We start from the raw sequence: 121,896 nt of genomic DNA, 5'->3' as shown, positions 1-121,896 counted from the left end.
TATCTACCCCTTGAACTGATGCTGAGAATATTATTACCCACAAATATGAGGACCATGTAAACACTGTTAAGGTTTGATTTTCATATGTCACTGAGGATATTATTTTGTGATCACTGCTTGATATTATTTTGTGATATAATTTTTACCACACATCTTGGATAAGGGGAAGAAGTATCGTATAATATTGTGAGATGCACATTCATGAAAGATGACAACATACATGAGGCCTTCAAGCAATAGGAATTAAGAATATTATTAATAGATGAGAGTTCCTGTCAACAGAGGGTACATTTATAATGGAGAAAGATTTCTTTATAAAATTTTGTGACCTCCACAAGCAAATCTTCCTGTGATTACACCATTGACAGATTTCCCTGTCTCTCCCTAGTAAGCTCAAAATACCATATAAATTATATTTGCAAAGACATTACAGCTTTTCACTACATGTCTGTGAAAATAAAGGATTAATCACTGAGCAAATAGTACAGTAACAAATGACAGTAAATAGCTGCAGTACATTCGTTATGTGAAGTCCATTTCAGACCATCTGGTTTTGATCTGTTCAAGAGGAAATCTTCATGATAAAATACCCACAGAAACTGATGAGGTGATTCTGCTTTAGAAAATACTCCTAGCAACAGTTTTATCAGTGCTGCACAATATACAGTCAATCTGTTCACTCAAATGCTTACTTATCAAATATTTCAGGTTTTATTTTTTTGCCTGCCCTCATTCAACATTGTATAATTTGGCAAAAGACTTTTGTCCATGGGATGGATTGTGTGATCAAATAAATACATCATTCCTTTAGTGCAGGTTCTTCTGAATTCTCTGTGGGAATACAGCCTTCTATTCAGTTCAATAATTGCTTAATTTTCTCAAATTTAAATTAACTCTCAGGTGAACACCAATATTTTCCAGACCAACAAGAAAAAAAAAAAACAAAACCAAAACAACCAACTTTTCCAAAATATGTTTCACAAGACTCTGAAATAAGGGACTGTGAACAGTTGACATGAGAAAAGTTTTACATGCAACTGATTCACTGGCTGACATGATACCACCTGCCAACAGTTTTGTCTTAGGTCTAGGGCACTAACCCCACCAATATATCTCTTTTTCTATTAAAGCAATGGATTTAAACACTGAGTTTTCCTGCATCTAATCTGTGCAGAAAAAAAAAGGTTGAAAACCAGAGAGGAGCCAGGTAGCCTCTGATGCACACTGGAAGGGAGGGAAAGCTGTAGCGCAGTTCAGGTATGGGGATACCGATGAGGCGGTGGTGGGATCAGCAAGCTGCTAGGACAACACTTGCTTTAACTGTTTATTTTACAGAGGATGCAATGTTGCAAGCAGAACCTTCCCCTATACCCACCTGCAACATCTGACCTGTAATCGGTACCTCAGCTTGTCTCGGTAGGAACAATCCTGCAGGGATCGAGCTGGGGTGAACAACAGCTACTCCTGAATACTAGCAACACTGCAGCTGCTGAATGTGCCCTTATGTTCACCTTTAGTTAACCGATACCAGCTTTCTTTAAATACCACCTTGCAGGAAAAGCTTGACATAACTTGCTAGCCCAGTCCTATACCCACGATGGGTTATATTTACGCGACTATCGCGGGGGGAGTTAAAGTACCGTCCAGGCCACGGACAGTCCAGCTTGTGCAGCTGCAGGTTACAAGAACGAGTACGGATGGGGCAAACTGTCCCTGCACCGTGAGGAACAGCACTCGTTTCTGAGGCCACGGTCAAAATTCACTTACGCCGTTAGAGGGCACAAGCGATACCTTTCCCGGTTTGTGCTTCTGAAGGTGATCTTCGCTTATATAAGGACGTCAATGGCAACCCACAGCCACGGCGAAACAGCTTTCTAGCTTCCCCGGGGGTTCCTATTTAGAACCCGACAGCGTTTCCAGGAAGGACTCCTGCGCCCGCAATTATGTATCACCCTCCCGGCCCCCGCAACAACCTGCCTCGCTCCCCGGCACCGCGCTGCGGCTCTCCCCGCCGGCCTGGCGGCGGCGCAGCAAGCGAGAGCCCTGCGGCCAGGCCTCCTCGTCCCGAGCTAAGCCCCGCGGCCGCAGGGGCAGCGCCGGTTACCGGCCACCGCCACCGTTCCTCAGGGTCCCGCCTCTACCACGCACCGCCCCCAATAGGGGGCGCCCGGCCGCGCATGCGCCCCAGCAGCGCGTGGGGGGGTGTTGCGGCAGCCAGCTTGGCCGGGACGGGTACGGGAGGAGAGGGGGCGGGGTTTCAGGTGGTCCGTCGCGTCATGAGGCGGGCGGAAGCGGAGCGAGCGGTGTCTGTCAGACGGGTGTGGGCCGGGAGCGGAGGTAGTGCGGGGCTGCCGAGGGGTGTGGGGGGGTGTGGTTCGCCAAGGGGCTGCCCCGTTCTCCTGAGGCGCCGTGCCGGGCGGCACATCGGAGCGGGGTGTGGAAGAGCCGCGCCCCTTGGCTGTGGAAGGGGCGAGGAACGGCCTTCAGCAGAGTGGGGGCGGTGGGAGGGTGGCGAAGGGCCGGCAGTCCGTGTGGGGAGACGGGGCGGCCCGGTGGGGCGGGGGAGAAGCGCCAGGCTCGGCCGGGGGTGACGGGGGAGGGCGCCGGGTGCCCGCAGCCTGGCTGCGGCTGCCAGGCAAACCCAGGCTTTTACCTCGTCTGAGCGCCTCACTTTGTTCCCCCCCTCAGGCTTGCTCCCTGCTTCGGGACAGGCTTATCTCCCTTCTGGCCTCGGCCATGCTTCTGCCCCCCCGCCGGCGTTTGTGCAGCCGTCAGCTTTCCCTCCTTCCCCCCTCCCTCCTTCCCCCCCGCTTGTCCTGCCGCAGCGGGTCGTGCCGCTGGGCTGCGTGAGCGCTCGGAGCTGCCGGCGGGTCGGTCTCTTTCCTGCTCTGCGAGCTCTGGTTCTCGGTACCAGCGCGGGTCTCTCCGGTGGTTTGTGGCGGTGTTACTGCAGGCCCCTCGTACAGGTGCAGCTCGGGTACGGTGTGGTCTGCTGCCCGCCGTGGCTAATCGTTCCCTTCGGTTGGATAACCGTACTCCAGGGCTGTGATGCAATGTCCTTGGATGGTGAGGAAACAGTGAAAGAAGCAAGGGTTTTCTGGTTTCTTTCCTCATTTGCAGTGGCCTTCCTGTCATAAACCATGACCGCAGTGACTCTGCAAGATTGATGTCTTTCTTGTACTGTAAGGACGTTACTTTCAAAGAGGCAAAGCATGCTTACAGTGATGTGATGGAACTTGGAAGAAATTTTTTTTTATTTAATTCATATTAAAGCAAAGGCAGGATCCTTAATAAGTGATCTTCTAACACTAACAAGTTTTTATTAAAAAAAAAAAACGGGCAAAACATTTGTTTTAATTTTAGGAGATTATAATACATGAAAGTTCCTGAGAGCAATAGTTGTAGAATTATGCTTCCTTCTTACAATATAATAAAATTGCTTTTATATATAACATCTGGTGATATTTTAACTACATTTTTAATCTTCCATTAAATTTATTTCTGTAAATATTTATAACATGCTACTATCTCTACCTCATTTCTGTAGCTCTGTTAATCATTCATTATTAATAAACTTTCTTTTCAGCTTCCTAATCTAACATGGGAGCATCCTGTAAATTCTCTTTTATGTATCTTGTCATCTGAAAGATACTGACAGCTAGAATGGAGTTTTAATTTCTGTGTTTGTGTGCCACAAAGCAAAGCAGAGAGAATTTTTGTTCTGTCCTGTGACATGATGTACAGTGAGTTTCCTTAGTGCAGTTTAGATCGGGTTAACAACTGCAGTGGTTTTGTTGTTTTGCCCCCTCTGTGGGTGACTTGGGGGGGGGGGAGCAGTTTTTCACTCTGAAAAGAGAGCTTTGTAGAGTTGTGACTTTTTTTTTTTTTAACAGAACCTTAAGACAGTGAGCATGCTGAACCTAATAGCTAAGCATGCATGTGATTTGTTCTAATTGTAATGTAGTGTTTATTGTGGAGGAAATGTCGTGAATTGCTGTTTCACTCCCATGATAATATCAAAGAAAGGAGACAATATGAAGATGATAATAATAAGTAGCATCTTGTTCTAGTGTCACTAGTGGAGTGACTGCAGTTTTAGATCAAATGTGGAAATTTATTGCTACCTTTGTTCCCATTTTGACTGCTGGAGATACCCATGCGTATAAAACATAAATTATTCTGGCCTCTTTTTGTTATTTTATGTGTTACAATATATAATTGTTTAATAATTCATTTCAGGTACTTGAGAACTCCAGAGGATTAAGCAATTATGTTAGAATTCCTTTGGTCTGCCAAATAGGTCTTTTTCTTAAAGCATTTACAGTTGGAAATAAAGCTACTTCCTTTTTTTTTATTTTTCTAAAGTTTTTGTAGTCTCTGCTTTTAGAAACTCATTTTGGCTTTCAGCTTCTCGAAGGAGGCATTTGTATTAGCTAATCACATATTGTGATTCAGCTTGGGTATTGGATGTCATTTAACTGCTGAAAGTAAGATATTTTCCCCAGAGTTCATGATCACTTGCACCTTTTCCAAGAATAGTTAAGGGCACTAGTTCTTGCATCTTGCTCAAGTAGGATAAATGCATGCTGTCAGCTTAAATTGTCTGAAGACTAATTAAGTGTCAACAATAGCCATTAAATTGTTTCCAGTAGCTGTTAAAAATCTGTGGGGCTCAGTCATTCATATGAATGTGTTTTGTCCTGGTGCAGGTTCACTGCTAAAATGTACTTTATATGGTATTTGTTATTTGACAAGTTCTTTCACCTGTGATTGAAAACTTGTAACATTAGGTGGGTTGGGCTTCCTCAACTAAGCATTATTAATAGTCTCCTAAATTTTCTTTTATGATTGTCAACTTTACAAAAATTTGTTTATATTACCATTTGCCTATGTAATGTAAAAGACTAATTGTGGATTGCTCAGAACGAAATGGGTACTTTGGCTACATAAAACAGGGCCTAGGCTAGCGGCCTAGACAAGAGGATTTAAAACTTACTCCACTGAAATTGGTCTCTTCAGTAATATCAAAGAAATAAGAGGCTATCATAATATAAATAATTAGTTAAATCTCTGGGTACCTTCTACTTAATTTGAACAACAAAGTATTTTGCAGTGCACACCACTGTGGTGCTATGGTTAACTGCTGTCTGTCATAACCCATACTATGCTAAGTTAAACTGACACATCAATCTAGAAGAAATAAAAGATGTAGAAGAAAAGAACTTACGTGTCTTTAACATTTCCTCCAGTGTTATTTTTCTAAAATCTTCAACGGGATCAGCCTCCTGGGGAAAGAGCATGAATCTGAGCCTAGTTTGTATTGTAGTTTTACCACTGAAACATACTTTTGGTGGACACCTTGCACACATTCGTACTCAGTTTCAATTCTGCAGGTTTCTTTGAATAAAACCAGACAAAGTTAAATTCTTCCTCTCTCCCCAGTGGTACAAGCCCTTTTTTGTTACCGTTCTACAAGAATAGTGTTTGTCTGGATGCTGCACTGTATGTACACGTATGACCAGTTCTGCAGTGCCAATCTCTCCACCATTGCAGCTGTCACTTTCTTAGTTGACTCCCTCTTCCCCTTTTAGTTCTCTTTAAAATGTTCACTGAAAATCCCTCTCTTCTCAGTAGCCTACATTCATTATCTTGCATGTATGGTGCTCTATAAAATTAGCTAAACATTATCATCTCAGAAGGAAGTTTTGGAGTCCCATGGGCTTTGGAAACAGTGATACAAACACAGTTGTGAAATTTCACAAGAGAGTAGAGGTACTAGTTAGGACTTTGCAAGGGAGTACTTGTCATAGCCTAGTGTTCAACTGCAGTGAAAAAATTGTGGTAATCTTATTGGGAAATGAGAAGCTAAGAAGGTACCTCATGCCCTGTCATAACTGTGGTTCTTATGAGTCCTACTGTGACCTGAACGGCAGCAATAAAGCATAAAGAAAACTGTCCCAGACAGAATGAAGCTGAGATTTAATTTTTTTAAGAAGTTGATGCAGAGATATAGGAAAGTTTTGAGTCCCAGGTGGACCCAGCAGGAGGAGAGGAACTTCAGCAAGTATAATATACTGTCCCCATTGATACCTGTTTTCTTTAATTTTCTTCAAAAATTTCCCCTCTCAAAATCTTGAGTCTTGGCTGACTGCACACAGACAGGGCACAAAGAATTTTTCTTTTGAAATTGTTGGTTTATTTTAAAAAGATCGACTGACAGTAGTAGGCACAGTAAAGGGGGGAGGCGTTGAAAAAAAGCCAGGATACTTTAAGGTACCAAAAAGTACTTAAGCAGACTCCTTAGACATAATGCAAAATCAAAACAATTGTTGGCAGAAAGTGTAAAATAAAACCAATGCAAATAGGACTGCATGCATTCAAAATAGAAAGAAGTCACCAGAATTTCTGAAATACTGACATACAAAAGGTGTTTGGACACTCAGACGATTTTATACTGGAGCCGCTGTAAACTTGGTGCGTGGGTTTCAAGTCTAAAGCAATATGGTTTTGTTTTCAACTCAAAGTCCAGCTACAAAACAAATAGGTTGTGTGCTGTTCTTAGAAGCCTGTAGGAGGTAAAACTGTTCCTGGTTTAAGATATGTTTGAGGTAGTCCCAGCAGCTCATCAGCAGTGACAATATCTGTCTGCTTGGTGAGCTCTGACTTTTGTTGGCCCAGACATCCTGGCCCAGACATACTGAGAGACAGGGACTGGCAGGAGCACACAAGAAGATTTTCTTCTTTCTTCATTGCAGCACTGTAGAAGAATAGGTACTCTTGGTAGTTACTTACCCATTTTTGCTATTCCCTTAAACCTAATGTCTTTTCTATGATTTCACTTGGAATATCCATTAAAGGTATTCCCCAGAAGACCCGTAGCAGTAAGGCAGAGGGATAATTTTGGGTTTTTTTTCAGTGTTCCTTGGTATTTGCAAGTAAAGGGCATGCAGAGGCAGGGAATGAAGGAACATATCCTGTGGGAGAAGGTATAAAGACAGATGTCCTGGAAAAGACACCAAGCACTAGGCAGACTCCTTTGGCAGTGCATTCCAAAGTGGTATAGAACGGCTAAAACCTGCAGTCTGGCAGCTGTCATACTTATAAGGCAGACTTTTTTTTTCCTGGCCAGAAATATGCCTTCTTACCTATTCTTAAGATAGCAGTGTGTTGTATAGTGCTGTTCCTTTCACTTGAGCCTAGCAGGTATTAATATAAATTCTCTCTTCTATCAACTGATCTATGATGCAGTCTCAAAAGACCCAGAAGTCTCATCAGCATACAGGTACAGCATGTTCATGGGATGTGTTGTGTCAGGCGTTGCTGAGGTTTTGTCAATAGGATATCCTTCTCTTTTCCCTCTTTGCTGGTGACATTTTTCTGTTGACCAAATTTTACAGCAGCAGTAATAGGAATACTTAACATGCTGAGAGTTGATCTCGACAAAAGACAGCTCAAATGTGGTTTCACTTGTCTGGGGACATGCATTGCTGTTAATTGTTCGCTTCTGAGTAGAATATTCTGCTCTTTTATGGTGCCATGCAGCTGTCCAAGTGAACCTGATTAATGAACCACCTGGGAATCAAAGGGCAGCATTGGTCTGCAAAAGTCGCCAGTGAGGATGTGCCGGTACAGGAAAATGGTTTTATTGGCATCTTTTCAAGAACTCATGTGCTTTTAAAAATATGAGAAATGTGATTCTTCCTTGGGCACCAGTTTTAAATATGAATGATGTGAGCAAGCTGATGTGTTAAAGGGAGTTTGTGTTATGTGTAGGAATGGAGAACTGAAGTTTCCGTGTATTGGTCCTGTGTAACAGAATATACTTCTTTGGGCACCTGTTTGTCAGCTCCACTTTGTGCAGTTTTTTCTCCTACTACCAAACTGATAGCCATCTAAGACTGCAAATTACCAGCATGCAAACATCATTTTTGGTGTTTCAAAAAGTCTTAGCACGTAGCTCCTGGGCTTCTAGGTGCTTATTTCATTGTCCCTGTTTTCAAAGATTAATTGATCAGTGAATACGTTCTATGCTTTTGTGTGTGTGTGTCAGTGATTCTTTAGACTTGCCATTTTCATTGCTGCACAGCGACCGTGCCAACAGGTTTCCGAGTAACATAGAACTACCCTGTCTGTTCTCAGAATGGTCAGCACAAATGTCTGTCAGCTGACGCTCAAAGTTTTCTGTTGGAAAATCAGAGAACTAAATATTTTGGAAGTCACAGAGGTAAATGGGCCAGGGGAGCACACTCTAAATAGATGCAAAAAAGAAAACTAATAGGATAGAGCTGATAGAACTGTGGAAATATTTCCTGGTATTCTGTAATGCCCTGTGATTTTTGTCATCCTGAAACATTCGTTGGCTGTTGCAATGAGGTATGGTCATGCTTGTTTACAGCACAGCTTATTGTTTACTAATACAGTACCCTCACTGTACTGAGAGATGTTTGCTGCCATGAATTTAATAGAAATTTCTCATATAGACTTAATTTTAGTGTCTTCTTTTAAATCCTTAATAATTTCATAAACCTGTTATGTTCCCACTGAGACTGTAATAAATTCTAATTTTGTACTCTACAATTTTTTAATAGTAATTATTAATGTCAGCTTTTATTCATATTGTCCTAATTTCCATCTGCTGTCTGTTCTGTTACAAGATTTTTTTCCCCCTTTCTCTGTCTGTAGTTGGATGCAGTCTCCTATGACTCTATCTGGCTTGCTTTTTTTTTAATCTCTTGTCTTGAGAAATCACTTGTGTTTAATACAGTTAATATTAATAATTGGTCGCAAAGCCAGACTTGCTTTTGAATTCACTGTGTCACATCATTGTTGATCATAATTTGGCAGTGAGGAACAGATAAGTATTATGGTAGTAAGTAATAGATTGAGTAAAATTCCCATTTATCAAGGCTGCTTTCTTAATATATTAGTTCATTAGAGATCTGTATAGGTCTCTAGGGTAATACTGAGGCAGTAGTGCCTCAGTATTTGGCATTCCATCTTTCAAAATATACAACCAAAGAGGTGACCGTATTGGACTGTGTGTTAACAATGCTATTTTTAGTGCATTTTTCTTGGCCTTATCCTTAAATTCTTTTTTGATCCGTGAATGGAATGGGCTTCTCAGGCTTCAATTTTCTCTGTTTTTCACCTCTTGTTGACTCTCTTTTGTTAGGCTTTTTTTGCTAAAGCTGCTTACAAGTAACTACCAAAAATACCTCATGGGCCTGCTGCTTTCTTTTTCTCTTATAAATAATCATCTTAATCTATCCTGTGCATTTTTCAGAACTAGAAGGTACACACCATCTCTGCGGTACAGGTTTACATTTGCTCTGCTGATGCCGATAATCACTTCTAGTGGTTTAGGAAGGCTGGGATCTCTCTGACAGACTTGTAAAACGATGATGAATATGAACCGGTCTTTTATTAGCTGACTGACTAGCAGAACCGACAGTGCTGTAAGGTGAGATGTAACCTGTTAAGGATTTGGGTATGTCTGGTTTTCATGATACCCTGAGATTTTTTCAGAGGCTGTATGAGGCATTCCTTTGCCTTACAGACTGTTGCATTTTTTTGTGTTGTACATGAATATAATCTCTGGGTTTTGCTGGGAATAAGTAAAGCAGAATCTGAGGAAGACTTTGCAACAAAATTCAAGTATGATGTTTTTTTTAAGTATGGGATGGTTTCTATGGAGAGGGGTCCAGTATTCAAACTGAAGTCCGATGCTACTGTTTAGTTAAGTAGCATCAGAGATACTAGAACTTTATGGAACATATAATGGATTTTCTGTTGCTTTTTCTTTGGCCCTTGTTCCTTTACTTTCATGCGTTCAGTATAATTTATATATGACTGATGTTGGACCGCAGCTGAGGGGATAAAGACAAGATTTTATTTTGGAGAGGATGAGTGCCTTAGTTCATTGCTTTGATTGCCAGATATATGTCAGTGTTTGTTGTGGTACCACTGGACAATGTTAAATCCAATACATTTTTTAGACAACCAGCAGTGGCAACAGTGAAGAAAACTAAACTCTTTGTATGTCTGAAAGGCAAACCTGGTCTCAGATCTTCTGTTCAGGAGTTGCTTGTAGTTCCAAGTTCTAATGTTGTCCCTGCTGTGGACTTGGCATTTTCAGAGTAATTTAGATATGCATGTTGATTTTAAAGAACTTTGAAAAATTGCCACTTGAATCAGTCACTTCAGTCTTCCCATTGAAAGGATTATCTGGAAGATACTCTCTTCTTCATGGATTCTTGGATTGCCATTTTGCCTGCACAGTCAGGTCAGGGGTTTGCTTTGGTTTGGTTTGGGGTTTTTTGCGTGTTTGTTTTGGTTTTGTTTGGTTAGTTTGGTTTTTGGTTTTTTCCTTTCCCTCCTCAGATTTTCAAATTTTGTCCTGGCTGTACTCCTTCATCTTCACAATTGTGTTCCTTTTGTCTCAGTCTCTATGATTAGGGATGGTAGGAATTCCAACAAGGTATACTCTGATGTGCCCTTTTTTCCTGTTGCTCTCTGCAGTGCTTTGACCTCCTTTGCCATAAAAGCCCTTCAGCTGTGGTTGGGAGAACAGAAGTCTCAGCTTCCTTCTTCCCATGCTCAGGGAGTGGTGGGTAAGGAGGAGTTGGGAGAATGAGGGAGAATAACATGTCTGCTGTTATCTCATGGGATATTACCTCTGAATTACTGAAAACAAAGGTCCATTCTGAGTACAAGTTTTGTTTAAGCTATAACGCTTGCGTAGAGAAGTGCGGACCCTTCAGGGCAACAAGAGGTGAAAGAATATTCCAATCCATCCATCTTACTTATTGTGATATTTTCTTCCTAATATGTACACCTGCTGCTCTGATACCCTTTTTTCCTACTTGCAAATCACATGGGTATAAGCTTGCTTTTGTGTCGTGGGTTTTGTTTGTTTTTAGGGGGTTTTTTTTTGGTTACTCCACACTGTGTAATCTTGGAAGGGTCTTGCAGGGAGTGTGTTACGGGCCACTAGACGTGCGTGCTTCAGGAAGAAAGAGGAGACCAAATCTCCAGAACTTTGAAATTACACTGGAGTTCATTACGTAGGGAATGGCCTCTAAAAACGCCCCGGGGAAAGTGACAAGTACAAGTAGTTCCCTTCGTTTTGGTACACCTTATTCCCAGTTCCTTTGCCCGGTGTCAGTATTTGGATGTTATGCCATTTGCCCAGCAGGTAAAGTCCTTGATTTCCGTTAGTTTCAGTAGTCAGCCTGTGCACTGTGAATCAAACATACGTGGCGAAGACCCAGTCTGCAATTCCTGCTGCTCCTTGGCGGGAGTTTATTCAATCTGTTCCTCTTGGCTAGGACTCTTATCCTGGCTTGTGGTCTTATTTACAGCGTGATGGCAGAGTTATTTCCACTCCAAAGCTCTGTAGTGATACTGTCTAAATGCTTCAGGATGAGATATGGCTGGAGAGCTGAACTTAATTTAAATTCTGCAAGAGCTATCTGCTATTTTCAGACAATTTTTTTTAATGATATAAAATGTAGACTTTGGGGAACAGGGTTGAAACTTGTGGTCTCTCCTTAAGAGATAGTGTTTGATCTTCTGAGCCATCATGCAAATACACTACTCCTGGACCTCATATGTAAATGTTTTCCATCATATTTGATACTATTCAGGGATTATGTAGATGCATAATGATATAGGTGCAGTTTATGCTTTAAAGTCTGAGTGCATAGCCATGGATTTGGCAAAGAGCTAGGGAAAAGTTTTGGTTAGCTTATGTTTAGGGAGGATCTGTTTCAGGAAATCTTTAACCACACAGTTCCAAATATTCGTGCACATACTGTAAAATATAAGTTTTTATTGTTTTCTCTCTTACGTACTTTAGACAAATTTGTGTCTTAAAAGCAGGGTTTTTTGGGAGATAAGAACATTCTTTGAACAAAGTACATCCCACTGAATTTACAGTGGGATTTCAAATTATTGCATGTTGGCTATCTGCCTGTGTGCAGAGTCATATCCCACAGTTGAGGTGAAGTAAGCTATTCCTCATTCAGTGACTTGTGATTGCCACTTATGTTAGTACACCCAACAGTAACAGTAAGATTTTTATGTATTGGCAATTACTCTAGGGCATTTTTCATAGAATTTTCATAGAACTTGTTACTTTACAGCAACTTTGGTGTCCAAGTCCTAATATTGCCCCTGTCTTGGATTGATCATTTTCAGAATAATTTAGATACACGTGTTGATTTTAGAGCACTTTGAAAATGTGCCACTTGAATCAGTCATGTTGGTCTGCCTATTGAGAGGATTATCTGAGGAGTGAAGGTGAAGGGTGAGCGACAAGCACAACTCAGAACCCTGCTGGCAGTGACGCTTGTGTTTGCAGCAGACTGTGGTGTGTTGGCCATAAGGCCAGTTGAACTGGTCAGCCGAGGCGATGAGAAATACCCTGGAGGTGAAGTTTAGATGAGTGCTTAGCAGGATAAGAAATTCGGTCTCAATAATCTAATAAAAACCAGAGACCTAAGTACTGGTGGGGAACTCTATTAAAATGTGTAACTTCAGTCTGAAAAGTGCTCGTGTCAGGTAATATGTGAGGAAGAATGGGGAATAACAGGGTAAACATAACTATTATGTAAAATGAGTAACTTCATCCAGACTGTTAAGTAATAAAACTCCCTCTCAAAAAACTGTTGAATCATTGGAGAAGTTTCAAAGGTGGCTGGAAAATGAGAAATACGAGGTATACGCATGTGAAGAGACTGAAAGGATCAGATTTGTTTGAGGGGGAAAAGTAGAGAATGACACATATGTTAATATATGCGTGTATACATACAGGATGAATCTGGAACATCTGCTGTCACTTTCTATAACACAAGAAGACGGACACATTTCAGTGAGATTCTTACTAATTTATTGTTTTAAGTATATTGAAATCAGTTATTGGAATTCAAATGTATGTATTTATAATAAAATGGAAATAGATTCTATGATTCTTTGTTTTTCCCTAACAATTGCTTCAAGTTAGGTTTAAAAATACATTTCTATTTTAAAAACACGTGGCTTGAAGATGTCAACTTAAATCACTCCATGTGAAAATGAAGGTCTCTTTAGTCCTGCACTTTGTTTATTTTATTTTTTCCCCAATACAGAGCTCCCTGAAGATGTTTAGCTCATATTGCTTCAAACTGTCTGGACATTTGCTGTTTAACTGCTGAAGCTTTCCTATTATTTGTTGTTCTCCTGAAGCCTTAATCTATTGAGGGATCAGAATTGGCTGCTATGGTAAGACTTTTTTAAAGTGGTAGTAAAATGCTAAATGTAGGTGCGATGTGCTGGTTCATTTTGGTTTTATTTCTTTGTTTTGGTGTCTTGCTAATAAATAAACCTTAATGCTGCACAAAACCAGAAGAGGATGATGCCCAACTTTGAACTAACCAGCCAAGAAAATTTGTTCTGTATTTTAATAATCTGTTTATACTTGCCCTGTGCTTCTATGTGAGGAATAAGAATCAAGTGAATAATTTCACAAGATTTTTTTTCTTGTATGTAGATATATGCGTATAACTCGTCAAAATGTTGTATATAAGTGTTTTACAAGTCTCTTCTAGATATTGCATTTTGTTTTAAATCCATTTGGGTTTAATGTCAGTTCAAGTTATGGTATTTAAAATACTTAAGGTGATTTGTAGAAGCATAGCAGTTTTGCTTTTTGGACAATGAAAATGGGTACAAATAAGAAGAGGAAATCTTGTAAACATCAGGTGAGATAGAAGGATGACTGCATCTCTAAGCAGATGCAAATCCACAACAGTTTGCTCAGTTTTGCAATAATACTGCATTTTGAAACTGGTATTTGTCCTTGATCTCAACAACTGTAGCAGTTTTTAATAACCATGTGATTTTTTACAAATTTCAGGAATCAAGACCAACTAAAACATGAGAAGATGTATTCAAGATGATCCAGCCAGAAGATTTTTCACATCATAGAAATCTTATTTTTGTTTAATATGTAATATAATTTGACAAAGCCAAGTTCAATTATTTATCTTCAAATTAAGACATATCTGTGGCCTTCATCAGAAATGTTTCTAACATTTTCAAGAAAAAATATGTCCCAGAAACTGAGTATGTTTTTACTAGTTTTTGGAATCATTTGGGGTTTGATGTTGCTACGCTACACTTTTCAGTATCCAAGACGCCAAAGCAGTGCCGAGTTGCGTGGACAGATATTAGATCTAAGTAAAAGATACGTCAAAGCACTGGCAGAAGAAAATAAAAATTTAATGAATGGTGGCGGTGGAGCTTCTATGACAGGATATGGTAAGAGGGAAAAAATACTAGTTATTCAAATATTTTTTTTTTCCTGAAAACTGTAAAGTTACACTTTTTTTCCTAAAGTAATATATACTGCTCTTTAAGAGAGAGTTCTTTGTATTAACTGATTTGATTTTAGTTTATTCACTGAAGTTGAAGATTAAGATGTGGTGCAAAATCAAGCTTGAGATAAGAGATGACTTTTCCAGGATTTTTTTAGATATCTCCAGTTATATGACTACTGTTACTTACAGGATTAACAGTAACATTGTACTTTTTCTGAATCTTAAGCACCTCGTTGATATGGCGACAAAGTTTTAGATTAAGTCACTTCAACATTCCACATCCTTGTGCCTCATTGCTAACTTTCTGCTTTTATTTATTTAATTTTCTTTAAGTAGTAAAGAAGGAGTGGAAAGCAACATGCTAGTTGAGTTTGCAGTCTTGAGACTGCAAGGCAGTTAGAAATTTAGCAGAATCTCCCCTTGCTTTAGAAGTAGCCATTAGAGAAAAGGTCCCTTTTATCTAGAGCTTTGATACTTGCTGCATCGTATCTCTCCATGTGATTTCACTGTTAACTTGATGAATATGTTTCCAGTATTCATTGGTAATATATTACTAGAGCCTGTGCCTGTCTTCTGAAATACAGAAGAAATAGTTTTGAGACCTTTTTAGCAAAGCTATAAAAACATCTTAATAATTTTAACTCTTTGGTCCCTTGTAGCTTCTCTTGAGGGAAGGTTGTAATGAGCTCTAGTTAATCCCTTAGGGATTAGGTTTGAAGAAAGTACCTGTGTTCTGTCATACAGGGAAAAAAGTATCTGTGAAAATAAGGGTAGTGCAAGGCTTAAAAAGAAATATTTTTTAAAAAAAAGTAGTTTTATATTAATGTACTTTGATCCCCTTCTTAAGGAATCCTTAAAAGAGTGAGCTCTACCAGGTGTAGGATGCCCTTTATAGGCACTCTGGTAAGAGTACAAACAGCAAAAATGTGTCCGAACTATTTTTGCTGCTGCTCAGGAGCAAGGAGGCAAGTCTGTGACGACAAGATGAGCAGGAAGCAACCCAAGAGGAGGAAGATAGCATCAAAATGTCTTAGCCTTTAATTCTTTCATTAACAGTTTTACCACAGTAAGAGACTACTTTTTCTTTTCTTCCCCCTTTTCTGCCCCCTCCCCCTTTTTTTGTCTTCAAGGATTTTCTGCCTTTACTGTGTACTTACTTTTCTGTGTAATTTGTTTTAAAAAACCCTTGTGTACTGTAGCTTTCTAATGCTGTATTATTCTTACAGTGTATTTAGTGTATTTCCAAATTAATTTTGCCTTTTGAGGTTTTGTCTGAAGTTTAATAAAAAAATTAAGTCCAATCTTGATGTACATACTGATCATCAGACTTGCAACTTGAGTAGACAATTCCTTCCCTCAGACTTGAGCACAGAATGATACTATAGAGTACGTGACCCACAGCAGACCCTGCTCTGGCTCAAACTGTAAAGCAATTTTTAAAAAAAATTTTTTTTTTTTTAAAGATGACATTATTAAACAAGTACTAGTTAATTTTAGAGGGAGGGACTGACCTGAGATTTATTTTTTTATTTATTTACTACTAGTGTTTTAATTTTATCTGGGTTAGTCTTCTTTATTCACTTTTATACCTGTGTTTTTCCTCCCCAGTTTTTCTGCTTAGTTAAGAACTAATGCAGGGGGGCAGGTGGGTGGGAAGAGAGTCTCTGTGTGTCTTAGTCTGTATGTGTTGGGGGGATCTTAACACCTTGTAAGACCTGGTTAAGTTTGTTAATTTTTTTCCACATCTGAGAGGAGATAGTGATATGAACACTGACAACACTGTAATTAGTTTTTGTCGAAAGGTCTTTTACTGTTTTTCTCTTCCAGAATATGGGAATCTTTTTACTGTCCTTTCTCTTGTTTTTCAATCAATATAGGCCTAAATACATGGAAAATTTTTTTTCCTGCTTTATAGCTTATGTAAGAAGTGATAAGATACTGTCTCGTAGCAGGTTTTCTGTGGGATAGATCAGTTATTTAGTGGAAAGCTATTAAGAACTACCTATTTATGTTGGAAAGTATTTAAATATATTCTGTTGCTGTCTAAGGCTAAAAGGTGACATAGCTGGGTATTCTAGTGCTGTTGTCTGTATGAAATTTGAAATATTGCCTTTGAGTAGTCACTAGTCTAATGATCCAACTAGCAGTTTTGTTCTTACACTCGAATATTTAATTGGCTTCATTCACAGTTCACTATTAAGGTGGTATTTTCCTTGCCTAAAATAACAAAGAAATGGTATTAAAGAATAATCAAGCAGCTATTTAATTCTGTACTTGTATACTAATCTGCACTATTTCCCAAAAAGTAGAGTAGGAAGGATAGCAAGTATTAAGATGTGAATATGTTGAAATAGCAGTTCTTTTCCACACATAGTAAATAATAGGATCTAATTTCTTTTTTCCATTATCTTCAGCTGATCTTAAGAGAACAATTGCTGTTCTTCTGGATGACATCTTACAACGCCTTGTGAAATTGGAAAACAAAGTTGATTACATCGTTGTGAATGGCTCAGCAACAAATACCACTAATGGCACGAGCAATCAGATGTCAGTAACTTCAAATAAACGTGTGAAACCAGCAAGCAACATCAGATAGCAAATAGGGCTGCTTTGTGTTGCTACATCTATGATAGGTAATATTTAAGATAAGCTTTTTATCTCTGGCTAGGGCAAAGCAGTAGTTGACTAAAAAAAGTGTAAACTATTCTGTTATACAATGTGCTGGATCTATTTAGGCCTAACTTATGTGCATAGGTTCTCAAAGCATTATTTCATTGCCTTTGAGCGGTACTTCTGAAGTGATCTTTGTTGTCTTAAAGATATTTTGATATCATGAGTTGATGTAGTATGCCATTGGATAATAACAATAAACAGAAAGCAATGGGGAGCTTACAGGTAGGTTTCTAAATACACTTATTTAAGTATAAATATATCTTTTGGATAGGTGAGCAGTAGTGTAGCTTATTCATTTTTTGTGATCTGCGTTAAGCCAAGGTAACTGAGGAAAACGCATTGTTAAACAGGCGTTAGAAAATGTGTATACTTATAATTTTGTTACTCATTTACTAAAACAATATTAAATTGAGGATAGCATTAGTGGTAATATTTTAAAATTGTGACCCAAAGAATGTCTTTATTTGCACTATCTGTCAGAATAGCAAGAGACAATTTACTGTATATTTAAGAAAATTAATTATAATAGGAAAACATCCTAGGTAGTAACACTGTCCAGGTATATCATTACGCTGGAGTTAGGGCAGTGAGATTATCAAAAGCAAATCATAATCTGTGATATCTTAGATGGTTATTTCTTACAAAGATATTTAAGTGTATGTATTTTGTAATTGCAGATAAAATTATTTAAGTGATGGGAATAAGTTTTGGATATGTGAATACTGTTTATTTTTATTCATTACTGTTTCTTTTAAACTTTTTAGTACCTTGTAATTTGTGATGAGTATAGCACACCATCTCCCTGAATTGCTTTTTTGATCAGGAGGAAAAGCAATGAAGGGAAACGAGGGATCTCTGCATTTAACAGAGATATATGTACTAAGGGTGTCCTATTGTGGAATATTTGAGAGCTAAGGTAACGTTTGCCTTATGTCTAAGTTAGCCTTACAGCAAAGTGAATCGCAGCGTGGATGCACTGTATTTCAAAATGTTACTGAAGTCATATCGAAGAGAAAGTGCCACTGAGCCTGTTTTTTAAAATATACTGAATGTTTTTGGGGGGCAAGGTATGTTCAGGGACTTTTGCCAAAAGTGTGCTGTGAGTGGGTTTTTGGGGGTGGGTGGGGCTGGTCTAATCCTATATGAAGGGAAAAAACCCACCAGTAAAACCAGAGGTGCTGGATGATACACCATCCAAAGTTCTGTGTTTTTTCTTTTCCTCTATTTCCCTGCTGATATTCTGGACTGTTATAACAGAAAAATACACTTACAACCTTAGTTAGTATCCGGATTTTTTTTTCTCTCACGTTGTGTGTAAGCATATACTCACTTCAATGCAGAAAGAGAAAAATAAATTTTAATTGTACTTGTAGAGGCTCCTGTTCTTTTTTTTTTTTTAACCAGTCTTGTAATTCTTGCTACATGTGCTCTAGGTGTTTCTGGATTGGAAAATTGTACATCTCTGAAGTTTAGCGGTGGTCTGTCTGGTATTCTTCCTGCTTGATCACTGAGTTTTTGCACTTGAAATTCTAATGCCGTGAAACTTTTTCCCCAGGTTAGAGGTGAGGGGAGAAAGAAATGAAAAGAAAAGAAAAGGACTGGTTTAGATCTTCAGTGGTGAAGACTTCACTCTTAAAGAGTGAAGAAGATAGGTACATAACATCTTTTGAATCTGCAAGTCTCTATTGACAATGTGAAGATAGGCTTTTGTATCTATGCTTTTTAGTGTGCTTGATTGATAGCAAACAAAACCTTGATAGGTGGTGTCCCTTTGTGCTGTAAACAGTAATATGAGTAGTATTTGTGTGTGTATTCAAACTGATTTTTTTTTCTTTTCTTGTAAGGGTATGTGAAGTCTTAAAGTACTGAGGATTGTTAAACATAAAAGTTGCAAGGTGAATATTTGTCAGTACATGCACACACAGCTTGTTTTATGCAGGGATTTTGGAGACTGATACACTAATTTACATGCAGTTCTATACTGCTCATAGTAATTCATGGTGCCATTAGCAAATAGTTGCTTTTCTCTCAGGTTCAGTAGGACAATGGCTCATTGGAATTAGCTCGTACTTGACAAATATATAGGGAGAACGGTGAACTATCTATACCTTATGGCACAAATGTTCCATTGATTAATTTAGTTGAAACCACTGCGTATCAAAAAGCAAGTTAAAAATACTCTAGTGGCATCCTACATCTAATTTTACATGAAACGATTGTCATTAGGGGTTGACACAGCAATACATCCCTGTCTGTGATACGTCTTGCCCATCTCTTCGTGGCCAGTGTTGTTCTGAGCTGTATCACCATGCCGTGCCTCTGACCTGTGTTCTCCCTTTGCCAACTATCTAGCACAGTACTTCTTCCCTGATTTCTGTGCTCCAGCAGTGCAGAGAGTGGAAGCTGAGCTTCATCCTTTCTGCTGAGATGACAGCACTTTTTGCAGTGGGAAAACTAAACCTCAGGTGTGTGGATGAAGGGAAGGAGGGTAAAGGAAGGGATAAAGGGAGGGTCTCAACCTTTTCTATTAACAACAGAAGCAAGAAAATATTTCCATGATCTACCTTGCAGCCTCCTATTCTGGTTTTGTTCTTTAAATCTTTAGGTAAATTATGAGACTTGAATTTTCCCAGCTTTAATTTGCGTTATGAGTGTTTACCAGCTGATTTCACTATATAATTGGTAGTACTTCTGCAAATGATTGTTTAATGTAGGTAGCAAAAAATGATCAAGATCCACTCCCAAACAAAAGTTCTAATGAAGAAAAACGGAAAGAGAAGAGTATATTGATTGCTGTCTAAACAGCTAGAAGCACCACAGGTCTTAATACAGCTCTGAGTTCCACAACCAAATAACTGGCAGGCAAACATCTCTCTTTAGGGAAGATTGTCTTGATTCTCTAGTTCTTTTTGTTGCTTTCCTCATCTAAATAAATCATTTTTGAATCTCACCATAGTAACCTTAACATAATTAAGATATCCAAACATTGTCTCACAATTGTGTGTGAAGAAGGAAAAAGTGCTGAGTGGTCCCACATTAAAGCACCTTTGGGATGAACGGATGGACAAACTCCACTGGAATGCACTGAGATGGCTCTTAACAAGCTGCTTACCCACTGTTAGAATCACAGAAGTTTGCTGATCTGTTTTTAATGAAACCATTTAAAAAAATACAGAAACATGGCACAAGAATGTAGAGGTTCTTGTAATCAGTGTGGTGAAACATCAGTATCCTTGGCATGCAGCAACATGCCGAACATATTGCACAGTTGTCTGGTTTTCCAAGTAACTGCTAAATACTTGTTTTTCATTGACACAATCATTTAAAGAGGCTGGCTAGATAGATCTAAATTCTAATTGAAAAAAAATTTCTAATGCAGAGATTTCCAAACTGCGTCACGTCTGTGATGTATGCAAGTTGCCTAAGTGACCAAGTGCCTCCTGTGCAGGTACGTGTTCTGGCGGTCATCGCTGCTGTTGCAGCTTTTGTGGGAATGCAGAAGCAGAGTAAATTTGGGAACCTGTACAAGAAGTTTATTTAGAAAAATAACCACATAAAATTTAAGGTCCCAGTTTATTATGTTTTCTTAAAAACCTTTTAGAAAATACTTCCTCAAAATACTCAAATTAATGGAACGAGCTCAATCTCTCAAATGTTTTTACTTAATTGGTGTTTGTTGGGTTTTTTGTGGTTGGGATTTTTGCTTTTTTGTTGGTTTTTGTTGTTGTTTGTTTTGTTTGTTGTTTTTTTTTTCCTTAAAGCTCACATATAGTGTCTATGGAAACCTTTAACAATTAATCCAAATATAACCTCCTTACCTGGGATTGTGTCCTTTCATGAGTTGGCATTTCACAAAGCAATGTCATCTGCTATCTGTGGGGTTTGATTTAATGCATTTGATAGTATTTAAAACACTTTTTCAAAGGTAAGAGTGAAATAGGAGACTTCTTTTTATAGCAGCTAAGAAGGTGAATTAAATTTTTGCAATGTTTCTCAAGTGGAATAGACTGTTAATTGATATTTCACCTAATCTCAGTTTGTCTGGGATGGTGCACATGTGCATTTACATGTTTAAAAATATCATTTAGACTATTAAAATGAGGCCCAAGTTAAAGAAAAAAAGCCTCCCATTACATCCATATATGAAATTGCATCACTTAAGCACCAGTGGCATCACATGCTACTGAATCTTATCTGCAAGTGATCTTAATTACTACAAATTTCCCAGCTATGTTTGTCAGTACCTCCAGCAGAAACCTTTCATTATTAATTGACCTTTGCTTGCATATTCCCTGTGGCATTCATCAACTTGCTCTGTTCAGTAGATGTCTAATCATGTTCTGTTTCTCTGATAGCAAAACTGAAGAGAAATGTGTTGACATTTTTAAATGCCTGTAAACTAGGGTTAATAATACGCAAACTAATTTTTATTCTAGCATAATGTATGACTGTGGTTAGAAGTTTATAATAAGTGAGTTCTGCTTGCTTTTGCTTTTAAGTGTATCAGAATACTGATAATGAATGTGGAGGGAGGTAACAATTTGATGGAAACTGTTTCTATTTTTCTTTACACCAATTCTTCTCGTTTTCAGAATAGCTAATTAGAGATAGTCATTGACCAAATGCATAGAAATAGAATAACTACTACTTCAAAATGATGACTCGAGGTATAAAATATTAAAAGTTATTTCTAAATTATTTATTCTTTCATTAATAAAGTGGCTATCTTCAATTTACATATGTATTTTACTGAGATGAATTTTAAAGCACTTGTCAAACTTCTAAGGATTTTAAAAAATGTAAAGGGTCACACATTTTATTGTTAACAGAGGGTGTTGAGAGAGACTGTCAACACCCCATGCAGCATTAAGCTGTTGCCTTTGATGTGTAGGCAGCACCTTGGGTCTCACAGAGCTGTACTGTAAGTGAGTGTCCATATGTTCAACCCACTTTGATGTGTTCAGAGATCTTGGGCCAGCAGCGTCCGTATGCTACATCACAGCCATAGGAGGTAAAACATGCCATCTGGATTTCTGTTCCTTTTACTTACCTTGTGGCATGGGTTCTTTACAGGAGCAGAAAGTCTTTTTTTTTCCTTTTTTTTTTTTTTTTCCCCCTGCTATTCAAAATTACTCAATAGTTTACCATGGAAAATCTGGTTTGACTTGGTCTTTAATGAATTTTATTTTGGATGTCCACTAACAATCTCTTGGAAGGGATGGGAGACAGGAGAGAGTTTTCTGAATCCAAAATATATTCCAATACTCATGCTATGACAGTAAAACAGTGGGTGTTTGAAATATCTTTATTAATGAAGAACTCAATTTCTTAATTACTAAGCGTTTCACCTTTTACATCTGTTCCCAAGTAAGTCTATGAGCACAAATTTGGATCCAAGCAGATGCTGGGGTGCTAATAAGCTGAGCACTGTCACTTTATTGCAGAGAACACTTGCTGTCATCAAATCTGGGAATAAATCCTCAATTTTTTTAAGATGGGAGGTAGTTCATAGGACAGGTGCCCCTCAAAAGATTCCTTTTGATTTCCTACTCTCGACACTTTCACACAAACTGTTTCACAGGTAAGCTGACACTGAAGTACCATATGGACTACCATTTGTAGCCCTCACCAAAAACTAACTGATTCGGAAACGTGGCTCTGCTCTTCAAACCCAAACTGTATTTCAGAGCACTGTTTTTAACAAAGATGTGGCACAGATGAGGGACACCAACTCATGGCATAGGAGCTCTGCTCATTCTGTGTGAACCCAGGCTTGCCAGAGCTCTCCCTGATTTTATTGGCAGTGCTGTGATCACGGGCACCAGTGAAATGTGCATATAGATAAGGTATCTCAAAGATCTTCAGTTTTGTGCAGCTCCTGTGCAGTAGTGTGTTGCTCACGCTAGTAGTAAGTTCAAATTCCCTGTCTGCAGAGCTGCTTGTCCTGCTTTGAAGGTTCCCTTTCCCCATCTGATTCGAAGTTTTGGTCACAGGAGAAATTTTCTTTTCCTTGGAGAAACAATCCTAACTTTTTTGTGTGGTTTTATTTTCCTCCCCTAGGTTATTTGAAGATGTATTGACTGCAGTGGTGACTTGCTCTCATATCTTTTCTGCCTTTAAGAGGGACCTGATTGTGTTCAGATCTCAGCGTGACAGAACATGCGTGTTGTGTTATACTGCAGTGCTGGCTGCTCTGCTGCAATTTCTTATACATGTGCCATAGCCACAGGACAAGTACCCAGACCATATGTCCTATCACCTTATTTAGATACTGAAATGAAACTGTTGTTTCATCTCTCTCTCTCTGGGGGATGGTTCGGCAAAACACTGTCTTGGTCCTTGTGACATCTCTCTTCACCTTCTGCTTTGTTGCTGGTAGCTTGCCCAGTGCAAAACAATCTGGAGATTTCCTTGAATTGCTGTACCTTTTTCGACAGGCACCTGTCATTTTATTGTATGGAAAAAGCCTACCTTCTCGGGTCTCATTTTGACAGTCTGAGGGCTTGTAGCTTCTGCTACCATGCAGAGAACAATTTAAATATCAATTTCCTAAAACTCAGTTAAGAAAAACATACTACATCTTTTGCTCACATATTCAGTCGCTATATGACTGATATGTTTGTATCAAGAGGAAGCAGTCAATTTACACAGATAGTGCAGGATCAGAAATAGCAGCCTGTGATCTATTCACTACAGCCTTCAAACACATTGGAGGAGTTGTTTCAATGTGGTGGTGGTGTTTGTGGCACACGGAGAGGAATTATGAACTGCATGTTGCCAGTCTAAGAACCATCTTTGGTTACGAGTGGTTCTCAAAGTTGGCCTCCTCTTGTCTTGAACTATGAACAAAACATATTTTATAATGGAAGAGCTTTCAAAGAACATCAGTGAGTTTGAGGTAAGATTTATGACATCTAGAGGCAGCTTTCATTTTCTAGATGAAATAAATCTTTCAAGCTATTCTAGATAAATGGCAACAGTTGGGTTTTTGTTGTTGTTGTTTCTTCTTTTTAAAAATTTTTTTTTTTAGGATCAACAGCTCTGGATTCTCCCTAAAACACAAAGATAGGGACTGTCTCTGCTCCAAAGAGTTTTACAGTTGAGTTCCTTGATGCTGTAACTGAGTCATGTTTTTCACACACTCTACAGAGAATTCCTTCATTCACTAAGAATGAAACTTTCCCTGGGTATAAACTTCCCCACTGAGGCAACTTAAGAGATTCAGGACCTACAACAGCAAGTGAAGGGTTGACAGGTGGTGGTGGGAAATCCAGGGGAGGTGGTTTCTTTTTTAAATGTGTATACATTATGGGACAAGTCATATAATGTATTATGCTCAACATCAATAACTAAATGTACATTATTGCATCTTCCGCTGTTTATATTCTTTAGACCTGCCTCAAAGTATTAAATATTTAGGCTGTTTGCTGAAAAGTAAATATTTGGAATGGATTTCTTTAGTCATCTCATTTTACTCAAACTTGACATTAAAAACATTTGTAATAGGGGAAAAAACATGAAGAAATGGTCATGCTTATGCCAAAATTGTGTTTTCAGACATGTCTTTTCAAGTAAGCATTATACAAAGGCTGCAACTTCTCTCTGGTGTATAATTTTTGTATAATAAACAAACTGAACACTAGAATTTTAAGACAGAAAAATAATTTCATATTTTAATTAATGCTTCTCTTTTTGCTAGCATCTTTGCCATCAACTCAATCTATAAAATCCAAAGAACCTTTTTTCTGCAGTAGGTCCTTGTCTGTCAAAGCTAAACCTGAAGAAAAGCTTGTTTGCCATAAAGCTTGCCTGTTTTTCCCATTGTATCAGTTGATCAAATAAAAGATGTTACCTCTTCTCAATAAACTTTGCAAAACTAAACACATAATCCACAACAAAGGGAAGACAGACCTGGCAATAGTCAGCTCAGTTATAGCTCATCAACATGGTTACAAACCACACCCTGTCCTTTTACCCCTAATAAATAGAATAATATTGTTGACTTTCATTTTATTGCTTGAATAAGGAATGAAAGCCAAGTCATAAATTATTTTGTTAGCATTTCTTTTACACAGTGCATTCCCAGGAACTTTTATTTGTTTACAGTGCACAACAGCAGAATCGGAAGCAAACAGGAATGTATATTGGCTGGAGCATGGAACTTGTGAACGTTAGTAACTTACATTGTTTATTTAGCTTGAGTGGGAATTTAAAGGTTAAAGAAGACTACGGCAGCAACTGCAGCCTGAGGAAGCCTTACCAACACACACTGCTCACTCCCAGTGGGACTGAAGTGGCAGCAGTCCACTTACCTTCTAGGAAGATGGCAGTGGTACTGTAGGATAGGCTTGCTGTTTGTGTACAGGAAAAAGGAATAACTAAAAAGAGGAAATTCACCCTACTTCTAGAATCATAGTGTTAATGTGGTTAACGTTACTGTTGTTGGAAGCTTGTGTCTCTGAGCTAACATGTAGTAGCACAACAAATACGTACTGCCTTGCACTGCAGAGAAAAACCAAGGCTCACATAGACTGTGTCGTGCAGCAGCGCTGGCACATGGCTACACGGGATCCATGCAACAGCCTGTTCTCAGTGCGGTGGTGTCAGCTAGGAGCAATTAGAGATCATCACGACTGTGCTGCTTGAGTGACTGCAGTAAGGGAAGCGCAGTCAGTGAATGCTGGTTTTTTTTTAGTTCGGCCAGCTGGAGGAAGTTTTTGGAGGCAAAGAATACAACTGTACTTTATGCTTTGCCAGGATGTTGTAGAAGTATTCCTATGCCAGCAACATACTTCTTGTGTAGATTCGGCCTTTCTGCACGCTCTGTGCTGGGCACACCATCGCAGGGCAACAAAGGTGTCGTTTCAAGGTGTAGCTAAAGGGATCTAACACAGGTTCCCCTTGTGAGAGCAGGTCCCGAGCTCTCCCCGTCTCCAGCTCAAGCATTCCTGAGCTTTCCCTCCCTTACATCCGCCAGGGAATCAACGACCAAACAAAAATACCCCTCACCTACCCACCAGAAACGTGGTTAGGTGAGGTCTAAATAGTAACCGCCACTCAGGACAACGTGAGTGCAGAGGCAGAAGACAGGAGGGCCTGGGGTGGGCACGATTAGTCGGGTGGCTATGTCAGGGCCCGTTCTGAGGCACTGCACCTGTATGTCCCCGCGTGTCCGTGCCCGAGCACTGCAGTTCACTGAGGGCATCTTCTCCGAGTCTTGCAGCAGGGTGCGAGGGGCGACACACCTCCCCCCACCCCACCCCCCCGCGGAGGCTGTGTGAACACCCACGCGCGCGCGCCTGCCCTGACGCGGGGTTTGCCGTGCCCACACACGCTGGCACAGACCTCATAGTTCCACGCGCGTTTCTCAGCCACCCGGCTGCGGTACGGATGCGGTACGTGCTGCTCCGCGCACGCCGCCCCGCCCGCCTCTCCCCGCGCTCCAGGCTCCCGGCCCGCGGGCGGACCAACGGCGGCGGGGCCGGGCATGGAGCGGCTGCAGGTGGAGGCGGCGGCCCTGGAGGAGTACGCGGAGTACCGGCGGTGAGGGGAGGGCCGGGCCTCGCCCGCCGTCGCTGGGAAGGGGAGAGGGGCGGCCGGACGCCTTCAGCCCGGCCGTGGGGGCCGGCGGCGGTTGGGGACTAGCTGCAACCCCGCGCTGCCGCCGGGCCCGGGGCGGTTTCCGCTCCCCTGCGACCTGCCTGTCGCCCGGGATTTCCCCTGAGGAGATCCTCGCCCCCCCCTCCCCCGGCGCCGCTCCGTTCGCCTCTCGCCGTCTTGAAGCCGCCTCTTCGGGGTCTGCGGCGGCTTCGTTATGCCACATTACCCACCCCCACCCCCCGCCGCCATTTATCGGCGAAATCGGAAGTGCCGTGACTAACAGCGTGGAGGTGGCTCCCCGCGGGGAAGAGGCAGGCAGTGGGGACAGGAACCCTCCGTGCCTCGCCGGTGTGAAGGCGTGTTGTAAGCGTTGAGTGTCGGCAAGTGAAGTAACGCGTCGTTTCTCAGGTCCGGGCCTGCCTGGCAGCGCGTCTGTGCGATGTGGTGTAAGAGGGTAATCTGCCCACGGAAACACGGGCTTTCGGGCACCGTCAGTTAAGTTCTGCAGCGTATAAACGCGCGCTCTCGAAGAGTTGATGCTGAGCAAAAATAAACACTAACTCAGTCGTCACACTGAAATGTCTTAATTTAGCTTAGGAAGACCTTGGGTAAAACATCGGAGGTAGTAGGCACAGTGGTATTTCTTACATAGGTAGGTATGCGCTCATTCAGTGGGTGTCAGCTGCTTTGACACACAAATGACAGTCATATGTTGACCCGTTGTTCTGGTGCTGTACAGTACTGGCAGTGCACACATCCACAGAATATTTGACAAAGAACCATTCAGCGTGTTTTAGCACATCCAGCAAATAATAACTGAAATATTTACAGACATTAATAAACTAACCTTCAGCATAGTTAAGTGCTGCAATTAAGTCTAAATTGTATTTTACAGATTTTACTCAGTGCCTTCAATTGTGTCCATAAATACAGGATTTGGATGCTGCTCCAGACTTCCAGCTGTTCGGTGACTTTGAATTTGAACCTAGCGGTAGCTTAAACAAATGGGCCTGTCCCGGGGTGTGGGATGCAGCTACTATCAACTTTATCTACAGAAGCTAGCATAGTCATCTTGCAAAGCAGAAGACAGCTTGGATGCTTTATTTGTTACTTTGATGGCAGTGTGGTTGCCTACTTGTAATTGAATAACGTCACTCAGATTAGACTAAGATTAGATAACCTGACACAAGTCTGCAGTACAGTTAGGTGTAGGTGGGTGAAGCGACTTGCCAGAGGTCATTCAAGAGGCAGAGCTGGCTGGTTACACAACTCTTGATGCCCATTGCTTTTTCTGCTGTATGAAAAGGAGCTTGGTAGTTTGCTTTATTTATTTTTGCCTTCTCTCTTACAATCCTGGCTTTCAGTCCATCAGCATGAATTTTTTTCAAAGAGCATTATTCACAAAATTTCTCTAAAATTCAGCTATAGTTCTGTTAAATGTATAGCACTAGAACAGTATTATGAAAGATAAGATTTTTTTTTTCATTTACAGCAAAAGTGTTCTTACAAAAGTGTTCTTACCTACTATTTGAAAATATATCTTGAGATATCTACTTTTATTGTCTTTTTTTTTTTTATGACATGCTTACAGCATTGTAGGTGATGATGATGGAGGAAGGCTCTTTACCCCTGAGGAATATGAAGAGTACAAAAAAAAGGTATTACCAATTCGGTTACAGAACAGGTTGTATGTAAGCTGGAGATCACCAACTGGCATGGACTGTAAGCTTGTGGGACCAGAAACGCTGTGCTTTTGTACTCACCGGTAGGAATCTTTCAATTTTTTCAAGCTGTTGTATTTTTTAAATCAGGAAAATGAAAAATGTTTCCAGATACATTACAGTACAGTATAGGCAAGTTAATTTAAGGTGTAAGGGTTGAGAAAATTACGTTTTAAATCATAAGAACTGTTTTTTAATCTAGATCTCAATACATTTTTTGAGACTAAAATGAGTTTGTAGTTTTCAATAAATTCAATTTCAATAGATTCAACTTTAAGGCACGAGTTATTGTGGATCAGATTGATTCTGATAGTGCTGTAAAAATGAAACAAGGATTTGTGATATGTAATGAATGATGTAAAAGCACCTGATAGAATGCATTTAACTGAAAGGTAACAATTAACAGTAATTAATATAAAGATACTTGAAAACAGAACTTACAAATTATAAGCCTTTCAGTTGGTTTTCTGATGAATCCTAACAAAGTTATACAAGTTATTATTTTTACCTTTTTCAGGTATAAACAACACAAAACAGACTATGAAGTGATTCCCGAAGACCGTCCTATTTGTGTGCCTTGCAGAGTGAGCCGTTGTCCGTGCCGGTCCTATCACTATGTCCCTCTAAATGGCACGCAGCCCATCCGTTGTAGATGCAAACACTTTGCTGATCAGCACACCGCATCACCCGGATTTTCATGTAACTCTTGTAAGTTACTGACAAACTTGCAGCGCTCTTTGCTGGGAAACTTAACAGGAGCAGCATGTTAGGGATCTGCATTCTGCCCAGATACAGATGCGCTTGTTGCTGATATGTATTTTGAGCCTTGCAGAAGGATGGGAAATGGGAAGGAAGACATCGCCTTTTGTACAGGAGGGTTTAGAACAACATCCTTAGCTTCCCCAAGTTCTGTGGAGGAGTGTAAGTTTGTGAATGATTTGGTTGGGTACATGTGGAGACAGCCACCTAAAGTGAGGCGGTATGAAAGCACCCCATTTGCAGTTTGTCATTTCCACTGCTGCATGCACATTACTTTTCTACTTGAACTTGGTGGTTTGAGAGAGAGGAGTGTTGATCTCCGTTCCTCTAATGCCTGGTTGAATATAATGTTAATGTATTTTTATATATTCTCTCAACTCAATAGGAAGTAGCACTCTGGTCCCCAAATAGTGCTATTGTTAGTACTCTAACAAAGCGGTTCTCAAACATACAGCTTGTGGGTCCAGAAATGCAAATGGGAATGGAGTTTCAAGCAAAAGGTTTGAGAAGGCATTAAGAGGAAGCTTTTTGCTTCGGTTGTTTGAGGTTATTGTAATGAAACAGCAGTAATTATTAACCATAGAAACTAAATAATGCATAAAGATGTTTTAGTTTGAAACCTCAAATTACGTAAGCTGAAGATTTTTTTGTTAGAGTTCTGTACTGTTAGTAAATTTCTTTCATGAAGTCTGTTGAATTTGTACAGGAAAAATCATAAACAGCTTTTGCTGGATGAAAATCATATCCCACAGAATAATCCATTAAATATTTATATGACAGCCTTTCAAGAATTTGCTCTAAGTAATGTAAAAGTCTTAAATGTGCAATTAGATAATTCAGACCGAATCCTTCGAACACAAATGTTTTTAATAATCATTAATAATTTTTTTTTCTAGTGTTTCTCAAAAATACCTGACACTTCTGAGGGCTTCAAAGATTACACTGACAAGTGCCATGACTTGCTTCTATTTTGGACTTGCATTGTTTTAACGTACTGGTATTAGTCTAGCCCAGTGCTGTATAGATCTAACGCGATAGATAAATTAGATATGTACCGTCTTTATAATTGAAAAAACATTGCTGTTCCACTTTATGTATCGTAGATACTTTACTCTGTATCCAAACACAGAGTAAGAGCTCTATTACTGAGGACTGCCCAAAATTACATGAAAAACCCTTAAACATTTCCACGATCCTTGATCATATTATACAAGACTTAAAAAAAATCTTTCTTGGTGCTCTGCAAAATGAATTGTAACTGGGAGTTGGAAGCAGGGTAATTTGTATAATGAAATATTTGCAAAATCAGTTCCTCAATTTCTTGTTTGCATCATTGCTCCAGCAAGGCTTTGATGACAGTCTTAGCTGTCGCTAGGGCAGATATGTCACTTCACTCTGTGTTTCTGAATGTCCCATGTCATTTCTATAACTATTTTAGTTACATGCTGTGGCTATGTAAACTTTAAAAAACCCTGAAAGTCACTCTAATGGTACTCTTACATAGAACCTATTTTGCTGTTGCCACAGCCTCTGTTTACTACACAGATAATTTTGCTTATTTTAAAAGACATTTAAATCATGATTTGTGTCATAAATTGCAATTTGAAGTTTTCTGGCCGTGCAACATTGACACTTGCTGATGCTTTGGAGATGATACTGCCAAAATGCTGGCAAGTTGTCATCTTTACCCAGTGACAGAATTCTTTCTCTTTTTATTTTTTGTGAGGGGAGGAATAGAGAAGGGTGTTACTAATGGCAATGGACACAAGTTGCAGTGTAGGAAATCCAATTAGATACTAGGACAGAAATGTCTGCTCCAAGGGAAGAGCAACATTGGTTCAGGCTGCTCAGAGAGGTGGAATCTCCATCCTCGGAGGTGCTCAAAATGTGACCGAATGAAACCCTGAGACTGGACGGCCCCTATGATCTAAACCCCACATTCATCCTTTCTCCTGTTTTATACAGCATTTCCATATCATGATGAAAAGAGGCTGTAAAAGGTTTCAGCAAAGATAGCTGATTGCTTTGCCCCAAATCGCATACATGCTTCCAAATAGAAAACATAGCTGGATGCTTTGGCAGTGAAGGAACTCTAGTTTTTGACAAGATCCATTTAGGGAAACACCATTTTGTCTGCAATGAAGTATAAATGCCATTATCATCTCATTCATTACACTTATTTGTTTGTTAATTAGGTTCCAAGTGTTCAGGCTTTCATAGCTGCTTTACCTGTGCATGTGGTCAGCCAACATACGCTCATGAAACAGTTGTGGAAACGAAACAAGAACGCTTAGACCAAGGAAAGCCTGTGGGGCAGGATGTTCCTTATGCTGCTATGGGAGGACTGACTGGTTTTAGTTCCCTAGCAGAAGGCTACATGAGGCTCGATGACAGTGGAATAGGTAAGTGCAGCTGACCCGAGATGAAATTTTAATTTTCCAGCTAAGTAGTTTTAAAAAGTAGTAATTAAACATAGGCTTTCAAAGTTTGAAGGCAAACTGGATCAATAGGAGTAGGAGTTAAGACATTTTTTCTTTTTTCGCAGCAGTCCTTAGATGTAAAGAGACCACTATCACATCTTGTCCAGCTTGCTGTAATGAATTGATAAAAAATTTCTTTATCAATAATTCTGGTGTTCAGTCCAGTAACTTCTGATTGAAGTGAAGCATATCTTTTAGAAAAAACTCTGTAACTTCTGTTTTTCTGTTAATGCTTCCATGTTATATTTACATTAATCCTTTATCTATTAATCCTAATACTACCCAGGTATTTCTTGGTTATAGAGTTACAGCATTTTTTTTCCAAACTCAAAGGTTAATAGCTGTTCAGCATAAAAAAAAAGAGGTCATTTGTAGAACTTTTTTTTTGACACGCATGTTAGTTGGCCTTGATACCTCTGCTTCTCTGTGATTTTGTGTCATTTAGTAATGGACATGTGTTATCCTGAAATACTGTTTTATTTATTATTGCCATGTACTCATTACTTCTTTTTAAAATTCTAATCTGGTTTTCTGGATTTGTTTGAAGTTTAGAAACTATAGCATAGCTGTAGTAATGAAAGAAAGCTTTTCATTTTTTTAGAAGTCTTTTTTGCTTTTGTAAACTCGAGTTTATAGAGTCTGCACTGAATGTTGTCGATATTAATCTGCAGCCTTGTTTCGACCCCCATCATGTATGTTCTTAATATATCTCATGAAGTTAATTTTTCTTTTCATTCAATTTATTTTCTAACAGGGGCTCCTTCTGCTGAGCTTTTAGAATCCCCTGTTACCAGCATGGATCATCCATTTCTAAAAGCATTTCAGGGACCTTCCAGTTCTGCTCAAACCATCTCACAGATAGCAGGTGCTATATTAGTAGGATAATACTGTTTTAAAAAAGTATTTAAGATAAAATTAATTGGTTTTATTTATGAGTGAAGGATGCTTAGGGCTAAAATCAAAGTTAAAGATTAAATGAGTATTGAAGCTGTGTTATGTGAAAAGTTAGTGCAACATTCATGTACTTGAAGTGCTTAGAATAACTGTTTTGTTACTGCTTGTTATTTTTGGTTATGATGTGCTTTTTAATTTTAATGTTCTTTTTTCTAGCATTTGGTATCTTCCCCATTAATGGTGTCACTTATTCATTGGATCAGTTTTTTAAATTTTTAATTCCTACTAGAAGCTCATCATATCTGAATGGATCATACATATTCAGCGCAATCCTGTGAAACTGCCTTCTGCCAGAAAGTCTTTTCTGCATGGAATTATGGATTGGTTATGCTTATTTTATGTCCCTTATTTAGTATAAGAATTTAGCAATTAATATAACTGTTGAACTCCTCCAAGACTATTTATAATAGCTGCTAGCCTAGACTACAGGTTACTCTTTGGTCCCAGTTGCTGGGGTTTGTTACTTGCCTATAAAGATGAGTTCTCATTTTAAATGTGTTTTGCCAAATATAAATCATAACTAATGGAATAGCAAGTATAGTTAATGAAAAAAAGTTGGGGTTTTTTGTGGGTTTTTTGGTTTTTTGGTTTTTTTCAGGTGGTTCCAGTGTCCCAAGGCAAGTTTCTCATGGAAAGCATTCAGAAGATGATGACATGGCTTACTTTGAAAAACGTTATCAAGAACGGGCAAGTTACTACATTTATTACTTAATTGAAATATATTTTCACAAGAGGATGTCTAAAACAGATAAATATATGATTTAAATGGCATTATATCATTTGTTCTCTTACTGAGAAAACACTAGCTTCTTAAAATGAAGTTGTAAATACAATTAGGAGCTATTGCAGGATTTCAGAGGTCAGTCATATCTGGGATGGTATTTACCTTAACTGGGCAGATTTTCTTTGCGGTAACTCTCCGTTACAGAAAAACAAAATATTTTGCTTTGCGACAAAAAGAAACAACAAAGCAGACTCACAGAAAGTCCTCTGTGACATTTAGGAATGTGTGTTTGCTTCCTCATTTATAAAACTTTATGGTATTCTTTTCCTCGTGAATGTCTCTGTAGTTGGGCTAAATCTAGTGCATCTTTCTTAGATGATCTGAATTACTCCCTTAGAGGTGCCTCCTCCGCCCCACTGACTGTATCGTAAATTTAAATGCCCTGCATGTAGGTTACTTAGATGCTTAAATACTTATTCTTTCCCCACATTAACTCCTTAGCTCCACCATCTCTGCTGGAAGTATGTCTTGACTGTTTATGATTTCTTTTGTAAGGCAGTGTTGCATAATTAACTTTTTAAATCTTAACTGCTGTTATGCTTGGTGCTTGCAACAAGGTGTTTGTTAATGAGAAAGTTGTTCTAGCTTTGTGAAATTTTAAATAATTTTGTTTAGTTTGGAAATCATCACAAAATATGGTAAGATGTTACAAATATAGTATCAATTTATAGGAGAAAACATGTTACTGTCAAATCCAAATTGCTACGTTCCCCCTCCCCCCCTCAAGATTTTCTTTTCTTTGCAAAAGATAGTAGGAATTTCAGATACAAACCTCGAGCCTCCAAATATGGAAAAAAATTATTTAGAATGAGTTCCTGTGTAGACCAACAACAGGATTGCTTATCAGCGAGTTCATTTTAGACATCCAAATCAGGACTGGCCCCTTGCTTCCTTCTGACACTATTTTAAGGGGCGGGGGAAAGCACATTAAAAATAATATTTTATTTTTCCTTGCATTTTTGATAGCAACATGATATCTTATGTTAGATGAGATGCAGAAGTCCATGCATCTCTTTTATATAATTGCTCTAAATAGAATTTCATTCACTAATTTAACAATACTTGAGAGCAACTGTTCTAAAAACAACAGATACATTTGTTTGGATACTACAAAATGGCAGTTAAACGTATGTTTGTTGGTTAATGTTACTAGGCTATAAGGGCCTACTGTGTAGAAAAATCTTATGAGAGAAAGACATGACCTTAAGGGTCAGTAAGGAGACACTGAGGTGGAGGTTTAGCATCTACCTTGACAACAAACTTCCGATGTGATTTCATGCAAGCTGGTTAGTCTAACTGTGTCTGTTACACATCTGTAATAAAACTTCTTTGCCTTTCATTGACATAAAGATAAAACTGTGAGCATTTGTGGGGCACTTTGGCTTGAGGGATACATAAATACCTAGATTGCCATTAGCAGAGATAAAGGCAGCCCTGGTTTGAATAGGGAAGGAGCTGCAGAGATTTGGAAATGCTCCTTTGTCCTATGATGCAAAAGTAAGCACCGCTCGGTTGGGCTAATAATGATCTGTAGCGCTCTCCATTGCATATATCGCTCTGGTAAATTTATGGCTGGATGTAGAGATTTAATATTGCATTACTAGCCAACTTGCAAATTAATGCTTGAACCACTGTTGGTGTCTTTCTTTGTTACAGCTGAAAAAGGAGAAGACTACTAAACAGAAAGAGAAAAGTCCAGGGCCGTCAAAGAAGCCATGGGATTAATAAAGAAATATTTATTATATTGTTGTCCGAAAAGCGGATTTGTTGCCCAGTGTGCAATAAGCCAATTCTAACACACACAGGAGAGACAGTGCTTTTATTCAGGCCTGGGTGCTTGGTGGTTTTCCACAAATGAAGCACACCTAGTGCTGGCTTTTTTGTCATATTTATACATAAATGTTATAAGGTAGTACACTCCCAGTTGTGGTGATTGGTTTAAATTTCTTCATCCAGTATGCAAACTAGAACACATGCTCAGTTCTTGTCTCTGCCTTTATCTTTTGAGTAGGTGGTATAATTTGGGTAGGGGGCTCACGGGTTGGTGGTCACAAACCCCCCTGCTGGAATTACCTTTCCCCTACTTTCCCGGTACTTTTGGCAATTCCAAATGGTTCTTCAGGCTCTGCTGGTAAACTAACAATTTATCAGTTATGCTTCTACCTCTTGACAATCGCTTCTTCATTAGTGCGTTGTTTGGCTAAACGTTAACACAGGTGTAGGACTATACAATAGTTGTCTGTAGCAGTACCTAGCACCTATCTGTAATATCCTTATCTATGAAAACTACCTGTAACATCCTCAACTATGGAAAACCGGAGAGTCATGATTAAATTTGATGAAAGATATCAATATGGCACAGTGTTAATTGTTGTATTGAAGCATATTTTTTGCTGCGCCTACCTGCATGCTTGTATTTCTTCTTTATTCTGCTGTTTTGTTCTGTTGCTGAAATTAAATTTTAATTATCTTGCTGTAATAAAATTGGTACTTTAATCAATGCATTTCTAATCTCCAGAATTGTTACATAGATATTCCTTTGAAAATGGAAAATCATATTTAGAGATTTACAAGACTGTTATTTAAGATCTGAGAGAATAAGCATGTATTTAAGTATTACATTGTAGTAGGGCAAAGAAAATATATGTCCTATTCTTAGACTTTTATGACGCACTTACTTTATTTGTAGAGTCCTTAGAACTTATCTTGTTCATGGATTTTTACTTGGTGGGATTTGTTCTGTTCAATATTGACATTTTAATCTTTATTTTTTTTCTTTCTGTTGGTTTCATCACCTTTACATAAAATTCAAACATACCCTTCTCTCACGCTTCTCTAGGCTTGTTCTTGCCAACATATAAATATTTTTTTACATGTGAAGTTCCGTATGCATGTACACACATTTCCACACATACTTACTAGCTACTTGAATGGACCCTTTACTTTAGCCCAGATTCCTCTAGCGGTACCGTTCTCCTAATTCTGTTTGTCTGATACTGTCCATAGCAATAATTTTATTACACTAAACTTCTGAAAACATTAAGTGGAAAAGGATATGCTATTTATAGCATGTAAACAAATAATTAGATAGTGTTTGTTAGAAATTTGCTTATCCAACAGATATTCTTTCCTCATGTCTAATTCAACACAGACTGAATCCCTCAAGAGGGGTGATGTGCTTTTCTATTCTTTGTGTTCACAGCTGTGGCAGCATATGTTGCGTTAAAGATAGGGGACAGGAAAATTTAAAATTTGGTAACTTTGTGTGGTGGTTTAAATCTGCAAAGCAGCACAGCAAGAACTCGGTACAGAATAACTGGCAGAGGCTGCAGTTTAGGAGGAAAAAGCAGAACCTGAGCTAACTTTGTTCCTCTCCTTTGAAAACAGAGTGTAAGTCAGTTTGTCCTTAAAAATACTTTAAGATGTCTCTTGGACTGAAGGCTTTCCAGGTGGTACGTGTGTACTGAGACTGTACAGCAGGAGCTGGGAGAAGCTTACAAGGTCTGTTTCCCATCAGAGAGAATGCCTGGGTGTGCCTGATGGGCAGGGGAAAAGAGGTGAGGTTGAACGCGTTTGGTGCAGGGCGACTTGCTTTTTTGTTCAGATGCCAGCTGTGGGGGGGAAGGAGAGTTCTTGGGAGCGCATGCAGGTCGTGCAGTGACTGGTGGGGGCGGCTGGAATCTGAGTGAGAAGGGAATGGAAGGCTGAATTGCCCAAATTCAGACATTACAAAAGGCCATTTACCTTAACTCCAAGCGATAGTGCCATTACTACAGATGCCAATCAGAGACATTAATCTGTAACTTTAATTTAAAGGCAATATATATCAAAGTGTCTAATGAATGTTTTACAAGTACCTTTACATTCTACACTGTAACGTACTGCTTTAACTTAATAAATAAAAATTTATTTTGAGCTCCCTCTTCTGGTCCTACTAAGCAGTCATTTCTACAGATCCTCAGTCTCATGAGTAAATGGGGATTTCACAGTAGAATTACAAGAAACAAAAAAATGTAAATAACATTGGTAAAAACCATGGTAAATAAAAATATAGAAAAATATTTTTTATTTCAGTCTTAAGAGAGATCATTACAACCTTAATAGCAGAAGTTTATTCCACTTTTGTATTAATCCCCATGGCTATACCCATTATGGAATGCAGTTCCAGAAACGTATGTGTGTCTTTCAGAGATGAGGTTTCTCACAGCAAAACATTGTTAGAGGTTTTAATAGTTGCAAAAAACTTGTATTTTGTGTATCTTTTTATATAGACAACATAACTTTTTACTTTTAGGAAATATTGTATTGTGCTTTTACTGACATTTTGAGTTAAAAATACTTGTCAGTTTTAAATGTTTGCTTTGCCAAATTCAGTTTTACTAATCTGTACTTGGATATGAACTGTTTTCATCAAAGTCAATTTTTAAAAATTTTATTCTGTGCTTAAACTTATTTAAAATTTCCACTTAAATGGTAGTAAAAACTTACTACATTTAATTCATGATATTTCTTTTTAGTTGGAAAACAGGTGGGATCATGAAAATATCAACTGCATTAAATATTGCTCTAGGAGTTCTGAGCACTTTTCACCCACATTGATGACATCCAAGTATAAGAAACTCACTTTCCTTACTAAAAGGCATACTTTTGACTTCGTGGTACTTGTAATACTTTTTTGCAGATTTTTTATTCATATCCATACATGAAAAACCAGGTACAATATATCTCATAACATTGCTGGCTGTGAAAACGGGACACGGATGTCATGTCTTAAGTGAAATTTCCACTTAACTGGAATTACTCTTATCCTTTAAAAAAAATCATAATTTTGTAGGATAAAAATTGCAACTTCCAATTCTACTGAAAAATCTCCTTATACTTTTATTAAGAAAATGTTTGTAAAGGTCTCTAAATTGGAGAGACATGGATTCGATGGATGGACCACCCAGTGGATAAGGAATTGGCTGGATAGTCACATTCAAAGAGTTGTGGCCAACGGCTCAATGTCCAAGTGAACAGTGACGAGTGGCGCTCCTCAGGGGTCGGTACTGGGACCGGCACTGTTTAACATCTTTGTCAGCAACATGGACAATGGGATCAAGTGCACAAGTTTGCCGATGACACCGAGCTGTGTGGTGGGGTCGATGTGCTGGAGGGAAGGGATGCCATCCAGAAGGACCTTCACAGGCTGGAGAGGTGGGCCCATGCGAACTGCATGAAGTTCAACAAGGCCAAGTGCAAGGTCCTGCACGTAGGTCAGCACAATCCCAAGCACGACTATAGGCTGGGTGAGGAATGGATTGAAAGCAGCCCCAAGGAGAAGGACTCGGGGGTATTGATTGATGAGAAGCTGAACATGAGCCGGCAGTGTGCGCTTGCAGCCCAGAAAGCCAACCGTGTCCTGGGCTGCATCAAAAGAGGTGTGACCAGCAGGTCAAGGGAGGTGATCCTGCCCCTCTACTCTGCTCTTGTGAGACCCCACCTGGAGTACTGCATCCAGCTCTGGGGGCCCCAGTACAGGAGAGACACTGAGCTGTTGGAGCAAGTCCAGAGGAGGGCCACAAAGCTGATCGGAAGGATGGAGCACCTCTCCTATGAGGACAGGCTGAGAGAGTTGGGGTTGTTCAGCCTGGAGAAAAGGTGGCTCCGGAGAGATCTAATTGCGGCCTTCCAGTACCTGAAGGGGCCTACAGGAAAGATGGTGAGGGGCTGTTTATGAGGGAGTGTAGTGACAGGACAAGGGGTAATGGGTTCAAGCTGAAGGAGGGTCGATTTAGATCAGATGTTAGAAAGAAATTCTTTACTGTTAGAGTGGTGAGGCACTGGCACAGGTTGCCCAGAGAAGCTGTGGAGGCCCCCTCCCTGGAAGTGTTTAAGACCAGGTTGGATGAGGCTTTGGGCAACATGGTCTAGTGGAGGGTGTCCCTGCCCATGGCAGGGGGGTTGGAACTAGATGATCTCTGAGGTCCCTTCCAACCTAAACCATTCTACAATTCTATGAAAAGCAGAGACCAAATGCTAGTATGTTTGCCGTTAACAGCGGTCATTAAATGAAGAGCTCAGTTTAACATGTACTTGTTGATAGTTCCTGGGAGCAGTCATGAACTTTGCACATATCATCATGGGACAGATAAGTTATCAGTTCATCTGTATGATTTATTTGCCGGTGTGTATCTGTCATTCAGCTAGACCCATTAACCGTTTCTGACTCTAATCCAAGGAATCTGGCAGAGGAGGAATGGTTTGTTGTCATCCAGAGTGCTCTGAGCTGGGAAAGCCTAATTGCATAGGTCTTAGGTGATGCTTAACCACTTCTTTTTTAAATAGCTGTCTTTCAAATCAATATTTTGCCATTTTTAAAAACACTCCTAGAGTGCAGAACATCATTTTTTCACTAGTTTTAATTATCCTATGAAATGGCTTAGATGTACCTTGGTTATTTATCATAGATCACTGCCCAGTCTCTGCTAAGTGGAGGGCAAGGGGCTCCTTCCCCTTCTACACTGCTCTGATACTAAATATAAAAGGCATCTGTCTCAGTTTGGGAGGAAGGGGAATGTTGTGTGAATTCACAGCCAGTAACGGCATTCATGCAGAATTACTTTGTCAAGTTGTCAGTGTCTTTACAGCGTGTTGTGCATATTAAACAGTTCGCAGGTCTCATGTCTGTATGTCCCTGGAGTCTCTAGCAGTAGTTTTGTTGTAGCCACGTAAGCTAGAGGAAAGAGACAATTTTGCAGGTGGTGATGGTATTTTTTTCTTAGCACAAATATAATGGAAAACAACAACAAAGGGTTTCCAGGCTAAAAGACCTTGCACAGGTTTGGGGTTTTTTCCCCATAACAAAAGATACTACTTTTGTCTAGAAGTCTATTCTTGCTTTGGAGTTCTTAGCATTTGTTTTCTGGTAGAGTAATCATTATTTGCTTTGCACTGGTTTTAGCTCTAATTTTACATTCACTGTCCCTGTGCTGGTCAGCCCTGGCTGGGCACTAAGCCCCTGTGTTCCTTTGGTCTTAACAGTGCTATACATTCCCTCTGGATTATTCTGGTAAGACCCGACTGCCTGTTTCCAATTTAATAAGTCAGAAGAGGTAAATGGTACATGAACACATACTGGCGCTCCTTCAGGTCCTACAGTCTGTCTAAAGGGAGCCTGGAGTACAGCTCTCCATCTCCGTCCCCTAGTTCTTCCAGATACAGGGCCAGGAATTTCCTTTTCCTCCTCACTTGTGGAATCCAATTCTAACTGTTTCAAGGGGGGCCTCCAATAGCCGAGCATCTTCCTCTGTCTTCTGACCTATTTTTTCCCATCTCAGTCAGTAAAACACAAACTCTCTTTTCCTTTTTTTTTTCCCCCTCTTCTTTTTCTCAGTTAAATAATATATTCTATTCTGGCGTTTTGAATCCATCAAACCACATTTCTTTCTAAAATCCCCATCATTTCTTAATGCAAAGGACAAATCTGCATATGGTATCTCATCCCATTTCTCATTTATTTGACAAAAGACCATTAATTGTAACATAGTATGACATTTCAAAGACCTGTTTTCAGGCCATCTTTCACCATCCTCCAATTGGTATTGTGGCCACCACTGACGACAATACCAGTTTAATTTATCCCTAGTCATGGGGACCCTTTCAAATTTAGTTCAATTCTTCAGGATGCATCCTAAGAGAGCATAAAGAGGAACCTCCTTGGAAGCAGTGGAACCCATTTCAGTACTGAAAAAAGAATTTCCTAACCCAATGTTTCATACACCAAAATTCCAGATACAAAACGAGGGAATCTCTTCCCTACACTACTAATACAACATGTAGAAACAAACCCACGCTGCAGCTGTGGCACATCTTTTCTGATGCATGTTATGCAGAGCTTAAGCAACGAACAACTCCAACTGCTTCCCTAAGAGGTGTTGCTTCCCCCCCCCCTTTTCCTCTCAAATACCTCTTTTTCCAATAGCCTTGCACCGTGGTGTCGCTTCCCGCCCGGCTGCAGGAGAGGGGCCACTGGAGCCCGGTTGGCCCTGCTTCTCCCCGTCGATCCGGGCCAGGCTGTCAGCACGGTCCCACTTAGGTCACCAAAAAAACCTGTGGTCCCCAAAGCAGGATTGTTTACCCAGTGTGCAGTATGCCAACATACGCACAGAGCAGAGGTATTTTATTTGTTTATTTCATATCTGTGCGGAGGCGGATGTTAGATGGTAACTCCACAAAGCTAGCATGCTACGCAAAGAAACTACAACATACTTATCTCCTTACAGGATTAGAAAAACCGGCCTAAATTGACACTAATTAGTAATTACCACATTATCTGCTATTGGTTAAAGATATTTAAATTAGCACGCATCCTCCTGGAGGGTGTGGGGATAATTTGCAGTGTCCTTTAATTGGGTGGGTGGTCGCGACACCCCCTGCAGCCTTTACCTTCTCCGGTTACCGCCGATTTTTGACCCGAGGTCTCTTTGGCCACTATCGCCCAGCCCTGGGCGCCTTCTGGGGCCAGGTGTTTCCCTTTTATGTGTCTTTCGGCTCTTCTTCGAGGGTATAGTCGTTAGCAAAGAAATGCAGCGTATTTAACCTTAAACTAAACAGCGTCTAAGCAGTGACCCAAGCACATTTCTGCCCCTGTAAAGTGGAAAATTCTACTTTATAGATATCATCAGCGCAGGAGCCTCCCTGCTGCTACTTCGTTTATGTTGCAAAACCAGGATCAGCATGCACTGATCGCCACCTTTTTGTGTGGTGAAGGACGCACCTGGGCGTACAATTACGGATTTGCAGAAAAAGCCTGGAGCATCGGTTGCTCCTGGGCCGCGGAGGGGCGGGCGCACGACTGCTGCGCTCCCACGTTGCCCACGGAGGAAAGGGAGGGAAGACACGGCACGGCACGGCACGGCACCGCCCGGGCGGGCAGCTGCTGTCTGGGCGGGGGGGATAGGGCTGAAGGCCCCGCCGGGCGCTGGGCAGGCGGGATAGGGCTGAAGGCCCCGCCGGGGGCTGGGCAGGCGGGCGCGGTGCCGCATGCGCAGAGGCGGTGGCGGGCGTTGGGCGGGAGCGCGAACGTGAGCACGTGCGGCTGCGGCGGGGCCTCTCCCGTTGTCCCGAGCCGGTGCGGCCGCCTCAGGTAGCGCTGGGGCTGCTCCGTCGCGGGGGGGGGCTGGTACCCGGCCCTCGTTCCCGGAGGTTCCCAGGGGTGCGGGTTTGCGCGGTGAGGAGGGGGCTCTTCTCTGGAGGCAGGGAGTCGCAGACGTGCTAGCCTTATGGCGCTTCCTCGTGTAAAAAAAGCGTTTTTTGCTAAAGAACTGGGTGGCTGTCACGTGGCAGGGAGAAGGGCTGAGGAGAAACGAGGGGGTGAGGCAGCAGGAGAGCGGGAGCCTGTTAAGTAGTGAACCTGTGAAGTCCTGTGGGCCCGTGAGGTGGGTGCATGTACCTCCCCACGGAGGGGAGGAAGAATACCTTAATTTCTATTTTAACTATAGATATCTTGTAATGTTTCAGAGTCTGTTGTCATGGATGGAGACACAGAGTATGATAAAGGTAATGTGAGGTGGCTTTTAAAACAAAAAACCACATAATTTTACACTTGAGAATAATCTTTTTTTTCTTTCCCCTCCTTCAAGTTGAAGATGTGGTGGGCTGCCATGTTGAAGATGCTGTAACATTTTGGGCACAGGTGAATTCAGAGAACTATTTTATTTTAACAGTGGTTTTAAATCTTATCCCCCCCCCTACCCTCAGCAAGTTTCTGTAAAAGCGAGCATAAATGATAGCATTTGATGTTGGGGAAAAAAAGAGTTACTTTAGATTTCAAATCAGTTATTCTTTTCTGAAATGTCAAAAAGAATTGTTCATTCATACATTTGAATTGTAGCTGGGTTTTCTTGAGTATTTGGTAGACCCTATGCCAAAAAGTAAATAAATTGGGGTTAAAATATTTGCTGTTGACTGAAAACTACTATAGGAGGCAGCTGGAGCCCTGCTGGGGCTGGATTTCTGCCCCCCCGCCCAGCAGTGGAGTGTGTGGGGCAGTTCCGAAGAAGCTTGACATGGAGATGGTTCCAGGATGCTTAGTCCTTTCAGGTTTTGTGTAGATGGGCAGGAGGGTGTTGGGGGGGGAGTAAGCAAAAGTAAAAACCCCAAAACAATGAGGAGTTTTCATTAATCTGGGACGTGCAGCAGGGAGAGGGGAAAATCCAGAAGGAGTACCAAAACCTGCCTTTTCTATTTGGTCTGCTGGCTAATTGGTGTGTGCGTCTTAGTCAACAGCTGTGTAGCTTTGAGCCAGTTGGAGGAAGTAATGCTGCTTGTCACGTCCCTAATAGGAATTTGGGGAGGGGGACCAAACTTTAGTCATTCTGTTTATGGAATAGCTTCTTCTAATAAAGGGATTTTTAGATATAATAGTCATAGGTAGTTCTCCTTTACGTTCTTACCCTGGCATTCTGAGACTCAGACACAGTTGTCTTAATATTGTAAGGTATAAAAGTTAGGAGTGTACTTCTAAGGTTAACAAGATGTTTTGTTGCACTGGTATTTTCTTTGCTGCTCTGAACTCTGGATCCTTTCCTTTGAGTTATGAGTAGTTGTCTAAAAAAATGCCATATTACTGGAATTGACCCAGTTTTACAGTGGTTCAGATACCAAGTTGTAATGGGAAAGACTCTGCTTCTGTCAGCCAAACAAAATCCCCAGTCTTGCATGTAAAGGGAACAAGGGATATGCCAGAGCTGTTGTCTCATTGTATTAAGGAGATGTCCTGGTTTCAGCTGAGAGGGTTCATTTTCTTCACAGTAGCTAGTATGGGGCTATGTTTTGGATTTGTGCTGGAAACAGCGTTGATAATATAGAGATGTTTTTGTTATGTGGACCTGTTGTTGAGCAGTGCTTACACAGAGCCAAGGCCTTTTCTGCTTCCCACACCGCCTTGCCAGTGGCACGGCTGGGGGTGCACAAGGAGTTGGGAGGGGACATAGGACAGGTGACCCAAACTAGCCAAAGACGGTATTCCATACCATATGACATCATGCTCAGCATAAAAGGGGGGCTAGCTGGGGAGGGGAGTAGCAGCTCCAGGACGCGTGGCTTGGGGACAGTCTGGTTTCGGGACAGGTCTGAGCATGCGGTCTGAGTTGTACAGTCCTTGGGTGAGAAACTGCATTGTGTATTACCAGTTTTGTATACTCTGTTAAGTACTGTTTTGTTTTGTTCTGTTTTGTCTTCCCTTCTCCCTTTGCTATCCCAGTAAACTGTCCTTATACCAACCCACCAGGTCTTGCCTTTTCCTTCCCATTCTCCTCCCCATCCCACTGAGGGGGGGGTGTGGGGTGGGGGGGTGGGGTGGGGAGTGAGTGAGTGGCTGCGTGGTGCTCGGCTGCCGGCTGGGGCTAAACCACGACAGGAGAGAAAGAAAAAGAATACCAAATACTAAAATATGTGAGGAAGGACTGATAAGTAAGATCTGCATACTGCTTGCAGCAGCTGGTAATTAAACTGTTAAAAACATTCATAGCAAACTTACTCTGGGGTACGTTACTTGCCCCTGATCCATTTCATTAATTTTTGGAAGAAAATGAGAGCAGGCGTACAAATGGAACTAAAACCATGAAGATTGGAAGCTTAAGGTGGGGCATTACTTGTCTCAACAGCAGTACAACTGTTTTGATTTAATTTTTGGCTGTTATAAGCCATCAAGCATCTATTAAAAGGGACAGTTAATAACTTGTACCCTCTCCCCACACTTCTTAGAATGTCGGTAGATGTAATGACCTCTTGAAATTAAGTTGTGCGCTGGCCGAAGCTTGTCCTCGGGCTAATGCAGTTTTTGGCAAACCTGATTTTAGTAAGGTAAGTAGGTTGTCTATATGTGGAGTTTGTTTTTCACCTGGATGTAAAAGCCTTAATTATATGCAACCATTTTCTTAGGTATTTTCTTGATCTTTGATTATGCTGTGGGTTATATTCTCTTAAGATCTCTTTAAGAAATGCTGGCTTTCCTAAAGAAAACACTTGTTTTGCGAGAGCAAGTTTAAATCTTTCTGCACTTCAGACTTCAGTTAAATTATGCAACCATAGGCTTTTATAACACTCAGGAAATACTAAAAGAAGGTAATATACAGAACACTGAATTCTCTTTTGTTGTCCAGTGTACATTATGGGTTATCTTCAACAAGAGAGCAATGCTTTTTCAGAGAAGTGATTATCTGCTCCATTTCAAGAAATGTGGAAGATGTTATAAAAACCTGTAATGTTCAATGTGCTGGACAAAGTCCTCTTAAGGAGATAACAAGGACATATTTAATAGCAGTTCTATGACAAGCATATGAAGAGTGATGGCAACTTCTGGTTTTGTGTGTGAACTACTGATGGCTTATTGCAAAGTAAAGTTTAAATAAAATGATTTTTCTGAACTGTTTGTGTGTGCAGGTAAATGACCTTTAACATTCCTCTTGAAAAGGAAGAAAACGCACCAACAGCAAACCCAGCATGTTTGTGGTGTGACTGGCCAGTTCCTTTGTTAGGCATACTAAGCTATCAGTGTCAATAAAATGTCATAGCAACACATTAACAGAAAAGCCAGGTTTAAAATGTGTAAAATGTTGGTGTTTTTCTAGTTGCAAAATTTTCTTTGTGCTACTGTTGTTGGAGTAGAGCATTATGTTTTTGAAGCATTAGGATATATTGTTGTGAGAGATAGGATATCAAATGTATTACTTTGTTTTCATACTGCTGTTGGGATATCTATAGGAGAGTGTGAAATTAAGATTTGTAATATATTACAAATACCATTTTGAGGTATGCTTATATTTTCAGAATGCTATTCTTGATATTTTTTCCTAATTCCAGATTTATGGTGGCTGTTTTTCTGAAGATAGATGTTGGTACAGATGTATGGTACAGCAAGTGATCAACAATGAAAAGGCAGGAACCATTTTTTTAAGTATTGAATCATATATCAGTTCTACATGCAGGGTGATACAATAAATGCCACTCCTCTTTTTGAAACTTGCTGTGTGAATGCATTTAAAAACAGTGAATGTACATGTGGGACACAAATTCAAGTAATGTTGAACAATGCTGATCAAAAGACTGGCAAAACATGATGTACTTGCAAAGTGCTGTTTGTATCTTGATAAAGAGATTCAAGAGTGGTAGTTAATGTTATTAAGCAATGTAATTTAATTTCAAAACTTCTGACTGGTGAAAATGGCAGCCTTTGTGTGACATGTTAGCACTGATGCAAATGACCTAGAGGAGCTAATCAGCATTAGGTGACTGATACAGAAGGCTAGTAGTTCCTATTTAAAATGATAATTTCTAGACAGGTTGGTTGGCATGGAAACATTAGATTGCATGTCTGTCCATTGAAGAAAGTCTTTTCTATTGCTTCTTAATTGTAGCCCTTGGAGGGAAAAAAAAAGCCAGCAAAGATCTGTTTTGTTACTTCAAGTTTTGTTGCTAAGCTTTTAGACAGATGCCAACATAAGAGATTTCTCTAACTCAGTTTCTTCCTTTGAAGGATGTCTAGGCTTAATACGGAAGATTCTGATCTCTGCAACATGCATGTGTGTTAAAATGCCTATATTCTAGTAGCTGTCTGCACATGTTTCTGTGGGAGGTTTGTGTAACCTCTGCTGATAGATATTTCATATTACTGTTGCAGTGTCGGGTATTGTACATTGACTACGGAAATTCTGAGGTTTTAAATAGATCGGACATAGTTGAAATTCCACCAAACTTGCAATGTCCGAATGTTGCCAAGAAGTACAGACTCTGGGGACTGCAGATACCAACTGATCAGAATGTAAACATGTTTGACCAGGTGAGTAACAGATTTTGAAGCATTCAGGTGCTGGGATCTCTAAGAGATGCTGCCCAATATCAGCACAGTGTCACCAGGAGGAGTCTTCTAAGAGCTGGATGTTTAACTGTGAAGCCAGGGCACGCTGGGAAGGACTGTCTGATCTGTTACCCTGAATATACTCTAGAAACTAAAATGATTTTATCTAAAAAACAGTTCAGATTGTGCCAGGGGCTGATTTTTAGAGTACACTTTTGCCATCTTCAGAGCCTCAGGTCTATTTCTGACTGACCTGAGTTCTTTCTGGCACTGAGGAAACAAAGTACTTCTGCTTCTTTCCCTTCAGAGGGAGAAATACATCCCTTGGTCACAGAACCTGCAATAAATTCAGTTATGTCAGTGAGCTGCTTGAATATTGTGTGCCTGCATACTGTACAGACTTTTGATCAGGAGGGAGAATAGCAGGTGAATGTGAGTGGTAGTAGCAACCCTGTTGTCCTGGCCGGCAATGAATGTGAAAGACTCAGGAGCTGATGCCAACAGGACTGGTAAAAGCTTTGAGCCCTACTTAAGTGGCACTGGTGACCATCGGTTGAGTTTTACTAGTTTTACTGGTGGTCTCCCTTTACAGGACTTCACTTACAGTCTTAATACCATGCTGCTTCAAGGCTGTCACTGGCACTGCCTGTGATAAACCAGCTGGTGGCTTGGGAGCAGCAGTTGCCAGAGGAGGCAGGAAGCGGCTGTCCTGCTTGCCTTGTCCGCATCCCTCCATCATTTAGCAGAGATCCTGAGACCCCTTGTGTATGGTCTTATCCTTGTCATCTTACTGACGTTGCTTAATGTGATTACTTAAGACAGGCGAAAATCTCTGTTCCCTTGAGGTTTGGTGTCTGATTTTTTTGGTGGGGTTTTTTTTTTGTGTGGTGGTGTGTGTGTTCCTTTTTTCTTTTTTTTTAAACAGTTCTTGTTGCTTGAGGTAAAGCTTTAGTTGCTTAACTCTGTGTAGCTTTCCTGCCTCACCCCTTCGGCTCTTAATTTTCAGCAAAACCAGTTTGTTTTCAGAAGTGGTGGGGCAAAAAGAAAAAAAAACCAACCTGTTAATAAAAGATAACTTTCTCCCAGGTGTGTTGTGAAGGTCTTGAGTGCATTCCCCAGTCTTTCAAAGCTGTTTTTCTTTGATATTACTAAGGAAATTGATAGCCGCCAATTCTGGCATTTCCTGATTTCTAAATGAGTACTTTCAGTAAGGTAGATTTCCATTAGATAGATACACATAATAATTCGTCGCTGTGTTCTATTTCAACTTCTGGACCACTTATTGAAAGGCTGTTAATGTAATAATTAAAATATTTTTTCACTTTATTTTGTATAATACTGTTAAATAGTTGATGTAGTGTCCTCTAAAAGACTTGGATAATCCGATTGCCTACTGTTGAGAGTTGATGGGACTTTGGGCTTGTGTTGCTTAAATGATACTGAATTCTTCAAAGCTGAACATTGAGGGAGAACTATTGGTGTTGAAGTCCAATCTGGCATTGACACTGATTAGATCAGGTACAGCTGTAGTTGTACAGATACAGCATTGTTTCAGAATAAATGTGTTAAACATAAGCTTTACCTATACAGCTTTTTGGGTTTTGGTCTTAAACATGCCCTCTTTTTCTTAGAAGAAAGATGGCTGATTTCAGCTAAAATTATTCAGAGTGTACAGAACACAATTTAATTGTATTTTTATTTTACAGGGGAAGAAGTTCTTGAGCAGCCTAGTTTTTGAAAAAGAAATAAAAATACATCACAAAGCCAAGCACAAAGATGGTACTATTATTGTCCAGGCAGAATATGAAAAAATAGATATTGGAGAAGAGGTGACCAAGGCAGGGTTCGCTGAAAAATGCATGTCTTCAGGAAACAGTAAAGATGCGGAAGAGAGAAAAGTAGATGTCATGCAAAACGAAAATCAGAAGATGAAAGTTACAGTTCCACTGTGGGTAAACAGGTCTGATCACGTGCTGTACAGGATCCCAGGAGGGCACTTTGACCAAGTAGCTGCCAGTGCAAGGAATCAGAATTTTACTGGAAACCATATGTTTGCCCCAAAGTAAGGCAGTGGGATGTCATAGAAAACTTTGTATGAGTGATCTGGTTAGCTTAGTTGCTGGGATGTGGGTATATGAGGAGATGGAATTGAGTATCTAAAATACAAAGTTCAATTTCTGTCTCTCCAGCGTCAAGTAATACTGGTGCTCAATGGAAGGGAAGTCTGTGTGTGTATGCTGTGGTGGTGGGAATTAAGTTGTTAATCTGTAGAAAACTGTTCATTATTTACCTCTATTAAAAACTCACTGGGCACAAACATGGAATGTAAAAGTACACTTACCTAGCAGGACAAACGTATTTTGGTGGCTTATTTGTGTAGGAATGTAACAATGTGTACATATAAGAAATAAAGCAAATAATCACGGTTTTAAGTAAGCTTTAGGGATAATGGTGTCTCTGCAACTCGTAATTACATTGACAAGAGGTGGTGGTAAGTTGGCAGTTACAGTTGTCAGAAATCTGTTTAAAGAGGCTTGTCCTACAGTTGCTAGGATTGCCATGACAACAGGCTGCTGAGAAAAATGTTTGTGGGTGGGAAAGATGGTACTTGGCATTCAGAAAGTTGAGATGGTGTAAGAAGTAATGTTCTCCAAAAAAACTTGTTCAGAATTTGCTAATGTTCCATAATTTGAGCTTCTTGAACATTTTAATGAATCACCTGAGGGCACGCCTTTCCGCATATCAGCATGGTATCTAAATCCATTTTACAATTAGATCATTTAGGCAAGTCTATTCTGTTAACAAATACTAATATGAAATGAGGTGCTTTTCAAAAAAGTCTAAATTTTATTATAAAGTGCCTCATCCTGAATAATTTTGATACTCTGATCTGCCCTGTTTTCTGAGTTACAGATACACTCTGAATCTGATCTTAAAAAAGAAATAGCCTTTTTTTTTGCACATCACACGTATTTTTAGGGTGGTATGCCTGGGAACGAAATTGAGAAAGAAAGAAGCTAGTATGTAACCAAAGCCATGCAGGTGAGGATGAAGTTGATGTGGGGTGTAGTGGAGCTTTGTTACTGTACAGTGCTGTCACAGTACTCTGAGACAGATGGCTTCACATCACTCCTCTTTAGAAAAATAGCTTTTGGAGTATAGATCCAAAACACTAACCTTAAAGTGTTTTGGCTTATTTAGTAGATAGAAGATTTGAATTACAGTGCACCTTGACTTTTCTGGGTCTGCAGTATGGTATTGTAAGATGGTTTTGGATGGGAAAGACTTGAAAGACTGTGAAAACATAAAGTGTTGTCTTCAAATGATGTATTTTTTCCTTGGTGTTGTCTAACAGTCTTTGTAAAGACTGGCATGGAAAGGAATACAAATTCTGAAGGAGTAAAGCATGATCGTGTAGTTGTTTCCACAGTCTTTTAGATGTGGCATTCTGTAGTCATTACGGAAATTACAATAGCAGGAAAGAATGCACGTTGTGGTTTTTGGTGGTGTGTTTTGTTTAAATTTTTTTTTTTTAAATTACTTCCTCTTAATTCATTTTTAAAAGGGAAAAGATGCTAGCTTCTCCCTCAGTGCCGGACACCAGCTTGGCACAAATAAGACCAGATCAGAAGCTGTCTGAACAGAAAGAAGTTCTCAGAAGGGAGAATATAAATCTCTTGCAGAGGCAGAAGGAACTAGAACTGAAGGTTCAACAGCTGAAATATGAACTTCAGGTATATGGAAATGTGAAGTGAATGCTTCTTGCCTTGTTGCAAGTGTTTCTGACAGTGCTTCTGTCTTAGGGTTTCATCGTACTGCACTTCAGCTGTGCACTGTTGTTTGGAATACAGAAGGATTAAACTGGTTGAGTGGGGACTTGTCTTGCCCTGGTGCAGGGAGATGCTGTCAGTGTGTGTCAGCACGTGTTTTGCAGCCCAGGCTGGACCCTTGCTCCCCTTGGTGTATGTACTGGCTTGCCACCGTGCTTGGTGCAACTGCTGGTTTAGATCTAGGTGTTCAATTTGGATGCTGAGTTTTGCACTTTGTGATTAAGAACATGCTTTGTGTACAAGGATGTAATCCTTGCCTTTTTTTCCCCACTAACTTAGTAAGGGAAAAATGGCTTTCTGTGTGTTGGGCTGAAAATTCCTAAGCATTGCAGAATCATAGTGGCTGTGGAATTTTTAGAACTGGGTAAAAATGATTGTTTCCTTAATTGCTGCTTAATAGAAAAGATACTTATTTTTATTTCCAGGGGAAGTTTCTAGCACTATCTGAGAACTTACTGTTAGGCTTAAAAATGCTGTGAACAGTTTTTGAGGGTGATAAACAGCAGTATAAACAGAAGAGATTGTGAGAAAGGATGTTATGTTTGCATGAATTCAGAAAAATGTGCAAACTGTTATCTCTGCAGATATTGAAAGGAAAATCTCCCATTGTGTAAATACCTTTGACGCCCCCAAACCTAAACTTGCACACAGCTGTTTTCTTTTTCTTTCTTGTGGAAAAAAACTACTCATCAACTACTCATACTTTGCTACTCAGTTACCCCTACCTAGAACACTCGTGTTTCTACATGGACTAACCTGTCATGGCACAGATTCTCAACTGACTGAAGATAGGATGTTTGTGCACTTTTATGCAAACTAAATTAACAAGCAACAGAATATACATCTGCAGTGAAGAAAAAATACTTGAATGCCAGGAATTTTTAGAAGCATTTGTCTGTAGTCTGAAGATTTTTTTAAAAACCTGTTTTCTACAAATTTTAATTACTTTTTTGTGTTGAATGCGAGTAAATTGCTTTAAAAGAAAAAGTGGTGGATATTTTTTTAAGTAAGAAAATATTTGCTCCCTGCTGAAAACAATATGGTAGGCAATGATTTGTTCTAGAAGGGTGATGTGTGGTGGTGGCTTTAAGGGGTACTTAAACACCCTGCAGTCATGAGACTTTGGATGCTTATCTGCAAATACAAAACTATTTAAATCCTTCTGTGTTTATTTTTTTGTTTGTTAGTGTTTTGGGGTTTTTTAATATAATATGTAGCGAGTCTGAAAGGCAAGGCTGTGTTTCATTACCTAAAGTGGCATTTATAAAAGCATCTTCATGGTATGAGGGCACGAGCTTTTAAATTTAGGTTGCCCCTCAAGGAATATAGCCTGATGTGATGTGTGGGCTTTTTTTGGGGTCAAGAATATTCCTTATTTTGTCTTAAGAACATTCCTTCTAGGAAGGTCAGGGTGATTGTACATACAGTTCTTGTTTGGCTGTACCATTTTGAGGTGTGGTAGTTATGAGAGTAAGGAGTTTTATGAGGTCCTGGACTTGATTTCTCTGAACTAGCAGGTAGAAATTTTTCAGCAAGGAAAGAAAAAATTCCACGTTGTCTGAAGACTTGCTAGCAAATGGGAAGTAATCGAAGAAATACACTTGAACACATCACTACTGAAATGAGAGGAAGGAAATGAACCATTAACCTCTAAGAAGCTATTAAATAAAATTATTCTCATTGGTTTGTATGTCTTTCTAGGCATTTTGTTAGTGTTTTGAAGAGGGCCAGCTCTGTGTGTGTGTTTTTTTATCTCTAGTTTTCAGAAGTCTAAATTACACTCTGCATGTTAGTAACCCTGGCTGTCTGTTGTGACTGGTGATCTATCTTTACTTCTCTTTGCTGAAACACTGCTCCAAAAATGGTAAATAATTCAGAGACAGAAGGAAGCATCTAGGAAAACTGCTGAAAGTTGTGAGGAAACCCTACGTACTTGCATTGGAACGAAAATGAGAAGTTTGGCTGTTAAGGTGAAGGCATTGAAAGAAGTTAGGTATGTAATTTTTTTTCTAAAATAGTACTATTTATCATTGCTCTGTTTATCTTTTGAAGTCTTGCATGCTGTTTTGTTTCCCAAAAGTTTTGTTTTGTTAATTTTCTAAGAAAAACAGTTTTGTATACAGAGGGGAACACTTCCCAAAAGCAGGGCTGAAACCTGAGCTTTTTGGAAGCTCACATTGCAATTTGTGTTGCCTGCTTCTCAGTGTCTATTCACTTCTGCTCCTTTACCATAGCTGTTGTAAAAAGAGCTTTCAATTCCATCTTCAAGAAGATGCTAATTAGTAAATGCAGGTGGTTGTTCAAAGTAACTGGGTAGTCAGAGTTCCTTGGATATCTGTATTGCTATGAGAGGTGTATCTATCTATTTGGGTAGCCCAAATTACCCTTCTAATTTTAAAAGAAGAGATAAAACTGTAGTGGGAAGAAGACTTGAAATAGAAATGACCATCAGCTCCTTTAAGAAGGAATGTATATACTGGTATATGTGTTTGTGGAAGATGAGTAAAAAAAAAAAAAAAAAACCACAACCAAGGAAGGAAATAGGACAAAAGGGAAATAAAGAGCAGGAGGGAATTTCCATGTACAGCCTCATCAATACTGAGGTATAACAAAAGTATTCTTGGTCCTTCCTCAAAAAAAAAAAAAAAAACCCAAACAAAAAAACAACCCCCCCCCAAAAAACCACCAAACAAAACCCCAACACTCCCCCCCCCCCCAAAAAAAAAACCAAACCTGAAAAAATAACAGCTGAATGAGACAAATTGCTTCTGCTACCTTTTGAAAGAAACTAAATTATTAACCTGGCAGGTGTTATCCCAAAATTCTTATGTTCAGGGGGTCTGAATAGCATTGATTTTTAGACTGCTTGAGTTCTGGAAAAAAAGTCCTGATAAAATGTTGTTTCTGCCTTACAACTTAGGCACACAAATAAGAACAGTTGTTTTGGGGAGCAGCTCTCACAAGCCATAAACGTGGTTACAGAAGGATGTCTCGCTGTTCCGTGTTCCTTGGGCAAATTGCAGAAGATTTGGACAGAGTATGACCTGGCTCAAGAGAGGATTCAGTTATGCAGAAATGTGGTAGGTCAGAATGATCCTTTTTTTTCTCAAGAGCTATAATTTAACAGCTATTGACAGTATTTTAGTCTTAAAAGTGTAGCTGGATAGCACGAATACAACATGGAAACATCTATCCTTTGCTAGATAATGTCAGAGGCTTTGCTACCTTTGCCACAACTGATGTATTTGTGGAGTGGTTTTTTTTTTGTGTTAAACCTAGACTTTTTGATGCCCTTGATTTTTTGTAAAGAAGTATGAGGAAATAAGAACATGGTAGCTAAAAGATTTCTGTTTTGTAATAGTTAGAAATGGCTTCAGCTGTGCAGCTGCAATGTCTGTCTTTAAAACCTTTTACTAAAGCAGCATGTCACTACTTAGTGCATGCTTCCCTCGTATGGGGAGGTGTAGGGAGAGCGGTATGCAAATGCAGTGGTATAGGAAGATGGACTTGTATAGGGGAAAGCTGCCATCTAGTGCAACTTCTGTGCAACCACAGAGCTGAAAAAGCCTGCCTCAGTGTGCAGACATGGCTGTGTTGATAAGGCTGGTGATGTACTGTGTCTCTCGTGTGTGGCAATGCTTTTGGGAACGGGAGGGTTCCCTACTGTGTGGTGGGCATGTGGTAAGGCAGGGAAGGGGTGGCAGTTGTGTGTCTGGGTGAATGACAGCAAATGTGTTGTGACTGTTTTCAAGTATGACCTAAAACATTTCAAACACCTTTGCTTAAGAAGTATCACTGTGTTACACTGAATTTAATAGCTCATGAAATGGACTAGAAATTAATGAGCCATGAGGAGAAGGCAAGTTCTATTTTTGTTGCTTGTGCAGGGAAGAGTATTAAAACATCTATAGCATGGCATATGTTTGCTGTAGGTGAAAAGAAATTATTTTGTTTACGAAAACTAAGTCAAATGCTTAAACTTGATAACAGTAAGATAAGTGTTAATAAGCAGATGATACTTTAGTGTTGCATCTTGTATAAGACAGTAACGTGTAGAAGAATAGCTAGGTTGTGAGGTACCCAGGAGGCAGCGCTGCTTAGGGATTCACTTGTACAAACTTTCCTTGGGTGAATTCCTGATCCCATGTAAAATAGTAGCAGTTTTCTGGAGATCGCATGGGATGATTGAGCTCAAGTGCATCCACAAGCCATGTCTGCTGTAGTTCAGCAAGTAAAGTAAAACCATCTTAGAACTTGTTTTCACCCCATCATCCATTTGTGCTTTGACTCAGAGGGAAAGAAATCTCTTAACGTGGACAAGTGTTAGGACAGGTGCAGACACAGTGGTGTGACTGTGGAGTCTCTCGGTGTTTATTCAATAGAGATGATTGCTTTGGTGTCATTCAGGGGCAGTGTGTGTGAGGTTTTTTGTGGGTTTGGTTTTTTTGAGTTGCCAACCCCAGCAAGCAGCATTCTTCCATGAGAAACATCATGAAAATAAATTTCATTCTTAAAGAGTGCTTGAGGTTTTTCTGATGGACTAATTTGGAATATGTTAGACAATCTGAACGTTGTCATCTGTTGTGAACAGCTAACAATGAAGTCACATCTGCATAATGTGTTGTAGTGTGTTACCCTGCCAAAATATTTGAAATACTGCTCTATAGCAGACTGTTTAACTCTGCTTAATCTGTCAACCTAGCTGTCAAAAATGGTTTTACTAAGTTAATTTTTTCTATTCAGTTGCCTAAACAATGTGCTCTTCCTTTAACCGCCCTGGAGTGCTGATGCCCTCTCTCACTGTCACAAGCCTCATTTGTTTGTAAGCTCCTCAGGGTGAACATCTTGTCTTGCTTTGGGGGAAACTTAATGCATCTTAAATGCAGTATGTCAGTGATAAGAGGAAGACGAGGGAAAATGTGGGTCCCCTCTGGAATGAAACGGGTGACCTGGTTACCCAGGATGTGGAGAAGGCTGAGGTACTCAATGACTTGTTTGCCTCAGTCTTCACTGGCAAATCCTTGAGCCACACTGCCCAGGTCACAGAAGGCTGGGACTGGGAGAATGCAGAACCGCCCACTGTAGGAGAAGATCAGGTTCGAGAATATCTAAGGAACCTGAAGGTGCACAAGTCCATGGGACCTGATGAGTTGCATCCACAGGTCTTGAGGAAACTGGCAGATGAAGTGGCCAGGCCATCATATTTGAGAAGTCCTGGCAGTCTGGCAAAGTTCCTGCCGACTGGAAGAGGGGGAACATAACCCCCATTTTTAAGAAGGGTAAAAAAGGAAGACCCAGGGAACTACAGGCCGGTCAGTCTCACCTCCGTGCCTGGCAAGATTATGGAACAGGACCTCCTGGAGACTATGCTCAGACACATGGAAAACAAGGAGGTGATTGGTGACAGCCAACATGGCTTCACTAGGGGCAAATCATGCCTGACAAACTTGGTGGCCTTGTATGATGGGGTTACAGCATCCGTGGATAAGGGAAGGACAACTGACATCATCTACCTGGACTTGTGCAAGGCATTTGACATTGTCCCACACGACATCCTTGTCTCTAAATTGGAGAGACGTGGATTCGATGGATGGACCACTCGGTGGATAAGGAATTGGCTGGATAGTCACATTCAAAGAGTTGTGGCCAACGGCTCAATGTCCAAGCGGAGAACAGTGATGAGTGGCGTCCCTCAGGAGTCGGTACTGGGACCGGCACTGTTTAACATCTTTGTTGGCAACATGGACAGTGGGGTCGAGTGCACCCTCAGCAAGTTTGCCAACGACACCAAGCTGTGTGGTGGGGTCGACACACTGGAGGGAAGGGATGCCATCCAGAGGGACCTTGACAGGCTGGAGAGGTGGGCCCATGCGAACTGCATGAAGTTCAACAAGGCCAAGTGCAAGGTCCTGCACGTGGGTCGGCACAATCCCAAGCACGACTATAGGCTGGGTGAGGAGTGGATTGAAAGCAGCCCCAAGGAGAAGGACTTGGGGGTACTGATTGATGAGAAGCTCAACATGAGCCGGCAGTGTGCGCTTGCAGCCCAGAAAGCCAACTGTATCCTGGGCTGCATCAAAAGAAGCGTGACCAGCAGGTCGAGGGAGGTGATCCTGCCCCTCTACTCTGCTCTTGTGAGACCCCACCTGGAGTACTGCGTCCAGCTCTGGGGGCCCCAGTACAGGAGAGACACTGAGCTGTTGGAGCAAGTCCAGAGGAGGGCCACAAAGCTGATCGGAGGGATGGAGCACCTCTCCTATGAGGACAGGCTGAGAGAGTTGGGGTTGTTCAGCCTGGAGAAAAGGTGGCTCCGGAGAGATCTAATTGCGGCCTTCCAGTACCTGAAGGGGCCTACAGGAAAGATGGTGAGGGGCTGTTTATGAGGGAGTGTAGTGACAGGACAAGGGGTAATGGGTTCAAGCTGAAGGAGGGTCGATTTAGATTAGATGTTAGAAAGAAATTCTTTACTGCTAGAGTGGTGAGGCACTGGCACAGGTTGCCCAGAGAGGTTGTGGAGGCCCCCTCCCTGGAAGTGTTCAAGGCCAGGTTGGATGGGGCTTTGGGCAACGTGGTCTAGTGGAGGGTGTCCCTGCCCATGGCAGGGGGGTTGGAACTAGATGATCTTTAAGGTTCCTTCCAACCCAAATCATTCTGTGGTTCTATGAAATATCACAGGCACAAGTAAACGCAGTAAAGTTTGAGTGTAGTGTAAAAGGCATTACTTCAGTTTTCATCGTCTATGCTTTCTTAGTTGGTTTATGCTGGTTTAACTGGGTCTCTCCTGGATACTGTTGCAAAAATGGAGATGGGCAACTGGAGCATTTGTTCTTAGTAAGGTATTTATGTAATGTATATCTTGGAAACATAAGATGATCCTCAGTGACCTGAGGTAGTACTGGGTCATGGTGTATATGAAAATAACAAAGATGGTTCTTCTGGAGTGGAAATGCTTAAAAATATATTCAAAACTAATCATAGAATTTGATGTAAATTCTGTGTCTGAATAGGAAGGTAGTGGTGCTGATCACTTAACTAGCTCTCCTGTGGAATGTTACTGAGAGGATGGCAGCTTTACAGATGAAAAACCAGGGATAGTTAGAAGTTCCTCTGATTGCAGTGTAGGCAGATAATCATAGCAATAGGGTGTAATACAAATACTGACTTTCAGACACTCACTGTAGATGGTGTTTTATGGATGTGTTGCTTAAATTATGATTTTGATTTAGAAACTTATTGGAGACTGTAGTGTACATATTTGGCATTTTTTTGTGGGAAAGATGCAAAGATAATCATGCCAGTGTTTAAAAAAGGGGAACTCAGTTGCTCATTTAAAAAAAAAAAAAAGAGGAGGGTGGGATAAATAGAGCAGAGCCATTTAATGAGGATGCTGGTGCCAAAGCTAGCTTTAGCCATTCCATATATTGCAAAGTAGTAACTTGCATTAAAGGGAACTGTTAAACTGCTGTTTCTGCAGCAGTTTTTCCCCTTCTTAAATAAGTTATCCCAGAGACGCTACCACCGTTGCTGATGGGCTTGGCCTTGGCTGGTGGTGGGTCTGTCTTGGAGCTGGCTGGCATTGGCTCTGTCAGACACAGGGGAAGCTGCTAGTAGCTTTTCACAGAAATCACCCCGTAGCCTCCCCACAACCAAAACCTTGCCATGCAAACTAAGCAGACTATTAAAATTCTGTGTACTTAATCCTCTGTGAAGTTAGATAACAGGCTGTATCAGACCCCTGAACTGTTGCATGTATCCAATTAAACGGCAGACATTGGAAGGAGACTTGGCCTGTGGGGCTCCTGAGCTGTCTCTTGATTTCCTGGATTGTCATTTAGTCATGTATTGACTCTTAAATTTACTGTAGTGCTTGAACTGGTATTAACTGGAATTTGGTTGTCTGGTTGAATCTTCTACTATGTTAAGTCACTCTTGCTCTAGTTTTTCAAGTAATATTCTGTAGAAATCTTGTCTTGGAAAGTGTTCTTTATGACAAGAGGTCCTTATTCCTTTTTATGCAGTGCATTATAGTAGTCTTTTATGTACTGGCTCCTGTCTTATGCAGGAAAAACAGCAGGAAGTCTGTAAAAATAGTCTGTGCTTTTGGTCACCAGAGATGCCCAAAAAGTGCAGAAGTGCCTAGTAAATATTTTGTTGTTGTTTCATGTTTTTAAGTGCTGAAGCAATATGTTGTGTTCACCTTCTATAGGACGACTTAATCCACTAATTTTTATTATGCAGCCCACTAATGTCTAGCTGAATTACAACATCTGTTCAATTGTTAATCTGAGTTTTAAAGCAGTGTATGCTGTAACTTGTGGTTTTATTTTTAGTTGGAGTTTGTCCATCTTTCAGTTTCCAACCATTGGATCTCATTCTGCCCTTGTCTGTTACAGGCAAAAGGTTTCTAGTCTATCTTCCATGGACATTTACAAACTTCTAAGATTTCACTGGATAAACTGAATGCAAAACCACTCTTGAACCTGTGTTTGTGTATACATATTTATATTACACATATATATTGCTTGATAGTAGGAAGTGTTCATTGGACTGTTCTTTGGCTCCATGTGAAACTGGTATTAGTTTTCTGTTTCTTTACTATTGCATTCCACACCAGACTTTTCAGGATTTTTTTTTTTTTCCTTGGAGTGAAGAAAGGAACACCTGTCAGGACAGTGTGTTACAGCTAGTTCAATCATCTTGTTTTATTTTTGGAGATGAATGTAGAAGGGAATGGCAAATATTTACAGTGGGTCTGTAAAGCTGTAGTTTGGTCTTCCATGTTCATATATATTTTCATATCTCTATGGGCGTGTTGGGTTAAATCACTGAAAAGAACAGTGCAAACATCTTCTGAATATAGATTTTTAGCTTCCTTCATCCATTTTGAAAGGCTTGGTTTTTGTGAGGCTGTTAGGTACCTTGGCTGATATGAATGTGGGGTTCCTCTCCCATTTGCAGAACTAATCCTGCCAGTCATTGAAGGGAAACTTTGTTTTTGTTTCTAGAAAATTATCTTTGGTTTAATGATTTTACTGCAGATAATCAGGAGGGAGTTTACAGGTCACCTGTCTCTCTTGCTAGAAGGCAAGGAAAAAAATTGTTAAAAGGATTATTTTTATTCTAGATTATTCTTCTCCAGCAAGAAATCGTTTGCAATCTGCCTTTGTGGATGTAATTTGGCATGTATGGAAGTGTGGATAATCCAAATTCTAATTTCTGTAATACAATAAAAACTGCAGGACAACTGGAATGTTTTAAGATTACAGTGGCAGTTAGTACTCCCACTGTTACCAACAGTCATGCAGAAACCGTTTCTTTAGTTGTCTGATAATGTAATCATATTTTTAAACTGTGAAGGATGTAGTATTTATGCAAGGTGGTCATGTCATAGGAGTAGAGGTTAAAACAAAATTTGCTTTTTAACTCATTCCTAGGCAGGCATGTATTGTGCTATTCATATTTTGCAAGGATTAATGCTTTTTTAAATCACTTTCCATATTGTGTATGTGGTGTTGGGGTGTGAGTTGCTGACCGACTTTTTCTTTTGCATAGGATGAAAGAGATGAATTGATTACCAAGAGAAATGAGGTGCAACAGAACTTGTATTTGGCAGCGGAAGAATTAATTTTGGAAGTGGATCAACTGCCCCTCTCTGAGCGCTCAAGAACATTACAGGTAAGGAGGTTGCTTTTATCAGTATTGATTCTGAAACACTGAAGACCTGTGGAGGATATTTCTTAAATGTTTTATAGTTGGAGACCTCAGCAGCAGCAGCAGATGAAGCTTTAGATAACACTTCCGAGTTAAGTTGTACATCTGACACCTGTAGTTCTCCAGTGTTAATTGTGATCCTGATCTCCTAGATGTTTTGTTTCTAGAGGCAAATTATTAACTAGATACTGGATTAGACCATCAGCTTTTCTCTTATGGTACAGTGTTTGGTGACTAACAAGACTTCACAAAGCCGAGAATATTTAGTAGATGATGGGTGTTAATGAGAGAACCTACAATTAAAAAGTCAATGCATTTGTGATGTAAATTGTGGCAGTGGGTTTTGTGGTTCACAGATTGGTAGGGGTTGGAAGGGACCTCTGGACATCATCTAGTCCAACCCCCCTGCTAGAGCAGGGTCACCTTGAGCAGGTTGCACAGGGTGGCGTCCAGGCGAGTTTTGAATATCTCCAGAGAAGGAGACTCCACAACCTCTCTGGGCAGCCCGTCCCAGTGCTCAGTCACCCTCAGAGTGAAGAAGTTTTTCCTCATGTTCAGATGGAACTTCCTGTGTTCCAGTTTGTGCCCATTGCCCCTTGTCCTGTCACTGGGGACCACTGAGAAGAGTCTGGCCCCATCCTGTTGACATCCTCCTCTTAGATATTTATAAGCATTAATGAGATCCCCTCTCAGTCTTCTCTTCTCCAGGCTAAACAGCCCCAGCTCTCCCAGCCTTTCCTCGTACAAGAGATGCTCCAGTCCCCTCATCATCCTTGTGGCCCTCTGCTGGACTCTCTCCAGTAGTTCCCTGTCTGTCTTGAACTGGGGAGCCCAGAACGGGACACAATATTGCAGATGTGGCCTCACCAGGGCAGAGTAGAGGGAGAGGATAACCTCCCTGGACCTGCTGGCCATGCTCTTCTGAATGCACCCCAGGATACCATTGGCCTTCTTGGCCATGAGGGCACATTGCTGGCTCAGAGAGCTGCTTGTCCACCAGGACTCCCAGGTCCTTCTCTGCAGCACTGCTTCCCAGCAGGTCAACTCCTAACCTGTACTGGTGCTTGGGGTTATTCCTCCCTAGGTGCAGGACCCTACACTTGCCCTTATTGAATTTCGTATGGGTCCTCTCTGCCCAGCTCTCTAGCCTGTCCAGGTCTCGATGAATGGCAGCGCAGCCTTCTGGTGTGTCGGCCACTGCTCCTAGCTTAGTATCATCAGTGAATTTGCTGAGGGGACACTCTGTCCCCTCGTAAAGGTCGTTGATGAATATGTTGAATAGGACCGGACCAAGCACTGACCCTTGGGGCACACCACTAGATAGAGGTCTCCAAATAGACTCTATGCTGCTTATCACAACCCTCTGGTTGGATTATGCTCTTTCCTAGCCCTTTCTCTTAAGTTGGCTGTGTATTTTGGACTAGTGTAGCAAAGTGTAAAATGCTTAAAGCATGTTTTTAAGGTGAGAGTTAAACACTGCATAAGCACATATTTACGCTAAGATTCTCTTTCCATCTCAGCCAACCCAACAGCAGAAAGTGGGGAAATAGATGGGGAAATAAGCTCTGTACAGGCAGTAAGAACTTTTGAAGAGGACTTTTCCAATAGAAACAGTACCAAGCTGGTGTTACTGGCCTTTGCTATTAGAAATAATTTATTTTCTTTTTAACTTCAGAAATATTACTTGCTTTTATTTTGACTCTGCAAGTGTGTGTGGAGAGGGGAGAAGATTGGCTGTAGTTTGACGGCTTGTCTGTACAAATTCCCCAAGATGTATTTGACCACACATGTATGAGATTACATTCTTATGAAAAATCACCAAGATTACAGGCTGCAAGTAACTTTGTATAAGGTTTGAGCAGCATTAATAAATCAAAGCATTCACATTTTCACGGAATTACTTACTCAATTTCTAATGGAATTATTTTTCAATGCCATTCAAAAAATGTTTTGATACACTTATGTTTTGGTTCTATTCTGATGTGCAGATTGATGTCTAATTAGAAAAGGTATTGAATGGTAGCACTTCATGGCTTTCTATCACTGGAGGCCCTGTGTGGATCCTGCTCCTTCAGACAGAGGAAAGTTGTGGTGTGGTGTTGTGTGGATTTTTTTTTTCTTTTCTATTTTGTAGTTGAGTGTTTTTTGTGTGTGTGTTTAAAGGTTATGCTTTGCTAATCCACTAGGTGGTAGGCATTAAGCATCTTCTAGATAGTTGTACTACAGTGAAATTTTAATAGCGTTTTGAAAATATTTGAAGGGGTACTGAAATGCTGCTAGATGTGTTAAGTGAATTTTGGGCTTTTGCCAAAAATTGGTGGTCCTCTCTTGTATTTGGAGCTAGAAGATCAAAATAGTTTTCCCAAGTAGGGAAGCAGAAATAAGTTTTTACCAAATATCAGTGAAAACCTAGTTTGCCATTTTATAGAGCTGAAGAGGTCATGCTGTGCTGTCCTAGAGAAATGAATATTCTTCTAGTGTCTCTCAGAAGAACAGGAGCTTGGGAGCTAATGCCCCTTTCATTGAGGCTGTGTATTGCGAACCTCTCATCTGACTTATGTTTTATACCTTCTGGTGAGAACTGTTGGTGGCCTGAACCACAGACAAATTCAAACAGCTTCAGCTGCAGCTGGCCCGACTGGCTGGGACCGAAATAAACAGTTGGTGAACTCCATGCTTTCCAAGTGATAATACCACATTGGTTAAGAGGAAAGCTGAGAGCGCGGGTGTACACTAAGTTACTCTCAAGCGAGAGCCCATGCATAGCATGTAGTAGCTTGTTGTGCTCCCTTTGCGTTACTGCACTTAGAGACAGTGACTGGGACAAATGCATGTAGGCCACTGAGCCGTCTTCATATGGTAACTTGTTATCCTTCGGGAGCCTGCTTCTGTATCCATATGCTGGTGAAGTTGCTAATGTTCTAGGGAAATGTGTTTATAGTACAAAAAATAAGTGGGAAGAAATAGGACTTAACTTACAGAATTCTTTCCTTGAGGACAGCCTGATGGAATGCATGCATCCTTTTGGTGTGACTAGTGCTATTATTTTTGTAAACAGGGTGTGATACTGGATATGAAACTGCTACTGAGCACTTTTCTCAGTTCTGTTACTTACGTGAAATGGGCTGACTTTTTTTCTTCCTCCTTCAGACTGCACCATTTGAACCTGGCTTCTGCTTTGCCATGCCATTTTCTGTCCACATGTATCTTCGTGTATTAAAATCCAGCTGTTCAAAAAAGAATGTGAGAAAAATCTGTTGTGCACTTGAATGATTTAAATAGCCTACATAAATTTAGCACAAACCTCCTTCTTTGTATTTGCTTATAGACAAATGTGTTTGTGCAAAGCTCACGTCATGTGGTTCAATTGGAAATTGCTGTTTTAAACAATCTGTACTAAATGAATGCTGTTCATTATAGTAACCATTTTTATGAAATTAGTTTTAGAATTTTATAAAATACTGTTTGGTCATTTGTTTTTTTGTTTGGTTTGGAGTTTTGGGGGGTTATGTGGTGGTGTTTGTTTTGTTTTGGGTGGGTTTTGTGGTGACTGTATTTAGCTAGTTGTTATGTGAGGAACTTCTTATGCGTTTGGCCCCAGTTTGAAATTTTGCTGCACAGCTAAAGATGTGGCATCATCTTGTGTAGTTCTACAAAATTGGTCGAGCTCACTTCCTCACCTCTGTGGTACCTGCAGCCCTCAGCAAGGGAAGTTCATTGCTGCCATGTTCTGGCCTGTGGTGTTAGTGTCAGACAGTCTGTTTTAAGTTACGTTTGGTTGCTCATATGACCTGTTTCAAGTGTCTGAAAGGCTCCTGACAAGTGACTAAGTTCTGTCATATTGCTTTTCCCATAGTACTGGCTGTTGAGTCTGAAAGGATGCAAAAATGAGAACCTCAGGAGTAGGAGAGAGAGAGGTGTTGTGGTGTTTTTCTTCATCTACATGACCTAGGTGGTGTTTGGGAAGGTCTGTGATATTTAACTCAAGTATCAAATATCCCTCAAATTAACTCCAATATCCCTCAAATGTCCTGGGATCGGAGAAAAGAAAAAAGCTATATATATAAGCAAACTGTCAGTAGCCTTTCTCAGGGTTTCTTTAACCATCTTGGTGGGCATTATGTGGATGGATTTTGAAAGCTGAGAGATGCTATTTATTACAAAAGCACATGTTCATCCAGCCCCAAATCCCACTGATGAGGGAGAATTTTCTCTTTTGAACTGCCAACACCAATGTAGCTCTCAAGTATTTTTCAGCATGGGACTTTCCACCCAGGAGCATGGAAGGCTGCTTTCTATGAGGATGTTGTCTCCACTGGTATTTGACTGATACATTCCTCCCTGACTCCGCTTGTTCTTCAGGTTGTTTGACAGAACGCCATTTGAAAAGTGATTTATGTTTGCCCTGAGCTTTAGCCTTGATGCCTTTCCCTTATATGTAGCACTTCAGTTTGTTTTCCAATACAAGTCAAAAGGAGATGGACCCTGTGCTTTATATATTGCGGAATATTTGGCTTTTAGATGGAAATAGAAGTTTCTGGACTATAAAACTCATTTCAGAGGGCCTTCAGGTGTCAGACATAAGTAATTGCTGTTCCATCTAGGAATCGTTGTGATGACAGTGGTGCATCAGAAGAGATTTGACTCGTGACTTTTGAAGGGAGGTGTCAGTCCAGAAGCATTCCTTAGGTATCTGGCTGCTCACCTTGTTTCTTAGCACAAGTTCATTTTGTTTTCTGAATTTGAGCAGCTCTATAAGGAGCATTATAAACTAAACCCCATTTTCCTCTTTATCCTGATGAGTATGACTTTAAAGTCCAATCTGTAGGGAAGAAGTAACGAGAATACAAGTGACTTCTTATGAGCTGTTAAGCTTTTTTGTGGTGTCTTTTCCCTCCATGTTTTGGAGGGAAAAATCAGACTGTATGATCTCTGTGTGAGATCCTTTTTTCCATTGCATTTTCTGATAGACATGCTACCCTTAGATCTGAAAGTGGAATATAAAATATACTTTGCTGGATATAGAAAGAGGCTTTTGTAGTAGAAATAATTTTATGCCAGCAGGTAGCGCTAACTTTTTCTGTGTTAAATGTCTTGATTTTTATAGACAGTACACTGTCCCAAAGTTCTTCTAGTTTGCAAACCTGTTTTTGTTTGATTCACTTGATGCACAGGAGCTGTCTACTTCTCTGGAGATGGTGTATGGTCAACGTTCTGAAGCAGATGATTCTGAGGAGGTATTTCAACAGTTCTTTAAGTGGAAGAGTGTTAAAATGAAGAAACTTATTTGTGTCAGAAATGATACGGACACAGCTCTGCAAATTCTTGCTGACTGGTTCAGTGGCATCTTAAAGGTAAGGTGAACAGCCAATCTTTCCTGTTGGTGAAAAAGATGAGGTATGACGCTGTCTAACTGGGCTTGTGAGCAGTAGGCATTAGTAGGGATGACTGCCTGTGGCAGGGAGATTGTGCATGTGAGCAGTGGCTCTAAATGATAGTGTCTCAATGCAGAGGGAAAGGTAACGCACTGAGGAACGGAGTGTTGATTTACCTTTATTCTTAGTGTACCTTTGTGGTGAGTCAGAATTTATGCTTTCTTATGAAAGGACATCTTTTGTGTGAAGATCAGTACCTTTATGCAAGTATAAATTTTGTATGGGTGTGCTCTATCTGTTCATTGTGTGACTGAAATGCTTTAATTAATCCTTTCAAGCAGCCTTTGGATAGAAAGACTTCAGATTTTAAAAGGCTCAAGTTCATCAATGCTGCTGAAAGAGGAGATGAAAGATCACTGCAAAGAAGAAACTAATCTGATTTGACATGATCTAGGTACAGGTTGCAGACAAATACATAATAGATTTTTTTTTTAACTCATTGAAATGCTGAGCGTGGAGAATTTATACAAATAAATTGTCCGCTGCTATTTGCATGTCCTGCAGTATTTTTCTGGAATACCATTCTATTTGCATTGCCTCACTCTCTGAGTTGTAGGTCTGGAGCATTGAAGTTAAGTGCGTTTTATTTATCTTAAAATGAGATGGTTGGTGGAAGTGGGTTACCATCCATTGAGTTCTGCTTGTAAAGCAAGTGCAAAGTAGGGAGGTAGCTTTGTGGCTTTCCTGTCTCTGTGCTTAATATCTATGTTCTTGCTCAGTTTAGGACTGTTAATCTTCCTGGGAAGACTGTAAACTGCTCTCCTACCATTCCTGCAGGCCCGGCTTCCTTGACCTCCTCCTTGTTGCACTTGTGTGTAAATGTTCTCAGTTTGTGTCAGCATAACCTTCCTTCCCATGTGAATTGTGCATAATCCACAAGGGTTGTGCCCTTTTATAGTGAACAGGTTCTCTGCCATTGCATTTCATTGTACCTAGAGCATTTACTGTGGCCAGACACTGTTATGAATAATAGTGTTCCCTGACCTGACAATCAATGTTGTTCAGCAGCAATGTAGTCTTGGTGCATGTCATGTGCAGTATAATGTTAATGAATATAATTACTTGCAGATGTTTATAATTGTGTCAGTTATTAGAGACAGCAAACAAACCCACAAATGGGTTTCTGCGATTGCTGGATGCAATGCAGGGTGCTATTCTGCATGTATGAAAGTGACTAAAGTTTGTTAGTGTAATAAACTTTTGGTTTACCTGTTTCAAATATGAACTTTTCTGCAAACAGTTCAGAGACACAGGAAATGTACAGACTTGTGGCATGGGTTGGTAAAGCACTGATAGGTAGACCAAGGAAGAAATTTTCATTTACTCATCTTAATTGTTTCAGGTTTTGATGTGCGATTATTCTGTTGCAATGTAACTTCTAGCTCCTTTTTTTTTTTTAAAAAAAAAGTGTGAGCAATTGTGTAAAGGAAATGCTTCTTTGAAGTGTTTCCCTTCCTAACCAATACTCCTCTTCCTCTCTTTCTGAATCCACATTAATCTCATGTAGCATCGATCAGAAGCTACATTAGGAAATGGGTCAATGACAGACAAGGATATTTTCAGAGACTGGATGGCTCCTTTCCAGTATGCAACTCCAGGCTTTGGGGAGCAATGTATTGTTTCAACTTGCACTGTTAAAGTTTGGTTTTTTTTTTGGTTCCTTTAAGGTTAAGGCAATAAAATATTTTCACAGTCTTTAGTGGAATACTCATGCTAGATAGGTAAATGAACAAGGTGGATTTGCAGGTTTCTGTTATGACTCCGTATCTTGCATGTTAAATACAGGACCATATTTTCATTTTAGTTCTGCTTGCCAGTATAATATCTCTTCTTCTGCAGATATGAGAAACAAAACTTTGCTGAAAAGTACATTTAATGTAATTATAAGCTGATCTTACTGATTTTTCTCTGGCACCTTCTGTATTTTAGATCTTTAAGCTAAGTTATTTCTGACTTCTATAAAAACACTTAGGGTTTCCTGGTGAAATCTTTAACCTTACTTCACAGTTTATCAAGTGTGAAATAGATCCCAGGATGTGTCTTCATCTCATGTAATATGATATAGGAAGGGAAAGCCCACTCAATAGTGAAACTGCCATATTGAGCGTCTTGTGTATCACTGGGCAGCACACGTTGATTTTTGACATGAAACTCAACACAGGAAGGGTTGGGCTTCTTCTGCTGTTTCATTTTTTGTAAAAATCAAAACGAAATTAGGAAAATAAAACCTAGTCAAGGCAAGAATCAACTTTCTTCTTAAGTGAATCTTAACTCTTGTTAGTTCTAGAAATCATTATATCACTCAAGCGTGAGGCAGTTAAAGGTGAGATCTGACAGAAAGCCTGATTAGATTTCCAGTAGTGCTAACTCTTTGTATTTCTTGCTTGTTTTTGCTGTCTGATTGCTAACATCTTACCTTCAATTGAATGGCTGATTATTATTTTTTTTCTCTTTGAAGTGTTTTGACCTGATGTCAGAAGCATCTTCAGGTTTAGAGGAAATGGTTGGCAATGCGGATGAAATTCTCAAAAAGGTTGAGCTGGCTATTTGTGAAGAACTGAATACAGACTTAAATGTAAGTTCTAATCATGCCTACTGTGTCATGACTTCTATGTTTTTATACATCTTTTATTTCATTTTAAAGCTTTTCTTAATGTATCAGATGAGTTTATTCACTACAAAGCAGCATCTTTTTTTGTGAAAATGTGATAGAAAGCCACTCAGATTGCTCCCCAGAGAGAAGAGAATGTGTTTTCCAGGCAACAGACAGAGGATGGCTTTGGGTTACAGGAACTTAGCTGTATGTATCACTGGCTTAACTAAAAAATACTGGGAAAATTGATTCTTCCCTCTCTATGTGCAGAGAAGCTTTCTTTGAGCTGTACTGAGTTTTGGTGCTTGTGTTGAAAATACAGGTGATGAAAAATAAGTTTCTAATGAAAATAATGCAATTGCCTATCTGGGTGAATGTATATGGATAAATTTACTTTTTCTAGTCTTAAGAGATGAATAGTTTTTCATCACTTTAATTTTGCAAGGGACAAGTGTTCTTGTCTTACTGGTAATCTTCTATGCTTGTTTTAGCCTTTTTCACAGTTACTTACCTTTTCTGATAAGCATTTCCTCCATTCTGTTTTGCTAAATCTTTGAGGTACTTGCATTGTCTTTGCAATGAGAGTCCCTGCTGTGCCAGAGAATAGATACGCAGCAAAAGTTGAACCTGTCCTTTGATGTAGCATGATACTAACAACAAACATTAGTTTAGTCAGCTTGGGACTGCTCTCTCTGGTAGAACTAGTGACTGTCTCTTAGAAGAATGGTTTAATGCTTTGTATCTATTTAACTGTACCATCCTTAAAAAAAAAAAAACAAACCACCCTCTTTCATAGCATGTGGAATACGAAATTGGACTTCCGCATAGAGGTGCCAAGCAGTTTTATTCTCTTGAAACTATTGGGTGAAGTCTTAGAATTGCTAACTTTCTTTTTAGAATGTCTTCAAGAAGAGAGAGAAAAATCTGATAAATGATTTTTTTTTTTCCATTAACAATGGAATTTCTCAGTAGAGGTTTGACATCTTAAATGTTGGTGTGTATAAATGAAGAATGATTCTCAATCTTTAATCTCCCTCTGTGTAATTCAATCCAGGAGCATGATGAAGCAGAGAAGGGAATAATTGTGAGTGCTTACAATGAAGTTATACGTAACATTTGTCAAGAGCAAAGTATGATTGCTGTCATACAGAACAGATACACGGCCAGCGTTGAAGTGAGTTTATGCCTTATTTCTATCACACTAATCTATACTAGTAACCTTTTCTGACGTAATTTCTTTTTGAAGGATGTCCCCTTATCTTTTTACAAGGAAATTCTAGGAGTATATTGGTGATGAGAGATTGGTTGGGTTAAAGCTTAAGAACTGCAGTTATGTATTACCTCAGCCAATGCTTCATTTTAGTTAAATACAAAGGTACCTTTTTAAAATAAAGCAGTGGAAGCTGGAATCTCTAGATTCATTACAAATCAGTAGTATGTAACTTAAGATGATTGAGCTTTAAGTAGAAAGTTGGTTTTCCAGAAGGTTGGTAATGTAATTAAAATGAAACACATAAAAACTCTCTTCTGTGGGGAAAGACCTTGAAGACCTGAATTCAGATAGGCTTCAGGCAGTTTCTGTAATGCATTGGACTGTAGCATATTAAAATAGAATGCTTGAACACTTTCTGGTGTGGGTTTTTTCTTTCTTTTCCTCCTAGTTCAAAAAACAGGCTGAGCAATGGCTAAATAGAAGACCTGATATTAACAACTTATTATCAATTAAGAAAACTGTGAAAAGCTTAAAGGCCCAGTTAAGGTGGAAGCTGGTTGAAAAGAACAACTTTGAGGAAGTATGAAAATCTTACAGTGTTGGTGTTTTTGTCTGTTTTTAAAATTGGTTTAGAAACATTAATTTCATCTATTCCAAGTAAGTGGTAACTATATAGAACAGTATGTGTTTTCTGACCTCAATATTGCTGTTAACTGTGTGTGGTGGGTTGACCCTGGCTAGAGGCCAGGTGCCCATCAGAGCTCCTCTATCACTCCCCTCATTCACTAGACAGGGGAGAAAAGGTATAACGAAACGCTTGTGGGTCGAGATAAGGACAGGGAGAGATCACTCACTAATTATCGTCACAAGCAAAACAGACCGAACTTAGAGAGGGAATTCATCTAATTTATTACCAAGCAAAACAGAGTAGAGGAATGAGAAATAAAATCAAAACTTAAAACACCTCCCCCCCACTCCTCCCATCTTCCTGGGCTCAACTTCTCTCCCGGCTTCAACCTTCCCCCCCCCTCAGCGGCACAGGGGGACGGGGAATGGGGGTTACGGTCAGTTCATCACACAGTGTTTCTGCCGCTTCTTCATGCTCAGGGGGAGGACTCCTCTCATCATTCCCCTGCTCCAGCATGGAGTCCCTCTCCCATGGGGTGCAGACCTTCAGGAGCAAACTGCTCCAGCGTGGGGTCCCCCACGGGGTCACAAGTCCTGCCAGCAAACCTGCCCTGGCGTGGGCTCCCCTCTTCACGGATCCACCGGTCCGGCCTGGAACTTGCTCCAGCATGGGCTTCCCACGGGCCGCAGCCTCCTTCGGGTGCCTCCACCTGCTCCGGCATGGGGTCCTCCATGGGCTGCAGGTGGAATCGCTACACCCCCTCATCCTTCCTCCATGGGCTGCAGGGGGACAGCCTGCTTCACCATGGTCTTCACCACAGGCTGCAGGGGGATCTCTGCTCCGGCGCCTGGAGCTCCTCCTTGGTGTCTGCAGAGTTTCTTACATCTTCTCACTCCTCTCTCTGGCTGCAGAAGCTCTCTCTCTAAGTGTTTTCCTTCTTAAATATGTTATCACAGAGGCGCTGATTGGCTTGGCCTTGGCCAGCGGCGGGCCCGTCTTAGAGCTGGCTGGCATTGGCTCTGTCAGACACAGGGGGAGCTTCTAGCAGCTTCTCACAGAAGCCACCCCTGTAGCCCCCCCTGCTACCAAAACCTTGCACACAAACCCAACACACTGTGGAAGTTTTACAGGCCCCAAGACCAACCCTAAATGGCTTAACAAAAAAAAAAAGTTGGTACATAGCCACTTTTCTGTTTCAGTCCCCAGCCATGGCACTGTGCTTTTAACTAAGCCCCTCTGGTGACAAGTCACTGTTCACAGCATGAACAGTTTTGTCCAGCTCTTTTTACCATGGTAGTTGTGTGATTTACTTTAAGTTTTTACTTTGTTAATAATGCACATACTTCCCCTTTGGTGACAGAAGTCAATGTCTGTTCTAGTTTTCAGGGTTCCCCACTGCCCCTCAGAGAAGTCCTGAGAATGTAAATATTACCCCAGCTTCAGTACTGTTTGTTTGATCGCACATTAATTATTCTGGTGATGCTTGAGGAAAAAAAGAACCTGCATGTGTCTCTCTGCAAGCATTGTAAAGGAGCGGAAAACTTCCAAGAGGGATTTAAAATGAGACATACTAATGAAACCCATTGGGAAAAGGATTCGTGAATAATGAGGTGGCATGAGCAAAATGCCTGCTTATGGGAGAGAAAGTGAATGAATTATGGAACTTGACAGTGCTGGTAGATGAATGATGTTGCTGTTATGATTATATGTGATCAACTAATTTAAAAAAAAAAAAGCTCTCTGACTTAGGAAACAAGTAGGCAAAGGACATGAACATTTGGTCTGTCACATAAATAAAGGGAACACCTTTCTCAGTGATTAGGTTTTAAGAGATTCTCTTGGGTTTCCAGGAAGGAGGCTAACATATGCATTTGAGAATGCGTTTAACTCTAGAACTCTGATATGGAGTCTGTTTTTCAATCCTGATACAGTAGGTTACTGTTCTTTGGTATAATAGCAGAATGAGAATTATACACTAACTTTGTTATTCCTAATGCAGTCTGATGATTACAGTGAGTTTGAAATGACAAGAATAAAAGAGGAAATTGCTGATCTGCGAAATAGGGTTCTTCAGGAAATATCCAAGGAACAAGAAGAATACGTGAGTATTAAACTACTTAAGCAACTAAAACAAACCTGTATGAGGTACATCTGTGTTTCGGTTGCTTTAATGTGTACTCTGAGTAAAATAACACTATAAAAATCACATTTTTTTTTAATGTTAAGATGGCCCCTTTTTTTTGGTGAAACCTGTGGGAGAAGGCATGGAGGCTGATCAGTGTTCTCTCTATGTGAACATAGTTTCCTCAGACCTTTCCCCCCTCCATAAAGGGGTGAGGTGAGAAGAAAATGTGAACTCTAGCTCTCAACCCAGAAGAGCTACAGGTGAAAGTGTAAGCTCAGTTGCTGAAGAAAGACTATTTCTTGCAAGAAGGGGAGCTGTTTCCTTATGACTAGGTTAAAACATGCTTTTATCCGGAAGTGGAGGAGATCACCCTTTCTCTGACTTCTCTGTATGGAGGGGAGAATCAGAAACCATTGCCTTGTGAGTGAGTAGAAGGGTGATACCTCTGCAGGTGTAATGTTTGTGTGTAATAGTTACTTTGCAGCATTGCAGCTGTGCAGGGTCTGGAGATGAATGAGATGCTGACCTGGTCTGTGTTACTACTTGATTTGTCTTCTTCCACTTAACCCATAGTAAAGTTATTTTTTTGTTTAGGCCTACTAAAGCCTCTTGCAGAGAGAATGAAATGTTTTCCCTGATAGTGCATGAGCTGTTTGGGGCCTCAATGCTACCCACCCTCAGAGCTTTCAAAAATCTGTCCATATTGAACATCTGTTCATATTCATGTTATGTGTGTTGGGTTTTTTGTTTGTTTTGTTTTTTAAAAGCAAATGGCAGTGTTACTGTGAATGATGTTGTTGAAGGAGGTACAGTCATGGTCAATGTACATTTGAATGTCCTGGGTAGACGTTGCAAATATCAGTGTATATTTACATCTGTATATCTGACACTAGTGACCTGAAGCTGTGGGCCTTGTTTCCTTCATGTAGGAGAAGCTTACGTGTTTGGTACAGAAATGGTTCCCTGAGTTACCACTTCTTTATCCAGAAGCAGGAATTCTGAACTATATGGTAAGCAGAGATTGTGTCTGAATGCACTGTTAGTTATTGTTTTGGGCACTATCAAGGCTCTGCACCAACAATGCTCTCTACAGTCTTTGCCATTTGGGGGACATACACCCTGAGCATTGTTTGTTGTGGTCTTCCTCCTTGTTCCCCTCTTCTGAGGGATGTTCAAGGAATGCATTTCATTAGCTTCCTCATCATGGCCAGCCTCTCAGTAACAGATGCTGTAACTTTTTAGTGTGTCCCAAGTGGCTTTGTGCTTTGCTGAGTTGATTGAGGAAGAGGAGAGGTAGTTGAAGTCTCTGAATCTTACCAGCTGTTAAATGTTGTGTGCTTACCCTTGATATCTGCGTGTGCATGTGCTTCAGAACTCTGGTGGACTTCTGACAAGCAGCTTGGAGCGAGACCTTTTGGATGCCGAGCCCATGAAGGAACTGAGCACAAAACGACCTTTAGTGTGTTCAGAAATTCAGGGCCAGAAGGTTCTTTTAAAGGTAATGTTGGCACCAGCTTTCAGTTAGCGCTGCAGGCGAGGCCTTGGTTTATTAACGTGCTGATTCTGAGTGAACGGATTTATTTTTTTTTTTTTCCACTTCTTTTAAGGACTGCTGTAGTGAACAGTGCCTCTCCTCTACTGTCTGTTCTTTCTGGTATCTGGTGGGCCTCTTCTCCTGTTCATTACTCCTGTCTCTTTTTGCAGATGCTGGTTTGTCTTCCTGATGATTTCACTGAGAAATTTTGGGAACTACTGCTTTTCCCTTGCTCTCCTTCTACCAATCTGCTAGCAATTGGGAAACAAGGGGATGTAGTATTATGAGACACATAGTTGTAAAGATTCTTCTTGCTTTTGACTTGGCTTAAATCTCAAGTTAGAGACACATTCCCTACTTTGTTGGTGCAGACTTTGTAAGAGTTAATTAGAAAATATGGGAACAGTCTATGACCGTTGGAATTGAGTTTTGTGTTAAGTAGAAGAGGAAGTTACTTGATGGCATCTAACAACATGCATTTATTTAATTAAAAAAAAAAAGGTTAATGTAATAATGTTATAGGCATTAGGAGTAATAGCTTGGGTATCTGTTTTGTTTTTAAGGGCTACTCTGTAGATGTAAGCTCAGAAGCCAAAGTGATAGAAAGAGTTGCCAAGTATCACAGAGCTTGGGATCAGCAGAAGGAGAAATCTGGATTATTACAACTGTTGTTCCTCCTTTTCTGCAAGGCAAGATTCAAATTAATGATCTTGATTTCTGGTTTAAGCTGAAAGACTTGCAGTTGGACCTTAAAGCTTTAACATATTTTAAGCTGAAGCATTGAATCAGGAAAAATATTTCCTTTCTGAGATTAGATAAACTGTCTATTTAGTAAACATAATGAATTGATTTATCACACATCTAGTGCATGTTAAACTTCCCAATATTCCTGATATTTGATACAATCTGCTTTTCTTTGTTGTTGTTGAAGTCTGATCCTTTGGTATATTTAATGGTCCCGTACTACCCAGGAGCAAGTCTGGGAGCTTTACAGGCGGATACACCTTTAACTTTAGAAGTAAGTATAACTACTAAGACTGTCAGCATTTTATTTTGTATGTTTTTTAACAGAAATTTTATTGTTTTGCTGTATTTTACGGTGCTGATGGTGTTTCACCAGTGTACTTCCATTGGTGGCTGACAGTGACTGTAGAGAGTTGCACAGGATAGCTTGGCTGGCATTCTTAGCGTCTGGTCAGACAGTAGTTTAGAACTTTCAAAAGAGATTTTGCTTGAATGCACTTTTTTCTTTTATTGAAATTAATGCCTCAGTTGTATTACTAACACATTTTAAAAGTACTGGAGTTGAACATGTTAGATGTTCAGGGGCAGGTATTTCCATATTGGAGTTTAAGAGCACTCCTGTGTATATAACTTTTTTCTTTTTTTTCTCTCTTCCCTCACTTCATCCCCCTCCTTTTCCTTTCCCTCCTCCACACACAGTGTATAGGCAGTTTGTGTAATCATCCCTTCTCAAAGAAACAGTCTTTTCTCTAGTTCTGTTTGATGACTTGGAACTACTTGTAAAGGTCCAATTTGCATGGGATTTTGTTGGGGTTTTTTCTCTCATATTTTTTCATGTTAGTAATTTGTTAATCAGTGACTGCACTTTTTTTCCTGCCTGGCTGTGCAAGTCATAATAATCTTACTGGGAATTAATCCATACTTCATAAAATGGAATTGGCATGAACTTTGAATGTGTATAAACCTTAAAAGAAAAAAAGTCTTAGTTCTGGATAGAAATTTATTTGATACTGTGCTTTGCTTTTTCCATATCTATCTTTGTAATAAACACCCAAATTAAATCATTAGGAGGCATTAAAAGTGATGAAAGGAGTGGCCCAAGGTCTACAAACATTGCATGGAGCTAATATAGTACATGGATCTCTGCATGGAAATAATGTTTTTGCTGTGAATCGAAAACAAGGAATCGTTGGAGACTTTGATTTCACGAAATCAGAGGTAAAAAAAAGAAGTCCTCTAGTGACTTTGTCAGAATTAATGTATCAAAACAGACAACTTTGTCTGCAATTTAAAAATTTATTGATAAGCATTGTGCTTAGCAGTGAAGACTTCTGCTTTATATTCTGAATAGGGTTCAGCAGTTTAAGTCTTGTTGAAATTTTTGTAAACACAAACTAATCTTGGAGGGGAAAAAAAATTACTGAGGGTGGCCTCTGATTAAGCAAAACACTGGAATAAAAATGATAGAGAAGTTGCAGTAGTTTGTTGGCTGTCTACCTTGTATATTTAATGGTAATCAGCATCATCAGAGGGTGAGAGTGGGAACTCATGTTTGAAAAAAGGCTAGTCAAGCTCATGCGAAGTCTTTGCCTTTCTGTTTGATAGGTAATGGGGTTCTAGTACATGTTTTTATCTGTCACAGTATTTGGTAAATTAACAGGATTTTACATGTTGCCTACATATACCTGTATTTGTCTATACTTCTGATTTAGTCAGTTTCTGTAGTAAAGAATTTCATAGTTGTTCTTGGGGAAAATGTAATATTCTTTAAGAACACAAGCTATTGGCTTACAATTCATTGTGTTTACATAGCAAATTCTCCAATAATGGTATGTCTTCTGTAGTTACCTTTTGACTTTCTAAACTCAAGTTGTTTCAGCTAAAACATTTTTGAGCTAGAGGTCTGCTTCATGCTTATTTAACTTTTTAAAATAATAATATGTATTATAATAATATGTTATTATATTACTATAATAAACATAATAGAAATAAAAGTAGGTTTTGTTGAGAACTCTTATTTCTGCTTTGGAAATGCTTTATCTGTTCATCTCATGAAGAGTGTCAAATGTCTGAACAGCAAAGTGTGCTTCCCTTGAAATAAATTTCAGTTTTCAACATGCCAAAGAGAGATGCTTTAAAACCTTTTGACAGCTGAATTTTCTGAAGGGTCATACTCAGTACAGATGGTGTCATTGTGAAAATTGCAAGAGCTGAGGAAGACTATCCCTCTCTTTATTCCTCCCTGCAGGTATGGGCTGTGCCAAAATGAGCAAGCAGCTTGTGTGTGATAGAACAGGAAAGTTCCACCCATGGTTCACAGCCTGGATCCAGTTTGTGCCTTCTCTAGAGGGGTGTCAGTACTGCTCAGTGCTTGTATTTTCTGCATGATCACAAATGCACGAGTGGGGCTGGTAACTGATGTGTTACTGAGTAGTACTCTTGCCAATCTGAAGACTAGTCTTCTCCAGTCTGGCTATAGCTGATGCTGGCTGCTGTCATGGAGGGGAGAGAGACTTCAAGGTCTAGCTTCTATTTTGACAGTAGAGAGTCCAAAAATATGCTGTTTCATGTGAAGGCCAGAAAAGCAGAGAAGAAAAAATAGGAAAGCTGGCAGAACTGAACTTTAAAGTTCTTCAAAACAGTGCAGAATGTCTCTTAATTGCGATTTTTATTTTTTTCTAATTTGAGAAGTTTTTTGCAATTTCTATTCTTTACCACTTCATGAGCTTTAATAGTTCTAGCATGGAATAAAATCTGCCATCCCTGTTCTTCTGTTACAGTTAATAGATGTGTGATGTTATCTCTTTTTTTCCCCCTTACCACTTTTTTGATCAGTAAAGGAGGATTTTACATTTCAGTCTGGTACAGCACGGAACTTTACCATAAAGTTGTCTGACAGATTAAAAGGGAGAGGGAGAATCATCTGCTTCAATGTGCTATTGGTCTTACTCGAAATTACAGGTACAATTTTTTTTCCCCATAGGAACAACGTGCTGCTGCAAACAGTATGGTTGTCAGTACTCTGAGCTTAGTTTCTCCTGAACTGAAGATGGGACAGCCAGCTTCTCCAGCCTCTGACATGTATGCTTATGGCTGCCTTCTGTTCTGGGTATGTTATGGCTTGTAGAAGAGTTTCTAGTAATATTATGGAACTGTATCAGGCTTATAAAGAGCAATAAATGTTATCTCCAACTTCTGTTTTGAACTATTTTGGTGAAATAAGTGTTCCTATTTTCATCTGAGTGGTAAGTGTGGAATGAATGGGGGTTATGATTACAGGCTGAACACAGTGCATTTTTCTGTAAAATATACAATGTAATTTGTATAGTAATTTGAACAAAAATTATGCTTTTGTTCCTCATGCTGTGGATTGTCAGTTCTTGCTGCACTTCCTATTCATGGCTCATGAGCCTTTTTTCTTTTTTTTTTTTTTGTGACCTTGCCCCTGAGGAATTACCCAAATCAAAAGAGAGGGAGGATGAAGGCGAAGATGGGGACTGTCATATGTTTTGTTGCTGGCAACAGTGCTTAGATGTTTTGTTTCTTACTGTGTATTATGCCAGGGAGGAGAAAGCAATCTACTTTCCCCTGTTAGGTGGTATGTTGCACAGCATCTCCTCCATCTCTTTTTTTTTTTTTTTTTTTTTTTTGTCTTCTGGCACTGTATCGCTGCCTCCCCGACTCAGGCTGTCAGTGCCATGTGTTATGAATGGGAAAGCTTCAAATCTCCTGGACTTGAAAAGCTGCAAGCTACCCAGCAAGTGCTGATATTCCCAGGCAGTGATTGTGTGTGAGCACTTGATATATTGGAACTAGTTCACTGAGTACCAGTTGGAGCTCCACGTACTTGGGGGTCTTCCTGGGAAACACTGGCAGTTCCATCAGCTGCACAGTGATGGTGTCAGGAATTCCTTCTGTCTCGGAGTGTCTTAAAAGCACTTCCTAACAGAGGGGTAAACTGAAAGTTGATAGGTAACCACTGTCAGTTACCTGTGCTGAGAAGATGAAGCTGGTTCACATAGAAGTCACTCTTCATTGTGTTTTATTCCCAATTTAGGAAGCAGTTGCTTAAAATCAAGTATCTTTTCTACTGAAATAGATGAGCTAAAGTATAGTTGAATATCATAGATGTACGGTTTAGTTAGAACCCTTTCAGTACCACTGTTCAGATCTTCATCTGTTCTAGAAGAAAGGTTTTTACAAGTAGAAGTGACAGGGATGGGGGGGGTGAACCCAAGACAGTTTTACAAATAGCTGGCTCTGCTTGGAGAGAATATCTGAGGTGCAGCAAGATTGGCATTCTTCTGAAACCTCATCCAGGTTTGCCAGCTGAATTTTGGATTAATCCACATGTAACTAATCTTCAGCTCGGAGTTGGTGTTGTATTGATCATTTGATGGAAAATTCTAGCTCAAGTGTTAGTATTATGCTCGACAGTTGCCAGTTTCATGTTGGGCATCCGAAATTGTGTTCTCCCTCATTAAACAGCAGTGCCACTTTCAAAACTGAGACAGTGGTTTTCAGAGTTCTCTGCTGATCTATGTCACAAGAGCCCAGCACTGACTAAACACGTGCTTCCTTTTGCTGTCTAGGTAATTGTTCTGGAGAGAGGCATTTTGAGCTTAACCTGCAGGCAGGATTTTGAAAAATACTGTACTTGGGCATGGTTCTAGGCAATAGTAAAGACTGGGGAAATTTTACTTTGTTTCTGGGTACAGGGTTCATGTTTGCCTGTTAGAGTGTACTTACCCTTCAGTATTTCTTAAAGAGGATTATATAATTAAACTTACAGCTTGGGCATGGACTTTGAGTCATATTTTTGAAAGTCTATTTTTTTTTGACCTCTAAAAGTTTCTTCTGATACTTAATTTTTTCCCCGTGTTTCTGTGTAAGGGGAACTTAAGCCTCTTGTGTGTTTTACCCTACTATGAAATTAGGAAGAAACCCTTTCCTTGCCATTTCCCCATAACAATCCATTTTCACTTGAAACCTGAAATCTTCTTAACTGATGTTTGGTTTTGTTAAACTAAAGGGAAAAAAGCCTCCAGTGTTATGCATTATGTATCTTTTCATTTACAGCTTTGTGTTCAAAACCAGGAGTTTGGCATAAAAGAAGATGGAACACCTGAGGTGAATGTGGTTGTCATGGTATGTTAATTGTCAGATGAGGAAGATTAGACTGCTTTTGTTTAGACGTAGTTAATTGATTTTTTTTTTTAGTCAAACATTTAATTGTAAGTGCTGGATTGAGAAAATGTTCTTAATTTGGATAATTCTGAATAGTCTGCACAAATAAAATTATGTTTGAGAAGGTAGGAAACCCTAGAGTTTTCTTAAATATTTAACTTTGACCTCAGGAGGAGCAACTTCTTTACAGATAACTATTAATTGAATGACACCAAGTTACAGACTTGGGGAATAAGTCATTGAGATTCAGCCTCAAAGGAGGTATTTAAATTAGGAACTTATCTTTTCTGAAGTCAGGGAAGTTGACTTTGTTCATCTGTCTTCCTACATAATGATTGCACACTACTTAAGCATTAATAAAACAGCCAAGTTCATTTTAATCACTTAAATGCAGTTGTAAAAGTGTGTTGTGCCCTTTATTCTTTGGTTTTTGTTTTTGTTTTTTTTTCTTAGTGTGTGAAACAAACTTTCCTATGCCTCTCAAAGAAATTCACAGGTAAAAGTGGATCCTGCATGATAAAATCCGTGTGGCTGCTTTCATTCGTTCTACTCTGAACTGTTGTTCTCTGACTATGCCAGCAACTGCTGTCACCTTGAACTCTATTTTCAGTCCCTTTTTTGAAGCTTATCCTTGCCCACTGCCTCAGTGACTCTTTGAGAATGAGTAGACCTGTGTGCCTTCATGTTTCCCAATTTAGGTCTCCAACTTTGATCCTTCTCAAACTTAGCTATCTCCTGTTATTGATAAGCAGATAATTTTATGGCCGCCTCTCTGTGTTCCTTAGTTACCTGAGTGCCTGTCATTCCTTGGGTTTATTTTCTTGTGTAACTCTCTTTCCCTAAAGCTTTCAGCCTTCTGGCCTGGAGTTAAGACCTTTTTTCTTGCCTGCTTTCAACCTCTTCTACCTTTGCTACAGGTGATTCCTTTTACTTCTTGTAAAAGTTGGAATAACAAAAGGCATGCCACCATATGTAGTTTAAAGAAATTTATTGGGAGGCTTATGGACCTTTTTCAAATCATTAGCCTTCCCAGATTAGTTTCTGCTTCATACTTTTTGCTGTACTTCTGCCTGTCTAGTTACTGACTGCTTTGTTCTTGCCCTGTGTCCCTCCCATCTCCCTTGAGTGGATTGCCCTTGTGTTTTTTAATCTGTATGAACTACCACTCATATCATGCTTAATTCTGTTGATCTTAATTTAAGTGAGAGTTTATTGCTTTTTCTAGATTTGAGAAGGCCATGAAGCTCCTTAAATCAAGCCTTATACTGTTATTAAAAACCTGCAAGCAACTCTGTTTAGTTTTTAAATGAAGTCTTAGGTTATGGATGGAGTTTTTATAAGGAATATAGGGAAGAGTTAGAGGTTAATCCCCATGTTTTCCAGAAAACTAGAAAAATACTTGAAAAGTAGAAAACAAAGCAGTGGGGTTGCTGTTGATCAGATAAACTTGTGTTGTTTTGTCAAGGAAAAAAAAAAAAAGAAACCCAAATAACGAATCCCTCTTTATTGATTATACTTGTGTATTAATGATTTGCCTGCTTTGCGGAGAAATCTATTAAGGCATGGGGCTAAATTGCTAGAGTTGTGTTCATTATGAACTTAGTGTATCCTGTTTAGTATGTGTAGATTAAGAAACTGTCATGATACAGTACCAGACTAACACCGCTGTAGTGGTTCAGTGTCTGGGCAGGGTAGCTTGTATATCACTGCATAACACAATGCTGTAAATAATCGTGTTTTATTAGATAAGTCTTATCCTCTACAGTATGTCTTTTAATAACTTCATTTCAGCAATGTTCTCTAGTAATGAAAGCATTACTGATAAAGCACAGGACTGTCTACCAAATCTCCCTGCAAAATTATTTCCAGTGTGACACTACCATGGAAAATAAGACTAAAACATGTAGTATTTGAGCAGGGAGGTGATCCTGTAAATAGTATTTCTGTTGTGGTTTAACCCTAGCCAGTAACTGAGCACCACGCAGCTGCTCACTCACCATGGAAAAAACCTCGTGGGTTGAGATAAAGACAGTTTAATAGCATAACAAAGGAAGATAATTTATTTATATATATATAAATAAAAATAAGAAAACCGAAGTGATGCACAAATGCAATTGCTCACCATATGTGGAAGAAAAACCCCAAAACCTGATGCCCAGTCTGTTTCCAAGCAGTGATTCTGCCTCCCAGCTAGCTTTCCCAGTTCCATATGGAGCATGATGCTATGTGGTAGGGAATATGCCTTTGGCCAATCTGTGCCAGCTGTCCTGGCTGTGCTCTTCCAGCTTCTTGTGCATCCTGGCAGGGCATGAGAAGCTGAAAAGTCCTTGACGTAGTGTAGACAATACAACTACCTAGCAACAACTAAAAGCCTCAGTGTGTTATCGACAATATTCTCATACTAAATCCAAACCAGGGCACTATACCGGCTACTAGAAAGAGAACTAACTTTATTGCAGCTGAAACCAGGACAGTTTCTTATTGCTCATTATAGTTGCTTGGTTTCTTATTAAAAATTAGATTAATCTCGAAACACAATACTATAGGAAAGAAGATTCAGTACTTCATGATGCACCATTAGGGCTAACTAGGGGTTTTTAAATGAATGCCACAAAACTTGTACAGAACTGTCTGCCTGGTGTGTCATTCAGGACTATGCATAATAATCTGTAGATACTGAAAAACCTAACTTTCTCTCATGCGTAAGGGAAGCTTAATTATTCAAGGAAGTAGAAAAGATTTCTTGGGGCGTTAAAAATAGGAAATGGTTCACTTCTGTTGTCCATAAAATTTCTGCTGTAATGTTTTACAAATAAGGTCTGAAGTATGCAAATCAAAGTTTAAATGGCCAGTTTCAGGATATTATACTTCTGTGTTCTGTAGCAGGTATCTTCTAAAATGCAAACAGCTGCCTTTAGCTCAAGGACAGTTAATGAATTTAACCATTATTGTTCTTAGGAAGGATTAATTAATTGTACAGCTTTTAATAAGAGCAAGTTTCTTTAACTTTTTCCCCCTGATAAAAAGAAGCAGCACTTGATTTTGAACTTGTCAGGGATACAACCCTATTCAATATATCATTGTTGGCAGTTTTTAAGGATTCATCCTGGATGTGTGTGCATGCGCGTGCACCAACCACCAAAGCCTGCTGGAAAGCCATCTGTGCTGCCTGTGGTGCACAGAAACACACAAGAGGGTTTTACTAAGAAATGTAATACTAATAAATATTATTCAGCTGTTTCTTGGGGAATCTTTTAGACCTCTGGGCTGTTAATCCTTGTCCCAGTTCTTGGGGAAAATCTATTTTGTTTTTAAGTGCTTTATCTATAATCAGCTTACGTGGAATTAATCTCCATGCCCATCTGCAGGCTCTTGATAGGCTGGTAAATTCCCTTCCATCTCAGTCTCGTGCCCAGAGGAATTGCACACTTGCAACTAGTAAAATTTTTGTTGTTTTCAGCAAATGTAAAATTGCCACAGTAAAATAATGTTAAGCTTTAAAACAAGGATATTAATGTTAGGTAACTGTTGAGGAAAAAGCAGAGTTTAGAGATAAGATCTTGTAGCCACTCATCTAGCCATGCCGAGCTTCAGTCTTCAGTGTGTTTCAGCATCCAGTTTTCAAAAAAAAAAAAGTAAATAAGAGCAAACACAATGAAATGGAGTAAACAAGATGAAATGTTGTCCTACAGCAGTATTCCTCGGGGAATCAATTTTCAGTTTCCTTAGTGCGAGAACATGGTGAGAAGGGGATATTTGTTGTTGACAGATATTTGATAGTATCATGAAATGCAAATACGCAAGTACATGAAGCTTTTCAAGCTCTTTAAATACTCAGACATTCTTCACTTGTAATTTTGCAGAGGAAGTGGTTAACTCCTGTATTTCATTGCACATGTTTGGATCTTCTTAACTAGAGATTTTCCATTGAGCATTTTAAATGTTTTATAAACATTTAACAATTCTGTATGCCTATAAGATCAACAGTTTTCAGATTGCATCTTTTCACTCAGATTTCACATTATTTGGGGAGTGGCTAATTCTCCAGAGCCACTCTGATAATTAGTGTAAGAGTTGGAAATTGTGTGCTTGTTTCTGTCTTCAAGTTTTTGACTACTTGTGTACATTCCTTTGCATCAGAGTTATTCTTCTGTGTGGGTGAAATAGGGATAGGTGAGAGGTGTAGAGGTATCTTGTGCTTTGCTGTTTTGTTGACTCTAGTTGGAGGTGTTGCTGGCTTGGAGACTGTGAACAAGCAAGGCTTCTTATGGAAGGATTCTGTTCCCATTGAGTTTTGGTAGTCTAGATCTCTGGATCAGCATTTGAGATTGTCTTTCTTGCAGTCCCCTTGTCCAAATCCTGTGTGTGCTCTTCTTCTCTCAACAGCTGATGTTTGTGCATATGTGTAGCAGCTGTGTTTTTCATGTATGGAGTCTATAACTGTTAATGTGCTAAGCATTTAGGCACATAATCCCTTCTGATATATCCAAAGAGCCGAAGTGTAAGTGATGAGTTATTAGCAAGATAGCTGCTGTTGATTTAGAGCCCATTACTTTGGTTTTCTTTTTTTTCCTGTACTTTTGTAGAGAGATAAAGCAATATGACAAAAATTAAAAGATGAAGTTGTAGGTGAAAGGCACCTGTTCGGTTCCTTCTCAGTAGAAAGACCAATTGCAATATTTCTCTATGGTAGTTCAGTGAATTGATATTTTAAAATACAGTAACTCACGCTGTTCTGTGAAGTCTGCTGGCACTAGGTTGACAGACCTTCTGCCAAATGCTTGCTTTTATTTTGTTGTTAATGAGCACTATGACTGAAGTGTTGCTGACCATTGGCAATGCTATAGTACAACCTTTTGTGAGGGCTTCAGGCCCTAATCACTTACACGATGTGTTCATCAAATACTTGGTTGTTATTTGTACTCGAGCTTGTTTTGCTTACTGATGAAATCTTTCTCCTTCTGTTTGTAGGATGATAAAGTTAAATCTCTTCTCCTGAATTTGTTCTGCTGTAACAGACTGACAGCTGAGCAGGTGCTGAAGGATGATTGCTTCCTCATAGTTGATGCAATTCCAGTTTCACCACAACCAGGTGAAAAGTATGAGCCATGTGAAGAACATGATTCTGAGAAGATAGATAGAAAAAAAAAAGTGATTAACTGAGGAGAGTGGAGCAAACCCTACTCAACAGATGAAGAACTTTTCCATCAGGTGTTTGATTGAGACTTCTGGTTTTATTTGGTTTTGAAATCATTGTCCTGATCTGAAATCTCAACATATAAAAGGTTTGATAGATGCAGTCATGTTTTGTGATTACACAATCTTCACTGCCTTTTCTTTCAAGTGCATTCTATTCTAAATAAGTGTTCGGGGGTATAAGTGTGGTGTTACTGATTGTGTTCTTAGTTTGTCAGCCTTTTTCTTTGTCTGTTATATAGGCTTTAAATTTACAGAGAATAGTCTTGTTAGATGCTAGAGATCTTTAAGGTGAAGCTTTAGTGACTTGTTTCGTATCCAGTTTTATATCCCTCTTCTTGCTGTGATTCCAGATAACATGTTCCTTTTAAAGATGCTCTAGGTTATTAGCTTTTTGCTGGAGCTTTTTTGTTATTGCATAGCCAAGATGTCCCTACAGTAACTGCCTTCAAAATTTAAGGTTTAAAAAACAAACAAAAAAAACCCCAAGCCACCGAAACCAACCAAACAAAACCAAACAAAAAACCCCACCCTGCTTTGACAACTGGTAAAGGAAATGGAGAGGAGCCTGGCTTTTTTCTGTGTTTCCCCATTTAAAAAATGTGGTTGGCTTTCTAGGGAGCAGGCATCCTTCTTGCTCCTTTGCAGTGCTGCTGCCAACCAAAATACTATACACACACATTTGCAAAAACTGCTGCTTCTTTGCTTTACATAAGTGTGTGTATATATCATCTGTTCTTAAACGTTGTTCGCAGTAACTATAAAGGTGTGATTTTTCATGAGTGGGTTTGTATGACTGCAATGCTTTGCTGTTAATGTTACCACTGAAAGAGTTATTTCTACAGGAAATTGTTGCTTATCTTTATGAAGGTTTTCCTTTCTTCTCAGAAGGAAACAGATCAAAATGTGCAGAGTTGCTGTAACAGTATATTTAGCCTCTGGGTGTTGCTCTTGGACAGCGCTGTTGCCAGAGAGTATTATGTAGAAGAATTATTGAAGTTGCATGTTGTCAGATGAAGAATGTAAAAATGCAGAATGTAATGGGCAAGAAGCAGCACCAGGGGAGCTGGGGAGCTCTCAGGTACAATAATACAGTCCACAGTGGATAGAAGATGCCACCTTGGCAGATCCACCTCGGATATTAGACTTGGTTTTCCATCCTTAAACCAATTTGTTGTTTTATATGGAATAGTATGTAAGATGCTTCATCCTTTTTTCATTAAATGATAATGATTTTTTAATTTCTCTAATTTGTATGTAACCAATGATAGCAAAAGCTTTGTTAAAATATTTTTTATGTAGAATTTTTGGTTAGTGTGATAAATATTTTCATTTCAGAAATCACGAAGAATAATACCTTGGGTTTTTGTCAATGAAAATAAACGGTTTAGCAATGAAAATAAACAGTTTAGCTATTTCATGCGATGCTTTCCAAATACTGATTGCAGTCTTTCAGTGTTAATAAAGGGCTAACTTTAATTTGTTAAACACTGAATAGAGGTTGGAAGACTAACCCGATGGTTTGTGTTGTGCTGCATCATGTATATTAGAATAAATTTTTGCCCAGTTTTCCTGCTCCAGAGTCCATGCAACCTGAAGCGTACTTCTTAAATCCCCAAACTGCTAACCTTCTTGGTTTTCTGAAACCAGAAGTCTCTGTGTATGCTTGATTAAAAAAATTGCAGTCTCTTCAAAAATCTCTTCACCAGCTGCAATATGATTTTTACATGTGGAACCTGAGCACATGAGATGGATTACTAAAAAAGAAAAATGGCAATAAAACTGCTGAAACCTTTTGGTACATATGAGTGTCAGGTTACCAGACAGTCTTTCCATTTGAATTAAGTGTTGATTACAGTCTTAGTGTCACCAGTTCTGTTTGTTTCTATTTCGACCTTTTCTATGGTAATTTTGTAGCTGAGACTTTCTTTTTGTCTCTTACTTGCTGGAGGCCTTAAGAAAATAGGTTGGTTCAGGGTCATGTTTCACAGCTATCCTGCCAAAGCTGAATACTAATCCATGGTAATGGACTGCCTGCTGTTTAGTTTGAGACACGTTTTTTTTTTTTTTTTTTCAACTGCATCTCTGCTGGCTAGAATGTGGAGGATAGAGAAGGGAGGTTGAAATGATCCTGTAGGAACAGTCTGTCTCCTTACTCACTTGCTGCTACTTGTAAGAAACCCAAATGGAGCTTGCTTCACTCTTCTTGGTACCAGCATTCTGTAGCTCTGAGCAGTGTCCTTGCACAGACCAGGTCTGTGGGGGACCTTCAGGGGCTGAGTACTGCTTTGCGGGAAGTAAGGAGTGCAGTTGCTGTCATGGGCCTGAGACATTCATGTCTTCTTATGGCCTCGAATGGTAAGCCAGGTCTTGGTGCCGACAACTTCCTTTCATGAGGACTGTTACCTTTGTTACTTGTTCAGATTTGTGTTCTCTTCACACTCCTTGCCTTGGTGTCCTCTAGTCACGTGTCGATGTCAGCCTCAGCTTTTGCTGAGGACCTCGTACGCAAGGCAGCTACAATAGCCTTCTAGGCTGTAGATCTGTTAACAAAGTCACCTAAGGGGAAGTGCTTTCTTCAGGCACCTGGAAACAACCACTTCCTCTGGCTCTACCCGACATAGCCTACAGATCTGGGGTACAGCTGTTTTTTTCTGGGAAGAGGACTTTTTTCAGCAGATTTGGGAGAACATCATCATTTATTATCTCCATAGTTTGGGTGGAGCTGTGGGAACTACTTTCTGAATGCTGCACCTCCTGTCACTTCTGGAGAAGTTCTGCTGTTGTGTTCACTGCCTCTTAATCTTCATGCCCACCGTAACATCCATAGTAACATTACTACATCTTTCCATATAGTTTGCTGCTCACTCTATTAGTATTTAACACTTCTGCCTGTGTAGTTTAGAGAAGAGTGGAGTGTTTTTGTACTTCAAAATAGCTTTCTGCTAGTACAGAGTCCTCCTTAGCAGCACCCGCTACTATTTTAACAATTCTTTTCCTGAAGGTGTGTGCGAGTTTGTACAACCTGCAGGTTAAATTATATTTCTTCATAGGCAACTGTCTCAAGGACTTCCCCTAAACGAGCAAAGAGTTATTTCATCTGCAGTCACTTCATTTCCCCAACTTACAAGGGAATTGGTATGAATTCATCCCGATTTCAAATCGGGAGTCTAGTAGCTTGCAGGTTGATGGTATTCTAGACCATGGTGGATGTTTGAGAGCCAGATCTTCATTCATGCCATTTAAAATTGGTGAAAACTTTCCTCAGATTTGTGGGTGTGCACTGACAAGGCACTAAGGTTATGTGCCCCACCATGCTTCCCTTGCAGCTCCTGCAGCAGTTAGCTTGAAACATGCAGTTTTTCCCAGCAGACATGCCATGGCTAGATGGACTGAAAACAACTGTCAGATTGTCCTGTCCTTTAGGGTTATGGGCAGATCTGCTGTTACAACATGGAATTCTGTTCTGTTAGTGCCAGCCTGCACTGTGGTGGGGGTGTGTGGGCTCTGGTGTTGGAATTGGGTTTTGGCAGCTTCAGGGGCTGCAGTACATCAAGATCACACTGTGTAGAAGCATCTTCATAAGTTAAAACCATTTGAATGGGAATGATTTTTTAAAATATATTTTATTATCCCTTTTGTCTGTCACCTGTGTGTTACAGCTGCAAGGTATATTACCCGTAGGTGGGGAGAAACAAGATTTGCCCTGCTGTGCGAAGGCATGATGCTGGTTTGTATTTGTTACCCCCCTGGGTTGCCAGTAGCTAGTTAGCTGCCTGAGGCCTATGGGTAGGACCCTCTTCCACTTGCTGTACGGCAGAGCTGGGAAAGCTTGCCAAAACTCCCTGACACGCGTTTCTTCACTTGTGAACTCCAGCTATTCAACTTTCCTGCAACCTTAACAATTAATTGGTAGTGTGGTCAAGCAGACTGGATCTGTTCTGTCTCATCTTGACAGTCCTAGTGTGGACCAGAAGTTTTTTTGTATCCTGGGTATGGTAGTATGAGTTTAATCTGTCAATTTAGCAATCCTCTGGCTTCTTTATGATCTCCTTTTTCAACTATATAGTTATATTAGTTGAGGAGCCATACCACCTGGTGTAAGTATACTGCATACTGGCAGATTTGACAGCTCTAGAGAGTGAGTCCTTGTTTGAAGTGGAGATGATGGTGCTTGTGAACCCTGGGGGCTTTGAGATGCAAGATATTATTCCTCTAGATGTCTGAACAGCAGGTTTTGCCATTACCAGGTGTTGTGTCTTGGATTGTTTGTTCTTCCAGATGTGGCCTAGGATGCCTGTGCTGTTACAGTGCATGTTACAGCCTTGCAATTAGTACGTGGTTGCATGTAGTTAGTTCCAAGGGCTGAGGGAACATTTATAATGGCCTCTCCATCACTTACCGAGTCCTGCATGCATTGCTGTAGCTTCTAACTAACTTCTTGAGCTTATCTTCTGTTCCCTGTCCTCACTGTGGTAATAAGGTTTCTCTGTTGCTCTCAAAGACAGTCTGTTGTGGTGTTACTGGAACCTGAAAAATCTGTGAAATGCAAGTTCTTAATAGTGTTGCCTTATGTACCCTGTGGTCGGTTGTTATTGCCTGCTCTCCCACCTTGGGCTGCCAAGGCAGGAGTAGATACAGGCAATTCTTGAAGGAGAATATGAGAGATACGTACCCAGTAGACTGTCTTTCAGGTGTTTTGAGGTTCAGTAGAAGGATTTTAAGTGGTAATTTGCACACTTCAAATTTTTGTGCTCTGTTTGCATGAACCATGGTAAATTGCAGGGTACCTGTGAGCTGTGCAAGTCCTACCAGCTGAAACACTGATCAAATATTCAAGAAGCCTTATGCAGCATAAAAGTCATGTACAACATAAGTGTGTATAACCAGCACATCTCAGAGGATTTCTTAGTGTACAAGTATCTCAGTTTACAGAATCAATTTGGTCTCCCTCAGGAGGCAAAGCAGGAGAATTCCTTTGGAGCACATAGAGTAAAGATGCTTTGGTTCAGCTACTGTGATGAAAGCTGGATGAATACTTCAAAGTAAAAGCCTGCTGACCTTGATATCAAGAGGTGCAGGTGGTGGCTGCTGGAATTAGAAGTGGTTTTATTTGAAAAAACTTTTTTTTTCTCCTCATAGGACTTTATTTAAAGTTGAAGCCTGTTGCTGGGAAATGCAGATCTGTTCCATAGCAACTTTTCTTCCTTCTCCTAATGTAAGATGTAAGACTGTCAAAATTACAATTTCTCAAAAGCAATGCCAACCCCTTTTTGAAGGCTGGTGGTTGCCAGTATTCATGTTGCGGGTGTGCAGTTGTCGTAAGCTCATTAATCTGCCTGTAATTTTTATCTTCTGTCCTTGCCAGCAAGAGGAGGTAGAGCTGTTGTTCGTTTGTTCTTTCAGCTGTCACCTTTCCCCTGTAAAGTTCTCTTTCTTTTTCTTTTCTTTCTTTTTTTAATCTAGTTGGAACCTTTTGTTTGTCTATTTTAACTTCTCCATTGGCCCAATGATTGGCATCTGTGGCTACTTGTTTTTTCTGCACCTTTGTGTAACTTTTTGTGTGAAATGATAAATTTTTATACTTATTGAATTTAATAGCATCTGGATATGTTTCCAGTTATCATAGAATCACAGAATGGCTTGAATTGGAAGGCACCATTAAAAGTCATCCAGTCCAACCTCTCTGCCATGAGCAGGGACATCTTCAACTAGATCAGGTTGCTCAGAGCCCCATCCAACCTGACCTTGAATGTTTCTAGGGATGGGGTATCTACCACCTCTGTGGGTAAAAAATTTCTTCCTCATATCTAATCTGAATCTACCCTCCTTTAGTTTAAGACCATTATTCCTTCTCCTGTCACTACAGGCCCTACAAAAAGTTTGTCCCTGTCTTTTTTTATATGCCCTCTTCAAGTACTGAAAGGCCCCAATAAAAGATCTTCCTGGAGCCTTCTCTTTTCCAGGCTGAACAGCCCCAACTCTCTAAGCCTGTCTTTACAGGAGAGGTGCTCCAGCCCTCTGATCATTTTTGTGGCCCTCCTCTGGACTCGCTCCAACAGCTCCATGTTTTTTGTGTCCTGAGGACCCCAGAGCTGGACACAGCACTCCAGGTGGGCTCTCACCAGAGCCGAGTAGAGGGGCAGGATCACCTCCCTTGACCTGCTGGCCACACTGCTTCTTATGCAGCCCAGGATACAGTTGGCTTTGTAGGCTGTGAGTGTGCATTGCTGGCTCATGCCCAGTTTTTCATCCACTAGTACCCCCAAGTCCTTCTCCACAGGGCTGCTCAACTCTCCCAACTGTTACCCATGCAAGATACTTCTTTTAGTAATAACTTCTGTCAGGGGAGTGGGGGAGAGGCAAGCCTCTGATAGTTCTTGCATACCATCTCCTTTCCAATGGTTTCACACAGAACATAGCACAGGTTTTTTGACTGGAATGTTCTGTGAACCTCTCCTCTGGAAAGGACATGCACAGTCAATACCTTCCCAGACACTCTTCCTCCTCCTCTTTATACTGGAGAGCGTTGAAGAATTGAGGCTTGTTTGAGCAGGCTCTGCCATTTGTACCTGCTCACATAGAATACTGAAGAAGCAGGAGAAAATGTGTGTGTGACTTTCAGGTGCTGCTAGGGCCACAGTTTCCAACACATCACATGAAGAAACATAGATCTCACAGTTGTTGTTGTGGTTGGACAACAGTATGTTTACATTAATGGTCTTTTCTTAATACTCTTGAAATATTTTGTTAACCAGAGCTTGACTTTGTTGTATTACAGTGATATATCTGCACAGCTGTTAAATTCTTGGGACGTCTTTTGCTATCACAGCCTCGTAGATCGGTCGCTATGACTCAACAGCCTTTGCATTTCAGTACTTAATTCCTTACATTGTCTCTACAAACATCACTATTGTAGAGAACGAGAATGGTTTGGTGCTGGTGTTCTCTTGGAGATGCTTTACTTCATGGTGCCGTTTGCAAGTAATGTGGCTGCTAATGTGCATAAACTGTGAGATGGATCATTTTGGTATGCTGGGGTGATTTGTCACGGAACAGCCTTTTTTCCTCCAACTTAATAATAGGCTTCCAGCCTCACTGGGATGTGTGCTGCATGCTGTCTCACTATTTTACTAAGGAAGTAGCTAGTCTTTAAAGATAGACTCAAAAACCTCACTTATTTATAGTCATCTGCTCCCGCTGCTGGAGACAGAAATGGTGGGGGGAACTCAAGGAAGATACCAATGACTTGGTTTCTGAACACCACTTTTTCCTTCCTGGGTGTTTCGGTGAAAGTCTCTCTAAAAAAGACAGGTTTCGATAGGAAGCTTAAGAAACGTGCACTGAAACTTGTTCTAAGCAGTACGTCCGAGGAGTCCATGATAACACCTGTACCTACCATCTATATGCTATTTTCAAAGCATGGGTGGCAGTATTATTTCCTGATGAGAAAACTCTACAAGAAGTTACTGCTTTAGTCTGTTGCAAGAACACAGTGGCAGGAAACAACCTGTTCCTGCTGTTAGACGGGCCAAAATGCTCAACTTGGTTTATTGAAAATGTAAAACATTTTCTAGTCAGAGCATACTGACAGACCAGCATGTTGTGTTAATGTTTTAATACTATGCTTCAAGGCATTTATAAAGTTAATCTTTTGACACTTTTATTTGCTTTTTGGCTTAGCATCACGATTCATTTTTATCTTTTAGAAGCTCCATTTATGACTGTCATTTAATTGATGGTAACTACAAATTATACTAGCTGCAAAGGAATACATAAAAGAAATGCAAGTAGTGTAATTTGGAACATGATAATCTTAGTAGCCTGAGTCATGAATTTCATCATCTGCTGTGGTTAGTATCATTTTATGATTCATAAGTCTATTCGTTTCTTTTTTTAGTGTGTCATCAGATAAATAGCTCAACAGTAAGGTGGCAGAATTGCCTTGTCACCCTAGTCTTAGGAGAGAATGCAGGTTTGATGGTTTCTGCATATACGTAGTAAATCTGTCCCTCTGACCTCTTAAATCTGCGAAACAACTTCCTGTCCTTCACTGGAGCACTTGCTTATTAAGCCATTCAGATTATCAAATGACTGCTACCTCAACCTAAAATTTATACTTTGTTCAGATTGTTTTGAAATGCATTTGTTCATTTGCTGAAGGTGACCTACCACCATAGATTAGCGCACAGACACTTAGAGAGTGATCCTGGGCTGACTTGAGCAGGAAGCAATCAGCATTTGCTTAACGTTAAGTCAGTGCTACTACAGAAGTACTGTCAGGCCCGTGAATGGTTGACGTCTCTAATTTAATTAGACAAAATGTAATCTTTTCATTACTCTCTATGGGTTTACTTTCAGCTTAAAATCCTCAAGTGGCATGATTTCTTTTGTAACATCCCTTCTTTTTAGGTCCTGTGCCAGCAACAGTACCTGCCACCTACTAACTTCATTTTGAAGTTTGAAAAGCTCTACTGAAATGATCAGTCTTTATATAGATAGGTAGGTAGATATACATTACTAAATCAGAACCTGCATTATTCAGGAGAATGAATTTGCTCTAGTATTGGGGTTGTTTTTTTTTTCATGAGCCAGTGTGGTGAAGAGAAACAAGTTATGGATGTGTAAATATATGACCAACATCCTTGTACCACCATCGTTCATTATAAAATCAGTATCCTCATCTTTTGTTAAGCTTCTGAGTTTATGCTAATATAAACATCATATAAGCTTAAAGTGTTGGGGTATTGGCTCTGGGCCTGGGCTTGACAAAGTAACAATATAATCCTAGCGTGTCTCTAAAAGGTGGCACTTTTCACTGAAACAAACCTTGTTTTTATAAAATGCTTGCAGGCTCCCGTTCTGCCACATGTCTGTCCAGTGTTCAGGACAGATGAAACTGTCCTGTACATGTATGCATTCTGATGTTTGTATTTAGATTCCTCCGGGACTGCTGCTTCCCAGCTTTCATTTCTTTCACTCATGTTTTCTGAGGGGCTCTCTGAATAAGTGGTTGAGCTGTGCCGTGAAGAAGAGCTATGTTAATTCTGGAATAATCCATAAATCATCAACCACTATTTAATATCTCTGCTTGTTCAATTGTTTTGATAAATCCTAGTATAATAACTCACTTTCATTTGCATAAGTTGCTTTGCAAAATTGGGTCACTTCTAAAGAATACGCGAAATGATGTCTTTTGACCAGGCACTGATTATCCTAGTAACCTCAAAAGCAGGTTACACTAGCAAGTTAAATGCCAAGCAAATTCAGAGTAAATCGGTTGGAGAAGACAGGATTTTTGGAGACTTAAAACATCTCCGGTGACCTCAGCACTGCTATCTGTCTCTTTGGTAAAATAATGGGGATTCCTTGATACCCTTTTCCTTGGCTGAGTTACTCTTTCCAGACTTGGTCATCACACATCAAGGAGGAGTGATCACTCATCAGAGACAGTTCAGGGAGGAGCATGAGAAAGTTAAAGGTCTACAAACCAGGGTCTATGCGCTAGAAAAAAGACTTTAGTAAAGAAAGGGTGAAATTTTTATGTCTTCAAAGAGGTAAAAGCCTAGAACAAGAGATGAACAGAATGTAGTTATTACTACTTCTGCCCTTTGGGGATTAATGGGTTGTTTTTTACAGGAAAGGAAGTTAAGGTTAGACATTAGGGAAAGAAGCACTCTAATTCAGCATAGTTAAGCACTGGAATGTATGCCTTAAGGAGGCTTGAAGCCTCCAGTATGGCAGTGAGATAAGGCAGCTGCCTGGCAGGACTGACGTAGGTATGTATAACTACTGTGGGGTAGAAGATGGGCTCGATAACTCTTTTACTCTTCTACTTGGCTCTGTCTTTTGTAATTTTTTTTTAATTTATCACTTTGCCTTAAGCCATCACTATTAGGTACGTTGGTTTCATCAAGAAAAAATGTGTGAACTTGGAGTACCTTGAATTGGGTAGATGAAAAGGCAGAAACCTGGGTCAGAATCTCTCTTTTGCAGATGGTAGGGAAAGGAGACCTAGGTTAACTGCATGCAATTGAGATCTGTCTGCAGTTCCAGCCCTAAGATGCTTGAAAAGTGGCTGGCCTTCTTTCTTTATGGGAAGCTGCACACATGACTTGCTCTCTACCAAAGGCAGCTTGACATTTGCAGAGACCTGCAGCACTTGAAGTAATAGGTTCTGCCTGCAAGGATGACTTCAGCAAAGGCTTTATCAATTGTAAAGTCTTGTTCAGTACATCTCTAAATCAGTTTTAAAGCATTTTAATTTATTTTATACAAAGGCCTTTTGTCCTTAGCTAGTTACCACATGCATTGCTGCAAGCAGTAACTGTCTTTTGTGGCCGGAATGTTATGGGTATATGATTAGTAAGATACCGAGCCTTGTTTGGATACAAGGCTGAAAACACCCACGGATGTCTCATCCTGTCGGGAAACATTCTATTTGGAGTATGCTGCCTATATGTGTAATCTGCCATGGGGGGAGAATTGCCAGATAACACACCGCCCGCTGGTAAATTGTCATCGGGCTGGGCAGGAAGCTGCATTTACATCATTATTCATAGGGGACCCCCCTGCCTCCCTAATAATCTGCTTCAAAGTGGGACTAACTTTGTTTCTTGAGAGAGGTTACCCAAATCCTGTCTGCTGTTTTTATACCTCTTCTTTTTTTTACAAATGGTACCTGATGGTGAAAATGGGATCTTTCTATACAGGTTGTCATCTGCTGTTGATTCCCCATCTGCTGTGCTTGTTTGGCATATCTGCTGCAGAGGTAGTTATGATGATCTAGTCACAGCTGCCTTCAGGTGGAGGAATAAGCAGCAGAAAGAGGTGAACTTCTGAGAAATACACTTGCTTTTGTTCAGCTGTCCTTGGTAGGAGTAATATTAAAAAATAATAATACACAGAGTATGATGCAAGCAGACTTGTTTTTTAAAGGGAGCCATGTGCCACGTAGTCCAGAAGAGATTCAATTTGTAGAGTGTTTTAGACCATTAGCTCATACTGAAGTTTTGCTATTAGCCTCTTTCTCAGGAAGCCTGAAAATCAAAGGTTGAGGGGGAGTCCTGAACCAGGAGAAGGTAAAGAAACACACCTTAATCTTTGCACTGACTAAATTGAGTAAATGGAAACCAAAGTGTCCTTTATCTCACAGTTTGCTTGTTGAGACGGTCTTGGCAATGAGCATTCTTCTGTTCACTGTATCCATGCAATCAGCATAGTGTTTATCTCTGAAGAGTTTTCAGTCATCTGATGTGACCCTACAAATTGTTCTGAGTTTAGTTAGAGTATGTGCTGCTGCTCTAAGCCCACGACAGTCAGTGAGCTCGAGGTGTAGATTAATCCCTCCCATGTCTCCCAGTTCTCTGTTTCTGAATATGCAGTGTTTTCCCACCTTGTCAGAAAGATTTTACTTCAAGAAAGTGCTTAAGTCTGTGTCTAAATGCTTCATTGAGTGGAGGTGGATTGAAACAGCTGTCTTTGGTGGTTTGGTGAACTTGGACCAGTGTCACTTTCACCTGCTGTGTACTCAAAGCTTTGCAACTCCTGTGTGACGAGGAGGTCTAATGCCTAGCTAGCTTCTGATCTGCTTGTAAAATCAATGTGTTGGCCTACAACATATAAGTTTGGTTGAAGATAAAAGTGTTGGGAGTGTTTTGATTTCTGCACAGGAATGGTATGCATGCTTTGTTGCTGACCCAGAATGGAACAGCGTGGATGAAAGCATATGCGTTTTCTTTTAGGCTACAGCATTAACGTGTGGCTCCTGTAGTAATTCCCAAACTACATGTGCACAAGAAGGACTTTGTAATTATCTAGAAAATATTAAAATCAATTTCTCGTGAACATATAGGAAAGATGTTGGTGTAGCCTAGATACATCCAGGCAATATCTGGGTAACGTGTCATGTGGATTTGGTGGCTTTTTCTTACTCATCTAGTATTTCTTGGTGGGAACTAAAGCTGAAATGATATTCTTTTAAAAAAGACTACAAGAAATGTTACAAAGTGTAACTGAAATGGTGATGGAAAATTATATGCCATTAATGTAAAACAGAAGGAAAAGTATGTTTGGAGTGAGAGGCAGGGGCCATCATTTTCAGGACTGAAAGACTCCTTCTCTAACGTTACTACTGATCTGTTACTGTGTGGTATATCTTGAAATAAGGCAGCCTTCAGCAGGCACGGAGAGGAACTCTGTTATTACACGATGTGAAAAAAGATCTTTTGAGATAAGTCAAACATTTGTCAGAGTTTGTTAGCCATGCTAGGGTTTCTGTCTGGTGCAGTGGATAGAAGGGGAAGTGCCCACGGTCTTCCCGTTGCCTCTTTCAGTTGTGTCCTTTCCCTCTCCCCAGCTGTGCTGTGTCTTTCTGAGGCTTGCCAGCGCCAGTAAGGAAGGTAACCAGTTAGCTGTTATTTCAGCAATGTAGTTCTGCATTGTGTCTTCTGGAAGTTCTTACCTGTCCTGCCATGCCTACAGATTCTTCCCTTTTGCCTTCCACTAAAGGAGTTGGAGACAAGGATGTCTTTTACTAAGCTAGCATTGATCTAGGATTATCTGTGACAAATCTGAGTTGTGCTAGAGGCAGGAACACCTATTGAAATGCAGACTTTTTTTTTTAAAAAGCAAGGTAATACTTGGGGGTTTTGGAGATTATTTTCTAAAGTTCACTGTTCAAATGATTTGTTGAAACTACTTTCAAACATTTAATAATCATCACTTTATGGAATTAAGGAAAGATCAGAAGAAAATATCTAGGAATGTTGACTTCTGAAATTATTATTAAAAGATTTGATGAAAAACTGTCAGCTTTTAAAAGATGGGATTTAGTTCTCTTACAACTAAAAATGTGTAAAAAATTAAGTCTCCTGTTAAATAATTTTTGTATAGTCCGTATTTTCCTTATAGTGTTCTCCAGCACTGGAGTGAAATCTCACCTCACAGTTTACACCTCATATGACAGACAATCCTGAGAAAAAAACAGTTAAAAAAAAATAAATCTCACTTTTAATCACTTACAACGATGTAAAAAGTTGAAAGTTGCTGATGTTTTGACAGTGGGTTTGTTTTGGGTTTGGTTGGGGGTTTTTTGTTTTTGTTGTTTTTTTTTAAACACTTTCCATGTTCTTTTCCTGAGCTGGTTTAAATGTGACCCCAACTGACCAAAGGGATATTCCAGACCACATGACGTCATGCTCAGCAAAAACAGGTGTGGAGAAGGAGGAAAGGGGGGACGTTTGGAAGATGGCTTCTGTCTTGCCAAGCAACTGTTACTCCTGATGAATCCCTGTTTTCCTGCCCAGGGCTAAACCCCTGCCTGCTGCTAGGAAGTAGTGAATGAATTCCTTATTTGGCTTTGCATGTGTGCGCAGCTTTTGCTTTACCTGTGAAACTGCCTTCATCTCACCCCACAGGCTAACTCACTTTTACCCTTTGGATTCTTGAGAAAATTCTTTTGAATTCCAGAGTGAGGTGCCAAGTTTCATACCGCAATACCATGCCAAAATATCCAAATTAGTTTGTTTGGAATGAGTTTCCATTGTATTACTGACACCTTTTTAATTTCAAGGTTTGTCTTTTCCCATTAAAAATGTTCTGTACTGGCATAGAAAATGATCATTTAGAGATCAGTGTCAGTGTTTTCTGCAGATTAGCTTTAGTTCATTAACACCACTTAAATTTGATGTGTGTCCCATGACCATCTATGGGTGCAAAAGGAGGTGGTGTTGGCCTGATGTATTTTGGATAAGGTTCAGTGTCCTCTCCAGATGAAGTTAATGAATCAGTTTACATCAGCTGTGCAGTTTCTTTCATGTGAAGGAACATTCTGCCTCATGCAGGAGCAGAGTGGAAAAGGAGTTGTTCCACTTTCATTAATTTAATGATTTATCTCCATCTCATTTCCAGTCTGCAGTTTGTGCATCTTGTCTCGCTTAATCTTGTCTTCCTCTGCACTGAATCCCTTGCCCCCAGTGTATGTCTTTGGGTATGTAGTGGTTTAAACTGGCAGGCAGCTAAAACAACCACACAGCTGTTCGCTCACTCCCCCATGCAGTGGGACGGGAGAATTGAAAAGAAAAAGGTAAAATTTGTGGGTTGAGATAAAGACAGTTTAATAGGACAGAAAAGGAAGAGAATAATAATAATACTAATGACAAAAGAATATACAAAACAAGTGATGTACAGCACAATTGCTCACCACTCAGAACCGATGCTCAGCTAGTTCCTGAGCTGTGCTGCCTCCCAACCAACTCCTCCATATTGAACATGACATTATATGGTATGGAATATCCCTTTGGCCAGTTTGGGTCAGCTGTCCTGGCTGTGTCCCCTCCTGCCTTCTTGGGCACACCTTGCCTTCTGGTTGGCAGGCCGGTATGAGAAGCTGAAAAGTCCTTGACTGCTTGGCAACAACTAAAAACATCAGTGTGTTATCAGCATTATTCTCATCCTAAATCCAAAACACAGCAGTATGCCAGCAGCTAGGAAGAAAATTAACTCCATCACTACCAGAACCAGGACAGAGTATCATATGCTAGCTAGCGGCACAGAAGGCTTCTCTGTTCATGTTCAGGTGTCTACTCAAGCCTTATTTCCTTTAACAGGTCACTAAAGGATGCAGAACATTCTCGTTACAGCATGAGGCCTTTAGCGTGGCACCCTGATCCGTGGTTCATCTGTACCGTTTGACAGAGATCAAGCCACAGTTAGCGATTCAACTTCTCCAGATGCTGATGCCTTTAAATTTTTTTTCTATAACAACTGTGTAAAATGCCTGTTGAAAACTATCTTTTTTGTAGTTGTTGATTTTCATGCAGAAGGAGGGGCTTGCATCCTCATACTTTCTCAAAGCATTGCTGTGTAAAATAAGTGCAACCTCCTGGGGGGTGATGATTGAAAAACACATGTGTGTGCATGTGCACTTCTTTGTGCTCAGATTCATCTTGGTTACTCTTGTCCAGGAGTCAGTACTAGGGCAAAGCCTGTTTGCAACCAAGATCTTCATCTCCTAAATCTGCTCCTGACAAAGTTACAGAAAGGCACTCAAATGTATCTAATCTGAAAGCTGACATTTTCATTTTAAAATTCCCCAAGATGATGTGAACAACTTGGGGCATGCCAAAGCAGACCTCACCACTGTCACAGGTGTGTGGGTAGACAGATATATGGTGTACACGTGCTATGAAAAGAAAAAAGTGAAAAACAAAACAAGTTTGTGATAAATTGATTTAGCTTGATGTACTTACTCTCCCTGACTTAAGTACTGCTTGCTTCTTTGAATATTAGGCTAACAAGAGACACTTAGAACCAGCGTATCACAGAATCACAGAGGGGATGAGGTTGGAAGGGGCATCTGGAGGTTGTCTAGTCCTACCTGCTGCCCAAAGCGGGATCAACTACAGCGAGTTTCTCAGGATCATGCCTAATTGCATGTTGAATATCTCCAAGGATGGAGACTGCAAACCTCTTCAGGTAGTCTGTTCCAGGTTGTTACCACCTTTACAATATTTTACCACTTTTACAATATAAAAAGCTTTTTCTTATGTTTAAATGGAATTTTCTGTATTTCAATTTGTGCCCTTTGTTTCCTGTCCTTTCATTGGGCACCACTGAGAAGAGTCTGGTTCAATCTTCTTTACACCCTCTCATCAGACACTCGCACACTTTGATAAGATCATGCCTGAACCTTCTGGTCTTCAGGCTGAGCTCTCAGCCTCTCCTTATGTGGCAAATGCTCCAGTCCGTGTAGTCTTCACCAATCTTTGCTGCACTCGCTCCAGTATGTCCGTGTCCCTTTTGTACTGGGGACCCCAGAACTGGACCTTGTGCTCCAGAGGACTCACTGGCGCTGAGTAAAGGGGAAGGGTGCCCCCTCCCTGGAAGTGTTCAAGGCCAGGTTTGATGGGGCTTTGGGCAACGTGGTCTAGTGGAGGGTGTCCCTGCCCACGGCAGGGGGGTTGGAATAGATGATTTTTGGTTTGGGCTGGAAGGAACCTCATTCTATGATTCTATGATTGCTTCCCTCAATCTGCTGATTTTTCAGCTGGCACAGGTAGGTCCTTCTCCCCCTGCCCCAGTAAAGGGAAGATCCCTCACGAGATGCCTAGGACGAGGTGTTTGAATGTTCTGCTGTGCACCTGCAGAGCTCTGTGGATGTGTAAGTACTTTGCATGTGCACATGGTGTGATCCTGGTAACTGATGGTGGAAGGTATGAGACTGAAAATACTTGATGTAGTTAAACTGGAAGAAAAATCTTTTGTCACTTGAATGACAAAGGATGATGTATGGGCACTGATGTGGACATTTCAGTGGGAGGTTTGGATGCTCTGAGTACAGAGATTTGCAGCAATGTTTTTTTGTGATGTCCATGAGAAATTAGGTTAATGGCCAGACTAAGCAGAAGCTACATGCTTCATGTGTGCATTTTAAGTCCAATCTGGAGCTCCTGTTGCCTTATACACAGTGAGACCCACTAATCACCTATCTCTTACTTTCAGTCTTCTCCCTTCACAATGGGTTTGTTACCCATTTATTTCACCTGGTTTTGAAAAATCAGAGGAGAAGGTTTTCTTGTGTGAACTTCGGTGGCATAACAAAGCCCAGAGCCCGAGAGGTGCCTCAGGATGCTGCCTCAGCCCGGGCGGTCACTTGCCTGTTGCACAGGTACTGCAAACCTGTGTGCAGTGGAATCAGTAACTGTACAGTACCCTTGCCTGCTGGCCGGGGGAGGCTGTTCATTCTCAGTGTAATTCAGCATGTCACCTGTTTGCTTCAGGAGCAATGTTTGCTTTCATGCAGGTTCCTACCACCTGTGAGAGAAGTGGAGATGACTTTTTCAGGTTGGAACAAAGATTTCTAATAAACCAAGTCTCTCCAAAGGTGTATATCACTTAATTCTCTTCATTAATTTGTTTATGGAACCAGCATTACATGGTCCTGCTTTTGCGGGATTTTTCTTTGATATTTGAATGTTTTGGCACAAAAGTTTGCAGAGTATCTTTTCTATTTCTTACAGTACACCCTCAATACAGTATTTTATCACTTAAGGTGCTTATCAGCACCTTAAACCTTTAAACAGCAGTGCTTTTTATAAAGAGAGCAGAAATGTTTGTACTGATGTTTTCCTGAAAGAGCCTGTTTATGATTCATATATCTGTATCTTCAGGCTAACATGCTGAAGGCTGCTGTAAACTCACTAATTGTCCTTCGTTATGACACTGTCAGGCATGCACAGCTAATCTCTGCAGAAAGGCACCAGCACTGCTGACCCCAGAGGTGACTTGTCAGTTTATTGCCACAGAACCTGCTGACTTAGAAGCCGGATACTTTGCACCTCATAGAGCAGATGATGGTTTCTGAAATATTTTGAGAAGCAGAATGCTTTTGCCTGAGGGACTGCTTTGAAGGCATCTCTCATTTCTGTACTAAACCAATGGAAACACATTGGCTTCCAGTTGAAACACTCAAGTCTTGGGTGACAAATCTTGAATCTAGAGCCCTGGTCTTAAAGGAAAGAGCAAAAAAAACCCAGTCATAACTGGTTGTGGAATGGGGATCCCATGGCATCCTAATGAAACTTATTCAAGAGTTCTGGAAACAGCAGGCACTTAATTCCTGGTTTTCAGCTCACAAGGAGTTGTGTCTAGTTCTGTACCTGACTTGGTTATCTGTGGTGGGTTGACCCTGGCTGGGGGCCAGGTGCCCACCAGAGCTCCTCTATCACTCCCCTCCTTCACTAGATGGGAGAAAAGGCGTAACGAAAAGCTTATGGGTCGAGATAAGGACAGGGAGAGATCACTCACTAATTGTTGTCACGAGCAAAACAGACTGAACTTAGAAAGGAAATTCATCTAATTTATTACCAAGCAAAACAGAGTAGAGGAATGAGAGATAAAATCAAAACTTAAAACACCTCCCCCCCACTCCTCCCATCTTCCCGGGCTCAACTTCACTCCCGGCTTCAACCTCCGCCCCCCCCTTTCAGTGGCACAGGGGGACGGGGAATGGGGGTTACGGTCAGTTCATCACACGGTGTTTCTGCCGCTTCTTCATCCTCAGGGGGAGGACTCCTCTCATCGTTCCCCTGCTCCAGCATGGAGTCCCTCTCATGGGAGACAGTCCTTCACGAACTGCTCCAACGTGGGTCTCTCCCATGGGGTGCAGACCTTCTGGAGGAGACTGCTCCAGCATGGGGTCCGCCATGGGGTCACAGTTCCTGCCAGTAAACCTGCTCTGGGGTGGGCTCCTCTCTCCACAGGTCCTGTCAGGAGCTTGCTCCAGTATGGGCTTCCCACGGGCCACAGCCTCCTTCAGGTGCCTCCACCTGCTCCGGCATGGGGTCCTCCACGGGCTGCAGGTGGAATCTCTACACCCCCTCATCCTTCCTCCATGGGCTGCAGGGGGACAGCCTGCTTCACCATGGCCTTCACCACGGGCTGCAGGGGGATCTCTGCTCCGGCGCCTGGAGCTCCTCCTCCCCCTCCTTCTGCACTGACCTTGGTGTCTGCAGAGTTTCTTACATCTTCTCACTCCTCTCTCTGGCTGCAAAAGCTCTCTCTAACTTGTTTTTTCCCTTCTTAAATATGTTATCACAGAGGCGCTGATTGGCTTGGCCTTGGCCAGCAGCGGGTCCCTCTTAGAGCCGGCTGGCATTGGCTCTGTCAGACACAGGGGGAGCTTCTAGCAGCTTCTCACAGAAGCCACCCCTGTCGCCCCCCCGCTACCAAAACCTTGCCACACAAACCCAACACATCATCTTTGGTAAAAGCTGAGATTGGATGGAAAAACATTCCTACAACTTCTGAAGTTCTAACCTTGAATCCAAGTATTGCCTTTGCTGTGCGCTGTGAGGCAGTGGAGCAGATACTTCCCACTTAAATTTTCGGTAGTATGTTACTTACAGCCATCAGTTGGTGGTCTCAGGTGAAGAGCCCCAGCCTTTCCACTCTTCCAGCCTGCGCACATCCCCAGCGCTTTCCTCTTTAGAAGGCGAGGAGTGCATGCTAAGGAGGATCTGAAACTGAGATTAAGGTACTAAACTGTCATTTAGTATTTGAGGGATGCGGGTATGTTTGCGTATGGGTCTTGTGTAATCGCTTCTGGATGGCAGTATTCTCTCCTGGCCAGTGCACTGTGAGACTTAGTGTAAAATAGAGGTTTTTGGAGAAGAATGTAGGAACTAGAAAACGTATCTGGGAATTGTTTAGAAAGGTATGTCACTGTAAACTGAAAACAAGCAAATGGGAAGGAAAAATGAGAGATTAAGGCAAGTTAGAGAGTGTAAGCAAGTAGCAAAACAGAGGGCAGACCTGCTATTATTTTAAAGTTAAAATGTCATCGCCTGCTTACTGAGAAGGAGCTGCTATTTTCCTTGTAACTGGGAGACTGGTGTAGAGTCTGCACAGAGGAGTGGAAGACATCTGACAGCTGCTGCAGGGGAAATGTCATCCATCCAATGGCAAGTGGTTTTAGGATGTGCCTGGATGAATCTCTAGGGAGTGTAACTTGTTTCAGAACAAAGCCTGTGGTGACCTACGTGAATGAACGCTTTTCCATTTCTAAGTAGTACAGTGCACTGTAAGAATGCCGTGGACGTGCTGGCCTAAGCGATGAGTGTAGAGTCAGCCATGATGAAAGGTATATCCAAACTGAAATAAGTGCCAATTTTTCGGAGAAATCTCTTCCCTGTAGCCGACAGTCTGAGCTGTTGGTCACATTGCTCACTGTGGTCTGTGCAAAGCGTCGGTCTATTCCCATATGATGCTGCTGTCTTCCCTTCCGTAACTGATGCTTTCCCATAAAGTACAGAACAAAGTGTCTTGTGTGCTGTATGACTAGTCCTCGTTATTTTTTTCTATGTAGTACTTCTGCAGTTTAAATAGAGGCCGACACCCCTTCCACCATTGTGTGTGCCTCCCGCTTGAATAGAGTCGCAAGGTCAGTATGTGACAGTGGTGGATTATTTCCTTCCAGTGAGGAATGAGGTGTCCTTGGAGGAAGGGCTGCTATGAATGGGATTTGTAACACTGGGAAGATGTTAGTGTATTTTTTTAAAAGGGTTTGTTTTTCTGACATCTATCTCAAGAGGAGTGTGAAGAAAGCATATTTAATGACATAACTTAATAATTTGAGTTGTTTTAAACAAAATCAAGGAGACGCTTAAGTTCTTTACAGATTTTTTTTTAGATATAACCCACCTATCACAGCTCTTCATGCAAACACAGCACCTGCTCTGCAGATTAAGTTAGACTTCACACTCTTCCTTTGAAGATGAAATTATGTTCTTAGCAATTTACCTAGGTCAGGCATCAAAGCAGTCCAAAACCCATCCAAGATGGGGTTACCAGCTTGTCCTTGTACTGAGAAATGCATGGACAGAACATAATCTTCCTTGTTTTCCCTTGTTTCCCAGGGGACCTTTCTGTTGTCACACTTCACCTTTTTTGGTCTGAAGCCTCACTCTATTCAGTGTGTGATGTCTTTCTACCAGCCTTAGTCAGTTCCACAAATCACCAGTTACCTTGCTGCATTTTGGATTTTAGGGGTTTAATCTCACTGTCTGAAATGTCAACAGGGCCATGCATGCTAATATAATTACTGAGGTCTGACATGTAAAAACAAACAACCCCCCCCATAATAGTGCGATGGTGGTGCTCATGCTCTCCACTGTTGGGTGGTGAATAGCAGGAACAGGATCTGGTTCACACAGGTTGAGAATCTTGCTTAAAGTGAACTGTCACCAGCATTTCTGTGATAAGTAGGGCGAGGGTGAAAGGACCCAGGAGACTTGGTACTGGGCAAGGGTCCTTTCTGCCCGTTTTTCCTGCCAGTTCAGTCCCACTGCATGCTGAGTCTGTGTTCAGGTATGGTTTTGCTGAGGTCTAAGTGTTCCTGTTGTTCTCCAGCAGACAGGAATGGGACAGGCTTTGTGTGCTCCTGTGCAATGTGAATTCTACCTAGGAGCTACGGCAAAGGGTGAAGTGTGCTCTCCTGTCGCTATTGCTGAGAGATAGTGAAGTGCTTTTTACTTTCTACGGAGTCTCAGGCTTTGTGGCTAGTGTGTGAGGTGATGAACCAAAACCTTGAGGTTCCCATTCTCTTCCACATGCCCGTCAGCAGTGCAGATGTTATTCATGGTGATCTTTTGCTGGGACTTATCAGTACTGGTTGGAAGGCCAACTTCAGAAGTGCTTTAGGTGTTGGTACTCAGACTTCTGTGCTGAAATTGCTTTGAAAGCAGGAAAGAAATGAGAGCTGATTCCTCTTAACGCAGCTGTCCTTGGAATGAAACCATCTGAATTTTTTTATAGATCTCTTGGCTAAGAGTGTGCTTGAAGTACCTGATGCTTATTAACCTTCCTATTATGGAGGAGTAGATAGATATTTTGAGTCCAATATCTTACTATTATATATTTTTTAAAATGTTTTTTGCTAATACGTGGGTCAGTCACTCACTGACAGACCAATCATCTCATGACACTTTAATTGTTGCTGTTTCATGATGAAAATAAAGAACTCTGTGCAAAGCTTCCTTCTATAAGGAAGGGCACATACACATAATTATAGGATGCTTTTGGTGTTTAAAAAGAAAAGAAATTAAATGACTAATACATTTTGCTGGTGGAACTGACAGCTGAAACAAACCTGCTTCTCTCATCAGCTGTAAGCTTTTATCCCTGCCTTGTACTAATGAATAAATCATCTTATTACATAAAATTGCATTCTAATTGCTCCTGTGTCAGTCTATTTCAGGTCAGGCCTAAGCAGTAAGGTTCCCTTGATGCCTGGGTTTTCCCTTTCTGCTTGACTGCTGAGCAGTCATGTTTACGAGTGCCTGGGAAGGGACTTGGAGAAGAAAAAACAGGAGGAGTGACCTGGGAGAAGGCAGGAGACAAAGGGAGAGAAGGACAAGAGAGGATTTGAGGGGACAAGGAATGAATGTAGGAGACATGACAAAAACCTGAAGGAACTGTTGAATGGAAGAACCAAATGAAAAACACTTAGAAAAGCTAGTGGGATGGGAGTGGGAAGAGAGGGAAGATGAGTCAAGACTACGGCAAACCTTTTCGTGTGGAGTAGCTTGTGGGAGCTCATGGTGTTGGCTGAAGTGCTGTGGCCATGTTATGTGACAGGAAGTTTTCCTCAAGCTCTGACAAGTTGTTATTGTCTGAAGTTCTCCTTTTCTTCACTTAAAATGTTGCCTGGAAAACGTTAATTAGTCATTTAATACTGTAGAGTGAAGGGATGTATCCCCCCCTCCACTCCTCATCATCAAGTGAAACGATCGATTCTCAGACAAGAGAAAATGGCAATTTAGGTAGGCTTTGTGTAATAGAGAAAGTTTTTCCAAATTAACTGTAACTAAATGGCTTGGAATTCATCCTTCAAGTACCAACAGGCTGTATCAACTCTCATATATTGATTTTGCTTAGGATGATTAGAAAGAGGACCAAAAGCAAGTAAGACTCCCTTGAACAAAAACAAGTGCATCTATATAGAAACCGTGCAATGTTAATTAATTTGGTTTAATAACTAATTTAATTGAAACTTCCTGTGGTGGAGAAGGCATTTGGAAATGATGGTGCAGCTTCTAAGTGACTGATGTAATCATTTGCAGAAAGGAAAAAGAGTTGTACTTTTTGTTACTCTTCTAAGATGTATTAGAATGGCATCTAGAATTTTCGCTTCTGTTTGCTTTCATATTGCAAAATTACCTTGCCTACCCCATTTTTTATGAAAGACTAGAGTACTAGTAGGATCATACATTATAAGCAAATGAATCTGGTTAACTGAGGCAGCATGATTCTTTGTTTTAAGATTGTTTACAGTTCTCTTTCGTAGGTTGTCTATAAAATAGATTAATCTTTAAAATCCTGGCAAATGGAAGAAAAACTGTTGATGCTAAACATTCAGAACCCTATTTTCTACCTGGTATTTCTGGGTTGTTATGGAGAAAAGATGGAACATTTCTGACATCCCTAAATATTGTTGACAAAAGTGCTAAACAAGAAGAAGTTTTACAGTGAACAAAACAAACCCTTTGGACTGCCTTTCCAGGACATAAAATAGAAAAGGAGTTGATAATCCTTGCTTTTTTTTTATTTGCTGAGTCTCTGCCTAAGAATGTCCATGTTACTGTAGCTTGTTCCAAGAAAAAGAGTCACTTTGTAGAGGCTGCACAAGGAGTGTGTGGGATCCTTGGTTTTATTTCAGGTTTGAGCATGGAAACAAATTAGCAATCATTTTGTTTTGTTAGGAAAAATGATTAGGGAGTTCAATGTCTGTTCCAGCACTGTGAGGCAAGAATAACCCAAACAGATGAATAGAAGTAATTCCTTGATTACTTTTTCTGTATGAACGCAGGCAAACTGGGTTTAGCATAGACCTAAATGCAAAGGTTTGTTACAATTCCAAACTCAAATGTTGTATCAAGAATTTCCCTTCAGTCTAATTGTCACCATGGACATTATATTGAAGGAACATTGTGTTTTGTGAGGATTGCTATTAAGGGTTGCTTTTGATTAAGAGCCTTTCAGATAAAGTGTTTTCTATTTTTGGTGCTGTTCCTCTTTGCCACAGTTTTCTCTCTCCTGGTACTTGAGGTACCTCCTGCTACCCATCGCCGTGATATGTTTAACACTTTCAAGTGACTGGGCAGCTGGGTACCTGTTCTCCTGAAGCTGCGGGATTTCCGGGGAGAGGTCAAACCTGTTCGCTCATGCGAGTGTTTAACGCCAGTGTCCATGCACCTTCTGACATACTTGCGTGCAGTTGGATTGAAGGATTCATTTGCACTGACCGCACATGCGGTCCTCCTGGAGTTTAAGCAATAGGAGTGCTTCCCAAATGGGCGCTGATTGCCGTGGGGAATGGCATTGGTACACTGAAAAGGTGGTGGTGGTGGTGGTGGTAAGTCCTGTTAACAAGCTTGGAAAGAGGGGGTAGGCTACGATATTACAATGTGCTGGTTCTGGCCTGTTGTTTGAGTCTTTGGCCAAAAGCAACTGAGACCAACATGTAATTAATCAACAAATAATATTTTAAACCTTTAAAAGAAGGAGGAAAAAAAAATTTGGATTGATAATGGCTGGAACCAGAGATTAAAAACATAGACGTGGGATAAATGAGCTGTGAAAGAACAATATGCAGTGAGAATGGGTTAAATTAGTGAGAAAGACTGTACGGTCAGTGTGGGTGGATCTGGTCAGGTCCCTGTGTAGGCAAGACTGAGGAACTGGACAAAAGGGGAGAAAAATGTTTATGGTAGACTGTAAGAAAAAACAGCATAGAGGATGTATTGAGGGAATTCAGATGGTTAAACATGAGATGGTAAATTTAGACACAGTGGTGCTGAAGAAATATCTCTGAGAAGGATGACTTCTCCCGGCTCTGAAAGAGGGGGCAGCAGGTGCTGGTCGTGCGCGGGTAGAATCAGCAGAGAGAGAGGATGCTGAGGGTCTGCAGGGTCCTGAACATCACGTGAAGCACCAGAAAAATAGGAGTGGAGGCGTTCTGTGGGCAAAGCTTGATTTCAGGAAGCAGTCATATGAAGGCTGAAAAGTTAGTCTTTGGAAGAGTCAGAGATCAAGCTTATCTGTGCACAGCATTTAATGAGAACTGTGGCTGGACACAAAACCACTGGTGTGTCTATACTGTTGTGGTTGCTTTTGCCATGTCAAGTGAAGCTGAACTGAATGCAGAATAGAGAGAAGAGGAGAAGTCTCAGACTAGAAGGCATGTGTGTGAAGACAGCCCTGTGAACGCCATCTTTCTGGTTCTTGTCAGTAAAACCCTTGCCATGACTTCAGGAGGACAAGATTGTTTCCAGGTGCTGAAGAAGTGACTAATTTGAAGTAGAATCAAACACAATTTTTATTTTCCAAGGAAAACCCATGAGGTTTCTTCCTTTCATGTTAGGTTTCCAGCTTCAGCCGGTTTCTTGAAATGGGTAAAGCTTAAATGGCAGAAAGCTGACTTACATGTCATCCTCAAATAAGAAAGTGCTCTGCTGAGCTTGCAGCACAGTGTTATAGTGATGCCAAATACTTAGGTTAGGTCTACCCTCCACATCTTCTGTTGTTTTCCAAAGAGTGTTCTCTTAGGCTTTTGAGATTTGCTAGCACTGCTTGTTAGTAATCTTAGGGCTTTGGGTTTTTTTTTCTGTTGTCCTGTGTTGCTTGATTAAAGGTCAGATCTAAGCGAGAGCTCTTATTGATTTCAAAAGTGCTAAGTAGAGATGGTAGTAATGCTTTGTACTGCTGCTCTGTACTAATGCTTTTCCCATTATAAGTTGATGGCAGCACGTGTCCGGGCCGTAGTGCGAGCAGACCCAATCCTGGGCTGTCTCAGCAGGGCTGAGTCAACACAGAGCCGGCAGCAGCATTGAGACCTTGGTGATTATTGAACAGGAGGTGGCTTGAGGTGTATGAAAACTACCACCGTGATAACATAAATGGGGGAAAAAACGGACCTAAGCAGTTAATGAAATGGAAAAAAAAAAATAGCAATGGGAACAGAGATGAATTGGTAGGACTTTGTTTAAGCACTTGTAAGAAACAAGCTGCTAGGTCCAGTGTCAGTGGGGCATGCGTTAAGTGGACTGAGTGGGAAGTTAATGACAGAGGAGACGGGTGTTGCTGAGAAGAGCTCAGTGTGTGCTTTGCCTTACGATTCATTGAAAGGACCACAGGGTCACTTTTTCTGGAGATATTTTTTCTTAGAAAAGAAACTGTAAAGCTCTGTGATTGTGAGATCAGGTACGCCAACAGTTACTGCCATTAAACATAGGGTAATGTGTAGACAGATCACCATAGGGAGTTCTGATAACATAGAGCAATCAACTAAAAAAGCAGCTTAACTAATGGTCCATGCATTTCAGTTGCTTACACTGAGATCTCTAATAAATATAACATTTGTAAATTTACTTCTGTTAAGAGATCCCAGCTCATTAAATGTGCAACACCCCAGGAGATGCTTTTTGTTCAGCTCACCTGTGTACCAGGCTGGCATGCAGAGCAGCTGCTGCTACGCTGTTGGGAGGTGAGTGAAGGGTGCTGTAAAGGGCACCTGGGAGAAAATAGTCTGCTGTTGTAAATCTGAATTTGGGGTGAGAAACTAATAAATGTTTGTTATAGGGTTTTGGGGGGTGGGGCTGTACGGGGTAGTTACAGACCTGATGGGTGTGGTTGGTTTTGCTGCTTGTTTTACTTTCTTTGTGTGCTGTGATAGTCGTGTTTTGTTTTCCAAAGCTGGAGTCGTACAGTCTGTGTCAAAATTAAGCATATAATGATTTTGTAGTACTTCGCTGCTTTATGATCTCATGTTTTCCCATTGCTCCCTGCTCTCTGCTGATGTTTTATGGATTTTCATATTCTCTCTTGTTGGCCTGTGAAGGCAAGCACACACAAGGGCAAGAGCCTACACTAGCAACAGTGCTTTTGTACGTAATTTCCTAACCCCAGACAACAGCATGCTTTTCTCACTTCAGAAGCTTTTCATGTGCAATGGGTCTTGTGTGTCAGTAGAGCCAGAGTGAACCAGCCTGTCATTCTGCACAAACAGAAGAGAAGTGGTCTGGAGAAGATGAGTCCTCGAGAGCAGTGCGTAAGGCAGGTAGTCAGGGCCTGTCTCTGACTGTGCGTGCGTGCAGAAGGCACGTTACTGCTCCCTCACTGTTTGCATATTGCGTTAAAGTAGCATGTGTCCTGCCGGTGGTATCTATACTGCTTATTTGCAGATCCATTTTGTATTGCAGTGGTTAAAAATAGTGCTGGTTTTTGTGTTGCAGTGACGTAATCAGAGCAGCAGGGATGAATACCTCGGCGAGACCATAGTCTATAGACTGCTCACCCTTTGGAGCTGGGAAGGCGCAGGAAGGTGGCCAGCCCCAGTGTGAATAACTGTAGTGCTTATGATTGTGAGCAGCCTCATCAGTTCAGTGGAAATAGTGCTTGCCTGGGTAGGCCATGTGGCTTATCTTGATTCACGGATGTAATATTTAGAGATCTGCCTTCCAGAGCCTTTGGCCAGGCCATTCTGAAGGCTGAGCTTTAAAAGGCTCTCCTTGTGAGGCTTTGGCTCATCTCCAGAGTTTTGCTTCCTGCTGGCAGGGGCTGCAGGTAGTGATTTTTGTCCTGTTCCTTTTCTGCTGGTGGATGCATGGTCATTCTTTCTGGTGCGTTTTTACAGCCTCTGCTGCTTAAGGATGCTGGAAAGTGAAAGTGAAGGACAAATGGGATGGATGCTCAAGGCAATGGGGCAAGATGGGAGTAAGTCAGCAGAGAGAGGAGAGAGCAATACATAGGATACAAGATGGCAGGTAAACGGCCTTCCTTGCCTTCGTTTCACGTTTTCCTGGTTACCTCTTGCTGAGTCTGAGAGGGGGAGTGTAGTTTTGGTAAGGGCTGTAGCTGAACAAGCATTCATAACATTTCCCTGAGTTTACTTTGTTTCACAGACTTAAAAAGAAAAATAATAAATTAGGGCCGAGGTAAAATAATTGAGCCTAATTCTATATTTGGACCTAGAATGCCTTAAGACACTTGCTGTGAGGCCAACCATGTCACCTGGAGAAGTCCCTGGTGTGTGATTGATGCGCTGGCTCTTTCTGAAATAGCATGTAGATGGGTATTATAGTTTGAGAGCCAAAGTGGCCCTCCTTTTCCCTTCCTCAGCTGCTCGAGGATGGGCACGCCTGTCCTACCTGTTTTGTAACCATGATCTACATATGTGCCCTGATGGGCATTTCAGTGCTTTCTTTTTTTAGTAACTCAAGCTCAGTTAGTTGTGTTTCATCTCATTCTGGCGTTTTTGAAAGAATTGGCACTCTTCTACAGCTTGCTGCATCCCCTCTCTTTCTTTTTTGTTTTGCTTTTGTACTTTTTTCCATACCTCTTAAAAACCTACTCATATGTTGACGTAGCATCCAAGCAAGCATGCCCTACCGTTCCCCAGTAAGAAGCAGTGTAATTAATTCCAAAGACCTTCCACTGAAAGAAACCTTTGCCTTCCTCTGAACAGTGAGAGCTGTTCAATTATACTGGAAAGCTGCATGTGGGCTGGGCGGAGAGACCCCCCCCACCGCCCTCCCAGCACTTTCTGAAGGACTGCTATATTGTCATCTGACAGAGTCACTCATTTCCAGATAATTGGCTTTTTAAAGGGCATCTATAGGACCCAAATAACTCTTGGCATACTGTTTGTACCATTGACCTGCCAGGTTAGGAAAGGTTAGACTTAATTGCCTCATTTATGGCTAATGCATTCCAGTTTTGCTGTTGCTTTTTCTCCGAGGATAATTGCTCAGACCTGTATTTTTGTTTCTGAAACCTTGATGAATAAAAGCAAGGGTCCTGCGTTGTGGATAGAGATGTTGCTTTCATTGGGAGAGACAGAGGTCACGTAAAATCCTTACATTAAGGAAGTGACCACGTCTGTGGATGAGAGGTTGTTGGAGTGAGCCTTGCTCAGCCCTTTGACATCTCAGATTTCCCACTGCGTCCATTGGCAAATCTCTTCGTGTGGTGCTGCTTATTGCAACGGAAAGCAATTTTCACGCATGTTTTGTCTGATACCGCTCTTCTCGGTCCTGTCTGTGGACAGCGTATGCTCTGTGGGTACAGAGGTGATGTAAGGGCCTCTCATTTTGGGCCTCTGCAAGTGCACTCCTCCGGCCACAGGCTGTGCCTGGACATCCCTCTCTGGGCGGAGGCTGGCACTGAAACAAGAGGAGACACAAAGCACCTTCTGGGCTGGTCCGAGGTGTAAACCCAGCATTGTTGTGCACTCTGCAGAATTAATCCTGACACTTCTACAAATGCATTTCATATATAGCTTGTGTATGTGCACAAATTTGGGTAGCGAGGATGGAGCAAACCTGTGTCAGCATGTGCTTCAGTCTTATGGGAGTAGTCATGCACATGTACTCTGCCCCTTCTAGCACCAGGTGATGCTCCTGCTTTGCTAGGAGTAAAATAAAAGCTGCAGCCTTCAGTGCTTCTGTTGCAGTTTTGTAAAGCAAACACTATACACACAGTTGCGGGTTTTGTTTATTTTATGGTTAGGGTAGTTCTAGCAGAAGGTTTTGAATGAATGGCTTTTGCATACGTCATGGCTGTTGAGAGGAGACCTACACCCCAGCCTTCCTTAACCATCTCCCTGAGGTCTCTGAGCACCAAACCGTGGCAGCTAGAAGAGCCTTCTGTCCCTGGCGTCCCAGGGCACCCTGAAGCTGCCAGCAGTGGGGATGGGGTGTAGGTTAGGTGTCCATCCATCATGGACTTCAGGTGCTCAGAACTCTGCGTCCAGCTTCACACCAGTGACAGAGGTGCCAAGTTGTCAGGTCTGGCCTCCTCCATAGCTCAGTTCCTAAGGCTTCCCTGGATTAATTCCCATTTGATTAAATCACATCCTGTAGATAAAGACCAGGTCTTGATTGGCAGCCTTCCTTTGATAAAAATGCCTCTGATGTTCTTGTGCACACAGTGAGGGGGGTTCATAACTTTGCTGTAAATGCTTTTAAAGGTGGGGAAGGGCAAGCTGAGTGTCAGCATTAATGTCTGATGTGCTTGGGGAGCACCTCACTCCTCATGTTGTTTCTCCTGTGGGAATGGTCACACCAGTGGCACCTCCAGCAGCAAGACTGCTACTTTATTCTGTCACTTATTTATGGAGCTGAGCCAGATCCGATCCATTGGGCTTTTCCATCTGATCTGTTGCCTTCATGTGGGAGTGCAGGAATAGCCGTTTGGCCAACTTGCAAACTGTGAAAGAGCTTGAATGCTTCTTACCGTGCTGGTGCTCAATTTTGCCAAATCTGTGCAGAAGGTGGAGAGCACTGGGTCTGAAGATTGGCATTCAGCCTGTAGCAGTGAGGAGGCTGGTTCAGGGGTTAACATCATGCTGAGGTGCCATCTCTCGCAGTCGATTTTTGGGAGTGAGCGCGTGTGTGGTGCACAAGATTAACAGCAAAGGTCATTAAGGAGACAACTTACTGTTGGATGTGATGGATCTGCCATCAATTAAAGAAGGGCTAAATGTCTTTATAAAATGTGTGTTATACTTCTGATGGAAGTGATGAGTTTAGCATTGGAACTTCTGGTGTGAATGCCTTCAGGGAAGTGTACTCCTGCTGGTCTTGGGAATAAATCCCTGAGGAGGGCTCTCAGAAGTTCAGTTGTGGTCACTGGCAGCATTTATAGAAAGGAAGGAAGGAGAAATGGGTGAGTAAAGAGCAGTCACAGATGCTAGTGAACATTGGATTTCATTTGCAGAAATGTTTAAGAGTATTGCTTACTCCATTGGCTGAAATCTAAGCTCTGTTTCTTTCAAATCACCTACCTTCCTGAAGAGAGAGTAATGAACCACATAAACAATTGGTTGTTTTTGCTGTGGAAGTGAAGGTGGTTGTGCCAGTCTTTAACCACTTAGTCGTCATCTCAGCATGAAGATTGTTTTGTTCACAACATCAAAACAGGAATTTTGTGCTTCCCGCAAAGAAATGTGAAGCTGACTACAAATGGTTAAGAAGGAGCTCCAAGATTTTTAAAGACGCTTAAGAGACTGTTTAAAGCAATAAAACAAAGGATTATATGTTTAAGCTTGTTTTATGGGAACTAGCAAAGAACTTTTTGGTGTCGTTTGTCCTTCTGGAGGTTTTGATCAAGTGTGAAATATAAACCAAATTTTTAAAACTGCTTTGGCAGAGTGTACGTGGTTTAGGTGCTGTCCTGAATGAGGGAAAACTGTATTCCAGTCTTGGTGTGTGTCCTGGGAGACAGGAGTTAGCGGGGATCCCCATCTCCCTCAGGACGTGCCTTAGTGAGTAACCTTCGCTTGCGCAGTCTGTTCGCTTTCATTGGGACGCTCAGCCTGGGCTGTGTGCAAGACTGCGGCTGCTTCTGTTTCACTCCGTTTGCTTTGGATGGCTGAAATAAAGCCTGAAGATCAAAAATATGCTCTCTCAAGGCTACCACCCCAGCAGGTCTGACCACACATCAGTGAAAGGCCACAAAAGGAAAAAGCCAATCTAATAAAAACACGTAGCTAGCGGGACCTTGATAATTAAACACCTGCATGCAGCAACTGTAGGACTAATTACTGTAGTCAGAGCAGCCATTCGAACACAGTTGTGTTCAATCAGTGCCCTTGGTCCTAGCAGATGTTTAGAAGAAATCAGCACGCTGCTCAAAACCCACCTTCACCCACCGCTGGCTTTGTGCTGATGAAATGTTCAGCTTGTTTTATCTTGCTCTTCGGCTCCTTCTCTCTAGGGCCTAATCTCAGAAATGTTGTTTGACTTTGGATGCCAAAACCAACATATTGAGGATTAAATGTATGCCACAGAGCTCCTGAAATTGTATCAAGTGCTCACTCCATTTTTGCTGAGCTCAAAGCTGTGAAGCTACTTGCTTATAGTACTGATGATTTTAAAAAAGAAGAAAGAAAATACACTGTAACTTCCAACCGGACAGTAAAGGAAATGTATTTAGATGCAAATGTTATGGTCCTGAGTGTTTATTCTTGAAATTACATTGTCAGGATTCAGTGCTGATACAAGTCAGTGATCCAAGTGTTGGGTGTCTGTGGTTCCCACCAGGCTGTACAGTACTGGAAGACGACATACGTGTGTTTCTGTGAGCACTGATCACTGTGGAGTTGCACTGAGGAGGACTGGAAAGATTTTATTTTGTGTGATTGCATTTAGATGACCTGCTACTTGGGTGCTCTCCAGAACATCACCAACACTGATTATTCACAGTTTTCCTCACAGCACAGTTTTGACTGAGAAACAGGAGCACTGTTTGAATTTGCTGTAGCAAGGCTGCTGATAAACAAAGCCATGATGGGAATAAAGAAGAAAAACCTGGGGGCATTACTTGAGGGGAAAAAAACAAAAAGTAGAGCAGAGCAAGGAGTAATGCCTTTGGGAAACTGCTGCAATAATACTTCATTTGGATTTTCTTGAGAGAAAGTGACTACAGCTACAAAATGGAGAGGGCCTTTTTAGTTTGGGTTTTTTTAGGGGGTTGGTTTGTTTTAAGATTACCAAATCTAAACTCCAGTTTGCCTGGGGACAACCAACAGGTTATTTTTCCCTGAGCATTTTCATACTTCTGAAAATTACCCAGTCTTCAGAAGTGCAAAATTTTGTGGCCAGACTTTTGCTCCAGTCCTGCAAAGGTGCTCAAAGTGAACAGAATTGGATTCCAGCTGCAACAATTTCATGATTCAATCTTAGACCAACAATTCTTCCTTTTTATTTCATTCCACAAGTTTGCTGCCTAAAATGTCTCCAAGTGTTGCATAATACTGAAAAACAGGGTAAACGGTGAACTTAAGCTTCTTGTGTTATTTTCATGTGACTAAGAAAATTCTGTAATAAACGTGTCATCTAATTCTCTAGGATACAGAGCAGTCCTTCCATCTCAAACTTGTTCCTCAGTTTTGGAGATTTTTCTTTTGCTGTGATGCAGAATATATGATCATCTCAAGGTGAGGGTGTTTCCCATCACGTAGATGCTGTATATAGCTGTAACATTTACCAAATTTCACCTGGTGAAGCACTGATGCCTTCAAAAGCCTCAGTAGAGCTCAGCGTTCCTTATGAGAGATGACACCCGAAAGGAGTTTTATTCCAGGAATTGATGATAAATGTAATTTGCACAATTAGGCATCTGTTTTCTGTGTGGGGACAGGCATTCCTGGTGGCTCCACCCTGTATCTACTTCAAAACTTTGGGAAAACTTAAAAAAAGGTCAGAAAATGCTGGACAGAGGAGGGAAGAAAAAGAATAGGAAACAACAGAGGAAACACCAAGGTTGGAGGACGAGGAGGCGGTACTCCAGGTGCTGGAGCAGATATTCACCACAGCCCATGGAGAGCCCATGCCGGAGCAGACTTTCCTGACAGGAACTGCAAACCATGGAGACCCCATGCCAGAGCAGAGCAAAGATGTGAGGAGGAAGGATTGGCCAAGAGCAACTACTGTGTACTGACCATAAATCTCCCATCCTCACCTACCACCATGCCACTTGGGGTGGGTGAAGGAGGCAGGAAGGAAGAAAGGAGGTTGGGTGTGGGAAAGGGGGAGGAAAGGTGGTGTTTTAATGTTTGTCTTTTTGTCTTACTACCCTGTAAATAGGTCCTGTCGTGAGGGCAGGGAGTGAACGAGCAGCTGGGGGGGTGTATTTGGCTGTTAGTCAAGCCCTAAGCCTACACCTAGTCCACTTGTGGGAAGATCACTGCTGGTTTCAGTGTAAGTTCCTGCCATAGCCAAGCAAAGACTGCTTCTGCAGTTACATTTCTAGGAAATAAATCTTTTTTTGGCCTTTAAAGTATTCGGACCCTCAGATATCTTAATGGCAGTGAAAATGCTGATTTATGGGGTATAGCGTGCTAATGGAGACATATTTATGCAGGACTTGGGCTGGGCCCGTGTTCTGAAGGTGTGATCTAGCTTTTACAAATAAATTGAAGTCAAAATGTTGGCCCAGATGATAAGATCCTTGTAATCACATAACGAGAAGCTTGGGTTTGATTTCTTCATTTAGGAAGGGAGGAGAAGAGGAGGGGTAATCTTCAAGTAGGCTTTTAGTGTAAGCCCAGTTAATTCTCCTCAAAGATGTAAGATTTCTTAATTTATAAACATTTTCATAATCCATATATGAGTATACACAGACATGCTGTTTCTACACATGGGGTACATATTTAACAGAAGGGGCTAATAGCCATTGTGTCACACAAGAGCGTTAGTGATGTGATATGATATAAAAACTGTAAATCAAGACAGCCCTCTGAAAGCAAGGAAGTGTCTGAAAAGGAATTTATGGGCTTTGATGCAGAAATTGTTTTGTCTGTCATTGGTGCTTCATAGCAGCCCAGACTATATATTCATAATCTTCCTGTCTGGAAATAAAAATCTATTGGTGCCTTTGGTAAATGTTACAGTTGTTTCTAGAGCAGCATCTTTGTATTACTATCCACAAAAATAAATCTTGCTACGTTTATTAGCATGGTGTTTCTTTATGGCCAGTGCTAAGAAAAAGAAAGAACATTTTATGGAGTCAAGATTAAATTTATACTGTTCATTATTAGTGACAAACTTAAGATTTGATACATTGGGTAGATTGTATTCTGCTTGCATTTAGGTCATTATTGCATATGTCATTAAATAATGTCCGGTACTCTAGATACCTCTCTTTGGTAGGTTTACCTACCAAAATTTGTCAAATATGAAGTGACATGCAGAAATACCTGTTTCTCCAAAGGCACAACAAATCTTGTTCAATTGTTCAACCTTTTGGCCCACAAGTGCTACCAGCGGTCTTGTCTGCTGTATCTTTCCTCATGATTTATCACTGCAGAATCCCAAAGAGACTGAGTTAATAAATTATCAGGTATTACATAATTAATATTCTCCTGTATTACTATTGCTTGTTTAATAATATTCTGTTCTCATTCTTGTCTTTTCTAATTCGTGTGGTATCCTGTCCCCAAGTCTGTTGGTTGGTGGTTATGACATTTATCTATGCGAAATGAGAGACCTGACACGAACCTGACATGAACCAGACATCCATTTTCTTCTCAGCACCGTGCTCTAATGACGCTGAAGTGGGGACAGCTCTTTCTGTCTATGCAAAAACATCGCTGGTTTATTTCACCCATTAGAACAAGCACAACTTGTGTCTGACAACATGGCTTCTGGCAGGCTAAAAATCTCCCTCACCCTAAACAACTGCAAAATCCCAGTAGCTTTAGGAACAGAGGTGTATGCATTTGAATCCTTTCTGACTGCCAGGAGTGCGGAAGTCTTGTCTGCATCGCAGCCGAGATGTTCGGACAGTGATGTTACTGTACAAAGATTGGAGGCTGTTGCTGCTTGCAGGCAAGATCTGAAACGGCTCCTGCTCTGCTTTGGAAATAATCTGGTGTGATCTAGAAAACCTATGAATCCCAAACCGATACAGATATTTGAGCCCTGGGAAAGACTGAGGCTGAACACAGAATTTCCTTGCTGTGTACCTTAGATGGGTCCCTCAAATGTTCTGACTGCTGTTCTGAAGTTAACTCTGTACCGGGAGCCTTTCTCTGTCACTCAGAACTACAGATCCCTCTACCGGCGCCTGAGAGGAGGTTGCACATCGCAGAGTCACAGAGTGGTTGAGGTTGGAAGGTACCTCTGGCGGGCACCTGGTCCAACCCCCTTGCTCAGGCAGGGCCACCTGGAGATGGTTGCCCAGGGCCATGTCCAGATGGCTTTTGAATATCTCCAAGGAGGGAGACTCCACAACCTCCCTCACTTGTAGCATTTCTGAAATTCACGTTCTTTCTGTGATCAGTGGTAGAACAGACTAATGCAAAAATGGTACTATCTGCAAAGATCGATCATCTGTTTCCTACCAAAGCTGAGTTTTGACACAGCACTCAGAGTAAATTGGACAAAAGGAGAAATGGAAGAGAGAAGTGTTTCTTGTCTGATTGCAGTCAGGCTCCCAATCTTGACAGGTGCTGAACACACCTGATTCCCATCAACGTGCATCTTGCATGAACGTGAAGGTGCATCTTCGCTTTCGAGAACCAGATCCCGAATCAGTTGTGTACTTCTTGTGTCAAATTGTACATTCTGACAAAATCTGATAAAAATGGCCCCAGTGTAGTCAGTGTACCAGGATCAAAAGGGCTAATTTTTCACTTTTCCTACTTCAGTAGTGCTTAACAGAGTGTTAGCTACAGACTGTTTTATTCCATTTACGTTTCTGCTCTCCTTGCCTTGATTCACTCTGAAGGACCTACTTTTCTTTTGAACTGTGAAAGGCCAGAGAGCAGATGCTGTCAGTTGTGAAGGCTGTTGTTTATTGTATGTGAAGGTACTTTGAAAAACTAGGCTTGCCATTAGCCTTGAGCTGTTGTGGGGTTTGGGTTTTTTTCTGCCCCCCCCGACATTTTCTGTAAATAAATTTATAATTTTTTTTCTTGTATTTTAGGTTTGCATGGCAGCTGGTTTGATGTATATTTAATAGCTACCTCTCCCTCCGAGCAAGGGCCTAGTGACAGCTTCCATCTAGGATATAGTTGTTTGGAAATGCTATTATCATATAGTATATTGACAGCTATCAAAAATCCCCTGTAGAGCTAAAACTTATTAGATACTATTGGTCCACTATATACCGCTATGAATGGCATAGATGAACAGGTATAGATTACAAACTGTGGTAATAAATGGCTATAAATCATATCATCAAGGAAACAGGTCCCTTCAGATTCAAACTCTGATATTCAACTGTGTTGATGACTTACTGCTTTTCCTGGAAGCTGTGAGAGCAAGGTACTTGAAAAGGATCTTGGCTGATTGATTATTTACCACAAGCAGCCATGTTGTATGATCCCTTAAAAAAATTTTCCTTTTCCGTTGTTAGAACAAGTTAGAACAAGTTAGTTGCCTGCTTTAGCAAAAATGAACTGAATTGTTTGGCTTAAGCAACAGTGGCTCTTCCTTAATGCTTTTCAGCAAATGAGAATAAATCTAAT

General features: G+C 40.7%; 3 protein-coding genes across 11 annotated transcripts; all 3 read left to right on the top strand.

The window, feature by feature from the left end:
• Positions 1 to 2,230: 2,230 nt before the first annotated feature.
• On the top strand, positions 2,231 to 24,672 carry CCDC126 (coiled-coil domain containing 126). Of its 3 annotated transcripts, XM_054816457.1 has the most exons (5): positions 2,231 to 2,337; positions 13,128 to 13,260; positions 13,895 to 14,298; positions 16,772 to 16,990; positions 23,091 to 24,672. In XM_054816457.1, exons 3-4 carry the CDS (start codon positions 14,061 to 14,063, stop codon positions 16,951 to 16,953), a joined length of 420 nt encoding a protein of 139 aa, XP_054672432.1. In that variant the 5' UTR covers positions 2,231 to 2,337; positions 13,128 to 13,260; positions 13,895 to 14,060; the 3' UTR covers positions 16,954 to 16,990; positions 23,091 to 24,672. The 3 variants fall into 3 exon arrangements, with proteins under 3 accessions (XP_054672432.1, XP_054672431.1, XP_054672433.1); XM_054816456.1 differs by lacking the exon at positions 23,091 to 24,672 and having other exon boundaries at positions 16,772 to 18,402; XM_054816458.1 differs by lacking the exons at positions 2,231 to 2,337; positions 23,091 to 24,672 and adding an exon at positions 2,825 to 3,066 and having other exon boundaries at positions 16,772 to 18,402.
• Positions 24,673 to 26,352: 1,680 nt separating this feature from the next.
• On the top strand, positions 26,353 to 37,238 carry FAM221A (family with sequence similarity 221 member A). Of its 7 annotated transcripts, none has more exons than XM_054816448.1 (7): positions 26,353 to 26,573; positions 28,222 to 28,395; positions 28,869 to 29,059; positions 31,306 to 31,512; positions 32,345 to 32,455; positions 33,143 to 33,231; positions 34,985 to 37,238. In XM_054816448.1, the coding sequence occupies exons 1-7, from the start codon at positions 26,518 to 26,520 to the stop codon at positions 35,051 to 35,053; spliced, it is 897 nt and encodes a 298-aa protein (XP_054672423.1). In that variant the 5' UTR covers positions 26,353 to 26,517; the 3' UTR covers positions 35,054 to 37,238. The 7 variants fall into 7 exon arrangements, with proteins under 7 accessions (XP_054672423.1, XP_054672425.1, XP_054672424.1 ...); XM_054816451.1 differs by having other exon boundaries at positions 26,528 to 26,573; positions 28,222 to 28,288; XM_054816453.1 differs by lacking the exon at positions 26,353 to 26,573 and adding an exon at positions 26,582 to 27,038 and having other exon boundaries at positions 28,222 to 28,288.
• Positions 37,239 to 42,421: 5,183 nt separating this feature from the next.
• On the top strand, positions 42,422 to 86,707 carry STK31 (serine/threonine kinase 31). Its single transcript, XM_054816251.1, has 24 exons — positions 42,422 to 42,455; positions 42,830 to 42,868; positions 42,952 to 43,004; positions 45,077 to 45,175; positions 46,175 to 46,249; positions 46,992 to 47,150; positions 48,875 to 49,230; positions 50,734 to 50,902; positions 52,876 to 52,991; positions 53,919 to 54,078; positions 60,551 to 60,673; positions 65,884 to 66,063; positions 68,603 to 68,719; positions 69,792 to 69,911; positions 70,399 to 70,530; positions 72,578 to 72,679; positions 73,633 to 73,713; positions 74,076 to 74,201; positions 74,801 to 74,926; positions 75,169 to 75,255; positions 76,050 to 76,199; positions 77,965 to 78,090; positions 80,061 to 80,129; positions 85,140 to 86,707. The coding sequence occupies exons 2-24, from the start codon at positions 42,841 to 42,843 to the stop codon at positions 85,329 to 85,331; spliced, it is 2,946 nt and encodes a 981-aa protein (XP_054672226.1). The 5' UTR covers positions 42,422 to 42,455; positions 42,830 to 42,840; the 3' UTR covers positions 85,332 to 86,707.
• Positions 86,708 to 121,896: the final 35,189 nt, after the last annotated feature.

Source organism: Grus americana, chromosome 2 (genome assembly GCF_028858705.1).
Source record: "Grus americana isolate bGruAme1 chromosome 2, bGruAme1.mat, whole genome shotgun sequence".
NCBI classification, from domain to species: domain Eukaryota; kingdom Metazoa; phylum Chordata; class Aves; order Gruiformes; family Gruidae; genus Grus; species Grus americana.
This window is presented reverse-complemented; position numbering and strand designations above follow the sequence as displayed.

What these genes read in the sequence shown, in the direction of transcription:
- CCDC126 (XM_054816457.1), top strand. Translation starts at nt 14,061, where the DNA reads ATGTTTCTAACATTTTCAAGAAAAAATATGTCCCAGAAACTGAGTATG. An exon ending in AGCTTCTATGACAGGATATG is followed by an intron (nt 14,299 to 16,771) that starts GTAAGAGGGAAA and finishes CATTATCTTCAG; the next exon opens with CTGATCTTAAGAGAACAATT.
- FAM221A (XM_054816448.1), top strand. Translation starts at nt 26,518, where the DNA reads ATGGAGCGGCTGCAGGTGGAGGCGGCGGCCCTGGAGGAGTACGCGGAG. An exon ending in CTGTGCTTTTGTACTCACCG is followed by an intron (nt 28,396 to 28,868) that starts GTAGGAATCTTT and finishes TACCTTTTTCAG; the next exon opens with GTATAAACAACACAAAACAG. An exon ending in AAAAACGTTATCAAGAACGG is followed by an intron (nt 33,232 to 34,984) that starts GCAAGTTACTAC and finishes TCTTTGTTACAG; the next exon opens with CTGAAAAAGGAGAAGACTAC.
- STK31 (XM_054816251.1), top strand. Translation starts at nt 42,841, where the DNA reads ATGGATGGAGACACAGAGTATGATAAAG. An exon ending in AGCGCTCAAGAACATTACAG is followed by an intron (nt 60,674 to 65,883) that starts GTAAGGAGGTTG and finishes CTTGATGCACAG; the next exon opens with GAGCTGTCTACTTCTCTGGA. An exon ending in TTGATTTCACGAAATCAGAG is followed by an intron (nt 76,200 to 77,964) that starts GTAAAAAAAAGA and finishes TTTTCCCCATAG; the next exon opens with GAACAACGTGCTGCTGCAAA.